Raw genomic sequence first — 144,179 nt, forward strand, 5'->3', positions numbered from 1 at the left:
TTATATCCCCACTCATAGTTTTGTGACTACAGTTATTAAAGTTTTACTTAATCCACAGAGTTAAAGTTTTTGATTACCACTGATTCACCCCCCCTCTTAGTGGTTCATTGTGTTCCTTCAACTCCCCTATAGCAATACTCTTACATGCCATAAGAATTTATTGTAAGCTCTCATTTTTTAATGTCATGATATGCTCTTACAAATCACAATGACATAAGATGTTGCTACAATTTCTGATATACTACATATGATGTTGACTTGTGATAAGGAGTGACATCTCAAAGTGTATACACCTAAAAATGGTCTAAAGATAATAAATTGAATAAGAAATTATTTAATTAATCTCCCTCCCCAATTTATTTGAATTCATCAACAATTTGATTAAATCCTCCATCTTCATCTACTTATTAATAAATCTAATGATTTATTAAATAGGCTCATCTCAATAATCCCTTTGATTAATTAATTCAAATTAATTAATTCAAACCCATCAAAATCATTCTTCTAATCCCTTAATTAATTAAAACAAATCAAATCAATGAGTTATTGAAATTAATTAGCCTTTTTCACAATATTTGAATTTTTAAATTCAAATTCTCCTAACTTCTACCACTTCTAAACCTAACCATTCCTAAACCTAACCCATTCTACCTACCACCATGTCCCCTTTCATCTAACATCTTCTAGAACCTTGTGACACTTGTCATTAAGTGTTCCCTATCATCTAACCTCTTCTAGAAGCCTCTTGACACTTGTCACTATAGAGATGACAAGTGTTCCCTTTAATCCAACCCCCTTTGCCAACTTCCTCCAATTTAACCATTGATATCTTCAGATCAATCTTGACCGTTGAATCTTGCCACCTCACCCCAAGCCTTGGAATTCCTATAAATAGACCACATTTTGGAGCCTTGGAATTCATCATTTGCATTGTTATTATAGGCATCTAGCTTATAGTTTATCATTTCTTAGCAATGTTATCATGCTCAATTTAGCTTAAATCTTAGCTTAATCATGCTAGATCAATCATTCATGTAGCTTAATCATGCTATCTTGCTATGCATCTTAATCATTCAAATCCTCCATCTAGATGTAGTCAAGTCACTAGAATTTGCCTAATCAGATCTGAGAGCAAAATTCATACTCGCATTTACTAGGAGGCAATAAGTCGATTAGCTATGGTTTTTCATTTCATTGATTATATCTTCTAACCATGCTTGTAATGATTTATTGAGTGCGTTGTGGTTGCAAATACAGGTACACTTCACACAACATGACATTTTGCCCCCCACCATGGGGCAGAAATCATCATTTTTGGCCTCTTAATCTTCAGCAAACTTCATCTCTGTCTGGTTCTGGTTCAGAAATTCGTACAAGTTGCCTTTTCAGCTTGTATGAACTTCCTTTTAGTCTTAGACGACACCTCATCCTAACTCGTACGAGGTATAATTCTATGTTGTACGAGGTTTTAGACTGCAAATTCTTTACTCGTACTAGGCTGATCTTGTATCGTACGAGTTGATTTTCACGGTCGTACTAGAGCTAATTCTGTTTCGTACAAATTTTTGGTTGTTAAATTTTATGTCGTACGAGCCTATTTGTATTCCTGTGCAAAATCTAAATTTGTAGCGTATGACCTATAAATTTGTGTCGTACGACTCTCTGCATCTGTGATTTTTTTGGATAAACTACAAGTTAGAATTTTCAAATTTTAATCCGATCATTGCTATACGTTAGTAATTTGCATTTTTTAAGGCCTTCTGGGCATTTTTAGGCCTAGAAAGTTGCTCTTTCAAAATTTCATCTACAACTCTTGGAGACCTTTCCAACGAGGTAAACGACTCGTAATTTCAAGTCCCAAGTAGAAAGTTATGCCTATTTGAAGTTAGGATAAAATTTCATAATTCAGATCAATAATACTAACTCTGATTTGTTTATGAGATGTTTGCAGCCTAACTCTTTTCTGCAGGACGCTTGTCAAAGACATAATTCAAAGCACAATCATGACTACTAATGGATCTATTTTGCAGGTTGCCTAAGGATTCAACAAAAACTTTGTGTATTATTTAAGATTTTTAGGCACACTTCAATTTGGGCTTAAAGAAATGAACTATCATGTCTTATGTGCTTTTGATGATAGGCGAGTATGCTCTCACCTTTCTTAGGTGATTAGAAAGCTAGACTCATCTTTTGCTTTCATTAGTGCATCTCTTTAGCAGGCCTGCCCTCCCGAGGAGTAATAACTCTTAGCCATTAAGGCTGGTGAGAGGGGAACGACCTAAGTGGGAATAGCTAATGCCAAGTAATCCAACCCACTATAAAATAAATGTGTTTTTGATGAAAATCAAAGCAACGATAGTGCTCAGGAATAGCTCTCCTTCGTACCTTCAGGTATATCAAACCTTGGTTTTCAAGGCTGCGAGACCTCTTAATTGAGTTTGTACCCCGATGCACCGAACGGATCCCTTACTAGTGTCGATTAAAATAGAATCTACCTGATTCACCTCCGAAAGGGTGATAATCTTTGTGCAAGAGAGATAGTAACTCTCCCAAGACACTTGCCATATCATGCCCCCATTAGCATTTGGATTCAGATAATACGGCGTTGAGAATCCATTGCGTGAGACTCAGCAGTTGTATTCTGATTAGCTATTGGGTGTGTACCTAAGTCAACAAGCAAAGGTTTTCATTCTCACCCAACTTCCTTAGGGTTTAGCTTGATTGGAGTCAATTATCACATCATGTGTTTGCTGTGTATTCATCCCTAAATTGAAAAATCAGACACTTAAAACTAAAAAAACCAAGGTAAAACATCAAAATTCAGTGATCAAAACTCAAGCAAACAAGCACTTTTTATAACTGCTCAAATACCTGTCGTACGAGTCAAGATTATCTATCGTACTACTGGATCTTCTATCGTATGAGTCAAGGTAATATGTCGTATGAAACACTGCTTTACACATGAAGTTACTATTCTGTCATTCTATCTTGTATCTCTTGTCGTTCTATGCTGCATAATATGTTGTACGAAACTCTGCATTTGTCAGTCCAAAAGTGTGCCTGATCAATTTTTAGTAAGCATAAACACCTATTATCTATCAGTCTATGCTTAAATTGTCTCCTTGGTTCGCTTGGTCAAGTTATCACCCGTCAAAATCAGACTCTAGAAGATAAACACCCCAATATTTTCAAGTGCTCACCCTCAACAAGTTCAAAATCTAAACATCTCAAAGAGCATTATCACCCTCTTTGGTAAACTGATCACTCAAACATGGTTTCTCATCAGGATCAATCATCCTTTATCACGAAACTGAAACGTTTGGTCAGGATAACCTTGTCCCACATCGTAGGATAGATTGTTCCTACTGGACTTGGTTCTTATCAAATCATCACCATTGCACTCCTAAACCGAAGATCGAAAAACTTGCAAACCTTTAAACACCTGAATTATCTTTTAGTGTCATATCCCTCTATTGCCTTGAAATTGACAATTGATCACTTATCAAAACAACATTTAGACAATCAAACCCCTAAAATGGAAACATAAACATTTGAAATAGCTAAAAATCATATCAACATGACATACAAAAGCAAAATGCAAGTAACAAGCCAACATATTAGAATAAGGAAACAATTTCAAAATCAAAATACAACTATGCTAAAACCTCACAAGGATTCAAATACACCTCAAAAGAAAGGTGGCTCTTTTATGCACCTCTTAAAGAGATCTCTAAAGGATTTAGCTGAGAAAGATCAAGATTGGACACCTACGTCTAGCAAAGGCTCATCCCCCCATAAGCAAATTGACTCTCCAAAGGCATCTATTCCTACACCTCCTGAAAGCTTCCGAGAACCTTCCATAGCATCCATGCCAAATAATGCATCCAAAGACAAAGTTCCCCAAGCAATATCCATGATTGCCATCAAACCTATTTCAGAGGATCCTATTCAAAGCTCGTCTCCTTCATATCCAAGCATTAATTCATTGCAAAATCCCCATAACACTTCCTTGCAAATTGAAGTCCTCATTCATAGAACACTTGTTAAACGTGTCCTAATAGATGGGGGAGCTGGCTGGAACATTTGCTCTATGAATCTTGTCCGTGCTCTAGGATATTCAGAAGATGCAGTTGATCCCCAGAAAAAGATAAAAATCAAAGCCTCTGGTGAAGAAGAGCATTCATCTAAAAGAATTGTGATGTTACCTATCAGAGTGGGACTTTTACAAAAAGACACAGCATGCCAAGTTCTAGACTTGGACCCACCATGTAACATACTCTTGGAGAGACCATGGATTCAGGACATACAAGATATTACATCAATGTGTCATCAGTGCTTAAAATTTCCATACAATGGACAGGAAATCACAATATCAGCAGACTCAAATCCATTGCAGTGTTGTAATAATCTGAAATCAGCTCAAGAGGTCATTGTTCCACATAACAGAGAGGTAACAACTTCAAGCACACAATCTAAGGGACAATCATTTGCATCAATTTTGTCAAACATGAAAGAACAAATGCAGCTAAAAGATCAAGAGACCAGAGAGTATTTGCTATCATGGAAAAACAAACAAGAGCAACTTAAAATTGAAAGGGAAGAAGAAGCAGCTATAGTAGTCGATGTAGTTCACACGTATGCAGGACAAACATTAGGAACTAGCCCACTTGAATCAAAATTGCATTCGACTGACATGGACTTAACCGAGGACGATCATGAGCTTCTTGTACAAGGTCATTCTGACGAGAGTATCATTCTAGACATCGAAATACCTACTGAAAGCTCTGACATCCCTATCATGACCCCTAATATCTTTGAAACAATTCAACCTGAAGATCCTTTATCCTTAAGCTATCCTGAACCTATGGACTGGGAAAATGAAGAACATATAGTCATTGATACCTTTCCAAATGACCATGCCATATCCTTATATCTTAATGAAATCAAACCCGCAACAACTTTCACCAGGGATTCCGCTAACGTATCTTTGATTCATGGGGGTGCCAAATCTCCTAGTCACAAAATTGAAAATAAAGAAAACAATATCATGTCTAATGTTGAAAACCATTTATTGGCAACATTAGATCGAGAAAAAGTGAAAACAAAGGACGTATCTAATGGTGAAAACCTCTGCGAGGCGCCAGAAGATGGCAGATTTGACACCTTACCTAAATTTTATCAAGAGAGGTCATCTATCCTAATCAAACCAGCAGAGGTAGTTATCATTAGAACAACTGATCTACATCCAGCAATCTCTCTATCAAAACTAGCCAGGCAGAAATATTTTGAATCCTCCAAAGGATGGCAAATCAATTTTACCTGGACATATACAGACATTCTAGGGTTCGATCCATATCTTATAATACATCATCCAAATATCAGTCCAGGAGTAGACATCAATAAGGGAACACAACATGGAACCATCTACAGTATCAAAATGGCTATAGAATGGAATATAACACAACTCCAAGTCTTTGGAGACTCTCAACTCGTCATCAACCAAATCAATGATGACTATAAAACAAAGGATGACAAACTCATGCCTTACAAAAAGATGGTGGATGATTTCAAGAAATACTTTGTAGAAATAACTTTTGAACAGATTCCAAGAAGTGATAATAAAGTAGTAGATGCCATGGCTACACTTGCTTCTCTATTACAGACACAAGAAAATCAAGAGCGTTACGAATTCCTAGTTGAAGAGTTGTTTCATCCCGCCTTTAATTGTCTTGATTCCCAAACCATCTGTCAACTTATTGGACACGATTCCTCTCACTATGGCCAAACCTACACATACCTAAAAGACAACATCTTACCTCCCAACTTATCAAAGAATCAAAAGAGAAACTTTATTTGCCAATCCTCTCATTTTACTCTCGTCGCAGATACCCTGTATAAACGAGGTCTAGACGGTACTCTCTTACGATGTCTTGAACAAGAAGAATCTGAGAAGGCCTTACATGAAGTCCATAACGACATTTGTGGCACTCATTCAAGTGGTCTTACCCTTTCAAAAAAACTCATACGCTTGGGCTATTATTGGCCGACCATGGAATGTGATTCTTTTAAAATAGCAAGAACATGCAAACAATGTCAGATCCATGGGAATTTGATTCATGCACCAGCACAAGAACTACATGCTCTAGCAACATCATGGCCTTCTTGTCAATGGGGTCTGGATCTGGTAGGAAAGATAAATCCTTCTTCATCAAATGGACACAAATTCATCCTTGTAGCTACAAAATATTTTACAAAATGGATTGAAGTTGTACATCTCATAAACATCACAGGAAAACAAATTGCTGCATTTATCTTGAACTATATCATCTGTCGCTATGGAATACCAATGACCATTATCACTGATAATGGGTGACTATTCAAGAATCAAGATGTACAAGAGCTATGTGAGAAGTTCAAAATCCAGCACAGATTCTCCACACCATATTATCCACGAGGAAATGGGCAGGCAGAAGCATCTAACAAAACCATTCTGAAAATCCTCAAAAAGATAGTGAACGATGTTGGAAAAGATTGGCATATTCAACTGAACCTTGCACTATGGGCCTACTGTACTAGTATATGCACACCGATAGGTGCCACACCTTTCTCTCTTGTATATGGATCAAAATCCATATTACCAATCGAAGTAGAGATACCTTCTCTACGAGTATCCTTAAAAGGACTCATTCCAGATGAAGAACAAAGAATATCTAGACTGCAAGAGTTAGAACTAATCCATGAATGAAGACAAAATGCCTTTAATCATCTAAAGGTATATCAACAAAGAATGTGTCAGAGCTATAATCATAAGGTCAAACCAAGACTATTTCAAGTGGGAGAACTAGTGCTGAAGGAAAATCCATGCAACCAGGCAAGGCGAGAAAAGAAAGGAAAGTTTGAACCAAACTGGTTAGGTCCATTTATGGTCACAATAGTATTTGGATCAGGAGCATATCAGCTATCAACACAAGACGAAGATAAGCTCGGGGAACTTATCAATACCATGCATCTGAAAAAGTTTTGTCTGAAAAATTAGAAAAATAAAAAATAGTGAAAAAAAAAGCAGGAAAAAAAAAGAAGAAGAAGAGGAAGAAGAGAAAAAAAAAATCAAATATCAGAAAAAGTGCAATAAAAATAGATGGTGAAAACCTGGCAAACAGGCGCTATCTGCCCGCGAGCTCTTCCATCTATTAGTTCATGCATTCTTTTTGCTTGCATTCATTCATTTTCCATTAGCACTAACCATCAACAAGCCTTTGTATGTATGAAAGCATCCCAGGTGGCTTCTCGCCATGGTTTGGATCACTGGATATATCATAACAATTTTGTTTCTAGGCTTGGGGCAAAATCCTACACCTAGCTGGGGGCAAAATTTTGATCATTTTGAGCTAAATCAAACAAGTAGAACAATAGTTAGACAACTCTTATCACGCAAAAACTGAGACACATCCAATGTTGAACACAAGATCAAGCTATCACAAAGTCAATCTAAGCACATTGTTGGTGTAAATAATTATTCATCATGGATATTATTACACTTACTTAAGTTTACTTAGGATAATGCATTTCATAGTAGTTTGGATATGAGACACTTGGGTGTTTGTGTCACATTGGGATAGTGTGTGTAGGAGAAATTCCACCTCTTATGGTGTTGATCTTGTTATTACACTATCATATCCACTTATTGTGGAGTGATAATTCCACCTTTGGTGGGTGATCCACCTCATGTGGAATATTATATTATTTCTCCTACCTACCCACACCTATTTCCTACCTACCCTTGTTTCTTATTGAGCCACATGTTATATTTGTGTGCTCATACATATCCCTAGCCTTGCCTATATAAGCAGGCTCATCTACATTGTATGTAGGTTGTTGATCATTTTTCTATTGATGAGAATACAGTTTATTCTTGTCTCATATTATGTCTCTATCTTGTACATTTCATTGACCTCTTGATCTTGGCAAAATCCAACATGGTATCAGAGCTATTGAAGCTTCATTGATTCGTCTTGAAGAGGCATTATTGCGACGTCAAGAGGCAGATCTGAGGAGCAGCATCTTTTGGAGGCGTCCTAGACCAGATCCGACCTCTCCATTGCGTCCGGAAGGCCATTTCCATGAATTTTGGTTATAAAGTTGGCCTATTTTGGTGAGAAATTTTTTTTCTCCATTCTTGCCTATATCGTACGGATTTCGAAAATTTTTTTATTAATATTCAGAAAAAATAAAATAAAATTTCTTTCTGAAATATTGTTTCGAAAAAATCAAAAATCGGAAAAATTTGGAAAATTTTCAATCAAAAAAATAAAAAAAAAAGCAAAAAAAATAAATAAAAAAAGTTGTTTTTTGGGGGGTCCGCAGACCCCCCCCCGCGTGACCCATTCTGCAGGTGTGCAGAGCCGACGCCGTACCCCCGCGGTACCTGTTCGCAGAGCCCGCACCGTCTTGTCAGTACCTGTTTGTACCGCCACTCGTCCTCCGGCCGTCCGATTCTGTCGGCGCCTCGTCTGCGACGCCCGCGCCACGCTCCCGACTCCGCCCCGCTCCAGCTCCTCCCTCGGTCTCCGCTTCCGGCAACAACACCCACCGGTTCCTCTCCACCGCCTGCGCTGTTTCGTGCGCCGCCGCCACCTCCCGTCCTCCATTGCCGGACGACATCCTCCGCCGGCACTCCGCTCCACGCAGCGCCCGTCCGTGTAGGTGCCAACACACCGCCACGTGGACCTTCCGTACGAACAGTCAGCTTATCCGTATGCCACCTCGACAGTACGGCTTGCACAGTCAGCACGCCACACAGATCCTCCGTACAGTGACACGCAGCATTCCGTACACACAGTCATCCGTACAGACGCCACGTAATCTGCCACGTGTTTGCCCTGTCATCAATTCCGTACAGTACGGACTGTACAGTCAGCAGGCCGAGTCATTTGTCCGTACGGTACGGACGCCCAGTCAGCCAGGAAGGTGAAGTTTTTGCGACGGTCATACAGTCATCAAATTTAATCTAATGACTTGCTGACATCAGCGCCACATCAGCTGGGTTTGAAAATTTTTGGACCCCCTCTCATTTGCATTTTTGATTTTGCAGTTCAACTTCAAATGGCCATAACTTGCTCATTTTTGCTCCTTTTTGGGTGCAATTTGTTTTGAAATGGGCTATAATTTCGTGTTCTCCACAGTGGTGAAAGAATTTTTTGATTTTGATGCACGAATTTTTCAGAAAATGCAGTTTTTGGTGACTGTCCCTGAGTAATCCCAGTTTTTGCAACTTCAGAGGCTTCGTTTGGGGTCATCCGACCTCTTTTTTAGGTGCTGTTTTTTTTGAAAGTGCGTATTTTTTCGTCTACTTTCACATGATGCTATCAGATTGATGTCATTGTAAGTATAAATTATACTTTCAGATCTTAGCCATTTTTAGCTATCTTGGTACTTGTATATTTGCTTGAATCTCAGTTAGATTCATTGCACTATTGATTGAAGTCTCTTGTATCTCATTTGAGAAGTTGTAAATTTTGCATCATAAGCCCACTTTGCCTTGTTTTGCAAGTGGCTCATTGTAATCGCACTAAGTATAAAGTGCCAAAATCATCACTTTTGGGGGGGTACTTTGATTGATTGAATTTGGGGGGTGTCTCTTGTGCCTTTTTGCTCTTGTGTTCTTTCCTTTTTGCTGCTATGGGTTCTTCTAAGTTTCCTCTCTTAACTCCACATAATTATGCTACTTGGAAAATTGATGCATGGAGTAAACTTATGGAAAAATGACTCACTCATTACATTGATAGAACTATTGTTGCTCCAGCTGATCCTAAGGTTGATCCAGTTGGTCACTTAGATTGGCTCACTAAAAATATCATGGCAATTGGTACCTTAAGAAAGTATGTATCAAAGGATCTCATTTTTCATATTGAGAAATGCACTCTAATCAAGGATGCTTGGCAAAAGTTTCAAGACTTGTATGGTCAAGTTGATGAGATTAGGGGATATCAAATTGATAGTGATCTCACCATGTTAGATCCCAAAAACTTTGATACTATACAAGATTATGTCACTAAGGCAAATGAGTTGAGGGCACAACTCAAAGATTGTGGCATTGATAAAAAGGATACTCAATTGATATTCAACTTGATAGGGAAGCTTCCACAAGAATATGCAGCTTTTGTTTCTAGTTTCCAAACTCATAGGATGATAATGGGTTCAAGCTACAAAATGCCTACATTTGATGCTTTCAATGAAATGTTGATGATGGAACAAACTAAGTTGATAAGCATGGGCATTCTTAAGGCTTCTTCTAAGTCTCAAGCATTAGTGGCAAATCAAGGAAACAAAGGAAATCAAGGAAAGGACAACTCAAACAAGAAGAAATGGCAATCAAAGCCTAAAGAAAAAGCATCATCTTCTCCACAACAAGGAGATTCATCCTCTTCCAAGAGAGATAATTCACCAAAGAGAGAGAGACCTACTTGTGCTTATTGTAAAAAGATTGGTCATGAGGAACATCGTTGCCATACTAAGAAGATTAATGAGCTCACACATATCATCAAAAAGCATAACATTGATTTGCCTAAAGTCTACAAGAAGGATGATTCATCAACTTCCACTTCCTCACATTCAAAAGGAAAAGGGCAAGCATTCATGGCTTCTACAAGTGGAAAGACTCACTCTTTTGGAACAAGAAAAGGAAAAGCTCTATGTGCTACAACAAATCATACTTCAGAGAGATGGCTTCTAGATTCAGGGGCTTCTCATCATATGGCATCTTCACAGTCTATGTTCTCTACATTCGAGCCTTGCACCATGCCTCAGATTTTGATGGGCAATCATACATACATGGATGTGATTGGGAAAGGATCTATTGACATTGGGGATAACTCCTTCAATGATGTGTTGTGCGTACCCCACTTGACAAACAATCTCCTTTCTATCTATCAAATCACACATGGCACAACTAAGAGAGTTGTGGAGTTCACACCTGACTCAGTTTTTATTAGAGACATGGAGACTAGAGCTATCATTGCAACTGGGGTGGTTGATCATGCATCTCGGTTATACTCCTTTTTAGATTTTGTTGATGATGATGATTTCACATTTGATGATTCTACACATGATGATCACACTTATTATGATGATTCAGATTTTGAGGAGAACTTTGGACACTTGAACATGGGGATTCTCACATGTAACCCAGTTCTTGAGTCTTGTATTTCATCTCCTCATATTGATATCACATCACCTATTGCACCTGATGATGCAGATAGTGCAACAGTTTTGCCTTCATGTGATTCAGTGCAGCAGGATATACATTGTCTTCCAGCTTCAGATTCATGGGATGATTACATAACAGATATTGCAGGTTTGTTTGTGGAATCCTACATTGAAGATTTGAGAGACATCATTGCTGACATACATCTTCTCTTTGATGAAGGTGATCCTTCTTCAATTGTTGCGAGGGCACACTCTGACCCTCTTGTTCATTCTCTACATGATCATTCTTTCAAGGTTGACATGATTGTGGATACTTATGTACAACAGTTTGAGGAGGTCTCTTTATGCTTTGAGGAGACACATGAGTCTTTGGATATTGTTTTACATTCATCTTCACTAGATGTTGGAGTTCTTTTTTCAGTAGTGTGGAGCAGTTCACCACCTTTGGAAGGGGTATCTTTTAGCATCGACATGAGGACACTTGAGCAGTTTTCAGAGATTCCTTTCATCATGAGTTTTCTTCATACATCTTCCCTTCATGATTGGGGAGACTTCATGGATACACCTTTGGTTTTGTTTCTTCCTAAGGGGAGGAATGTTGTTCGACATTCGTGGAGCAGTTTCTTCATACATCAAGCTTCTATCATTGGTGCAGATTCTTCATTGAGGGAGGATCACAGTTTGACTTCTCTTCTTCTCTCGTATGGGGGGGACTTTTTCCTCACATGGGGTTTTGTTCCTCACATACTTCTTTGAGAGTTCTCTTGTATAGCTTTCATCTCTCTTTTGGGGGAGGGTTTTTTCCCATTGGGTTTTTCTCTCTTTCCCCACTTTGTGAGAGATTTCATTGCATTGGTTTGCATGCATTTGCATTTGTGCATGGGTACCTAACATGGCCTCGTAGCCGGGACCCATCTTGCATTGCTTAGTTGCATTGTAGACTTAAGTGCATTCCCCTAAGTTGCACTTAAGGGGGGGTGTTGGTGTAAATAATTATTCATCATGGATATTATTACACTTACTTAAGTTTAATTAGGATAATGCATTTCATAGTAGTTTGGATATGAGACACTTGGGTGTTTGTGTCACATTGGGATAGTGTGTGTAGGAGAAATTCCACCTCTTATGGTGTTGATCTTGTTATTACACTATCATATCCACTTATTGTGGAGTGATAATTCCACCTTCGGTGGGTGATCCACCTCATGTGGAATATTATATTATTTCTCCTACCTACCCATACCTATTTCCTACCTACCCTTGTTTCTTATTGAGCCATATGTCATATTTGTGTGCTCATACATATCCCTAGCCTTGCCTATATAAGCAGGCTCATCTACATTGTATGTAGGTTGTTGATCATTTTTCTATTGATGAGAATACAGTTTATTCTTGTCTCATATTATGTCTCTATCTTGTACATTTCATTGACCTCTTGATCTTGGCAAAATCCAACACACATCATACACTTTTCAGTGGATAATATCTTTTGGATAATGATTGTAACATGATTGTTCAACTTTTCTATATTGTTTTTCGCTATCATGATTTCTGAGTGCCTCCAAGATGTCATTGACTAGAGGAACAAGGAAGGAATATGATAATTTTCTTGTCTGTTGTCTAAAAATTAATCATTAATATGTGCAAATTTGTCTTGGGACATGATCATCAAAGTATCATTGAAGACATTTCCAATTTGCATATTGAAATGATTAATACTGCCTGTTTTATGCAAGCAACACTCAGGTCATCTCAGTTCAATTATACCTCGATGCTTGTGCTAACTTGCTATATCAAAATCCAGGAAAGAAGTGCTCAGGTCATCATGGTTTAATTATACCATTGATGTTTTCACTCACTTTCCACATTTCAAAAGCTCAATGATGACAAAAACACAAAATAATCCAGTGACTGGTTCGGTCGTAGCTTTGCATTTCATTTGCATTTAGCTTGCATTTCATTATTACATGGGATCTAACATGCTCCTTTTATCCAAGGTAAAATTTATTGCAGGAATCATCAAAGTATCATCACAAGTGTATACACAATCAAGCGAATAACTCATATTTCTTTAGATATTGTCAACCCAACGAAAATCCTATGCTATCTCTCTCAACAAAGATCAACATCAACATATCCAAAAAAAATTGCAACTGGCTATCAACAAAATGTCAGTTATCTATCTACTCAGCCTTATCAAATCAAATCAATCAATCAAAACTAATCGATTCTATCATCTTTTTCTTATACAGGATGTATCCTTCCTGAAACTAGATGATCTAATTTTGAGTCATGTCTTCTATAGGATGTATCTTTCCTGAAACCTGACGCTCTGATCATGTCTTATATAGGATGAATCCTTCCTAAAACTAGACGCTATGATCATTCATGTCTTATACAGGATGAATCCTTCCTGAAACCAGACCGAATCTAATCAATCAAGATTTTTCAATCTTATGGATTTAAGCAATCAAGCTAATCGAAGAACTCACATTTTCATCAAACCATAGTTGCATAAATCAAATCAAATCTATCAGGATATCAATCTCGCAAAAACTCCAAAGATCAATTATCTCAATTGATCTCCCGAGGGGGCATCATCATACTGGGATTTAGCAATCAAGAGCTGGGGCATTCTATAAAACCAATATCATCACCAAAATGAGATTATTCTTTGAATCAATGCGTCATCACACCTTGCTTCAAAAAGGGGAAAAATCTATACACCTAAAAATGGTCTGAAGATAATTAATTGAATAAGCAACTATTTAATTAATCTCCCTCCCCAATTTAATTGAATTCATCAACAATTTGATTAAATCCTCCATCTTCATCTACTTATTAATAAATCTAATGATTTATTAAATAGGTTCATCTCAATAATCCCTTTGATTAATTAATTCAAACCCATCAAAATCATTCTTCTAATCCCTTAATTAATTAAAACAAATCAAATCAATGAGTTGTTGAAATTAATTAGCCTTTTTCACAATATTTGAATTTCTAAATTCAAATTCTCCTAACTTCTACCACTCCTAAACGTAACCATTCCTAAACCTAACCCATTCTACCTACCACCATGTCCCCTTTCATCTAACATCTTCTAGATCCTTGTGACACTTGTCATTAAGTGTTCCCTATCATCTAACCTCTTCTAGAAGCCTCTTGACACTTGTCACCATAGAGATGACAAGTGTTCCCTTTAATCCAACCCCCTTTGCCAACTTCCTCCAATTTAACCATTGATATCTTCAGATCAATCTTGACCGTTGAATCTTGCCACCTCACCCCAAGCCTTGGAATTCCTATAAATAGACCCCATTTTGGAGCCTTGGAATTCATCATTTGCATTGTTATTATAGGAATCTAGCTTATAGTTTATCATTTCTTAGCAATGTTATCATGCTCAATTTAGCTTAAATCTTAGCTTAATCATGCTAGATCAATCATTCATGTAGCTTAATCATGTTATCTTGCTATGTATCTTAATCATTCAAATCCTCCATCTAGATGTAGTCAAGTCACAGGAATTTGCCTAATCAAATCTGAGAGCAAAATTCATACTCGCATTTACTAGGAGGCAATAAGTCGATTAGCTATGGTTTTTCATTTCATTAATCATATCTTCTAACCATGCTTGTAATGATTTATGGAGTGCATTGTGGTTGCAGATATAGGTACACGTCACAGAGCACGACACAAAGTATGTTGTCCAACTCCACATATGAATACATGATAAAATTAATAAATGTGAACAATAGTTAATAATTTGAGATGCCTTTTCTAAATATCCATCTTATAAAAACCAGAAGTACCAATTCAAGTTAAGCAATTTTATATTATTTAAAAAAATATATTTAAAAATATTAAATAAGAGAACTTGCCATCTATGTGGGTTTGAAAAGACTACCTAGGTTGATTGCATGCCAATAATTAGAGAAGGGTTAAATTTGCATGAGATGTGTGGTAAATATAAGAAAACAAACTCTAAAGGAAATTCATTTTTTACATTCACAAATCTTTTTTTGGAGCTTTGGACTTTTAACTACCATTCTTGGTGAATTTATAGTCAATGAAGGGATCATAGATATGGTAGGTTGAGCAAGTAACTCTTAGATTTATATTAAATTATAATTGAAATGCAATAAAACGGTTAGTCAAGATTTAGTCATCAACATAATACTAAACCACTTAAAAGCATTATCAAGGAAGATTAGTAAACAAGAAGCTAGGAAATAAACAAAACAAAATGAAAACAAAACTTCCCCCATGATGCTCCCTTGTGTTAGCTCCTGCTTATCCTCCTCCTCTCCAAGTTCTTGTTGTTATGTAGAGTATGCCCTCGGTGTGAGCACTAGCACAATGGGATGCCAAATGGAAGATGGTAGATGATTGATTATGTCAAGTGTGAATGAGGATGCAAATGAAGTGTTAATGTAAACTAGCAACTCCAACTAGTGGAAGAGATAAAACATGAAACAAATCATTCAAAATCTTTGCAAGATAACAATGCATGGATAACTCCTCGCTTGTGTGTGTCCACTCAAAAATGAAAGAATGAGCCCTATTTATAGAGAAAATGGGAAAATGAAGGGTTGTGATTGAATTGATTGACGAAGTGCTAGGATTGCTTGAGGAAGTGGTGATCCTCAATCTATGTGCTCCCCTTCAAGCCAATCACATTGTTGACAAGTTTCAACAAGGGAAGGCTTGAGAGGAGAGGGAAAAAGCATGGGATGAAATTTCAAAAATTTGGGAGATCTCTCGAATTTTTTTGAGAAAAATAGGCATGGTAGAATAGTGGATTTGGGAATGAATGAGGGTGAATGGCGAACGGTAGAGAATAATGGGAAATCGATAAGCACCCTTAGGTCATGTAGGAGATACGATACAAATGCGGTATTGTGGTGCATTTGATTAATGTTGGTCAATTGATCAATATTGTTTGGACAATCTGGTGCAAATGGTTGAATTGCCCCTGTTTTTAGTCAAAGCATTATAGTTGATGTCAGTTTTTGTTAGATTTATGGATCAGAATTAAAATTTATCTTGTTCTATGTATTACTGATTAAAATATAAAACTGACTATCTTCTTTTGTATGGCAGGTGAGAGGAGAATTTTTTATTTTCTATGTCCTATCTCACGAATGCCACTCAATATAAGTATATAACAAATGGGACACGGTCAAGCAATGCCTTGATCGGTCATGACCAATCAAGACATTACTTGATCGTGCCCTTTTGTTTATACTAACAAATGCATGTTTCACCATAAATGCCAATCGGTGTGGGTTAGTATTATAACCGAAGTCTATCAGTATTTGCTCAATGCTAACAGCCGATAGTTATCAGTGTGTTAGCCTTGACAACCGATAACTATCGGTGTAGACAAACACACCAATAACTATCGGTGACCTTTATATTGCCACCCGATATATCGTATGCATCCCAAAATAATAATATGCAGCCCGATATAATAATATGCAACCCGATATATATATATATATATATATATATATATATATATATATATATATATATATATATATATATATAAATTGGTATTATCATTATTTATGTTAATCGATATACATTTAAATATAGTAATAATTATTATTATCTAATCAATTTAACAATAATAATAATAAATAACATAATGATATATATAATTAAATGTTGAAGGCCTTAAGGCCAATTTAACATTTAATTTTATCCGACTGAAGCTATAAATCATCAACACTCCCTCTTAGCTAGGGAGGATAAAAGGTATTGGGAGCAATATTCATAAATCGTATGATGCTTATCTTGGGACCATAGTTTCAAGATGTGAATTGCCTCTGTCAATGATTCTATTCACAAACTCTTGAGTGGATTGCCTCTGTCGGCGATTCTATCCATAAGCTCTTGTGTGGATTGCCTCAGTCGGCGATTCTATCCACAAGCTCTTGTGTGGATTGCCTCAGTCAGCGATTCTATCCATGAGCTCTCACGTGGATTGCCTTTGTCGGCGATTCTATCCATGAGTTCTTGTGTGGATTGCCTCAGTCGGCGATTCTATCCACAAGCTCTTACGTGGATTGCCTCAGTCGGCGATTCTATCCATGAGCTCTTGTGTGGATTGCCTCTGTCGACAATTCTATCCACAAGCTCTTACGTGGATTGCCTCAGTCGATGATTCTATCCACAATCTTGAGTTATTGTAAGATCGTCAACTTCCAATAATCTCAAAAATACAAGTGGAAATCATTTGGAAGTTGTCACTTCCTTATGATTTACACAGGGCCCATAAAATAATTATTAGTATTAATAATAATAATCAATATTTACTGTAGACGTATAAAAGTGACCATATTCCTAAATGAATATTTTATGTTCATTTCTCTATTTGATTAAATCCAATTTAATTAAATTATCCACATTCCTCTATTTTATTAAATAAATTACTCAATTTATTTAAATAAAATTCACTATACCCATTTAATGAATAAATCATTTTATTCAATTAAATCCCCCCATCCACTTTTAATTAAATTCAAATTTAATTAAATAGTTATCCCAAATTGAATAAATCTAATTTATTTAATTTCCCCAAATTGCAACCAAATTGAATCACTTTATTTCAATTAAATCCTATTATCCCTCCATCCACTTGCAAAATCCCAAACCCCTTTCTAATCCCTTCTAGAATCTTCTAATCACTTCTAATTAACCTAACCCCTCCCCTAAACTTTGTCACATTCCTAAGCAAGAGGAGGTCACTTCTCAAAACCCTTAAAGTCTTTGATAACCATTAAAGGTTTTCAACCTTCAACCACCAAAATCCTCAAAGTCTTTGAAAACCATTGAAGGCTTTCAACCTTCAACCACTTAATCCCCAAAGTCTCCAATAACCATTAATGGTTAATTCAAACCCTCCCACATGGTTAAAACATTTGTTTTGACTCAACCTCTATCCAACCCAAGGGTCTCATCAGGCCATTAATGCTTTGACCATGATTATCTCTTAATCATTTGCACAAAGGTTTATCCTTGGATTAACTCCTAATCCAGTGGGTAATCCTAACTTAGACTTGACCCTTAGCCTTTAGATAACCATGAGGTCTTCTCATGCCTTTAATGCCTCCAACCTCTTCTCTCAACCCAATCCTATGTTGACACTTGTCACCATTTCATTGGTACAAATTGTGCACATGGATCCCCAACTTTCAAACCTGGCCCTTGATTAAACCTTTCAATCCTGACCATCCATTGCCCTGTTTTTGCTATAAATAGAGCCCTCATTCCTCCATTCTTAACAATCATCTTTCAAATTTGAAGCATCACACTTATGCTCAAATTCTTTCAAAGCTCTCATTTCATATATGCTCCCCATTTAGCCTCTTTTAGAATAGAAATTAGACTAAATATGCATGCTAGAGTACTTTATTTATCATTTTAGCTCAATCATAGACTAAATATAGTATGCTAGGATAGTATTCATACTAACCTCGTCATCTTATCATCTAGTTTATTGCATTTTAGTATCATACATAGCTTAACATCCATCTCATACTAGAATCAATTAAAAGCATCTCTCGTTCTCATATTTGCCATCCCCAAACCATTTTGCTCAGTAATCTGAGAGCAAAAACGTTGGTTTGAGGGACATTGTGAGATAGAGAACCATGGGACCCTCCTTGGGAAGCTGAGTAACACTACGTTACTCCATAGCTTGCATCAAGAAGTCTTGTGTGTGTGTGTGGACTAGTAATTCATCATATTTTCACATATTAAGTTTTATTCGCCCACTTTTCCCGCATACATTTACAATTTTTACCTCAGAAGTGCTCAATATTTATTAGTAAGCTCCCTCTCAATCACAAGGTATCTTGAGTTTCTTCTAGAGAACATATTTTTCTGAACATACGTCTGAATTTCTGACTTCAGCAAGGGACACTTGTAGTTTAAGTTTGAGAGGACAAGTTCTTGCAATGTGGCCATATTCATCACATATGAAACATTGTACTTTAGAGGAGTCTCTAGGCTTCTTGAATGATCGATTACCATATGTCTTTTTGTCCTTTTTCCTTTTCAAATTAGAGACTAGAACTTGAACATCTTCATCAACGGGTTTCATGATTCCTCTTGATATTAGGTTACACTTTTCTTGAATGCAGTCAACTTTTAGTCTATCAAATTTGGGAACTTTGGATCGAGCACTAACTCCTTGTCTAAAGTTTTCCCATGAGATAGGGAGCCCATTTAGAGTTATCATAGCTAGCTCCTTATTGTCATAAATGTGACCAATTGATGAGAGCTAGTTCCTTAATTCTGTTATCCTCATAAAATATGAAGTGATAGTCTCTTCTTTACTCATTTTAATATTAGAAAGTTGATTTTTAAGTGTGAGGATTCTGGTCGTGTTGTTAATCTCAAACATGTCTTTCAAGGCTTTGAACATGTCATATGCAGAATCTAACCTTGTAATGATAGGTAGTTGATGACTCTTTACTCCATCTACTAATAACTCAATTGCTTTAATATTGTTCTTTTCCATCAGGTTTAGAAGGATTCTCTATTATTGTTTTTAACTCATTCTTCCTTAGTACCAACATCATTCGTAGTTTCCATGAATCATAGTTTGAGGCACCTTCAAGTCTGTCTTCGAATCTGATTCCATTCGTCATTTTAAAATACAAACTTTCAAGGAGATATCAATCTGATCTTAATCGGATCTTCCTTCAGGTAGTTAGGTTTTATAGAAGGAAACCTGGCTCTGATACCATGTTAAATTTATGGATCAAAAATAAAATTTATCTTGTTCTATGTATTACTAATTAAAATATAAATCTGACTATCTTCTTTTGTATGGCAGGTGAGAGGAGCATTTTTTATTTTCTATGTCCTATCTCACGAATGCCACTCAATATAAGTATATAACAAATGGGACACGGTCAAGCAATGCCTTGATCGGTCATGACCGATCAAGACATTACTTGATCATGCCCTTTTGTTTATACTAACAAATGCATGTTTCACCGTAAATGCCAATTGGTGTGGGTTAGTATTATAACCGAAGTCTATCGGTATTTGCTCAATGCTAACAGCCGATGGTTATCGGTGTGTTAGCCTTGACAACCGATAACTATCAGTGTAGACTAACACACTAATAACTATCGGTGACCTTTATATTGCCACCCGATATATCGCATGCATCCTAATATAATAATATGCAACCCGATATATATATATATATATATATATATATATATATATATATATATATATATATATTGGTGTTATCATTATTTATGTTAATCGATATACATTTAAATATAGTAATAATTATTATTATCTAATCAATCTAATCAATTTAACAATAATAATAATAAATAACATAATGATATATATATAATTAAATGTTGAAGGCCTTAAGGCCAATTTAACATTTAAGTTTATCCAACTGAAGCTATAAATCATCAATAGTTTTCACTTAGACATGATAAAGTCTAAGTAATTGAGTCAAGTTGACCTATGTAGACTTAGACAATTGATATAGTTGCCCATTGAAGTCAAGGTATCTGAGTCAAATTACCTGTTGAGACTTACACAATTGATGTAATTGTCTGTTTGGATTGTGTTTGATTGGTTGACCAACTGGCAGTTGGGTTAAAAACCTAGACACAATATTGTGTATAGGATGACCTAGATGACACCGGCTATGCAACCCTTCTTGTTAGAGATGGACTATGATGTAATTGTCTTGATCGGTTTTATGGGAAATTATGCATGGGATTCGTTTATGATGATCAGGATAGGGAGGGTGAGGGAGGGGAGTCAATGTTAGATAGAAAGTATGGAGGACCTAGGACCCATCCATATGAAAGCGGATCAAAATAGTGTTATCCATTGTCATGAATATGTATGAAAGATATGTAGCAATATGGATTTATGGATGGATGGAATGCAACGGTAGGATATGAACTCATATGAAATGAATGGATCTTGTGCTTTTCACAGTGATTTATTTCATCATTGGGCTTATTTGGTATAGATCTTGACTGAGGTATCAGAAAACAAGGTTGAACGTTACACCTTTAAATAAATAAATTATAGACAAGGAATATTCCCCTCCATTCTGGTGCGCACACTGATGGTTGAGGTATACGTTGTAGTCAATAAGCCATAGCGATCCATGACTCTGTATTTTTGCATAGGATCTCATAGTTTTATGAACTTCCCATGTAGACACCATTAGTATTTGCCCCAGAACTTCATTGGAACAATCCACAGATAGAAAAGAAAGAAAAGATGCCATGAACCATCTTGGCCACTCTAATCACTTGTGGATATCCTTGAGTAGCATTAGAACATGATATAAATCAGTAAAAGACAAAAGTACTATCAATAGTCGAATAACCAATGAATCTTCTTTCTAAAAGATGTTTCTTCATGTCTTGTTTTAAGGAAGGATGCATCCTTGTTAAGACGTTTATTTGATGTTTTAGCCTAGGCAGTTGATAGTGTATGGACTAATTGATAGTTTGTCTTGTTTGAGTATTTGATTTGTAGGCTCAGTTTGCTTTCGTGTCTAATTGAATGTTTGTGTAAACAAGAGTTAGTTTATTGCAATGTTTTTGATTGGTTTTCTGATGTTTTTAGATTTTCAGTTTTGTACTATTTTCCCAATGTTTTTGGTGTTTTCTAGTTTTTCTAATGTTTTTGGATTATTTCAGGATAGTTTTTCAAATGTTTTTGGTTTATTTATAGTAAAGTAGGTCTACGAACTAGTGATATTTGGGATCCACTCCCATCGTAATGTCAAGGCAAGTTGCCCCCAATTAGGTGTAAATGTTTAGTGCAACGGTGGGACTACACGACAAAAATTAATATCATAGATCAATATCAAGCCATGCTAAGTACAAAATGTTGTGGGGATGAAATGATTTGATCAATGAATCTGAAAGATGGTGGAGCAAAAAGCATTTACACATGGCACCTGTTTGCTAGGTTTTCACCATCGTACTTTTGTCCAAGGTGCCACTTGAGTTGTTTTCATCATTTTGGATGAATGATTTCTCTTTACTATTTTCTTTCTTTCATTTTTTTTGTATTTTTTTGAGGACTTTTTCTAAATATTTTTGATATTTTTGAAATATGTGTGAGCCTGATGATCTGAACAACTATGTATGGAACTTCTTGAGATGCATTGTTGTTTATTGGATTTGATAGTGGTTCCTCTTCTGAAGTAGCCAACTGATATGCCCCTAACCCAAAGACTATAGTAATTACATAGGGACCTAGCTAGTTTGATTCAAATTTTCCTTTATGTTCCCTATTTTGTTGGTTGGGAGGATTTTCTCTGAGAACAAGATCACCAACTTCAAATTTTCTATGTTTGACTCTATGATTGTAGCTTCTGCTCATTCGTTGCTGATATGATTTAAGGTGGTTGTGGTAGCTCGTCACTTCTCATCAAACAATTCCAAGTCTTGAAGACGTGAGACTCGGTATTCCTCATCATCGATTAGGTTGTGTAGTGAGACTTGCAAGGATGGTAACTTAATCTCAATAGGTAAGATAACTTTTGCTCCATAAATAAGTGAGTATGGTGTTGTGCCTGTAAGGGTTCGAATGCTAGTTCGGTACGCCCATAGTGTAGGATTTAGACGGATGTACCAATCACAATCGACATCGTTGACTATTTTCTTTAGGATTCTGAGGATATTCTTGTTTGAAGTTTCTTCTTGACCGTTGCCTTGTGGATAGTATGGGGTGGAGAATCAGTGTTGGATATAGAATTTTTCGCCCAATTCTTGGACATCTTGGTTTTTGAATGGAATGCCATTATCTGTAACAATGGACATGGGAACACCATACCGACATATGATGTAATTCAAGATAAAGGATGCAATTTGCTTGTCGGTGACTTGTGTTAATGGAATGGCTTCGATCCTTTTTGTGAATTATTCAGTGGAAGTGATAATGCATGAATTTATGGCCACTTGATGATAATGGATGTATCTTAACCACAAGTTCGAGTCCCCATTGACAAAAGGGCCATGGTGTTGCAATAGGTTGTAGTTCTTGTGCTAGTGCATGTATTGGGTCTTCGTAAAAATGGCATTTCTTGCACTTTTTGACAAAATAATATGAATCTTTCTCCATTGTAGGCTAGCAGTATTCTGTTCTCATGATCCTTTTAGCCAAGGAAGGCTTGCTAGAGTGAGCTCCACAAATACCTTCATGTACCTCTCATAAAGTTGTTGTCACCTCTCGTTGCTCTAAACATCATAGGAGAGTACCATCAAGACCTCGTCGGTATAGGGTATCCACAATGATTATATATCAGCACGATTGGTGTATGAAAGTCTTATGTTGGTTATTGGATAGGTCTAGTAGAACAATTTGATCATGAAGGTAAGCATAGAATTCACCATACCAAGGGGAATTGGGACCAATGATTTGACATACCATTTCAGATTCTGGTATATCATAAGTGAGGATCCATAGCTATTCTACTAAGAACTCGTAGCGTGTAGAATTTTGTGGTAGATACAAGAGAGATGCTATTGTAGCCATTGCATCTGCAGCTTTGTGGGATTTGCTCAAAAGTGATAGTTGTCAGGATTGGCTTGAAACTATCAACCATACGTTTGTAAGGCATGAGCTTTTTATCCTTGGTTTGGTAGTCAACATTGACTTGTCGGATCACTAGTTGAGAGTCGCCATAGACTTGTAGATCCTTCGGGTTCCACTGTATAGCCATTTTGAGTCATGTGATCAAGGCTTCATACTCTGATATGTTGTTTGTGCATGGAAATGTTAGCCTGTATGACTTTGGGATGTTGTCACCTTGAGGAGTGATGAAGATAATGCCCACTCCCGAACCATGTTGGGTTTATTATCTATCAAAATAGAGCTTCCAATGTTATGTAGGTGTTACCATAAAATATATTTCTTCATCAAGAAAGGTTTATATGAGTGGGTGATTACCTTCCATGGGAGCTTCTTCCAATTGATTTGCTATCACTTGCCCTTTTATTGCCTTGCGGTCCACATACTCAATATCAAAATTTACTCAGTTAGAGATGGTTTACTTAACAAATACTTTAGAGGATTGATATTTTCAATGAGTTTGGTTAATATGTCAGCATATAATTTCTTAACTTGATTGAGGCCAGGAACACTACAAGGCATGCACGCTCCATAGGGGTGTAGTTGAGTTTATACTCGACCAATGTTTTGGAGACATAATAGACTGCACATTCCTTTCCTTCTGCATCAATTTTTGTTAGTAATACTCCTAAGGTAGTAGCAGTAGTTGATATTTATAATAATAAGGGCCTATCTAGAGCTGGTGATATTAACAGAGGTGGTGTCATTAGGTAGTCTTTCAATTGTTGAAGTGCTTCTTGGCATTTTTCATCCCATTTGAACTTAATGTTTTTGTGTAGAAAATGTGTGAATGGATGACATTTCTCGACCAATTGAGCGATGAACTGACGATTGGATTGTAGCCTCCCTTGCAATGTTCTTAGATGACTAATGTTCCACGAAGGTGGCATTTCAAGGATTGTCTTAACCTCTGCAGGATCAACTTCAATTCCTTTATCTAAGACAATGTATCCTAGGAGCTTCCCAAAGGTTACTCCAAAGACACATTTATTTAGGTTCGAACAAACCTTGTATTGTTCTAGCCTTGAGAATATCTTGTCCAGGACCGCCAGATGATTTTCTCTTATTAAGGACTTTGCTAGGAGGTCATCCACGTAGTCTTCCATCAAAGTATGCACCATGTCATGAAGGATAGTGGTCATAGCTCATTGATATGTAGCTCCAACATTCTTTAGGCCAAATGGTATCACGTTCAAAAAATAAGTGTCCCATGGACAAGTGAAGTTTTTTGCGTGTTGATCCTCGGGTGCTATCTTGATCTGGTTATACCTGGAAAATTCATCCATGAGTGAGAGCATTGCATGTTCCGCAATTATATGCACAATCATGTTGATGTTAGGAAGGGGGACATTATCTTTTGGACAAGATTTATTTAAGTCCCTAAAATTTGTACAAATGTGGATGCCCCCAGTTGGTTTTTCCATTGGTACAATATTAGAGATCCATTCTACATAGTCAATTGGTCTGATGAAACAAATATCTAACAACTTTTTGAGTTCAGTCTTTATTAAGAGAGCGATCTGAGGATACATTTTCCTTAGCTTTTGTTTCGCTGGTTTTACTACTTTTGCTATTGTTAAGTGATACATTACTAGATCTGGATCTAGCCCTGGTATGTCTACATAGGACCATGCAAAGTTGATCTATCTCTTTTGAAATAATTATGCAAAACTAGGATCTTCTACTGGAGTCAATGATGCTACTAGGCGTATTATGCAAGGAGTTCTTGTTGTTCCCATATTTTTTTCTTTTTTTTATTCCACAAGGATAGATGACCTTTCTTGATTTCTGCTAAATGGGAGAATGTCAAACCTTCCATCCTCAAGTGCCTCAGAAAGGTTTTCACTATTGGATTTGTCCTTTATTTTTACTATTTTTGGATCTAAAAGTGTCGCAATGTGGTTTTCACTAGAAGATCCATTCTTGATTGTTATATTTTTGTGACCGAAAGGTTTGGCATTCTCTTTGAAGTAAGTCGAGTTGTTGAGTTCAATAGAAAACCTAGCCTTGTGATCCCCACTTGGTATGTTATCCCAAAGTTCAAGTCAATAATTGTGTCATCGTTTTGGAACATATATAGGCATGGAGGATCTTGTTGGTCCCAGTCAATGAGTTGGGGATGTATAAGTGACATTGCACCATCGACTAAGTTAAGATCATAGGATGTGGTGTTTAAGGTTAGAACGAAGGTATCGAGATCATAATTGGTACTCTCTTCTTCATATTCAAGCTTAGGAGGCAATACATCTCTATCAGAAGGACATGGTGACTTTTGTGCAACAAGATCCCAGAATGTGTTGATCCACGCCTCTCCTTTAGCTCTTTTATCGCCAAAAGTATCCAAAGAATCCCATTCAGATTCACGTGAAGCTAAAGAATCCCATTCATATTCATGTGAATCTATCTTAGAATCACTTTGTAAATCTCTTGGATTGCATCTTACAGGTATGTCTGCAGGTGTGAAAGTTTTGTTGATAGTTGTTGAAGGTGTCGTATCTGATGGAGTTGTTGATGTTGCTTGTGTGTTTGAAATAGACAAGAGCTTTATCCTTGGAGTGATTGATTTTTGTTCAATATAACCCTTTTTCTTGTTTGTTGTATTTGTGGATTTTGATTGATAAGTGCTTGCATGACTTTGATTGTATCATAGTACCCCGAGTTGATTTCTAGGCTATAACGAAGGTTGCAAAGGTTCTTGCATGCCCTGCTTTTGTAATCTTAAAGCACTATGTCTACCATAACCCATCTTTTGCATCATTGTGAAGCCTTTACCATAGTCTTATTTTGGTATTTGTATAGGTTGTTTACCCTTAGCTAACTACTCTTTGTAGATCCACTTTGCGAAGTCTTCTTCTGTATTTTCTTCATCTTGGCTTTTTCCCAAGGTGAAATTTGCAAGTGTACATGTGCTAGCTTTAGTGGATTTATATCTTGAATGTTGAGGTTTGTCATATGTTTGGGGTGAAATTGGTAGTTGACCAATACATAAAAGTTGGCTAATGTTATATTCTCTTGGGCCTTCATCTTTTAGCTTCATCTTTGGTTTGGCATTATCCAGTGTAGGGATTTGATCATTGGTGAGAGAAGCGGGGTTAACATAGGATGATGAGGAAGTAGCTTCTTTATTTCTAGGCACAATAGTATTGGGTTGATGCCTTATATTGTTATAAAATGCAAATGGGTTAGTATCACCTAAAATTGTTATTTCCACTCCATTATGCAGAAACTTGACGCACTGATGGTAGGTAAAGGATACTGCTTGCATGGCATGTATCCAGGGTCTCCCTAGAAGAAGTTTATATGGGAGGGGTGGATCTAGTACTTGGAAAACCACATCCTTCACCATAGTTCCTACCCTGAATAGTAGAGTGATGCATCCTTAGGAGGATCGTTCTGCATCATCATAGGCCTTGATGGTGATCTTCTTTCTAACATCCACTATATTTTATGTGTATCCCAGTGTTGTTACCAGTTTCAACGTGCATATGTTCAGACCAACTCCATAATCTATCAAGACTTTCTTGACTCAGTGTTTGTTAATGAAACCTTCAATGTGAAGTGGAGCATTATGTGGTTGTTGTATGGATGAATCACCATTTTCAATGAAAATGAGGCAATGAGATGATTTGAGATATCCCACCATGGCTTGAAATTGATTAGTATTAATATTGGATGGGACCAACACTTCTTGGAGAGATTCGTGTAAGATTGTTTTATGTGATGGTGATAATCACAAAAGCTCAAGGATGGAAATTAGCGTGTGTGTCTTGTCTAGCTAGTCAACAAGGTTATACTGCTTTAGACCATATGTCATTTTTGATGGCTCACCTTGTAGTGTGACCTTTCTACGATGGGTAACAACATCGCATTCAGGATTCTTGGCTTTGATAGTTATCATTGCAATGTGTTTAGTATCTTCAGTTATATTGTTGACAGTATAATCATAGGATGCTCATGTATAATTGATCTTACTGTCATTGTTCTTCCCTTGATAGGAGATACTTCCCTTTTCATATGATGGGAGTGGACTCTTATAAAATGTATGATCAGTGTTTGAGATTTTATGGTTTATGTCATCAATTTCTACTTTTCCTCGATCAATAAGATCTTAGATGATGTTCTTCGAATGATGACAGTTGTTCATTCTATGACCTTTTCCTTTGTGAAATTCATAATATTCATTATCCTTCCACTAGGGAGGTTTCACTTGAGGCTCATAGTTGGATGTCATTGGAAGCGTAATAAGATTAGATGATATTAACTTCCTTAACACTGTTTCAAGGGGTTCCTTAAAAGGTGTGTAAGTCTGATTGGGTTTGTATGTAGTGTACCTAATTTTAGGTACATCTTGTTGAGTGTTGATCACTTGGTTATTTGTGGGGTTATGGTTGGTGTGTCATGTTTGGTCCTGATAGTTTCACAACAATTTGTGCGATTTTCATGGTTCTATTATCAACAATGCCATCTTTGACAATGTTCTTGTTTTTAGACTAAAACTTTGGCTTTTCACTATTGTAAGTCGGGTGAGGAACATCTTTGTTGTCTTTGAAGATTTTCACTAAACCCTTTTTTATAAGAGCTTTCTCAATATTGATTCCTTGGGCTATCACCTCGTTAAAAGAGTCTAAACACTTGACTTCCAAGTAGAATTCTATGTCTTCATTTAAGTTCGAAATGAAGATTTCAACTAATTATTCCTTGGGAATGTGGAAAGAATGTATGCTAGAAAGGCATCTCCATTTTTGCAAAAATGTTGAGAATAACTTTCCATTTTTTTGTTTAGTGTTACACAAATCAGCCATGGAGACATTGTGATCAATGTTGTGTGCATGACGAGTAATACATTTTTGAACAAGTTGATCAAATGTCATGATTCCACCTGGCAACCGTGGAAAACACTACATAGCTGATCCTCCTAGACTTTGAGGAAAAGGTGCATTAAGTACGTTTCATCATGAGCAACCTCTAAGAAATCTATGTAAAATTCTCAGACATGATCCCTAGGATCACCCTTTCCTTTGTAATTGTCAAACTTGGGAGCCTCAAAGTCTTGAGGAAAAGGTGGCATGATCATGCTCCTATTAAATGGATAAGGACATATGTCCTATAGATAATACCTTTTTTGTGATCTCCCTAAATTTGTTATCTATAGGGAGAGATCATTTATTTGATGTCATAAGATATCTATCTATGTGTTGGGGGTGGGATACAATCATGGTCGTCATGTTGGTATTGATTGCAGTCATAGTTATGGGTACTTCATTGCCTGAGATTATTTCGATCCCTATTTCGATGATGACTAGTTTCCACTTGATCATTTGTTTCTACTACTTGGGAAACATCATAGTAAGTAGGGATTTTTTCACCTTCTTTTGCGAGTTTGAGAAAGTGAGCATTTGCATTCCCTTTAAGGATCATGTCAAAGATCTTATTGAACCTTGGATTACAAGCTGCTTCTTCTATTTCCTCTTGTGTAGGAGTTCGTGAATCTTCTCCTATGAATTCTTTATGGTGAAAAGGATTGACAGTTTCATCATCCTCCAAGTCATGTTGTGATTCTACTTGCTTACGCCTCATGGATCTAGTCTCAACCATGTGAAAATCCAGTGTATGAAAGCGAGATTGTGATGAGTGTGATGGTGTATCTCTTTCTATAGCTCCAATGCTTGACTAAAATGGGATGAGTTGGTTGTTGTGGATGAATGATTCTCAAGACCACAAGTTTATCAAAAAATTACTCTTAAGATCTTTAGTTTTGTGTACAATAGTTTTGAGGTAAGGTATAACAAGTGTTGCAATTGACATTCACAAGCTATTTAACTATGAGAGGATGCACTCATGAGTTAGTTTTACCTACCACAGATGACTAGTATGACCTCTTAATATGATTGATCCTCGATGTTAGAGATATACTAATGAGTTGATCTGTTGATAAGATGTGAAAGATCTAAAAGAGACCAAGGACAAAACTTGTTAATGTTGATATTTGAATGGATTGTGATTTGTTGATGGATTCTCACGATAAGCGCAAACTTTGGAGCTTCTAGTAGGAGATTTTTGGTTGTGGGATGTAAGATGGTTGGATGAGATTTCGCAATGAAAGGTTGAGTTTTTGAAAGATGATGGTTTGGCAAATAAGAAAGGATGAAAGGCTACCCTAGACGGGGAATGACTCAATAGGTGATTTCTTGTAGAGCTATATTGGACAAGGAGACTTGACCACTTCTATTGAGAGATTGGGACAAAGCCGATCTTTGTTGAAAGGCATGAGACCTGAAAGGTTCATCATCAAACTCTTTTCCATAACCGTGTAGATAATTGTGAAAATGATGAAGGAATGTATGATGTTTTAACGAGGATATGACACATTTAGAAATTTTGTTTGTAGTAAGGTGTATGTTTGTGTCAATTTTTTTCTTGGTTGAAGTTTTGTTTTGCTTAGTTGATGAGATGTACTTGTTTTGAATGTGTGATTTTGACAAGAAGACACATCGATCACATGAACACATCTTTTCTTGGTAGAGTAACTTTGAAATGAATTAGATGAAATGTGTATGTTCTTAGGCCAAATTCAGCCCAAATTTCCACTAGTCCAAACAAACGAAGACAAATCAATCACTTTTATCCCTAAGGATGGCCAATTGTAGTAACTTTAGCCCACACTTGATGCTTCTTCGAATCCAATATGCAACACCTTAAGGAGTGTGTTGTATTTTCATCTTTGCAAGAGCGGATAAATAGGGACCTCCAAGACTGGAAAGATGACCTGATCCCCCTCTTTTCGAAAGTTGAAAACAACTTATACAACCCGAAAATTTCTATCTCAACTCAAGGAAACATGTATGGTGAGTATCTTGGGAGCAAAACCAGCTATACCCTTGCACTGAAATTACCACAAAATACAATCAATGGAATGGGTGGGTCTCTACACTAAAAAGGTTTTAGTAATGTTTGATGGCTTTAGATGTAAGTTCATTCTGTAGCGACTCACTTAAGAGCCTAGTAACTCACAGTGGGGCCCATACGTCCTTTCAACAAGTTACATTGTAGGAACAGATATGCCTAAGGTGACATCTTTACCTCTCAATTGATTTCTATGGTGGCTCGAAGGATTTATTGCTTAAGGTCATCCTAGGGGTGATGTGTCCCTTGGCAAGCCTTTTCTAAAAATGAAAATGGCTTTTATGCTAACAGAATGTGCAAATGCACCAATCACAATGTACACTTGTTCTTTTTAGCCCTTCATTGCAAAATGTGAATTTGTAGTTGTCAATCATGCATGAAGATTCTTTTTATGCCAACATCGCAAAATGAGTTGTTTTTTTACCGTTTGTAAGAAAGCATAAAATCGACAACGTCGTTTGTTTGAAATGAAAAAAGTGTTGTGTTCTTTTTATCACTTGCAAGATAAAAGTGTGAGTTCAAGTTTTAAAATCCCAAAATGAAAAATTGATTGTTCTTTTTAAATCCTGAAAATGACGAATTGATTGTTTGTTTTAAGCCATTTGTTGCAAAAAATCAAATTGCCTATGGATTGATCAGTTTGCCCAATTAATAGATTTGTAAAGAAAAGATTGCAATTTTGACATTTTGACAACTTGTAAACACAATTTGTTAGAAATCCTCCTTGATACCCTGCATCTGCACCTTTGTTAGACAATGGTTAGAAAAAATCAAAAGAAGTTTGAAAAAAATAACTTAAAGAAAAGATTTTGACACTTACAAAAACGCATGTGTCGTGGTTGTGAATTTTTGTCATTTTGTCCCCCTTGTTTTTCTTAAATTTCTTTGTGCATATCCTTTTGTTAATGTTTGTGCTCACCACTTCAAAAAGAAACTTCGCAACTTTTTGCATTTGTCACCTTTCTAGTCATGTAAAATAGAATTACTGAAACAAGCTTTTAAAGACTTTCAAGTAAATGCAATTAGCAGGCGTAGAGCTTGGGAATGTGGTATTGGACATCAATGCAAGCACAATAAAGGACGCGTACTCTAGGACAGAACACCTCAGAAAGATGTCATCGCTTGGATTGATATTATGTCGATCTGCACAACAGGACATTAGTAGATGTCAAAGAACATGAAAGGTGCAAGGCGTAAAGCCTTATGTTAGTGTCCTTTCCTGTATATGCCATGATGTGAACTTAAGTATCTGGAACAAAGGCATTAAAAAAACAAACGATCCAACAAATGGAATACAAAGTATCATAAGCAAACAGTTTGACATAATACGTCTTAAAATAAAATAAAATGAAAATCCAGCAACGTAACAAATGAGAAAATGAGCTCACTGACCCCCAAAAATGTAACAAGCAAAGATTGCAGGATACACACAAAATGATTTGGTGTAAAGGCTTTAGAAACTTTAAAGCAACTACAATTTGCTGGCAAAAGCATTAACTCCCAGATCACAATGCCTCAGAAAGATGTCATTGCACAAAAATGCAATGATTCAAGGTATGCATAGAATGGGCGTGTTGGAAAGGCGTTCAAAACTTTCGAGCAAATGTAATTTGGCAGGGGTATAGCCAAATTTGACTGGCTTCTACTTGTGCGTGATAGAAGCTTTGGTGCATCAGCGGATTCAAGTGAGTGCAGGAGGGCTCACCTCATCTTGAGCAATGAGCACTCTTCCAATACATGAGCTCCAAATGACTAGACTGCCCCTACAAATTCCCCTCGTCAAGAAAAGCACAATTACCCTTAAATAATAAATGAGTCACTATTATTTAGTTTGCTCACAAAATTTGGTAGACGACATGATAAGTATAGGCAAACAAACTAAAAAACGGTGCAGGTTTGTGCTAGCAACCTCCCTGCCTGTGTAACGTCTATATAAATCAAATAAATAGATTCAAGCAAATGAGATTTAAAACTTTATTTCGAATATTTTATTGATGTTTGACGAATCGAAGGACTTTGTAGAACATTGATTTGTTTATTACAAAGAATATCAAAATCTTATAGCAAAATTTGATAGTCCTACCAATGAGTTCAATTCTGAAATAGTTAAACTTTAAAGAGTAATCAAATCAGTGTTCGACTCATGTGGGGTTCACCAAATGAAACACAATAAAATGGTTAGTTAAGATTGAGTCGTCAACATAAAACTAAACCATTTAAAAGCATTATCAAGGAAGATTAGTAAACAAGAAGCTAGGAGATAAACAAAATGAAATGAATACAAAACGTCCCCATGATGCTCCCTTACGATAGCTCTTCCTTGTCCTCCTTCTCTCCAAGATACTGTTGTTATGTGGAGTATGCCCTCAGTTTGAGCACTAGCATGCCAAATGGAGGATGGGAGATGATTGATTATGTCAAGTGTGGATGAGGATACAAATGAAGTGTTAATGTAAACTAGCATCTCCAACTAGTGGAAGAGCTAAAACATCAAACAAATCATTCAAGATTTCTGCAAAATAACAATGCATGGATAACTCCTCTCTTGTGTGTGTCCACTCAACAATGAAGGAATGAACCCTATTTATAGAGAAAATGGGCAAATGAAGGGCTCTGATTGATTTAGTTGAGGAAGGGTTACGATTGCTCAAGGAAGTGGTGATCCTAAATCCATGTGCTCCCATTCAAGCCATTCACATGTTGACAAGTGTCAATAAGGGAAGGCTTGATAGGAGAGGGAAAAGAACATTAAATACCCGATGAGACGTGATGGTTACCATGGGTGGTTAGGTTAAGGTTAGGTTAATGGATAAAGCTTTTATCCAAGGGGTAGAGGAATGTGCAAGGGTTAAGAGTTAGATTTGTCAAATCCTTTAAGGCTTGAGGGGACTTAAGGGTTACCATGGATGATTAGGTTAAGGGATAAGCCTTTAACCAAGGGTTGGGGGAATGTGCAAGGGTTAAAGGTGGGTTAGGTTGGTCAAAGACCCATGTGGGTTAGCTTGTGAGAGCCTTAGATATTTTTGAGAAGTGACTCTTCCCTAATCCCTTATTTAGGAATGTGCAAACACTTAGAGGGGGATTAGGCTAATAATAGGGGTTTAGACATGATTGGGAGAAGGGTCAGTGTGCAACTTGCATTTTCTAGAAAGTGCAAGTGGGTGAGGGATTTAGGAATTTAAATAAAAAATTATTTATTTAAATGTGAGAGATGAGATTTAAATAAATGTTAATTTATTTAAATATAAGAGATGGGATTAATTAAACAAATATGCTCTATTTATTTATTTAATTATCAGAATATGGTTAGGTGAATAAAATAAAATAAATTGAATAATATATTTAATTAATAGGAGAAGATGGTTAGGATGAATTAATTAAATATTAATTTAATTAATAGTTGGAAAAGGAGAAAAGATTAATTAAATGTGGATTTAATTAATAATTGGGTGGATGATAATTAAACAAATATAAAACTTATTTGATTAGGTAACCAAAAAATACGTGTCTACAATAAAATAATCATTTAAAAAAATAAAATATGAAATTGATCAAAACTTGGGTAAAAAATGATGAAATTTGGTCAAGTTGGTATTGAAACATGTGTTGTTGTTGTTGTTGTTGATATATTACACCATTGTTCACCCATACTTGATTTGTTTGTTATTGTTTGTTTTTGGTTGTTACTATTTATTAACTTAAACTTAAGATTTTATTTGTTATCTGTTAAAATTGTGTTCCAAGGGTTAGTTGTTTCTTTTCATCGATAAATCTACCTCATAATATAAATTGAATCATGCTTTTGTGTCCTTGGAAATGGTATCAAAGATAGGTGATAAGGAAGATAAAAGAGATGAGTTCATTGGAGGAGATTTGACAGAACATTTTGAGCCAGTCCAGATCATCATGTTCTTTTATCCATAACTACTATTACTTGTCATTAGAAAGTTTTCAAGACATGTTTGTTGAGTTGGAAACCATTCTATTGTGTGGGTTCCATAATGATCCATCTTTCTTTATCTGACAAATACAAGACTCAACATCAACAAAAAAATCTCCCATTTGCATTATAATAATAATAATCTCTCCTACTAGTTTTCATGCTCCACGTTTAAGCAATACAAGGAAAATAAAATGCATGAAAGAATGTCATAGATATGTATACAATTTCTCGATCTCTACCTTGAAGATAAATGAATGAGGGTGATGTTGGGAGCATAGAGGTATTGTGGCTTTCATATATAGAATTTATCACTATTATCTCATGTAGAACTAGAGGAAGATGTCACATTGATTGCAACCATTTTTTTTATTCAAAAAATGTGAGGACTTGGTTGAGATGTATCACTCTCCCACAATAACAATACAACACAAAAGAAAGGCAGACATACTAGACTTGCATTTTTTAGTGTTAAGGGTATCGACATTCAACATTCAATGCTTACTCTATTCTCTTGGTACCATAAAACCACAACAGTTCCTCCTTTAGATCAAGAGCCTTTCTACTGTACGTGTTAAATAATCAAGAGTAGATTAACTAAAATAATGAATTGAAAAAGAGATTCCAAAAATAAGAACAAGGCACACCATGAATCTATTCACTGTTTCCAGATGATTACATATAATAGTAACTTGCTCTTTATAAACAATTATAACAATATTATCCTGAATGTGGAGAGACAAATATTATTTGAATAAAACAAAGTGATTGTTGGGTTTCACATACAACAATCTCCCACTTGAAACCCAACCATATCGCTACGAACAATGATATCCCCTTAACATCACATTGTAATCAGCCTAGAGGAAATGTGCAAGATTTAAATTTCTCGAAAGGTTATTCAAGAACATTCTGGATGACTCGTCTCCAAGATATGTCAGAGTCAATGAAACTAGCCCAAACATTGATTTTTATAACATTCTTTATTTGATTAACATTAAGATTTGTTTCCTCAGACCTCTTTACTTTTAGAGACCTAAGAACTCTCCATAGAGCATTTTCAGTTATAGGCTTTATAATTTTCTCTACTGTAAGTCGTTCTATAATTCTTTTTCTTCTGTGAAACATTCTTAAAACCCCATTAAGTCGCATGTAAAATGCCTTGATCATTTTCAAATTGTTGTACATAATAATTGGATTTTCATATCACACCTCCATGAAATATCTTCATGTTTTGATGCTAAATCAATGCCCCATTCTCTCTCGTTGACATATTTCTTGTAAAATGTAGAAATCCCATTGCTCTAGGTGTTAGAAACCCCATCAAGTCCAAAAGCCCTATTCTTAGAGCAGTATACGAAGCCATGAATGACCAGTTCTTCAAAGGGTAAACCATTTGCACAACTCTATCCATTTTTGTAGTATTCTTTGGTCTATAATTGTAGTGCATAAAAATGGAACCAAGTAGGTATGACCTAATCCCACTCTCATGTACACACATTGGAATAAGAAAGAGTCTAGGGATATATCTCACTTTGACTACTTCTTGTAGAGAAGATAGAGTTGAGGAATATCTCTTATGGTTTCTATTCCTTTGTTGTAATGAAGAGTAGATATGCAAATTATGGTGCCACAATCAACTATGCTAGGAGATGATAAATGAAGTGTACATAAACTGAAAAATGCAGATTATGTCCAAACTGTAACTGAGGCATTGAAAGAAAAACTGAGAAATAGATTTAGACGTGCACTTGCTGCTGACAATTAGGGCAAACTACGCAAGACCAGGATGTCACGCCTTGGTCCCTGTTTGGACTGGAAGTTGGAACTCTGGATCTAGGATCCTGAGGGCCTGTAATGCAAAACTTCCACATAAAGATAAAAAAATATGTGGACCAAGGTGCCACGCCTTAGTCCCTATAAACTGAGACCAAATTCTGAGGTTGGGTCTGTGTCTGTGTCTTCCATCAGTTCTGAAAGTCATGTGTGTGTTGGATTCCTGTACTTGCACCTACAACTTGAAAAAAAGGGTGTCTAGGTGGCTATATAGGGTTTTTCCTTGGTCAAACCCCTTGTTTTGGTGGTTTCCACCTCCACAAATAGTCGATGATGTACTAAAAATGTGTGTGCAAGAATCTTGTGTGTATGCAAGATCCTAAATGAAAGTGATAAAGAATCTAGAGTTCTACCCTACACTTTGGAGAGAAAACTCTCAACACTTGTAAATGCAAATGTAAATGCTTCAAATCACAAATGGGCAAAGAGATCTAAAGCATAAATGTAAATCTGTAAATGAGGCTTATAAAAAGACATGAAAATAGCATGAAACCGTACCAAACCCTGAGGGAGATGTACAAGCCAATCAACAGTTGGTGATCTCCTATTATTCTTCAATGTCTTCAAAGCTCCTAATTGACATTGAAAATGATTCATGAAGGTTTGATAAATTCTTGATGAATGCTTGATTTGTTGATTGCAGACTCCATGTAACTTGCACTTTCACTTCATAAGAGGCTCCTTCAATTGCTAAAGAATCAGATCCTTCAAACGAGGAAAGGAAAGGCTATATGAATGAAACCCTAACTTTGTTTTGAGTCATAGGCCAACTTAGAAATGATATTTTCACCAATTTATTGGATTTAAAAATTAAATACCGCCAAAACATGCTCTTGAAATTCGGGGAGAAAAAGTCGGGACTAGGTAGCTAGCTACCTAGTCCGACCAACTTTTTGCCTAATTTTCAGGGAAGCAAGATATTGTGATTTTAGAGCTAATTCCAGGAGTATGTGGAAATTTGAGGCGTCTAGATATGCAAAATTGGGCCTTCAAGGTCGAAATATGACATAATTAGGGCTTTTGATGAAATAATTAATTGGAAGAATAAAATAAAAGGGGCACACTTAGGGTTAAGGGCCCAATTTTATGATGTGTAGAGGGATAAAAGAAGGCTCTAGATTTAATTAATTAAATGATTAAAGGGAATTTTAAATGCAAGATGCAAACACACTAAGATGGGTGCTAACCTAAGCATGGAAATGTACTACCCAATTAAGGGTATACAATTTATGATGCTACATTTAGCCTCCACTTTAGCGGTCATATGACACTACGTGCGTATGCTAGATAAAGTATAGAAAAGTAAACATTTCATGAAAAAGGATATATCCATGAGGTGTCAGACGAAGCCCCCAGCGGTATCTGCAGTACACTATTAGGAACCACACCCTACAAAACAACTTAAATGATTGCTAAGAGAGTGATGAAATTTGCAGGTAGCTATATGCCCCCCCTTTTTTCTACTTGCTAATTTAGTGAGGTGAAATAGGGTATCATGTTTACCATAGCGAATTATGAAAAGAAGTGATGACAAATGATCACGGCGAAGGTTGATGTATCAACCTTCACCGTGATCATTTGTCATCACTTCTTTTCATAATTCATTGTGGTAAACATGATACTTTTGGTAAGAAAGAAAACTAAACCCAAATCCAACACAACCAAGAGTGTGAGGATTGGAGATCTCCAACACAAGATGAAAGATTAAGCAGAGAATGCACAATTCAGTGTTTGGAAAAGAATTACCTTTTAAATTTTGAAAAAGGAGGAAGATATCATTATCAAAGACATCCACCTTCTAAAATATAAGGGATCTTTGAGAAATATAACATATTGGAGGAGAGGAGAAGGAAAAATAAGAATACACACCTTCTCCATGATTTAGGAAAAAGTGGATTCTTAACAAAGGATTGCACACTTTCACTAAGGAGAGATTGTTCTGGAAGATGTATTTTTTCAAACAAAGAATAGGAAGGTACATATTCTATGCAAGAAATGACATCGAATGCAACTCAATAAAGGAAAGGTGAATCTCTAGACAAAGAGATAGAAAATATAAATATCATCCTTTCCCCCCAAGTATAAAGACAAGGAAATAAAAGAGATATCATGTATAAAAACACTCTTCTAAGAGAAGGAAAGAGATCCTCTTTAGGGATAAACACATTCACAACATAAAAGGGTTCATTATAAAATATACTACTCAATGAATAAGAGAGTTTTTTGAATGATTAAAGACTTCTGACACTAAGGACAAGGTCCCAATTAAGGATACGTACTTAAGATCCTCATTAGGGATACTTGTTCCAATATGAGAGAAGGTATTCCAAATAGGAATATACACCTCTACAATCAATAAGAAATCCTTATAGAAGACACTACTTCACAAAGGGGAAATTTTTAATCCTAATAAGGGGAGATGTTTGAAATCACTCTTGCCCCCATACATAGAGACATGAGATGGGACACAAATAGGCTATAATGTTGTTTCCAAAGTATGATTGCACGTGGAATTGTACTGACAATGAGCCCCCAATAAGTGAGCTACCAATGTCACATAATGATGAGAAACATAATAGCCACTAATGTTATTTGAATATATGATAGAGTGGATGAGGAATTTGAATATCACATGTGAAATTATCTACACTCAATGAGAGAAAAAACATGTATAAGATGATGAATATTGAAATGTCTTGATTAGGAGAGTTGTCTCTAGTAGGAGAAGAATAGGCCCTTAAGTATTGTTCCTCTTGCACATAATAAATATTAGGAAAGGGGCAATCATAATTCATTAGGGCCTTGTTTCTAGAAAAGAGGATATTAGAATGAATAGAAGAGAAATCCTCATAAGTGGGATGGAAATCTCTTGAGGAGATTCATAAAGAGACTTGTCGATTGCCATGATTTCCTTATGAGTGGGATGAGTGTTGAGAGATGTAGAGGATGATCCAATTGAGGTTAAGTCATTATCACTACTAAATATAGCATTCACATTTAGAGATGGTCTTTTAGATGCTTTGGTGGGCTTTGAAGGATTATATCCAAGTCTAAATGAAGCTTCGTGTATGTTATTTTATAAAGGAACTTTAATCCCTTGTTTATTTGCTCCACAACCATTGCCATTATATCCACTCTTAGCTAAAATGTGAAAACCTGGACCATAGAGGGATGTCATATTGGAAAGGGATGGTGGGGCCTCATAGGTCTCAATGTCATAATTAGATGAATAAGAAAATTATTTCGAAGGATTGTTTGAATTAGAGGCAGCCATAAAATTGTTACTTAAATGTTTAGACAAAGTGGGTTGCTTTTTAGGTTCATCCTTATCTTTCTCCTTCTCCATTTTAGATCCTTTCCTAGAGACCCTGTATTATCCCACAAGAGTAGGGTTAAAGTCTAGAGATCTCCAGTTGTCATTTGAGAGTACCCCTTCAGAAGAAAAGATATCTTTGGGAGAGGATTCAGATTGAGTAGAATCCTTTTTAGGAGTCTTGAAAACTGGAGGGAACAAGGTATTCAAGGAAATAGGCATACTTGAAGATGTAGGAGTATTTGAAAAAGGATTAGAATTGATTGAACAATAAGATGAAGTTTTCAATGGGACTTGTAAATTGGTATCAACATACAAAGTATACATCTTATTGTTATAAATGAACTTGACACTGCGATGAAGAGTAAAAGGGACATCTCGCATATTATGAAGCCAAGGTCACCGTAATAGAAGGTTATAATTAAGATCATCAGGCATAAAATGGATAGGCGTAGGCAAAATAACAGGTCCCACCTTAATAGGAAAGGTTATAGTACCTAAGGAATATCTAGGAATATTATCAAAGCCACGAATAGTAAGAGAATATGGTTTAACAAGAGATGCATCCACCTTGATTTTATGCAATAGTTTAATGCTACAAACATTAAGGCCAGAGCCATTATCAATAAGGGTTATCCTTATAGCGGTACCATTGATAAGGACAACAATCATAAGAGGACCATATTGATGTTGGATATCATGAGAAGGCAACTCATCTTGTGTGAATACAATTTGAGCTTTGGGTGTTGTCATGGATTCAATCAAAGAAGCCATATTATTATGTGTCACTGCGGGCGAGACATATAAGTTCTTTAAAGCATCTTCTAACATTCAATGATGAGTGGATGAAGTTTGAATCAAATCCCAAAGAGATGTCTTGGTAGGAGTAGCTTTAAGTTGTTCAATAAGGTCATACTCTTTACCAAGAGTTTGTGATATACAAGGTGCTTGTGAAAAAATAGGTTGAGAGGCAAGAAGTGAAGAAGGAATAACTGGAGGTGGATTAGGTTGCCTATTGTTTCATGTATTATATGTGCAACCAACTGAATTGTAACTCTCTCAACTGATTTGTTTAGCATACTCATAAGTGCTCTTAGTAGGATAACCTCCTTGCATAGTAATAATTGGTTTGTTAGGAGTGAGAAAGGAATCATCACTATAACCACATTGAACCACCAAGAGAGGCTTCTTAAGAGGTTGATAATTTGGAGAAAGATTAGCACCTTGAAATGTGGAGAGGGGTTTATTAGGGGTTTCATAACCATTCACATGTATCATATTGATCTTAGACGGTTTGTGAATATGAAACCCTCGTGACCTAAGGTCATTCCCTTGCTCCAAAGCATCTTTATGAATTTCAGAAGAAGGATGAACACCATTCATATGATAAAGATTATTGAAAGAAGTGTTGATAGTCTCTGCTTGCACCAAAATGTTATCGTGGATAGGATAAATCGTGGGAGATAGACTAGAAGTGGGCATTAATGTTTCATCTCTAGAGGTAAAGTTATTGAAAGAGCGTATAGTGTTAGTAGAAAATATCATATCATCCTCTATCACCACAGGATCTACATGAGAGAGGGACTCTCTAGGAGAAGGAACAACATTACTCTTCAAAGTTTCATCTTCAAGAGGAATATCTTTGAAAGAGATATTAACAATCTCTTCTTGAACTAGGGTATCCTTATGAGTAGGACCAAGTTTGGGAAAGGGGAGAGCATTGTGTATCAATGTTTCATTCTTGGAGGGAAGTTTATTGAAATGCATAGAAGGTGAGGTGTTATTAAGGGAGTTGTCAATCATATATTTCTCTCTTATCACAATATCATCTTCTTTGACCAAGGTATTCTTACAAGGGAGGGACATAGTAAGAGAGTATCCAACATCATTCTTCAAAGGTGCACCCTAAAGAGGGAGATCATTGAGAGAGGTGCTATAATTGTCTTTTTGCACGATGATGTCCCCATTGTTAAGGCCAATTTTGGGAGAGGTAAGCACATTATTTATTAATGCTTCATCTGTTGATATGAAAAATTGCATGTTATAAGCGGCTGGAATGAAAAGGGCATTGTAATGGTGTTGTACTAATTTACTAGATAATAAGAAAAGGTTGGATGGTTGTGTTCTGTGGATGTAGACCATCTTGGGTAAACCACATCAAATCTCTGTGTTATCTGTGTTATGCATGTTTCTTCATCTTTTATGTTTGTATTTGCATATAATTATTAATTTGTATTTGCTCCAGATCTGCCTAAACCCTAACATCATCCTTAGAAGGGAGAGCATTAATACCTGTGTTGATGATATCATCCTCTTGCCTCAAAATGTCTTTAATAAGATCTTTAGGGGAGAGAGAATTAAGGAAATTACTTATAATTTATTCTTCTTCTTCCAAAACATTAAGAAAAGGTTTAGGAAAAGGACCAACATAACTCATTAATGCTTCATCTATAGTGGGAATTTTATTGAAATCAAAAGAGGGTATTGTATCACTAGGAAAAGTAAGGACAATACCATCTTCTCGCACCACGTGGTCCTCGTGAGGGAAGTAATTTTTAGGAGAAAAATGAACATCATTCTTCAAAGATTCATACTTAGGAAGGAGATCTTCAAAATAAGTGTTCATAACCTCTTCTTGCACTAATGTGCCCCCATTGGCAAGACAAAATTTGTGAGAAGATAAATCAATGTCTATCAACACTTTTTCTGTAAGATAAGTATCATGTATGGAAGGCAAGGTAACATTAAGAAAGGTGTATATAATAGCATCCTCTTCCTCTAAGACAGTTTCATAGGAGAGGCACATTTTAGAAGAAATGGAAACATCATTCTTCATATCTTCATCCTTAGAACATGGGAGAGTTTTGAAGGAATTGATAACTCTTCTTTGCACTAAAACGTTCTCGTGAATAGGAGGATCTTTAAGAGAGAAGTAGATTGAAACAAGGGAGGCTAACCCATTACCACATCTATAAAAGGAATGCATTATGCCAACAATTTTTCAACATAGAGAACAATGTTCAATTTGTATGATGTTTTCAACAATGAAAGCACCCTAAATTTATGTAATTTGATGATATCTAAGAGTGAAAAGTGTTCCCAAATCAAATAATTAATCTAAATTAAGCAATGCACAAGTTCAATTTGAATTTAAAAATTAGGGTATTAATGAAATTAACCTCTAAATTTTTAAAATTTGCAAGGAAATCAAACTTGTAAATGAAAACTTGAATTTCAAATTGCATAAATACTGAAATCTGAGAACATAAATCAGAATTAAAGGTGTTTCACATCAGGTTCACCAAAATGTAGTGCATAAAAATGCAACCAAGTACGACCTAATCCCACTCGCATGTATACACATTAAAATATGAAAGAGCCTAGGGAGATATCTCACTTTGACTACTTCTTGTAGAGAAGAGAGAGTCAAGGAATATCTCTTAGGGTTTCTATTCATTTGTTGTAATGAAGAGTATATATGCAAAATATGATGACACAATCAAACTATGTTAGGAGATGAGAAACGAAATAAATTGAAAATGCAGATTTTATCCAAATTGTAACTAAGGCACTGAAAGCAGAACTGAGAAATGGATTTAGAGGTACAACTGCTACTGAAAATTAATGCAAACTAGGCAGGACTAGGGTGCCACGCCCTGGTCCCTATCTGGACAGGAAGCTAGAACTTTGGATCTAGGATCCTGAGGGCTCGAAATGCAAAACTACCACATAAAACTGCAAAACTCCATGGACCAAGGCGCCACACCTTGGTCCTATCCAAGAGCACCATACCCTAGTCCCTGTAAAGTGAGATGAAATTCTGAGGCTAGGTCTGTGTATGTGTCTTTCGTCGGTTCCAAAATTCGTGCATGCGTCAGATTCCTATACCTACACCTGTAACTTGAAAAAAAAGGTGTCTAGGTGGCTATATAGGGTTTTTCCTTAGTCAAACCCCTTTTTTTGGTGGTTTCCACCTCCTCAAATAGTCGATAATGTACTGAAAATGTGTGTGCAATAATCTTGTGTGTATGCAAGATCCTAAATGAAAGTGATAAAGAATCTAGAGTTCTACCCTATACTTCGGAGAGCAAACCCTAAACACTTGTAAATGCAAATGTAAATGCTTCAAATCACAAATGGACTAAGAGATCTAAATCATGAATGTAAGTCTATAAATAAGGCTTATACAAAGACATGAAAATAACATGAAACCATACCAAACCCTAAGGGAGAGGTACAAGCCAATTAATAGTCGATGATCTCCTATTATTCTTCAATGTCTTCAAAGCTCCTAATTTAAATTAAAAATTATTGATGAAGGTTTGATAAATGCTTGATGAATGCTTGATTTTCTGATTGTAGACTCCACATAACCTACACTTTCACTTCATAAGAGGCTCCTTCAATTGCTAGAGAACCAGATCCTTCAAATGAGGAAAGGAAAGGCTATATGTATGAAACCCTAACTCTATTTTGAGTCATAGGCCAACCTAGAAATGATATTTTTCACCAATTTCTTGGATTTAAACATTAAAATACTGCCAAAACTTGCTCCCAAAATTATGGGAGAAAACTTTAGGACTAGGTAGCTAGCTACCTGGTCCGACTAAATTTTTGCCAAATTTTTGGGGAAGCAAGATATTGTGATTTTAGAGCTAATTCTAAGAGTATGTGGAAATTTGAGGCGTCTAGATATGTGAAATAAGGCCTCGAAGGTCGAAATAGGACATAATTAGGGCTTTTGATGAAATAATTAATTGGAAGAATAAAATAAAAGGGGACACACTTAGGGTTAAGGGCTCAATTTTATGATGTGTAGAGGGATAAAAGAAGGCTTTAGATTTAATTAAATAAATGCTTAAAGGGAATTTTAAGTACAAGATGCAAACACACTAAGATGGGTGCTCACCTAAGCGTGGAATTGTACCAGCCAATTAAGGGTGTACAAATTATGATGCTACAATAGTCATTTGTAACACACATAATTTCATACTTATCATCTATAAGCTCATCCAACTCTCTTACATCTGCAGTGTAAATAAATTCACACTCCATAGAAATAGCCCAACTATCGAATCTGATTAAAAAAGAAGTATAAAAACATGTGAAATAAATGATGCTAGTAACTATAGGCTCACTCCATTCATATAATTTTGCATTGATGTGATTGATTTCTTCCGTGACAGGCTCATGCAAGCCAATGACACACAATTCGAGTAGTACTTATCAATTCTGACTTTTCCATCAACAAGAATTATTTTAAAATTTTTGTAGGTTGAATCTTGAGTTATCCATAAGGAGTTCAAAACACTTAGTTCCCCAACCTTCTGACTAGCTCACTCTTCTACCACAGGTCTCAAGTTGCGTTGGAATTGAGAGCAAGTTCAGCATGCCAATGCACTATACACCACACACAAATAATTCTATTACAAAAGGGAAATATATCATCGGCCCTTATGCTTACATGCCCTCCTTTACTAGCAACACAAAGCATTTTTAAAAAGAGTAATAGAAATTTTTGGATTTAGAAATTTGGGACCCCATGATCATAGTTGACAATTGATCGAAGGTTTTTAATGTCATAATATAATAACATCCTTGAGGTGTCATGGCTTGTCTACAAGATTATTGGGGACCATAAATGCTTTGCCTGTTCTCTTATAACCTTGATTGTATATGTTGTGCAATGCAAGAATGTTAAAAGTGATGCAAACAGTGCATGCCCTCAAATATCTCTGATAAGAAATCCTCAAAACGGATCCACCAAACTTAGTTGGCATTGTCCTCTGCCCTATATATGAACATTGCCAAGAGCCCACTATCTTTTTAAACTTCTCCTTAATGTGCTCCTCATTCCAAGCGGTTGGAAAGCTATCAACAAAAATAGACTTAACCTGGGCCATAATTTGACCTAACTCAATAATCTTTTCAGTTACAATTTTATTTTTAATAAGTGATTGTTTAGGAACTTGCATATGATCTGTGGGATGAGATTCTTCCTTAGCTGATTCCATTTTATGTTCAACATGATGATTTCCCTAACTTAGATATTTCTTCTTGACATGTCTTTCTTGCATCTATTGCAAATACTCCATGTCACTACTGGATTCTAACATGCTAAGAAAATCCAATAACCTCTTATGAGAAACCAAAACTTTACACGATGACTAATATTGTGTCGATCATAAGTCAGATAAGGACTGAATACTAAATGGATTGAATTAATTTTGGGTTTCCTCTTTTGTAATTTAAAAATGTTGATTTAGGGTAAAGTGTTGAAATTGAAGACAAAACTGAGAAAAATGATGAGCTACGAGTTTGGGATTTTATCATGCACCTGGATCTGAGTAATATAAGCTGATTCAGATCTGCCCTGAAAAAGAAGGGATCGTGATGCAGCAACACGGTCCTCTGAATTTCTCTCTTTTTGAAAAGGGTTGTTTTGTCTATGTGTTTGAAGCTTATTTTGAGAAGTAGAGCTGCACATCTATTTCCTGTACACAAAAAAAAAAAGGGAAATAGGTTGGGAATAGGGGTTTGCCTAAGTAAAACCCCGGTTTGAAATCAACCTTGAATGAAATATTGTGAATACTTAAAATAAAATGATGGAAAGGTATACCTCTAATTTGCAATGAATGATGATGATGCTTTGCTTCTTGAATGTAATCACATATGTTGTATAAAAATGACATGAATATGACAAAACCCTAATCACACACACATGCTTGCAAATGAATGATGTAAAGTTGCTCCAAAATTTATGGATGAAGAATATGCAACCTTGACGACCTCTAGAAATTCTTGATGATGAATACTGCAATGCTTGAATGCTTGATTGCTTGAATATAGTGCTCCCAATTTTGCAATATATCCAAAATGAGAGGGGAAGACCTCCTTATATACTTGCGTGTCATCAAACATATTAATTTTCTGACATAGGCCAACATGGAGCTAGGTTTCTCTCTCAAATTTGAGATGGGACCTAGGGTTTAAAATGGGCCCTAATTAGGGAGGACCATGGCGTTGCACCATGGTCCTAGTGAGGACCAAGGCGCCATGCCCTGATCCTACCCCATAATTGGGCTAGGGTTAAGGGTCCAACAAGACAAGAATGTGAAAATAAGGTTTTATTGCATGGTGGGGGCATAAATAGATCCTGATCAAGCATGGAGATGCAGGCGCTAAGGTGAGGGCCCCAAATGCGGTCAACATTGCAAAGGGTGCAATTTTAGGATGCTACATTTAGCCACCACTTTAGTGGGAGTATGAGCTTACACAAATGCTCACAGTAAAGTAGATGAAAAAGAGATGGAGAGAAGGAATGTGAAGCAATAATATAAGGAGTATAAGATACTGCTACTTTTGAGGAACCAATCCCCCAATCTTAGGATCTTAACTCGCTCAAACATATGCAAGGGCACATAACACAAGGGGTTAGTACTATAAACAATACCTCAAGTAAACTAGCCAAAGAGACCTTGATATCAAAATGTCTCATCAACTAATGTCATTATTGAAAAAAATGCCATCTCACAAACACAAGTGATCACATAAAAGATAAAAGAAAGTATCATCCATGAACTATCAATAGCAAAGCTATGAGTTCATGAGAGTAAGAAGAGAGAGAGCACAAATACATGCTAGATATTTTATCTAGGTAATCCATGAGAAGAATGATGAGATAGAGAGAAAGGGAACACAGATGCCTCGCCCCTAGATGTTTGCATCTAGGTGATCTATGTTGGGGAGGAGAGTAGGAATAGTCTAGCCCTGTTTCTCTAGTTCCACTCATCCTCGTGCGTGTGTGCAAGTGATGTATGGTTTCAAGTGTATAGTACCCCATATAAGAGTTTGTTTCCTCTAGTTTTGAGTGTGCTTCAACCTGTTTAAGACATGTAATGTAAATGCAAATGCCAAGGCGTGTTGTGTATGCAAATGTGTGTGTTAATGCCAAGGGGTGTTGTGTGTGCAAATGTGTGTGCTAATGCCAAGGAGTGAATGACAGATACATGCCTAGTTTTGAGGACATCTCGTGTAAGAGATTTGCTCTGGTTTCAGTGATGTGTAACCCGGTATAAGACATATATCAAATGTTGCATTTGGTTTCAAGTGTGAAGCATCTTGCTCTAAGAGTTTGCTTACTCTGGTTCCGAGAATGAATACCCTGATTAAGACATGCAAAAAGTATAGTACAATATAATACAAAGGGAGTGATATGGGTGCCCCCCCCCACCCTTAAGATGTCAACATATCCCTATGTTGATGTCTTAAGGAATCTAGAAACAAGGATACCAACCTTCAACACCGAGGAGATATCCTTTAGGCAACAATATCATAAATCCAAGCTAAAGAGGGAATACTCTCTAACCAAGGATAAGATAGTTGAAAAAGAGATATCTTGCAACAAGTGTAAAGGAGATCCTTAGGGTAGAATAAATCTTTGCTCAAAATACATCTACCTCCAAGAGGATTTTCTTGAAAAAAAATATCTTCTACCAAAAGAAGGGAAGGAGAACAAGAATGCATACCTTTCCCCTATTGCTAGTTGAAAGAGATTCTTGATGCAAGATGACACACTCTTGAACCAATGTGAGGGGGTAAGTTTATGATAGGTGTACATCATCAACTAAAAAAGAGGTTGTAGCCAACGACTTACAACTCTTGTATAAGAGAGAATCCTTGAGCAAACAACAATTTCCCACAATCAAATGACATCAAATCATGAGTAAACACCACTGGACAAACGAAAACTAGATCCTTGGAAGGGAGAGAGGGAGAGAAAGAAATCATTTCCCCCCAAGTGTAAGGACAGTGATAAGAATTAAACAAAACTTCAAAGAGATATTATTCATAAGAGACGTATCGTTCAAACAAAGAATAGGTCCTAACAAGGGACACACATGTACTCGCATGAAGGATAATTCTATGTAAGAAAGGACATCACATTATGAAAAATGCAACTCAAAAGAAGAGGCAATATTCAAATAGAAAGAGAGAGAAGAAGAATCACAACCTCCTCTAAGGAGAGATTATTCATAAGAGACTTACTGTTTCAAACAAAGAATGGGCCGTAACCAAGGAACAAACATGTGCTTGCATGAAGGATAATTCCATGCAAGAAAGGACATCGAGTTATGAATAATGCAATCCACAAAGAAAATAGTGAAACCTTAGAAAGAAGAAAAATAATATTCTTGCCCCCCAAGCACAGAGACAAGAATAAATATACTATTTTTTTGCTCACTAAGTATGATTGCACTTGAAATTGTACCACCATGAATGGAAATGAGCCCCCAATAGATAGGCTAACAATGTCATGTAGTGAGGAGCAACATAATAAGGACTTGAATGTTATTTGAAATGATTATGAAAAATATGCCATTCATTGTTAGATGTTATTTTTATGACCTATATCAATATAATGTTGTATTTTTGTTTTGAAAGTTTAACTCATTAGTAGAATGCCCATGAATTTGATGATACTTGCAAAAAGAAGAATTTTCAAGATGTTGTCTACGTTTCCTTCTTTGTTTAGGCCAGAGAAGAGGGATTAAATTGGCATGGAGAAGATCAGACAAATTTTTTTCTTGTTGTAATACCATATTGAAATGAGAAAATGTGAATTCACTATACAATGGAGGAGGGGATCTTAACAAAGGAAGAGGTTGGAAACCTATATTTTCACTAGAAAAGTATGATTTCTCATGACTTTCAAGACTTTGTTGCACACATCCTAAAGCTTGTCCATTGTATCCATGTGTAGGATCAAGAGAGGGTTTGCTCTTAGGTAGAATTGGATTGAAGTTTAAAGAGGCCCAATCAATTTCTAGACATGTGTTATGATAAGAATTTTGATTATCAGGCATCTTATATTTTCTAGAAAAAGGTGTGAAATCTAAGGACCCCCAATCATCCTCCAAGAGTTCTTTAGGAACTTATTTAGTAGGAGCTGGTGTACTTATCTGAATTGGAGAGAGGATTGTAGGAACTAACAAATCATATTGTGCTTTGATTTGTATGTTTTCGTCAATTTCCAAAGCAAACACTTCATTATTATATGTGTAAGGCATTGCATGATAATTGAGAACAATTTTTGGTTTCTTAGCAATATAAATGACATTGATTTGATCTTTGTTAGGCCCTTCATTTTTGGGAGAGAGAGCATTGGAATCATTATAATGATGGGAAATAGGATCATCCTCTTTCTCTAAGGTATCTTTGTGATTAAGACCAACATTAGGAAAGAGACTATCATTGTAATTAATGCTTCATCTCTAGGGGGAAGGTTATTGAAAGAAGGTATAATGCAACTAAGGAATCTAGCTATAATATCTTCCTCTATTAGTAAAGGATCCTGTAAAGCGGAAAAATCGAACCCTAGTCGTTCTCCCCTCCCCAACTCCAAGGAGAGAGAAGGGAGAGTCACTAGGGTTGATGGTTTTCACTTAGGGGAGACTTTACATTCAAAAGAGGGGTTGAAACCCACAAGATCCAATCCCACGCAATGCAAGATTGGATTCTAAATGAGTTTCAAGGGTTAAGATATCAAGGATACCCTCTTTTCTAAAGAATGTAGATAGAAAGATTGAACTAGGAATGCATGTAAAGTGGGAAATATTCGCTTATAAACAGAGATAGGGATATGGGATGAAGCTGCGGACCTGGAATTAGCAGTAAAATGTCGAGACGGTGCTGTTCTGCAAATTTGAGCGAAAGTTGATGGGACGATGGCGCCCGGCGTGCACACGGTCCTCCAAAAAATCCGCGAAACGAAGGTGGATCTGTTCGTCTCTGCACAAGGATTCCAGATCTTCAATTACAGCCGCGTACCTGCAACCTACACATAGAAAAGAGAGGACGACTGGGGGGTTAGGGATGAGGGGTTTGCCTTTAGGTCAAACCTCGGTTTTGGAATTAACCAAGAAATGAGAATGCTGTAAATGTAAATGTTTGTAATATAAACAAGTACTGATACCTTGTTGTAAGAATGTTTGTATTCTTACATGCGAAGGTGTAATGTATGTAGTATGTAATGTGTTGTATGTGATCTCCTCTTCAATGGTTGAATCCTTGTCTTGAATGCAACACTTAGCCTTGAATGGAGACTTAGAATGATCAATTGCTTGAAGGAATGCTTGAATGCTTGAATGCTTGAATGTTTGAATATCGTTTTTGCCTTTTTTCCATCTCCCCCAAAATGGGAGAGGAAATGTAGTTTATATACTTGTCAATTAGGGCTGATAGACTGATTTTCCCGACCTTAGGCCGACCAGGAAATGTTATTTTCCTATTTGCAAACATAAAGACCCGAAGCCCCATAAGAGACCGGGCCCAAAAATAGGGCTAGGGACCAGGGCGCTGGGCGCCATGGTCCCACCTCCCGGGACAACAGGGTGCAAGGAGGATTAGGCCAGGGTGCTGAAAAATGCAGTTTTTGATGTCATGAACAAGTTTCAGGGTCTCCATTCAGGTTCCGTGTTGCATCGCCATCGTGAAGACCCAAATGCAGTCGAAATTGCAAGTGTCGCAATTTTAGGACGCTACATTTAGCCCCCACTTTAGCGGGAGTATAAGCGTACGCTCATACTTCCGGTAAAGTACAAGGAAAACAACATTGAAAAACTTTCACCACGTCAAGGAGGCAAGATACACCAAGCCCCCAGTGGACTAAGGATCTTACGACTTTGATTGACAAAGTAAAAGGGAAGATCACGAGGGAGAACCATGACTGTCAGTAGTAAGGTTCCCTCACTATGAGTCATGCAAGAAAGATATCAAAAAATTTCAAGGCAAAGCTAAATTTGTCAAGAAATTTTCAAGTATCTTGAAAAGATATGAACGGGATGTATGCCCCCCTACGTTAAAGCGATCGCACACGCCTCACCGGGGGTGATTGCTTTAAGGTAGTGATACATATAAAAATGAGAAGGGAAAGGAGCACGTTATCACAAGGATTTAGCCCCCAAGTGTGAGATAAGCCCAAGGATAATAGACACAAAACACAAAGCACCAGGTGACTTCGCTTTCCTCGGGGTCAGTATGCTGTATGATAATTCATGTATATCATATGTATGTATGCATAATTGTTCTTCATTCCCCAATCAAGGAAGGTCACCTAGAAGAAGGGAACACATGTGTCTTTTGAGTCAACATGAGAGAGACCAAAAGAGATCTCAATGCTTTGCATCGTCCTCAAGTAGACAACACTAAGGACAACAAATAGAAGAATGAGAGTAACACATAGAAGAAGTAATAAAAGAGAGGAGGAGAGAATCTGCTATGCTAATCAACTAGTCTAGCACGTCATCTACCCCCGATCTTGCTGATCAATATTTCGGGAAGGTAGGAAACATGCTAGAGGAGGAACATCCAACACAACAGATGGAGCTATCACAAGATCCAAACAAGGGCTATGTTCATGTTCCGAGCCACGTCATTCTTGTCTAGGAGCTAGGATAAGTGCTTTAGAAAATTCGTTAGATAAATGGTTATCAACATCAACATATTCATGTTCACTATCAGAAGAAAGAGGGGTAACATTTTCATCATGAATAACATTTTCATCTATATCATCATCAAGATTTATAAAAATAGGATCTTTAACTCGCACAGGATCAAGACCATCATGCATCTTATATTTAGGAGATTTCGGCTCAATTGTCGGCTGAGGAGAAAATGGAATAATATTGGCTGAAGGTGTTTTTGGGGATTGCAAAGTTTGAGAAGCAGCTGCCTGAGCTCTAAGACGACGCTTTCGTCAGCGTTCACGTGCAGAACGATTTCGTCTAGTCTTAGTAGGAAGTTGCGAAGATTGAGGAGGAGGAATGTTCTCATCCTTATCACTTGGGTGTTTAGGTTGTGGTCTCTTAGGTTGAACAATAGGAGAAGAGGAAGGTCTCTTCTCTCCATAAGAGGAAGGAGGAGGAACTGCTCCATATAAGGGAGGAATATTCGGTTTAGGAAGGAGACCAAGTCCATCATGACGAGGAGGTATAGGTCTACTTTTAGGAAGTTTATTAGATATAGGCATAGTCACATTCATAGGAATGGGTTGGGAATCTTCTTGAGGAAAGACATTAGTTTTATCTTTCAAAGGAAGAACTTCCTTCTCAAGAATGATACGAATGTCAAGTTTGGGTGTTCTAGGTTCACTTAGAGATAGGATCATATCTTTTTTCCACTTTTGATAAGATTTGAAAAGATGATCACTTCGCGGTGGAAGAGATTGGAATTGTTTAGGCCAAAAGTAATAAATAGGAACGCTAGAAGTTCTTTCAACTGGTTTAAAGAGACTATGATTATGATTGACAGTAACAACTTCACCATTATGGGGAAATTTCAAACACTTGTGAATAGGAGAAGCAATAGCTTTCATGGAAGATAGCCAAGGATAGCCTAGCTTCACACGAAATTGTTCTGATGATGGAATAATAGCAAAGTCCACATCAAGGGATTTGTTATGGACCTCGATAGGTAATGTAATAGAACCAATTGCAGGAGAAGAAAATGCATCAAATTGTTTCACAACAACATTTGTTTCATCATAGATTACTTGATTCAATTGCAAAGTAAAAAGAAATTCTTCAGTAATGATATTAACCATACAAGAAGGATCAATAAGCACTCCACGGCAAGGTGTATTCTTGACTTTTGCAACTATATATAAAGGACCATCAGGTGCCCTGATAGTTTCACTGGAATCAAAGGTGATGGAAGGTTCTTTAGGGATTTTGTGCTGCTCCACAAAGTTGATTACATTAGGAGTCATAGACACAAGATCATCAGGTGAGACAGAGGAATCAATAGTATCAATCGCATTAGAGGTATGAGAAGGCAATGGATCAGTAAAAATCTTAAGATTTTGGTTAGGAGGAGCTACAGATGTATTGCCTTTATCATTCACACCAGAAACAGAGATAGTATTATTATCAATCAAATCTTGAATTTTTCCCTTTAAAGCAAAACATTTCTCAGTATCATGCCCAGGATGACGATGAAATTGACAAAAAGATTTGTTATTGAAATAGGGTGAATTAATCTTTGCAGGATCTATTTTCCTTATAGGAGGAAGAGTAAGCACATTTTGTTCCAATAACTTATTCATAATACTATGCAATGATTCATTCAAAGGAGTAAACTTTCTTTCTTTCTTGAAAAACTTAGAAATAGGAGGCACACCTGATGCCCCATTCACATTGTTGTTGATGATGTTTTCATTGAATTTAATGGACTCTCAGTTTGGTTTAAACTTCCCAAATGGTTTTTGACTACTATCACCCTTATCACTCGGAGCCATAGGATTTGCTTGTTCCATTTGACTCACAGTCAGTTGATAATGGTGAAGAGTTGCGCACAACTGTTGGAAAGAAGTAAACTCAGAAAATAGGAGTTTTTCTCTAATATCTTTTTGTAAATTAGAAATAAAGATTCTTTGAATATCATTGTCAGGCACTGGAAAAGAAATTTGAGCATACAAATGCTTATATCTACCAATGAAATCAGTCACTTTTTCTTTAACACCTTGTTTGCAATGCATTAAATCAATCAAAGTAACTTTAGGACTTATATTGTTTTGAAATTGTTGAATGAAAACATTTGCAAGTTGTTCAAAAGAAGTAATAGAATAAGAAGGCAACGAGCAATACCATTGTAGGGCTTTATCTCTTAATGTTCTAGTAAACAGTTTTGCAAGCAACCTTTGGTCATAAGCAAAATTGGTACATATTGTTTGAAAGGTCTTAACATGTGTTAGAGGATCACCCTTACCATTATAAAGTTCCAAATGTGGAATTTCAACATGTTTAGGGGGGATAGATCGAACAATGTCAAGAGAAAGTGGGCTCGCAACATCAAATGTGGGCACACTAAACTTAGATTGATTCATAGAGGCAATTTGTTGCTGTAAAGAAGAGACAGTTTGTGCAAGATTGTTAATGGTCGCTTCAGTCGAAGAGTTCATATTAGACGTGTTAGATTGTGATGGAGGTGTTATGTTATTGAAAGAAGGTAGAGAGTAAGGTGGTGGGACACTATGATAGTTAGTCATAGGAGATGATTGGAAGGGAGGAACACTACAAGGAGGAATGGAATGGTTAAATGAATTGCCCCCTTGCGTCATGTTCATTTGTGGAGATATAATAGGGATACTCATTGAAGGAATGAATGAAGAAGTTGGATTGAATGAAGGAAGAGGGTTAATTGAAGAAGAGGGATTGCCCCCATGACTAGTGATTATAGGAGGAATGTCTTGTATTGAAGTAGTCATTATGTTTGATGTGAAAGTAGGTATACTAGCAATAGGAGTTGTCAAAGGAATAAAATGATTAACTTGAGTAGGAGGTTGTGTATAACCTAAGGTTTCGGCACAACTTTTCATCGGCATCACATTCGAATCCACAATGTGTGCAATACCACGCAAAATATCAATTCCATTCTTATCACTTTGAAGCATACGTTTTAGACCCTCAATTAAAGGAAGAGCTTGACTATCAGGGTATTCTTGAGACATCCATTGTCGAAAATCGTCAAATTGGTTATCCAATTTCGAAAGTTGTTCTACAGAAACCTCATGGAGAGCTTCTTCATCATTAAGAGGATTAGAGGAATTACCCATGTCCTCACTAAAAAGGCCATTCAAATTAGGTTCCATCTCCTCAGTAATTAAACCTTGGAAAGACTTAATTCTAAGGCTTTGTCTAACAGGAATAGTGTAAGTAGGGCTTATTGTTGTAAAACTCATGCACTAAAGAGAGAGAGAAGATTTTGAATTTTAGAGGTAGCAAATTTCAATAAAACCAGCCAATTTCCTAGATTTAAGCTATTAAATGCAATCAGGACAATCTCCCGGAATTTTAGAAAAAATGTCTGGGACCGTGGCGAACGGAGTGCACATGGTCCTCGCAAATTTTTTCAAAATTTTCAGGGATGAAAGTTATGATGATTTTAAAGCTAATCTGAAAAAATTGAGTGATTTTACGATCTGTAGATAGGCCAAATTAAAGTTGCAATCTCGAAATTGAACCCTACCAAGATTGTTGAAAAATGTAAAATTTGAATTTTGAAAAAGAGAGGGAAACTGAAATTTTGAATTTTATGATTTTAGAGGGAATGCTGAAAGCAATGCAAGTTTCGAAATTTAAAAGTTGACTCGATTTCATGCAAAATCCGATTTTTGAAAATGGAAATCAAGGTTGTTGCAATTAAACACTTAATTTCAAAAGTCACAAATTGTAAAAATTTGAATAAAGCACTGAAATTTCGAATGAATGCTAACACACTTTTCAGATTTAGGACTGTAAGAAACACAATTTTGATAGGAATTTCAATTTCAACAATTTTTGAATGATTAGAAGCCTTTATCAGAGCAATCACTAGACCAACTTTGACTTTAATTTTGAAAGTGTTAAAATTGATAAAATTAGCCAAAATTCTGGATTTTAGCAGAAAAATACAGTAAGATCTAGCTCCCGAAATTTTGGAAAAAATGTCGGGGACGATGGCGCTCGGGGTGCACAGCGTCCTCGCAACTTTTTTCCAAATTTTCAGGGATGAAAGATATTGTGATTTTATTGCGGAATCCAAAATTACAGCCGATTTGGAGGTGTTTTGATTAGTGAAATTATCAGTCAAAGGTTGAATCAAGAAGGTCTTAAAAATTAGGGTTTTGACATTTAACCACTTAATTTTCAAAATTAAAGCACAAATATGAATTGACAATTTGCAATAGAAGGGTAGATCTGAAACAAGCATTAACAATGAAACATTTCACAAGTTTAATTACTTAAAAAGAAAATTTTAGGGTTTTTATGCAATTAGCCTCTAAAATTTGCAAAAGATCAAACATGGAAATGGAAACAAAATTTTTAGATCTAACCATGAATAATCAGAATGAGGATGTTCACGTCGGGTTCACCAAAATGTAAAGCGGAAAAATCGAACCCTAGTCGTTCTCCCCTCCCCAACTCCAAGGAGAGAGAAGGGAGAGTCACTAGGGTTGATGGTTTTCACTTAGGGGAGACTTTACATTCAAAAGAGGGGTTGAAACCCACAAGATCCAATCCCACGCAATGCAAGATTGGATTCTAAATGAGTTTAAAGGGTTAAGATATCAAGGATACCCTCTTTTGTAAAGAATGTAGATAGAAAGATTGAACTAGGAATGCATGTAAAGTGGGAAATATTCGCTTATAAACAGAGATAGGGATATGGGATGAAGCTGCGGACCTGGAATTAGCAGTAAAATGTCGAGACGATGTTGTTCTGCAAATTTGAGCGAAAGTTGACGGGACGATGGCGCCCGACGTGCACACGGTCCTCCGAAAAATCCGCGAAACGAAGGTGGATCTGTTCGTCTCTGCACAAGGATTCCAGATCTTCAATTACAGCCGCGTACCTGCAACCTACACACAGAAAAGAGAGGACGATTGGGGGGTTAGGGATGAGGGGTTTGCCTTTAGGTCAAACCCCGGTTTTGGAATTAACCAAGAAATGAGAATGTTGTAAATGTAAATGTTTGTAATATAAACAAGTACTGATACCTTGTTGTAAGAATGTTTGTATTCTTACATGCGAAGGTGTAATGTATGTAGTATGTAATGTGTTGTATGTGATCTCCTCTTCAATGGTTGAATCCTTGTCTTGAATGCAACACTTAGCCTTGAATGGAGACTTAGAATGATCAATTGCTTGAAGGAATGCTTGAATGCTTGAATGCTTGAATGTTTGAATATCGTTTTTGCCTTTTTTCCATCTCCCCCAAAATGGGAGAGGAAATGTAGTTTATATACTTGTCAATTAGGGCTGATAGACTGATTTTCCCGACCTTAGGCCGACCAGGAAATGTTATTTTCCCATTTGCAAACATAAAGACCCGAAGCCCCATAAGAGACCAGGCCCAAAAATAGGGCCAGGGACCAGGGCGCTGGGCGCCATGGTCCCACCTCCCGAGACAACAGGGTGCAAGGAGGATCAGGCCAGGGTGCTGAAAAATGCAGTTTTTGATGTCATGAACAAGTTTCGGTGTCTCCATTTAGGTTTTGTGTTGCATCGCCATCGTGAAGACCCAAATGCAATCGAAATTGCAAGTGTCACAATTTTAGGACGCTACAAATCCACACGAGGGAGGTACGCTCTAGTTGAAGGATCAAAATTACTCTTCAAAGATTCATCCTTGAGAGGGAGATCCTTGAAAGAAATGTTAAACAATCTCTTCATGAACTAGGGTATCCTCATGAGTAGAGCCAATTTGGAGAGGCGAAGTGTTATCAAAAGAATTCTCTCATTTCAACTTCTTTTACCATAATATCATCCTCTTTCACCAAGGTACCCTCATGGTGGAGGAACATATTAAGAGAATAATCCACACCATCCTCGAATGGTTTATCCGAAATAGGGAGATCATTGAAAGAAGTGTAAAAAATACCTTCTTGCATCAATATGTCCTCTTTAGGGAGAGAAACTTTGGGAGAGGAATAATTGGAAGGCTCATAAAGGGGGTTTTCATATATCTTAAATCCTTTCAACTTAATAACCTCCTCTTGTATAAAGAAATTTGACATTTTTTCAAATTTAGAAAAGGAAACTTGCAATGCAATGAACTAGATTTGAAAAACACAATTGTAGAATCATGCAATCCACAAGTTAACTTTAGAATTATAAAATAGGGCTTTTGTAAATTCAACCACTAAATTTATGTAATTCAAATGAGATATATGAGGGAAAATTTGAATTTTGAATTTTGAAACGATTAAACAATGCAAATTTAAAAAAAAAAGATTGTTCAATTATTTAAGGAAATTTGTTTGAAAAAGGAAAGACGGGTCATCTTTCCTTCACAACTTATCTCTATTTTCTTGTCAAATGCTTTTGACTTGCTACAATCCCTTTCAATGCTTGAGTTAATTGCTGCCAAAGTTTTCAAGCATGAATTTATGCCTGGTAATAAACTTCTCCTTGTAGCCCAAAGATATGACTTGTGGGAGGGTAACGCCCACATTAGAGGCATTTTCCCGCGGCATTTCCTCCTATCCAGACATGTCTTTGTGTCAATTTATGATAACATTAAACATACGTTGGAGATGCAAAAATTTTCTTATATTCAAAGTGCTTTGGATAGACACCGTAGGGAAATAGGGTGGGAATTGGTTACTTTGGTTAAGAAAAAATTGAATGCCCTATCAATTCTATTGAATGTCGAACCTCCCGAGGTGAATCCACCCTGCGATCGGTAATGTTGGATTTGAATGTTGCCTTAGCACCTGTGCTATCGTAGGGCTCCAATGAAGCTGTAGGGTTAGCTCAAATTCCACCCAAATTTGACAGGGGCATGGTGCAAGAACATCAAGAGGAAAACGTCTAGCTGATGGATGGGTAAAGCAGAGGGTAAATTTGGCACCTATTTTGATAAGCATAACTATGGATGTTAGATGGCTCTCCATTTTCAAAACTGTTGAGGATGGCCAGGTTGCGAAATTATAAGCCTACGTGCAATATTAACTATCCCAGGTAACAGGTGTTGGTCTCTTTGTTTATGAACCGGTAGTAGAGACATTTTGTTAACCAGCTGGGTTGAACCAGTAATGGAGGCTCCTTTTGAACTGGTTAATACGACAAGCATTCTGGTATTAAAGTTCTGGTATGATACATCCAACAACCGGTTGTGGCAACTTTACTTGGTCTCTTCTTTTATTTCCATTGATACAATAGAACCAGTAGTAGAGACATTTTGTTAACCAACTGGGTAGTACTAGTATTGGAGGCTCTTTGAACCAATTAATACGAAAGGAATACCGGTATTAAAGTACCGATATAATACAACCGACAATCGATTGTGGTAGCTTTACTGTGTTCCGATAACCAGAATCCTGCTCCCCAAGTTTTCATGATATTCGATGGTGGGGGTAGTTTTTTAAGGTTTCTTCTAGATTTGTCTTGTCCCACTACTCTCAACTTTGGCCTCTACGAGGTTTGTACTATGGGCAGGCCCTTTTTTCCCTTTGGATCTTTGGGGGGTCCCTTCTTATAGCCCCGACTTCTCTTCTCATTGTCTCTGAGCAAGGACATAGGGTTTTCTTCCTGATTCTTTCCCTATTGAGCTATATATATATATATATATATATATATATATATATATATATATATATATATATATATATATATATATATATATATATATATATATATATATATATATATATATATATATATATATATCAGTGGCTTGCGACTTTTACCCAAAAAAAATAATAATAATTGTGAAAATTTATGCAACCCCCTAGGAAATTTAAATTTAAAATTAGGGCTTTGTGAAAATAACCTCTTAATTTGAATTTAAAATTACCCACTATGAGATAGAAATTTAAATTTTAAAATGTGATATTGAAATCTGAGAATTGAAATAACCAATTTAAATCTAAAAATTAGGGCTCTTTTAATTAACCACTTAATTTTAAAATTCAAATTTGAAATTGTCTACAATAATTTAAAATTTAAAATTAGGGCCTTGTAAAAAGAACCTCTTACTTTTAAAATTAGATCTAAGGTTGAAATTGAAATGATTAATCCAAAATTGGGAAATGCACAAAGTTAATTAAATTTAAAAATTAGGGCTTTTTTAATTAACCACTTAATTTTAAAATTAAAATTAAAATTTGTTCCAAGATTGCAATTTTGAATTTGAAGCAATTTTGAAATGGGAAATTCAAAATTTAAACAACCCACGAGCTTAATTTTTAAAAGTTAAAAAATAGGGTTTTTGAAATAAACCACTTAATTTTAAAATTTAAATGTGAAATTTGACTTGCAAGTGAAAATTTAAAATTTTGAAATTGAAAAACACAGATCTGAAACAATTAATCCAAATTATGCAATTCACAAGCTCAATTTTGAAATTAAAAAATAGGGTTTTATTGAAATTAACCTCTAAATTTTTAAAATTTGCAAGGAAATCAAACTTGTAAATGAAAAGTTGAATTTTAAATTGCATAAACAATCAAATATGGGAACATAAGTGAGAAATAAGGGTGTACGGAGTCGGGTTCACCAAAATGTGATGTGGAAAATTTGATTTAGCGATATGCAACATAGAAGGGAGAAACCAGTAAATCAATTTTCACTTGGGAAACATTACATTCAAAAGAGGAAGGGAATCCACTAGATTTAGTCACAATTTAGGTAAGGACTGAATACTAAATGGATTGAATTAATTTTGGGTTTCCTCTTTTGTAAATTGAAAATGCTAATTTAGGGTAAAGTGATAAAATTGAAGACAAAACTGAGAAAAATGATAAGCTACAGGTTCAGGATTTTGTCGTGCACCTGGATTTGAGTAATATAAGATGATTCGGATCTGCCCTACAAAAATGCCTCAACAAAGAATAGACAGTGATGCGGCAACACAGTCCTCCAATTTTTTCGCGCATCAAAAAGGGTTGTTCAGTCTCTGTGTCTGAAGCTTATTTTGAGAAGTACAATTATGCACCTATTTCCTGAACACAGAAAGAAAGGGAAATAGGTTGGGAATAGGGGTTTGCTTAAATCAAACCCCAGTTTGGAAACAACCTTGAATGAAATATTGAAATTACTTGAAATAAAATGATTGAAAGGTATACCTCGGATTTGCAATAAATGATGATAATGCTTTGCTTCTTGAATGTATTCACATGTGTTGTATGAAAATGACATGAACATGACAAAACCCTAATCACACACATGCTTGCAAATGAATGATGTAAAGTTTCTCCACAATTGATGGATGAAGAATATGCAGCCTTGAAGACCTCTAGAAATGCTTGATGATGCATACTTCAATGCTTGGTTGCTTGAATGTAGGCTCCCAATTTCACCATATATCCAAAATGAGATGGGAAGACCTCCTTATATACTTGCATGTCGTCAAACATATTAATTTTTTGACATAGGCCGACATGGAGCAAGGTTTCCTGCTCAAATTTGAGATGCGACCTAGGGTTTAAAATAGGCCCCAATTAGGGAGGACCATGGCACCACACCTTGGTCTTACCCTATAATATGGCCAGGGTTAAGGGTCTAGCAAGATGAGAATGTGAAAATAAGGCTTTATTGCATGGTGGGGGCATAAATAGATCTCAATCAAGCATGGAGATGCAGGCGCTAAGGTGAGGACCCCAAATGTAGTTAAAATCGCAAAGGGTGCAATTTTAGGACGCTACAAAACCAACATGGGATGGACAACTCCCACTTCAGTGTGACCCTCTTTTCATACAAGGTGCCTAATTTGTTGTCTTGAGCAATTATCAAGGCCTCTTTTGTTACTTTCTACCTATTGGATTCAAATATGATTTTGTGCATTCTCGAGAACCCAATTGACTACCAGAGATTAAACTTTGTTTGAGTTGGGGAACATATCTAACATCCTGTGATAGCCAAATATTTCCATTTTTTAATTTTAATGAAATAACCCTTTTACCAACAATATCACAAGATCTATTGTTACAAAGAAAAAGCTTATCAAAGTCATCGCTTTACAGATTTTTGAAATACTCCTTTCATGAAGTGACATGAAATGATGCTTTTGAATCAAGCACCAAAAATTTCATTGGAATTTCTTCTTTGGTTAAGACAAGAACACCTGCATCTTCTTGGTATGCTACATTGACTTCCTATTCTTTTGGTTGATTTATAATCTTCTTATAAGACCAATTATTATTTTTGATGTGGCCTTGCTTGTGACGATACCAACAACCACCATCTCTACCTTTGGGTTTTGAACCTCCTCATGATTTCTCACAACCTCTTGGACTCTTCTCTCTTTAATTTGTTCTTCCCTTGTTATATGCAATGAAAGTATTACTTGATCTCGGAGTCTCATATGTGCTCTTCCTTCACATTTCCTCGCTTAGAATTACACCAACAACATCATCAAATTTCAATATATTTGAACCATAATAGAGTTACTAATTGCCATAACCAAGCTATCTCAACTTTTTCGCAAAGAAGAAGAATTAACAGAGCCCCAACTACTTCATCAAAACTTTTTTTTACAAAAGCTAACAAAGTGGTAACTATATTAAAATTATTTAAGTGTTCTACTATAGAACCACCTTTAGCCATTTTCATATTAAACAACTGGTTTATTAGAAATACCTTATTTGATGTTGAGGGTTTTTCATAAACTTATTTAATATGCTCATCAAATTAACAATTGTTATTGCTTTAGATATGTTAAACACAACAAATGGAGACACATACAACCAAATCGCTCTCAACGCTTTTCTGTCTAGAATATCCTAGTATTCATCTGACATGGTTGCAGGTTTCTTTGTTCTACCATGTAATGGTCCCCATAAATCTCCCCAGTATAAATAATCCTCCATTTGCATTTTTATGAGTTCTTGTTTTAATTGATGTTAAACTTGTTGATCTAGATGTGCAACTTGGTTACATTCCTTGGTATGGATGTGGTCTAACATAGTGTAGATATAGTGAGATTACAATGTGATCATGGAGATATGTGGAATCTATTTATAGGTATTTCATAAGGCTTTAATGATTTATGTTGAAGCTTTTGAAGCTTTGGTGCTGGTTTCTAGGATCCGCAGTTTGTGTTTAGTCAAGTATGACTATGTTCGATGTCAGTCTATAAGAATGTACTGAATTCCTATGTCTGCTAGTATTTTGATGATGGAGTTCAATTAATCAGTGTTGTGGATAATTCTTGATGCTATCTCAACCATCTGCAAGTACTCTTAGTGGTTTGTATTGAAGTTTGTGCAAAGTTGTGGTTATGTGTTTCGATGATATTCTTTTGCACATGACCTATAATGTTTTACTTCTTGTGGTTGCATGTGGATCTATGGATGATGATTTAGGATAGACATAAAGGTGTCTTGACATGGTGTGATGCCTCACCTGTCTTAATTTTTCTTTTGCATTGCATTGGAGTTTGTTTTGGTTGTTTGCTTTGTATTTGTATGCTACATCTAATTAGGTCAACCTAATTGATGTCTTTGTAGTTGCAGTTGGTATATAAAGGATGAAATAATTGTGGGAACATGTATGAGAATTGTGTATATTATGTAAAGAAAATGTAAAATAGTACAATGGTCCAAAAGTATCAGAACAACGATGAAGATGGTTTTTGATGTATTTCAATGGATGCAGTTCTTTACAATTCAACCCTATTGGTATCATTCAATCACAAGTATTATATCTTGCCTTGAAGAAGTGATATTTAATGTTTGCAAGTCTCTTTTGTATCTTTCCCTAAGGTTGTGTGTCTTAGCTCAGTAAGTCATCTCAGGGGCAATGAATGACCTAAACATTGTAATTTGGTTACATATATTGAGATAGTTCTCGTCATGGTTTTTCTCAGTTTGGGTTTTCTACATAAAAATCTCGTAGTTCTTGTGTTTATGCTTTTGTGGTTTCGGTTATTTACCTTAATGCATAAGGTGTATAGAAAGAATGTTAAGTAAAAGGTTAATTTTGATTAAGTTTTATTAAATGTTGATTACCCCCCTCTCAACATTTGGTAGTGTTCAACATTTTCCACAATGGATAATTTTGGCCATTGAATCTTTCAACCTTTTATTCTTCGGTTGACATTGCTCCCATTCAAAACTTGAATCTCTCTTGTTGAACACAACCAACTCTGATACCAAATGTTAAATAATCAAAGAGCATATTAACGAAAATAAAGATTGCTTGTTCACTAAATTTTAGTGGCGTTACTCAGACAAAATAGTTTGATTTGTACATTTTAGATAGATCGCAATGACTATTGCAAAGTTATGTTGACTTATTCTCCTTCATGTCAATCTCGGTTAGAGAAATCATCCAAATTATGAAGGAAAATAATATAAATATACTCATAGGTTTGCTTCATACAGATTTGTTACTAGATATTTTGTTACAGTAACATATGTGCCTCAATTTGATCATTTTCTAAAGTATGTACAATCCCAAAAGACCTCCAGTCCAAATTTAAAGTTCTTTGTATAAGCAAGGACTATTTTTATGTACAGTCATTTCTTTTAAGTTGTTTAATTTCAATTTGATAATAATTTTAAGGTGTTATTTTTTTTCCTAAAGTATTCTCTCCTCTACGACAACTCACTAATTTGAGTGACAAGAAAGCATGTTATTTTGATAACACAATGGCAAGCAGTTATCCAAAATTCCTTCTTCTATACTCTTAATTGCTATTCAGGAATAACTATTTCACGTGGAAGACCCAACTTAAAACTCAATTAAATTTGAAGAAGTTTTTCATGTGGTCAATGATATCACTGCATGATATAAGATCAATGTTGATGACCAAAGAAAAATCGATCAAGTTGATAGAAAGGAAAATCCATCATCATGCTCAACATAAATGATGATTTTCAACCATTTATTTGAGACTTGTCCATAGCCAAAGACACATGGGACACTCTCGGGACAACAAATGAGGAAAATAATTAGAATTAGATCCTAAAATTATAGATTTAGTCACATAGCTTGAAGATACATAATGAAGAAAAGTTGGAATTCTTTCTCAAAAATATTGTTGAGTTGAGATCTTTACAACAAACTTTGGTTGAAACAATAGGGGATTTTGTCTTTGTGTCCATTTTTTTGCAAGCACTACCTTTCAAATGCAAAGTGTTTGTGACAACTTTGAATGTTTAGAATAAACACCCATTTTTGAGAGGCTAGTGAATATAATTTAGAAAGAAAAGTCACTGAGCTAGAAACTTGGTAAGGATGATCATGCAATGAGAACACACCATGAAGATAAGAAGTCAAAGAAATAATTTTGTGGATCTCCCAAATGTGGCAAGATATCGTGATTTCAAAAGAAATGTACAATATATGAAATAATTGGACATGGTGTAAAGATTTGTTGGTACAAATCCTTGGGCAAAGGATCCTCCAAAAAATAACACCAAATGAAGCTTTTTAAAGTGGCAAACTATGATGGGATCAAAAGAATGAATAAAAACAACATGACAAAATTGTTGAAGAAGAGACTCTAGAAGATTGCGTTTTCAACCCACAATTGAGAAGATGGATCACAATCAAATTCTATTTGGTATGTGGACTCAAATGCTACAAAGCATGTAATTCGATAGGAGTGGTTTCTCACGTTGAAACCCCATCATGGTAAATTTTCTCTCGGAGATGATACAACCTATGACATCCAAGGTTTATTAAAATCTACTTGCAATTTTATATTGATCATTGTTGGCTAATTCAAGTCTTATATGTGTTAGGACTTACCAAAAGTATTATATCAATCAATTTCTCGATCACAACTTGAGGACGAGTTTGACAAAAGTGATGATAAAAAGATATGTCTCGTCTGAGGTTTAAGTCTAAAATTTCAAAGATTGTTGCACGTGCTTTTGAAATTGTAAAATGTTTAGGCTTGATACAATTTACAATAATCAAGCCTTAGTGTAAAAATAGTGATCTTTCTATGTTATGGTATCATCAATTTGGTCATTTAAGCAATAGTTATTTTCGTACTCTAAGTGACAAAGATATGGTTAGTGGGCTTCCCTTACTTAAGAATTCAAGTGTTATATGCTCCAATTGTCTTGCTAGAAAACAACATCAAGCACCCTTCCATCCTATTGAGCATCATGCAAGCCAACCTTTGCAAATGGTGCATATTGATTTGTGTGGCCCATGACACCTGGTCAAAATAGTTTTAGATATTTTTATCTTTTCATTGATGATCACATAAAAAAACAAGAGTATATTGTTGGTAGAATAAAGATGATGCTTTTTCCTACTTCAAAGAGATTTAAACTCTTGCGGAGAAAGATACAAATCATCATATTCATGTCCTCCGCTCAAATTGAGGTGGGAACACACTAGCATAAAATTCCCCATCTACTTAAAGGAAAATGTAATTCAACACCATTTGACTACAACTTACACTCCTCAACCAACTAGAGTTGTGAATGAAATAAATACATCATCATCGAGATGGTACATGTAACATGTTGAAGGATTCTCATATGAAACATGCATATTGGGATGAAGTTGTGCATATAATAGTTTATCTTCTGAATTATAAACCAACAAAAGCACTTGATGAAAACAAACCATAAGAAGCATGGACAAGGATAAAGCCATATCTCTCTCATATTTGTTTACTTGGTTACACAACATACATGCACATTCTTGAAAAAAAAAGATAGAAGCAGGATGAAAATTTATGAAATGTATCCTTCTTGGTTGTAGTTATGATTCGAAGACCTATCCTCTCATGGATTCTACCACAAAAAAGATACACATAAATAGACATGTCGTTTCTTATGAGAAGAGCGAGTTAAGTGCACCTTCCATGCCATTATGTGATTCGAATAATGCTCCAATTTTCAACATGGATGGGAGAAGTAATGGGGGTGTTGATAGTCCAACTAACTCAACACCCACAAATATGACATGTCTTATCCCTAAGTGGTATACTAGTACCATTTGTGATGAAAAAATAGATGGAGACCCAAACGCTTAAACTTTAGGATCGAGGACTGACAACATGGCTCGTAGTGAGGTAAATCTAGCACTAATGAGTTCAGTAGTTGATAACTTTGAACCATTCAATATTCAAGAAGCACCGGAATCAAAGCCTTCAAAGGAGGCAATGGATGCAAAATATTGATAGCTAATGAAAACAAAAAATAATTGGATGCTCGTAGATCTATCACTTATTAAGAAAAACAATAGATGTAAATGGATATTTACAATCATCTATAAGGCATATGGAAGCATAGACAAGTATAAGGATATATTTGTGGCTAGGGGTTATGCAGAGAGAAGGGATTGACTATGAAGAAACATTTAATCTCACAACAAATATCAAAACAATTAGAATATTTTTCTCTCTAATTGCACAATTTGGATGGAAGTTGTATCAAGTAGGTACAAAAAGAACATTTTTTAAATGGAGACATCAAGGAGGCAGTCTATATGGCCCAAGCAAAATGCTTTGGTCTACCAAAGTCAATTAATATTACTACATGGATTTAGTAGGCATCCATGTGATTCATATCTTTGCCTTTGAGAACAATGGAGGAGATTTTGCTTATCATAGGTAACTCAAAAACATTTACTAAGACAACCCAAAATAATTTCAAGCTACTAAATTGTTGTCTCAACTTAGAGGTATGGCAAACCAATCACCACATCCTTGTATCTCAAATAAAATATGGCAAGACACTTCTTGAGAAGTTAAAAATGATGGATTCTGAATTGATGTCTACGCCTATGGAAACATGATTTTGATTATCTATTTTTGATCTATATTCTTAGGTAAATGCAACTCTCTATCAATAAATGAATCAGGGTTTGATTTACTTGACTTACAATAAACTGATATCAATTTTGTTGTTGTCTTTTACAATTCATGCAAGATCCAAAGATATGTCATTGTAAAGCAATAAAATGGGCCCTACAATATAGACATGGTACAATGAATCATGGTTCAGAATATAAAAAGAATGATCAATTCTTCTTGATATGATATATAGATGTAGATTATGCAAGATATATGTTTTTTTTTTTACTCTAGAAGTATCCTCGCAACCCAGCCCATCACCCAACCCACCTTACCTTGGACTTACTTACTGACAAGTTGGGGTTAGGAAGGGGTGAGATGAGACAAGACTAGTCCTCTAGGGATGTATGCAGCCACCTGCAAGCCACGTGCATCAGGCGAACCTGAGCCTCAAAGTCGAACCCAAGACCAATGGGGAGCAAACCTACAACCCAAGCCAACTCTGCTACTCGTGCAGGCTAAGATATGTTGATGATAGGAAATCTTCTTAGGACCAAGTCTTATTTCTTGGGGAAGTAAGAAGCAAGCCACAATTGCTCATTCTTTAATAAAAGAAAAATGTTGTGCAACAAGTGCAATGGTTTGTAAATTAATTTGCCTACATCACATATTAGCAACATTAGGAATACCTCGAAATCAACCCACAATCCTCTATTGTGATAATCAGAGTGTTCTTGAGCTTGTTCCCAATCCAATATTTCATGAGCAAACTAAGAATATTGAGGTTGACTCCCACTTTGTATGAGAACATGTTTGACAAAATACTATTTTACTAGAATTTTGTTCTACGCGAGAACATGTTGACATCTTTAGCAAGCTTATTGGAGATGTGAAGTTTGATGCTTTTCAAGTTTCTGTCATTAGTACTTTAAAACAACGATATAATAACGAGTTAATGTTGGTATATTACACCATTTTCCACATGTACTTGATTTGTTTGTTGTCATTTATTTTGGTTTGTTGTTATTTATCAACAAACTTATGATTTTATTTATTATTTCTTAAAATCGTGAATGTACAACTAACTATTTCTTTGCATGTATAAGTCTACCTCATTAATACAAATCAAACCAATCTTTTACATCCTCTAATAAGGGTGGGTAGAATAGTTACACGTTTTTTTAATTGTTGAAAATTGTTTTTTTTTTGAGTATTTTAAAACATTTTGGGGTTAGGGGGCAAAATTGAACAAACTATCAATTTACACTAAAACTTATGGAAAGACCACCATCATGTTTACAAAGTCACTATAATAGTTTTATAGTTTCCTTAACGATCACTAGATTACCACTAGTGGTTGTGAAACTACCTCTTGCACAAGATAAGTTGTTATGTCCTATGCTAGATTTATTTTAAAACATATTGTAAGTTACAATTTTTAATAAATTATTGATCAAGCCTTCTTTTTTGGATTTGACAAGAGAGTACATCAAGTGGAGAAAATATAAGTGTGCTCCTAAAGATCTTAGATTCCCTTACGGATGATGACAATACAATATCAGAGAAGGTTGGTTTATCAAGGGTTGCTAAGACCTCATTAGTTTCACTAGCCAGTAAGGTTTCACGTGTCCTTAACCATTGAGACACATACCAAACCACTTGTTGATTCCATGTAATTAAGAAATAATAAATTATTATTCTTTTGGATGCTTACAAGATTATAGGATGCTAGCCATAGGTAGTTAGAAGGTAGATGGTCGTAGACACAACTCAGGACTAGGTTAGCTACTTAGATGACAAGAAGGAGGATAATAGGAGTGAGAAGTTGCGAATCATCCTCCAAATTTGCTATTCTTTCATCACATCATTGACAATAACATTCACAACACATTTTATCTATCTTTTCTAAGTTTTTTTTGTCTTTGTTTGCATGATGTAGTGGGTTTAAGTGCACCTTTCTAATTTTAGGAGGAAACTTCATGCAAGTGAATTGCCTTGTTTCCATTCCAAGGAGAAATTTTTTTGAGAGGTTTTGAGCCCTCGTGTTAAGAAGAATCTCAATCACAATTGATTCTAGATTGGATGGTGCATGCCAAAGTACGTTAATGTATCCCATCATTATGTAGGATCCCCATCTTGCCCATCTTAAACAATGCACTATCCGAGATGAGTAGGCATCCATGAGTAGAGGATATCCATGTAGGTTCTCTCAACATGTCTATTTTTATTTACCACTTAAAGTAATTCTATCATTCTACTCACTTAAGATATATCTCCTTCCATGACATGTCTCTTAGTTACAAACATGTTATAAATGCCAAGCACGCGCACACACATAATTTTTTAGTAGTACTATAATCATCCATGTTGGTGTCACTCTACTTGCTCACCTAATGATCCCTATCCTTTGTATCTCATGGGCACATTCTAGGTGGTTAATACATTTCCTTTAGACTATCTAGTTATTATAATTGCACGAGGGATGTACTTGACATTTTTCCCCCTCTTCTTTTTTTGAGATATATCATATTTAATATGTGACCTAGATTATATAAGTGGCATAATTTTGTGACTCACCTTATTGCATAACTACAAACATAGTTTATTTTTTGTCTCATTAAGTAATATATCACCTCTACTTTAGGCTCCTTAGTATCTCATTTTAAGGAGGAACCTCATACTTAGTACTTGTGTGTTTTGTGCTTACTCATGGTTCTTAGATAGAAGCAGTTTGATTAGTATATTATGACTATGTTTTTAATAATATTATTTATGCTTGGAATACATTTTGTTCTATAATTTAGTCATTAAGGTAGGCTGACCTAGCATTGATCACACATCATACACAATGTAGAGAAAAGATTAAATTGAAAAAATACCAAAATAATACATTATTTTTGTAGATTATTTTTTTTTCGTTTGTTTTCTTGAACTCCCCCTTTTCCTATCATGCTTAGACTAGAGTAGATTAAAGTGGAGATGGATTGTCAAAGATAATTGTATTCGTAAAGTAAATCGCTTAATGAACATTTCCATTCAAAAAAATTAATCTTATTTTAAAGATTCCCACTATACTTTAACATTACGAGTTACCACTCGATTATCCTCTAATGAACAAAAACAAGATTTCCACTATACTTTGATAAATATAAGAAATTAAATTACCAAACTAACGAAGAAAAATAACTTATTTCTTCTCTAACAAATGAAAACGAGGTTTCCAACAATATACTTTGATAAAGATAGTCATAAGTTACCAAACTAACGAAGAAAGGCTAATTGCTTCTCCTCTGACGGACCAAAATTTCTCTCCCATTCTCTGGCCAAGTACATGTGGGGTTCACAAGGCTTGAGGCCGCCAACATGTATTTAAATCTTATTAATATTGAAGAAGTAGTTTTAAAAGATTTCCAAGGGCGGCAACTTTTTTTAAAATTGCCATAAAGGAGCAAATGGCGGTAAAATTGGGGCAGTTATTTTCGTCAATACAAATTCAATTTTATTACATATTTTGCGCAAAGCCTCTGTCAGTCGATAGGCTATGTTTTCTAGCAGCTTTCACCGGGGAAGTCTCATGCCGGGGCATATAAACTTTCAGGCAGTTTAAACGTTCCTCGCCTCCGCCTGAAAACAAATTTTAATTCGCGTTCAATATTTTCGTTTAAAAGTCTGCAAAAATATTGTCTCGAGCTCAAGAATCTAGTAGCTCTAAACCAGCGATACTTTTAGTTCTACTTTTCGTTTATTGTAAATAGATTGAATCGAAGCTGTAGGGAAGTTGGTTTTGGTTCGTCTCAATTAAAAAATTTTTGCTTTCGTAGGGTTTCGTTGTATTTTCCCGCAAGCTCTGCCCATTTTTTTTTCTCATCGGCACCATTGACAGTACGGCGATCTGTGCAGAACCTCGAGGTACGCGGCCAGTTCATTTGCTGTCATTCTAAAATAATTCCGTTGTTATCTGTTAAATGAGGATTTTGTTTCTGTGATTTTATCTATGGTTGTTTATATATGATATTACTGTAATACCTAGTGTTAGATCCCTATTTGTTTCTTCACGCGCAGATATTATGAACTGTGAAATGAATTTTGCATTTGTTTGGTGGTGATTTAATTTTTTTATATTTTTACCTTGTTCTTGAGGTAATTTTTTGACAATTTTCCCGACAGAATTACTCACTACTGAATCGATAGCAGTCACTGCCGATGCTGTAAATACAATGGTTGTCAGAACTATGTTCACATAGAGTGATTAGTAGAGATTGGACCATCTTTATATGTTAAACTTATTACATTCTTCTTCACAAACCCCGTACATTGTACAACATATTTTTTCACACTTTTGTGCCATTGTACTGGCTCTTGTACTTAAAGACCAGTTAGAAGACAAGAGGATTGAAGTGATAAAATGACCAAAATTTTAAAAGATTGTTATTGTAAGTGATATACAATTTGGTTTTCCAGACGGATACATCCTCTCACATGTTTGGTTAGGACTCGGTGATACAATTAGGTACCAACATGCTTTTGATATTATTACATTCTTTTCTAAAACCATTTGTCTATGTTACTTCAACAAAACCGGGGTTGCTACATTTGAGAGATCATCTTCCCACTGACAAATAGAGCTAGCATCTTTGCTTTTGCATCAATTTGCAATGATTTAACATCATTTTAGAAGCAATTCTAGACATGATTGTGTTTGGCGGGTCAATCCTTAAAGAATTAGGTTATGTAGCTGCAAAGAATTTTTTTCTCAAAAACTATGATTCAAATCTTTTGTTTGCAAAAAAAATGCATAGTTTGGCATTTGTCTCTTGTGGCTTCCAATCTTCCAGATTTCTTCTCCTAGTGTTGTTTTTCATTGCAAGGCACACAAAAAGTATCCTATATTTGCTTTTTATGCACCATTAAAAAGGTTTTAGGCTTTTAGCTACTCGCTGCTCAAAGGTGCACAACATTGTTTCTTCTTGATTTTGATTAACACTGAGTAATATTCGAGCCTTACCTTCAACCTTATCTTGATTGATGAGTTCTAATGGAGAAGTAATCAACTCAATAATTTCTTCATAAACCATTTTTTACTTTTAAGTCTTCTATACTTTGGCACCTATGCAACCATTAGTCATTAGGTCTTTGGTCTTTTCTCATTATACAGTTATTAATTATGAAACTTGTGTCCATTATTGTTGTACGAAACATTAGTTTCATTACAAAAAACATTCCCATTAGTCCATCTTCAATCTCTCCAAATAGGCTGCATAAACTCGATTTGCCATTAGTCATCAAGTCTTCGGTCTTTGCTCATTATACAGTTATTAATTATGAAACTTGTGTCCATTATTGTTGTACAAAACATTAGTTTCATTACAAAAAAATTCCCATTAGTCCATCTTCAATCTCTCCAAATAGGCTGCATAAACTCTATTTGCATTTTAGAAGAATACTTTGGAGGGGTAACCTTGTAAGCTCAGTTACCGGGTTCGTCGATTTTGGCCTCCAAATGCGAATCGGGTTCGCCTTGGGTCTGGCCAAGGTTCACCCTTTGGACTGTGGGTTCTCTCTAGGTTGGCCAAGGTGAACAAGGTGAACCCAGAGAGAATCCACAGTCCAAAGGGTGAACCTTGGTTGGACCCAGGTGAACCCACAGGCTGGGTCAGTCAAGTCACCAAAAAGTGACTTTTTCATATTAAAAAACTATTTTTTTTCCCTTTTTGGGGCCAAAAACCCTAATTTTTTTTTTGGAATTCCAAACTATCAATTGAAATGACATTTGACATTGATCAATGATGAAGTAGCATAGTATTAAAAGTAGATTTTGTTAATGTTTTAGCAACACAGAAATCTGAAACAAAATACATATAATTTATCCTGGGAAAACCCTCCGCTTGAGGGTGAAAAACCCAGCCCACTCAAATATGAACTTTATTATATCTCTGAAAATGAATACAACTGTTGATAGTTTCAGATTACTATCAATCTCAATAAGATAAGTTTGATTCTCCACAAATCAATCTTGACAATGAAGTCAAATGATACATCTCTTATACATTCTATAAACCTTCATAAGTCTGAAAATTTAGAACATAGAAAACATGTAATATATCTGATCTGACAGACTACATACACAATATTCTTAACTTGCTACAAACAAACGAGAGAAGCCAGCAATATATATCTATCCATCTGCGGAAGAAGAAGAGCAATGAATATAAAGAATCGGAATTGCAAGTGAAGAGACACTTCAAAGGAAGAAGAAAAGACACCAACAGTTACATCTTCACCGACAACCATATGGACATGAAGAGTCACCGACAGCCATATGGACATGAAGAGTCATTGGCAGACAAGTGAAGAGACTCCATGGTGGAGAGGAAGAGTCACTGACAGGAAAGTGAAGAGACTCCACGGTGGAGAGGAGTTAGATATTATCTTAGATCTCTATTGCAGCTATAAATCTTCAACGAATTTCTCCTCCTTGCCCCCATTTTTTAAATAGTAATTTTAACGATACCTCATGGGAATAAAGCACACCCATATTTGCTAAAAAAACATGATACACGTGAGGATTTTCCAATAAAGTACACTCATATTTGCATACACTAGCAAATAAATCTGAAAATCAATAACAAGGCTTGCAAAACACCTATTCCTTGATGAGTGGAAATAAACCATCAATAAATAAATTTTAAAGCTGATCATATATTATTGTAAAATCAAATTAGCAATCAAACCTTGAAATGTCAACATATGATCCTTAATTACCTCATGCTCTTGATTGTAGTGTATGGGTTGATTAGTAGTTGTCTTAGGTTCAATATTGTAGTGAAAGTGTTGAGTGAAGGCATTGACCAGATCTACATCTACAAGATAAGTGATGGAAGTGCAAGGCAATGATTAAAACAATGTGAATGTGTGACCACCCAAGCTTGTTAGAAACAATTTGGAAAGCAACTTGTCTTGATAAAAAATAATGAAGAATATAGCTTGAAAGGATTGTAAATGAAGCAATATGTTGACTTTTTCATCATAATTTGCAAAACAAATTGCCACAAATCCACTTGATGAAGGATGAATTGAGATGACATATGCAAAAGGAAAATGCAGTATCTCATTAGTATAAGCATTCTTTTTTAAATTTTTATGCCTAGGTGGTTCAATCTATTGAAGAAAGATTTCAGATAATATGAAATAGCATGCTTAACATACTCCATATACCTGTAGTAGTGGAGGAACACATATCAAGTAGCCCATTGTCCTCACATATGCCAAGTAAAAATTGTAAGAGATTCTCATGTTCTTTTTAATGTATGTCTAAGTCATGTGAATATGATGTGTAGAAGAGGGTACTCAATGAGTACTCAGATATATCATGGGAAAACAAAAGGGATCCAAAGAATAATCCCCATTAACATCAACAAGTGGTATATTATCATGATTCATAGAAAAATATAGGAGATTTTATAAAGAAGGACCACTAGATTGTGAAGAATGAGAGTCATGCTATAGATAAATAAATTGATCTATAAAATTGTGCAACAAGACTTTGAATGATGTATAAGAAGTATGAAATGAATCAAGCTAATATTTAGCTCTATCAATTAATTTGTCACTAGGTCTATGCGTTGAAGTCAGAGATTTGAGACTCACTTGAACTAGCTTGGACTTAGCAAGCCTCTATTTGTGTGACCCTTGGCAAGTCCCAAAGGCTTAGACTTGGACTCAGATGAGTCTCGGTGAGACTTGTAGAGTCTCGTGAACTTGCAGACTTGAAGCGGACTCGGCAAGTCTTGATGCCTAGACTTGGCCATACTCAAATTTGTTTTTTCTAATCTTAGAAAATAACAAAAGTAGACATTTTTTGACCTTTTTTTTACATCCGAAAACCCTAAAATGTACCTAAAAGAATTATTTTGCCCAATGCAAAGATCATTTTGCTCTCTTCACTCTCTCTTTTCTTACATCTAACACCTTGTCCAGCTTACATTGCTGCCCTTCAAGACCATTAATGTCTCTACTCCCAAAATCCCACTAGTTAGTGGGACCTACCTTAGATGCCTTCATAAGAGGGATGCAGACTCCTTTAAGCCATAGACTTCTATTTATTGTTTTGATATTTGTTTGGAACATTTGATGTCATGGATTTCATACTCTATGAGTTTTGTATATGTTTGACAATGTTTATATATCTAAGTGTGTTATTTCCTTCAACTTTAATTTGCATTTATAACTATGTGATCGACGTATACTTGTGTATGTGATCAAATTAGTTCTATTTGATGATGTTATTGTGTCTTTAAGGTTTATTTAATAAAGGGTGCATGAAACAAATTTTTAATTTTTTTAAAATCTCTAAATTTCTTGGGTTTTTCACTTGCGTAGTCTTTGTTGAGTCCCAAGTTGAGTCACTCTCGTTGAGTCCATGTTGAGTTTGAGTCTTGTTTATATGATTGAAGTACCATCATTGTATATATGAGCATAATATGAAGATAAAATTTAAAAGTGATATAACAGGTAAAAAATACATTTCCTCACCAACGTGCTTCAGAAGAATGTACATTGTAAACTAAATCATTATGAATTAAAGAATCGTGAATCTCATAATTAGAAGAAAAAGAAGTAACAAGATTCTTCTCGCTCCATACATCATAGGTAGACCATGAGCAAAAATATATAGGACTATCAACCTCATGTGGATGTGGAATATGTATTTATGTCACTAGGTTCTCAAGGGAAATTTAAGCAAGAGAGTAACATGGAGGAGAATCTATAGATGTAAAAGAAAAATTATCATGAGATGGAGAATAAATATGCTTGTTAGGTATAAAATCACATGAATCAAGACCCCTATTTGTATCAAATGGATATAAGGTTGAAGTGGTGTTGGTGGTAGATTTTCATTTGTGGACCAAAAAGGAGATGCACATGAATCCTTGTGCTCATAAATGGATGTGGATGTCAATTCTCCAAGGTGTGCAAACTTCAAGGTTGTGATCCCACTTAGTAGATATGGCAAAAATATGAATGTGTTGATGGATCTTGTTGGTATGTGAGAAGCTTCAAAATATTGGGGATTTGTGCATCAATAGTCTCTCAAAATATATTTGGGGACCTTCAAAGAATAAGTATCCAAACAAAGAAGCCTTTGGAACCATTAGATGCAACACTAAAGCTTTGTGGAGAGAAGGCTGACTAACCAAAATCCCAAGTAGAGGTGGAGTGGAATTAAGGCAAGAGGAGCCTTAAGGAAGGCCTTGTAGGCACTGTGACACTTGTGACTCCAACATTGAGTTACATGGATTATAGGGATGATTCAAGACTTAAAGAAGGGGAACCCTTGTGAATTTGGGAGGGAGTTGGAGTTTGAAAACAACAATTGAAAGGGACCAGAGAAATCTATCTACAATAGCATGGATTATTTTAAATGAATGTGTGCAAAAAACACAATACAAATAGTAGGTAAGTCACTATTATAGGTCGCAAAAGGGGTATTGTCAAGGTTTTAGTAAATCATAGATATACACATATATTAATAGCTTTGTTAGTGTAAATCCCCAAATAGGATACTAAAAACAATACAATAATTTCTGCAATCTAGGGCACAAATCTCATACGAAAAAGCTTTTACATCTAGGGCATAAATCTGGTAATTTATTTGCATATAAACATTTTTATTACAACCCAAAATTCTGATCAGATTTCAAATCAGAATTAAAATTGAAGGATAGCAAATGCTGATTATTATTAAACTCAGGAATATAACAATTCAAACCCTTATGATTGCCCGGAAAATTCCAAAATTAAATTTCAGACCTATCCTTCAAATAAATGTCCAAATCTCATACCAAATTAGTCCAGATTTGGGTCAGAATATTTTTCTAACCTAGCTGTCCTTCTAAAGTGATGCTGGGCTCCCAAGTTGACTAGCTCTAAGTCTGAAATTGATGCCCTTTAACAACTGTCCGTAGAAAACCCAGAAATGAATTATTTGCAGTAGTAAATTTTCCCAGATTTGAGTCTCCAACATTGATATTATCCTCAATCTGGCCTCCAAACTTGATGAATTCTTGCGACCCAGAATAAACAATGTGCTAGGGTTTCACAAACCGGAGTTCTTCCACCGAAACACACTCTTCGGACTAGGGAGAGCTCATATGTCTCACTGAAATTAGGGATACTTAAGGGTTTCAATCCTCAAGCCAAGATGCAGCAGCAATAAACATAAATCTTCATCACATAATGCTCTCAAAATAAGCCCTTACGGTGTTTTATAACAACTTCTAAAAAGATGAATCAATCTCCAGCCTTGATAGTCCACCTCTTAATCCAAAGCTCCAAAATAAAAACCTAAAATGTGCACCAATAAGAACTCTCGAAGTTGGGCACCCACCTTGGCTTTTGTCACATGTTTTAATTAAACCACTTAAGTACATAAAAGAGGGGACAACTTAAGTCCCTTGGCTAGGCATCACTTCAAGTTGCCTAAAAAGATGTGCCTAACTTAAAATAACTTAAATTCACTTAAAAATAACTTAAGTTCAGTTAAGTTGCATTGAAATACGTGCTCTCAACTTAAAATCAGAAATTAGAACAAGCCAAGGACCCCATATCTCACCCAATGATGCTCTACATGCTCTTCCTCTTGGGTAATCCAAGGAAAGGACTACCAAATTACAGCTAAGTGTCTTGATTTGAGTTGGGGTATTACAATCCTCCCCACCCAAATGATGCTTGTCCTCAAGTATTTGAAGACTAGGATGCTTGTCCTCAATCTTTTCTCCCTTCTTGTAAAATTGTTTCTGGAATAAGTATCAATTTACCCTCTTCGTCCATGGGAGGCAACTCCGTAGAAGGTATAACATGCTGTCCAAGTGCCTTTTTGAGGCATGACACATGGAATACATAATGAATCTTGCTGGTAGATGGCAGCTCCAGCTCATAAGCTACTTCACCAATTCGCTTAGTCACCTTGAAAGGCCCATAAAATTTGGGTTTAAGCTTTGCTGCCCCACTCATCTTCAATGAAGATTGCCTATAAGGCTGAAGAAGCACAAATACCAAGTCTCCCACCTCAAATTACCTCTCAACTTGGTACCGATCAACATATTTCTTCTGCTGCTCCTGTGCAATTTGAATATTCTCCTTGAGTGCTTTGAGGATATCTTGATTTTCTTAGGCCCACTCAAGAGCTTTCAGGGCTCTAGAATTTGAAAAGATCAAATCCACAAATGTAGAAGCTTCATACCCATACAAAGCTTTAAAAGGAGTCATGCCAATGCTCATGTGATATGTAGTATTGTAACAAAATTCTGCCAAATGTAACCATCTTGCCCATGCTTTTTGCTGACTCGAAACATAATTCCTCAAATAGTCTTCAAGCCACTTATTTACAATTTCGGTTTGACCATCCGTTTGAGGATGATAACTAGTGCTATGATCAAGTTCTGTTCCAGCCAACTTCATCAATTCTTGCCAAAAAGTACTAATGAATATGCAATCCCTATCACTTACAATCCTCTTTGGCACTCCATGGAGTCTGAAAATTTGCTTAAAAAATAGTCCAACTTGTGGTGCTTTGAATTCAAAAGGCATAGGCATAAAATGAGCATACTTTGTAAGTCTGTCCACTTCCACAAAAATATAATCCTTACAATTCATCTTAGGTAGCCCAATAATAAAATCCATTGATATTTGCTACCATTTCTGATTCCGAATAGGAAGTGATTGTAGCAGCCCTGCTGGAAAAGAAGTTTTAGCCTTGTTTCTTTGGCATTCAAGGCATTTTCTCACATGTTTAAAAACATCATTTTTCTTTCCCTTCCATGAGAATCTTTAACGAATGCATCTATATGTCTTCAAATAACTAGGGTCACTAGCCAGCTGATTGTTATGAACAGCAACAAGAATTTTATATTTAAATTCACTTTTAGGTACTAGATAGATTCGTTTCTTGTAATAGATGATGTCTTGCAGCACCTTATACCTTTCATCATCTATTTTACCATCTAAAATGTCACAAGCAAGCTGTTTTTTGGCATATTCTATTAATATGTGGTCCTTGAGGCAAAAATTTCTAAAAGTGAACAAAATATAGGATTTCTTGACAAGGCATCAACAACAACATTATTTTTCCCTTTGACAAACTCAATATCAAAATCATACCCTTGCAACTTGCTTACCCAGCACTGCTGTCTTTCGTTCAATCCTTTTTGTTCCATGAAATACTTGAGGCTGTTATGATCAGTCCTCACTATGAATTTGCTGCCCACAAGATATTGGCGAAACTTCTCAAGTGCGTGCATGATGGCCAACATCTCCTTATCATATGTAGAAAACCTCCTTTCGACTTCATTCAACTTTTGGCTTTCACAAGCAATGGGATGCTTGTCTTGCATTAGAACAACCCCAATGCCAATTCTGGATGCGTCACATTCAAGCACAAAAGGTTTTGAGAAATCTGGCAAAGCCAAAACAGGGCAAGTACTCAGGACCTTCTTGAGATGATCTATGATCTCTTGAGACTCAACGGTCCAAACAAAAGCATCCTTCTTAGTCAAATCTGTCAAAGGAGCGGTTAACGAAGAGAACCCCTTCACAAACTGTCTATGGTATGTGCATAAGCCAATGAAGCTCTTCAATTGTGACACATTCTTTGGTGGTGGCCAATCAAGTATAGCTTGAATTTTCTCCCTATGTGCCTTAACTCCACCATTTCCAATGATATATCCGAGATACAATAGCTCGGTCATACTGAATTCATACTTAGAGGCTTTTGCAAAAAGGGAATTAGCTGCGAAAATGCTCATTACCTCATCAAGATGCCAAAGATGCTCTTCCAACATTTTGCTATAAACTAGAATGTCATCAAAGAACAACACAAACTTTTGCAAATGCTTGTTGAACACATGGTTCATACAAGATTACTCTAAATGCTATCTAAATGCTATTTTGACCACATCCTGCTATCTAAATAGCACTTATGACCAAGGAACTGATATTGGTAAAACCTATGGCGATAAAGGAAAATCCTGCTATCTATTACCAATAATAAAATCCTGCTATGAACATCCTGCTATCTAGAGTAATCTTCATTATGCAAATCCTATGAAAAACCTATGGCGATAAAGGAAAATCCTGCTATGAAAATCCTGCTAGAAAATACAAGAGGATGCATTATGCAGGTCCATCGGAATAACCAATGAAGTTGGAGTAGCACATCAACAGGGTTTCAATTACTAAAACTATCCCGATGGTGAATAAATAGAATGGCATCGAGGGAACCATCTCGATTATGCACTTATGACCAAGGAACTGATATTGGTAAAACCTATGGCGATAAAGGAAAATGAAGATGATACCCCTATCGGTATAACTAATGAGATCGGGATAACGAATTATCTATAATCTGATAGTACAACCTATTCCGAAAAAGATCATATGAAGTGACATCGGAATAGCTACTCCGACATCATACTCTTGATAGGACTACCTGTATCGGAATAACTTATAGCAAAAGGAGGAGTTAATGGCGAAAACTTCATCAGGATAACTTATGAAGTCGGGCATACGGTTTTTTGGTATGCCGATAGTTAAAACAATCCCGATAAACACCATCTTAGATGCATTCGACATAGGTAACTCGAAGAGCAAATACAAATAAAGGATTGCCCAGTTAATCGAAAGAAGTATTGCTGACGAAGCAGAAAGCACCAACGCCGGCATGAACATATCAAAGAGACATCATGAAGAGATGCCTCTATCGGGTCTTCTTCATATATATAGGATTCAAATGTAAATCAGAAGGGACAAGATCAGATTTTTGTAATAATATCATACCGTAAGGGTATTATCATTGTTGTGGTGTAATTATGTTTTAAGTAATACAAAATTAGTATTCTTTCTGCGTATATGTGATATTCAGATTAATGTGGTTCGTTATTTCGAATCTGCCTACTATTTAAATACTGAGAAGATTGGAGACTGCATTAAGATTTCTTTCTATATATCATTGCTATCTTGTTATTTTTAGTTCATGAACAGGAAGACATGTATTCTTGGATAAGTTGCTATAGGGGCTCGATTAAATTCACCGTATAGTGACCGTCATAATAAGAGTAGTAGTTGTAGGAAGAACAACAGTGGATAGTTGTAAGACTATCTAGTAAGGAGACTGAAAGAGATAAAGTTCCATAAGACTCTGTGCCCATTGGGAAGAAAGACACTGGTCTACATTGCATCCCATCGAAACCAAGTCAAGAAAATTCTTTCATTCCATAAAATAGATTTCATTTCAGTTTTAGTTTTGCACAGTAGAAGTAGAAGATAAACTTGAGGTCATTCTCATTTCTATGCCATTGAGGAGTGATCCCAAATAGGAATATTGTAACATAATCTGCCTAAGCATCATTAGCTGATTGTAGTACAAAAAGAGAATAGCTGGTGATAAGGTAAACCTGCCTTGGTCTGGCAGAACCGGAAGTGAAGGGAAGTAAGACTTAATTGGTCATTCCATTTGTTGGCCAAAAGCAGTTGCTGATCTTGATCATAGAAGGTGGCATGCTCTTAGGGATCATCAAACCAGTGATTTTGAGCTCCAACACAACCTTTAAGAGGCTCAGCCAAACCCTCCATGAACCAAAAAATCAATCTCCTTTCGGACACATCAATAACCATGATTGATAATCACTAAAATTTTGAAATATATGCATCAAGTGTGCCCACTTGTTTCAATAATTGCTCGGCAATAACACCCTTATATCTCCTTGTGCCGCCCTTGTCTTCCATGCTTAGGCATCATCTTATCTCTCCATTGCCTCTATGTGGGACACATGGGCCTCAAGTAGACTTGAACCCAAGACATCCCATGTAGGAGGCTCACAACTAACTGTTGTGTTGTGGGGTCATCCCCCATAAATCTAGTAATTTATTTGCATATAAACATTTTCATTACAAATGAAAATTCTGATCAGATTTCAGTTCATAATTAAAACTGAAGGATAGCAAATATTGATTATTATTAAACTCAGGATTATAACTATTCAAACCCTTATGATTGCCCAGAAAATTCCAAAACTAAATTTCAGACCTATCCATCAAATAAATGTGCAAATCTCATACCAAACTAGTCTAGATTTGGGTCAGAATATTTTTCTAACGCTAGCTGTCCTTCCAAAGTGATGCTGGGCTCCCAAATTGACCATCTCTAAGTTTGAAATTGATGCCCTTTAATAGCTGTCTGCATAAAACCCAGAAATGAATGATTTGCAGCAGTAAATGTTCCCAGATCTGAGTCTCCAGCACTGATATTATCCTCAATCTGGCCTCCAAACCTGATGAATTCTTGCAACCCAGAATAAACAATGTGCTTGGGTTTCACAAACTGGAGTTCTTCCACCGAAACACACTCTTCCGACTAGGGAGAGCTCGTATGTCTCACCAAAATTAGGGATACTTAAGGGTTTCAATCCTCAAGTCAATATGTAGCAGCAATGAACATAAATCTTCATCACATAATGCTCTCAGAATGAGCCCCTTAGGGTGTTTTATAACAACTTCCAAAAGGATAAATCAATCTCCACCCTTGATGATAGTCCACCTCTCAATCCAAGGCTCCAAAATAAAAACCTAAAATGTGCACCAATAAGAACTCTTGAAGCTGGGCGCCCACTTTGGCTTTTGTCACATGTTTTAATTAAGTCACTTAATGTAATGTCCCATTTTGGGATTGCCTTGAATCTTGCCCTTGTAAATATCAAAGTTTGCGAATTTTCACCCTTATTAATTATGATATTAGGTATTGATCCATTGACTTTCTTGTCTTCTTTGATCTTATGGATGGTTCCTCCAATTCCCCCTTCTCAATTGAATTAATCTCTTCTTTATATCTTCATTTGTGGGAAGTTACACCTCTTCATAAGAAATGAGTCATCACTGTTCATTGCTGCCCTTTGAGAACAATAAATTATTCTTCAAATTGATCTCCCTTGAATCTCCTCCTCAAATAAGACTTTCTACTTTTTTATATCCTCCAATGTGAGGGAGAGGTCACACCTCTTCATCATGTATGCCCCTTTGGCGAGAGACAAATTCTTCATTATTTCTGCCTTTTGAAAGGAACACAACCTTTCGCATTCAGATCTGCACTTCTTATTTATATGAGATCTGCACTTCGGATTCCCCAAATTATCCCCTCAAATGAGGTTCTCTTCTCCCTTTTATATCTCATGTTTGAGGGAGTCGCAACTTTTCATTTCATGTCTTTGACCATTCATTAACTTAATTAAAATTTAATTATATTTAATTGTATTCTTTTATATTTTAATTTTAATTTTATTATTATCATTTATCATTGAAGTGTATTTCAAAACGGGGACATTACACTTAAGTACATAAAAGAGGGGACAACTTAAGTCTCTTGGCTAGGCACCACTTAAAATTGCCTAAAAAGACGTGCCCAACTTAAATAACTTAAATTCACTTAAAAATAACTGAAGTTCACTTAAGTTGCATCAAAAGACGTGCACTCAACTTAAAACCAGAAATTAGAACAAGGCCAAGGACTCCATATCTCATCCAATTATGCTCTACGTCCTCATCCTCTTGGGTAGTCCAGGGAAAGGACAGCCAAATTATAGCTAAGCGTCTTGATTTGAGTTGGGGACATTACAGTTAGCCAAACAATATATGGAATGACTTTTCTAAAAAAATATAAATGTGTTGCAGTGCTTGATTGGCATAACTATAAATATATTTGCCTCTCAGCCATTGAATAGCATCTTTTGGCGCTGTTACTGGTCCAGTCCACTGTTTGCCTTGATATTTGTCTACGACTTTTTTGGGCTTGTTCTTTGATAAATATCATATACATTAGACAACTTCCAATTTTTTTAAAGTTGGAAGCCATTTCTAATTGTATATGGGCTCAGGTCTGTGTTGGGTTGTGTGTTTATAAAGAACACAACCATCTGGCATCTTTCATGCTTAATCTGGCAGCCCCACCCACAAGAAAATGCAATTATTTCATTCCTCTTCAAATAATTTTAGAAGGGTTTTCACTTTGCTCAAGGCATGCAAAGACTATCCGTAGCCTGGATTGCCCATGTCGTCTCTTGAAAATGTTGGTATTATTGTATTTAGATTACCCAAGATGATGGTTCAACTGATCTCTTTTGCACTATGCATATGGAAAATTCATTATAAAAGAAGATGGGTATTTCCCTTGCAAAGAAATTAGAGGATTCGAATCCATAAGTTCTTATACTAAGGATGCTATTTTTGCCATATTCCCCTTGAAGATATAAGGTTTTGATTTAATGAAAAGTAACATAACAAACAAATCAGTTGCTGCCATCATATGGGTTGTGGGATTTCAAATTAGAAAGGCTTTTCATTTTTCTTTAGGCAGTTAATTCTTTTTAATGACATTCCCGGTGGATGTTGTGTATGATGTACAAAAGAAGAATAAACTAGAATTTTTTACTAGTTTTGTTTTGGTTCAAGTTTTTAGTATGGTGGAAGGCAACAAGAAATTTGCATGTTTTGAACCCTTGAAAATTGTTGAGTATGAGTAGCTCTTTTTGTGATGTTTGAATCCAGCAAGCTATTTTTTATGGATTTAATTGTGGCAGAGATTGAATCGTTTCACCTTAAACTGTGAAGTTCTGACAACAATTAACAATATGATGTAACTTGAGTCTAGGATGATTGAAGAAGCAACATTCAATATTAAGCAGCCCTAATTATGGGAAATTAGACATAAAATTACATGAAACAGGGAGTTTACAAACCAAATGTTTGTCAAACATTTACCATGTGTAATATGAATGCTAAGTTGCTAAGTAAAATGTGAGAGCGGGAAGGAGTTTGAGGCATTTATCAAGGATAGATAACACTTAAACCGTTCAAACTCTCGAGAATCAAAGCAATTCAACCAATTTGATACCAATGTGTTTAGAAGCAGGCTTTTACAATTCTAAAAAACTAACAGAATCATAAAAACAAGTTTTTGACTTGCTAAACTGACAGAACTAGATCATGAATGGTCTGTGATTAAACTAGACCATAGTGTCCCTAGAAAGTGGCTGCTTGGAAGTTGGATTTTGCATATAATGTCAGTCAGAGGCAATTTAGAAGATGAATACAATTCTGAGAGTCAAGACCACTAGCGAGATGATAAGATAATACGAATGCTCTAAGAAGGCCTAAATTTAGCAATACAACTGCAGAACAGAGTTGTTCGAATGTGCTGCTAGCAGAGAACTGACTGCAGACAATTTTTTTTGATTCCTAATGACCTCCAGCACACATAGAAATAGACCCAGGAGTATGACAGGATTAGCTGTAGTGTTCATGAATAGACATGTGTGCAAAGGAGATGTGCGCACAAATACATTCCAGAGATGTCAATGGCCCTTCATTCCAGTTCCCTTGAGTTTTCATTTCTATTTCCAGAAGATGGAACAGAACCACACCTTACAGGTGGTATTGCCCCTAGTGGTTACAGCTACAAAGGGATTATAATGTAATTGTACCAGTGTGTTGATCTCTAAATTTCCTTTCCAAAGCTTTGGTAATGATGATGACACAGATATGACTTTCAGAAGAAAGATTGCCTTAACGACTACCAGATGGACTGAACTTGATTTGGGTGCTGAGGAGAAATGACAAAATGGGCAAATAAAATGAGTTAGATTATGTTTAGATAAGGAGAAAATGTCATTTGCAGGCATGCATCAACAATTAGTACAAATATAACCCAAGATTGAGAGCAACTGGAATGCAATTGTATGCCCGTTGGAGGTCCAAGATCTTTAATAAACACAAATATGGCACTGCAAAATGTAATCTTTTGGATCCATAAAATACCTCCCAAAAATTGCTAAAACCATCATTAATTTTAGCTACATTTGAATATTATATTCCTTTTTATGCATTTAGAGCTTGTCATTATTTGATTTATTTCATTTGCCCCTTGCTACAGATCTGCAGCTTGAATGTGGCCGTGCAAGTGCCAGCACTCTTCCAATTAGATCCCTCATCTGGAGCCTGGGCTGAATATTTTTTCATTGTTTGGGAGATTTTGGAGTTTGACATAATTTTATCTCAAACGAAGGAAACACATAAGAGGAAGACAAGCACCCAACATTGCACAAAATATCGGGAAAAGCAATTGAAAAGTGATAAACTGCAGTTTTTCTTGGAATTAAAGAAAGTCTGGCAAGTCACCACTGTGAGAGGTGTTGTAGCTGCCACACTATACTGGTCTTGATATGGAGGAGTGAGTGTCACCACTCCATCTCAACGTTCCTTTCAAATGTTTGCCTTATAATTTTGTGTTTTAACCAATTTCATAATTATTCATATGAATATACCATGCAATTTGAATGTGTGTCAATGCAAATGAAATGACAGAGTCAATAATAATGAGTATAATCTTCCTTCTCTTTCTTAGAAAATCTTTGGAGTAGGTAATGTAAAGGGTTAAGTTAGGGTAGGGTTTGGTTTAGGTTTGTTAGGTCTAACAATGTTAAAGCTAAACAATAGTTTAGCTTATAAATTTTTGTAATCTTTTATTTAATTCAATTGACTTTTGGCTCTGTCCTAAATACAATATTAGGAGATGCTCTAGTTTATCTGACATAGGATACACAAATCATGGATTGATTTTGGTTGACTCCTAACTTAGGACAATCTTTTATGCTCAAATTCAATGCCAAATCAAACAGAATCACCAAAGAGTATCAATTGATGTCCTAGAGTTGACTAAGACACGTTTCTATGTGGTGAGACTTAGCTTGAGGTTATGTGAATTGGTCAAACCATGGTTTACAAACTCCGTGAGTACTCTCGGATTTTCCGAGTACTCTATATTTTTTTGCTGGTAGAGTTTTTACAAGTTTAACTCCCGCGTTCTTATAGACATCGGAAAAACATGGATAAAAATGCCGAGGCATGCAAAACGCTAGTTAAAATGCATTTTTCACATATTTTTCCGTAAAACCATACATTTTCTCTTCCAAGATATCAATTTTTAATTTAATTCATTTTGTAATTGAATTTTGGAACAAAAAATAATGTTTCTTTAAGAAATTTTAATTTTGGTACTTTCTAAGTTGCCAAATTTTTGCTGAGTATCAGCCAAGTTAAAAATTTTGGGCATGCTGAGTACTCTACGAGTTTGAGTCTGCGAACTATGGGTCAAACACACTAATGCCTCACTTTACCTTACAATCTGCAAATAGCATTGCAATCTCATGACACCTCTCTCTCTCATGATGCTCTCCCACTGATCAGGGATAACATACCTTGCAAGACTGTTCTATAAATGAATGGATTGGACACATCAAATAATCAATAAACGTGACTAGCCATAAACTATTATCTGCACAAAGGGTCATCAATATATCAAATTATAACATATATATAGACCAGGCATTTAATAATAGCATCCATTAATCCTAATTGATATGTTTAAGGGTACTAATTGCATGTTTGGCTCTATGATTTGAAACCATTGAAAGGTTGTTCTTCTTGGCAATCATTTTATCTGCAGAATGGTCCTAATGTATTCAAGTAACTGGGAATGTTCTGTGCTCTTTTGTTGCAATTCTTCATTGAATGTGTGTAACTATGTTGGTCTCCAAATTGAGGCAAATGCATTGCAGATGAAGTTTATAGTTTATGTGAGGACTGCATTATGTGCTTTTTCAGTGTAGGGATTCCAATGATGAAGATATATTTTTTAATTAATTAAGCTTTAACTTGTTTGTTTCTTTATTTTAAATTTTTCTAATTTAAACTTTATTTTGACAGGAAAAGTAAAAATTTAAATGCCAAAAATAAGGGGCATTCTTAATTTAAGAGTGCCACCCAAAACTTCTAATTTTGTTGAAGTGCTGTTGCTTGAGCAATTTTTACAATCATGGCAGATTATTTTGACATTGACCATATTCTCATGGAGGAGGAGGTGAGGATGGATCATCTGCATCAATATCATATGCTGTGCTTAAGTGCATAATTTTAATATCAATATTGGGTTTGCTTGTAAAAAAATCTAGGTAGTGTCTATAGTGTTTCGAGTTGGCGCAAATGGAGTTGGTCTCTTGGATCCCGGATCTGAAAACAATAATGTGAGTATATTTTTGTATTAGTCATCCATGCCTCATCTTGTATCTAGAGTGGAATAACAAACAAAATGAAAATGATTACAGGTAGAGGCAGGTGCAAAAGTGGAGTTGCCTTTTTGGTTGGCCCAGGATCTATGCCTCAGACGTGCGGTTGCTATCAACATCCCAACCTTTTTCAACCAAAGGTGCTGTGTCCTCTTTCAATAACTGCGCTTCAAAAATTATACTCATTGGAATTCACACTACTATTTTACAAATTCATTAATGTTAATTTGAATTACTAGATTCAAAGCAGATAGTCAATTTTCTTGCTGTTTTCCACTTTATCATCAATTTTTTATAGAAAAGAGTAACTGGTTTCAGAGGATATGCTCGAAAAGCACACAGAAGTAAATTTGACTGAACTTGGAGTACACATTTTTTTGACTGCTTTTGATGTTCTGCATTAATGACTTTATGTGCTATAAAATAATTTCTCTGCAATATGCATGGAGATACAGGGTGCATCTAAAATGAACATTACCAAGATCTTTTGTCAATATGTGAAACCTGTTAAGTCAGACCAAGTTCAAATTTACCAAAACGTGAACTTTCTGTTTTCCTTCAGGTACTGGAAAATCTAATTTACTTATTTTAAGGTTTGCATTTTAATTTAATTTATTTAAAATATAAAGAATATAATTTCGTGAATATTTATACTTCACAAATTTTGGAATTATCCTATAATGCTTTTCTAAAGGACTGTGAAATCTTAAGATTAGGTCTATAATGTTTAAGATGCTACCCAAACCTATTTAGGTATCTCCAACCCATGTCATTGGCTGAGAGATAATCTTCACATGCAAACTATAAAATATGATGGCCACCTTTTTATAGCAAACAGATGTAGGGACTGGACCAATACTAAAAAATCTTTGCAGTGGACAATTATGCACAAAGAATGTATTTGCACCAATAATTGACAAAACTTGATCAGCTCAGGGACATCACTAGGATAAGAATGGTGCAGACAAAATACACATTCTACTCTTCAATAATGTGTTTGGAGCAAGAGGGTCTCTCATTATATCAATAACAAACAATTATTAGATGCCCATCTGGGCCAGTATGATAACATTATGCTAATCAGTGAAGATATCGTGTCATGCAAATGGGTGTCCAAGTGTCACAATAACTGGCTTTTGGTTGGGGGAAAATATGTTACCCCGAGTTTCCGGGATGGGGATGGCAGGGGACGTGGGTACGTGTTTCCGGGACGGTGATTTTTTTTGCCAATTTTGGGGATGGCTAGGGGACGGCAAAGGGGACGGCTATATAAAAATGAGGAAAATTAAAATATATAGGGAAATTTAAAATATTCATATGAAAACATGGATAAAACGTGCACATATACATTATAGAACCTTAACATATAAGAACTAGCAGAGTGCTTATGGCAAATTTGTGTTAAATTGAGAGTCAAAGTCAAATTACTTATAGAATTCATTGTCGAAATTCACTGTCTATATGCAGAATTTATGGGGACGTCCCCTGTCCCCGAGACGTCCTCGGGACGGGAATGCCTGAAAAAAACCGGGGACGCGTCCCTGCGTACCATAGGTCAAAATAGTGAATTAGTTCAAGGAAAAAGCAATTCAGAAAATAAGCAGTCTTGTTCACACAGCACAAGGCATGTAATCATCTTCCTTGCTGAAAAGGGAGAGGTTTGGTAAATGTGAGTATGGAGCAGGTCTGAGTGAAATTGGGAAGCTATTGAAAAACTAGTGTTTGGGAAATCTTTGCAAATTTTCCTCTTCTTTTTGGGCATTTTTAACTCCCTTCTTTGAAACTTTTACTAAATATGTTTATAGTTTAATATGATTCAAGGTGCATGACATACGAACCATTATTATGTGAGGGTAATGAATGTTATCAATCATGAGACAGCCTAACCTCTCATGTTGAGTCCCTTTGCAAGCATGTCAGTTCTGTTTTCTAATTGACATTAATGAAAACATAGAAGAACTGTTTTACATGTAAAGAGAAATATTGCTTCCATTTCTTAGTTGTTTGTTGTGCAAGATTGCTGCTTATTTTTAGAAGAGGCCCTTAATGGAATATCTGAAATATGTCATGAACCAAAGGGAACCTAAAAGGAATGTAAAGAGGATTAACAGAATGACATGTGACTTTCAATTGAATTTCCAAATCCTTGTATTTTATTTTATTTCTTAGTTATCTAGAAATGGATTTGAAAATGAGTTAAGTCACAGTTCAACACCATGATAAAGTGATCACAGCTAAGAGGACACTCCTGTTGTAGGGTCCAAAGCACTTGTTTTAGGGTGTGAAACAATTCTTTGATCGCTCCCACTGTTGAATATCCTTGCATATTGCCATACTCAGATTCCTTCTGAAAAGTTAAGCAGTTTAGAAAAGGTCACCTTATTTTGATTCTGTATGCAAAAGGTATGGTGCCTGGAAAGTTGGAGGGCAAAAACTACACAGGTGTGATGGTTTTGTTCTATCGAGTGTCAGTTTTGTTATTGTCCCTGCTGAAAATTGGCAGTTTCCTAATTTTCCTTGGTGAGAAATGGCAGTTTTATCATTGTTCCCTGCTGGAAAGTAGTGATTTCATCACGTGTTCTAAATAATGAACTGTGGGTTCTGAATACTGTACTTTTCAACTTGGTGTCATCTTTTCTATTCCTACTGACGTAAGTGAAAATACGTGTTGCAAATACTGTACTTTTCTAAGCATTGGTGAGTGGACTTGAAGTGAATTCATAGAGAATTCAAGTGTCCAAGTGCAGAAGTAGATTATATTTAGGACATAATGGAGAGAGAGTGTTAAAGAGCTGTTGCAAGTGATCTTCGGGACTGAACATTGTTTGTTTCATACTGGCTCTGTGCCCAGAGGTCAACGATTGTATTTATCATTAGAAAAAGTTGATAAGGGGGTTATTTGCCTCACCTTTGCTGCAGTTTTTTTTGTGAAATTCAGGCTCTCTGGGGTAAATTCCTGTTTTCAATTGGTATGTTCCTTGCTCTCATTTTTCTTTTAAGTTCAGTTTATTTAACTAACTGAAAGTGCAGAGCTAAATTTCTTCACTTCAAATTTGAATTTGAAGACTACTTTATTTGTTTTAACAATTGTAGTTTATGGATCACCAAGCCTGATTGGAGTGAGATTGGCCTCAACACTTCCATTGTATTCAGGTAAATACAATAGTCCAGGTTATTCAAGGGCATGGTTCTCTAGATGGTTAGAGTTGGCTTAGACAATTCCTACTATGGTATCCCCTGTGAGGAGTGAAAACAATATTGAAAAATACTTAAGAAGTTGTAAAAACCACCTGTTATAAAAAGTCCTTGTTATTGAGCATTATATTGATGAAATGCAAGTCAAATTCCATAAAGTCATGAAAGGATAGAACTCAATTGCTGCTTCCAAACGAAACGTTACCATGTCTATGGTCTATGGAGCTAATAAGTTTTCTTGTCACTGTAACATGTGATGACATCATATATATTCTACATTTGCCACTTGTATCTTGGAGTCCCTTAGTGGAAGCATCTGCATTGGAAAATGTTGCATCTTGCTATTGTGCTTCCCTCCCAATCAGTCTTCCTTGCTGCCTTATGCCACAAGATTTGGATCACTTATTCTATTATTAGTTTATTTGTTTTACCCTAGGTTGTTTGGTTATCTTAAGGTCTTGTCCATCACATACGATTCCCTTACCACGTTATTCAAAGCTATTGTTCAATCCACCGTTTTCTTTTTACTCCACCTTCCGGGCATTGCATCATGGATCTGGGCTTTTGCTATTATTGTTGTCATTTTGGACTAGAGTTTTCCACACAAATTACCAGAGCCATAAGGATATCGAATACATATTGCATAAAGGCCGAAGAGAAATATCTTTTTAAAGTACTAAAAACGGATGATTACAAAGATTGGAAGATAAGAAAAGCCAAGAGAGGTCCTAACATATAATGTTTTTTTGTATTGAAGAAGATTTGAATTCAGTACCTTCTAGGTGCCTACAACATGGACTTTGCCAATAAAACCAAGTGTCCTTGACAACATATAATTAAAATGCAAAAAAGTGTTTACCTTACATTGGTGTTTTTCTGAGTTATGGGGCAGGGAATGTGATTTCGGGGACAGCAAAAACATTCTGGATTTTGGGGATAGCATGGTGACAGTGTGGGATGGCTATTAACATAATATATAAAAAACATGGCGTGATTTCACAAACAAATATACAGTTTTAGTTTCCCTATTAGCATTGAAAGAGTACACTCGAGACATGGCTGCCAGTGAACATTTTCAATTCTAACAACTTTGCTTATTTTCATAGAGAAGGAAAAAGGCATCTGACCTGTTAGCATTTTTCATAGAGCTGGAGTCTGTGTTGGGTATTCAAGAACCTCTTAGCATTTCTTATAGCTATGGAGTCTGTTAAGTCTTGATGATTGAAAGGTGGATGGCAAATAAATACCCTAATTTTATGTGTAAGCATTTGATTAAGAGTCAACACTCAAGACTCAACTGAAAAGGATAACTTCTGCTCACAAAATACTATGCTTGACTGATTTATGAAATCCTGATCCTGAGATCAGTGATATTGACACATTTAAAGCAGTAGTCTTTGCAACATCAAAAAGATGAAATAATAGAGTTGAACTACTTACTATTTGTTGTTGTGTTAACCATATAAACTTGAATGGTTAAGTTTTTCATGGGGTTTTTATTGTAAGAGTAAAAATATGTTTGTGTGTGATGGTAAAAAGAATGTGGCACTTAGGACAGGGAAATTAGATGATAATTGATTTCAAGTTTTTTCTTGTGCTTGAAATGGTGCAGGCTGTCTGGCGACAGTAGTTTGTCCTTGGACCTTCCGGAAAATTGGGATGCCCCCCCAAAAAATCAGGGATGCAGGGGATGGAGAGGGGTTTGGGTTCGGTTGGGGATATCATCTGAACCTTCACAGAAGTGCACCTGTGGATCACAATATTACATCAAGAGTATTATCAACAAAGTTGGTGGGATCTCTAAAAGATAACATAAAACTTGTTTTAATTTGTTCAATGCCTTTAGGCCTAAATTTACGAACACTTCAGATTCTAAGGAATCTAATCTCATTAGCAACACTATAGGCTCTAAGGAATTTAATCTCATTAGAAGCACTGCAGTTTCTAAAGAAGAGTGTATACCTATTTCATTACTCCTATGAAGAGTATAACATTCCGGCAGAGATAAAACTTGAAAATGGGAGAAAAAATGAAGAAAAACCAACATGATTTGAAGGAAAAACTTATTCGTACAATTTTCCTTAAAATCAAATTGCGATTCTTCAGACACAAACCCTGAAAAAAACTCTGCAAAAACCCTCGCGTTTTTTTTTGAAATGAACCTGCAAAAAATCATGTAAGAAACTGTTGTGCGTTGCACACGCCCCCTGTCGCCGACAGGGTCCCCCTTTCCAGTTTTGAGTTTTTTGATCGTCATCCCGAGAATCGAATCAGAGTTTCTCGTGTCTCCTCGAGCGAGTTCGTGATCAGCCCGTAAGCTGATCAACGTTGGAGTAATGAACCAATGAGCCCTTTTGACTGATCTGGCTTTCGGGCGTAAATACCGAGAGTTTGTTCCAAAATTTCAAAACTTAACATAATGCATCTCCTTTTCGGACCCCAGGTCCGAACTTGGCGAAAGTCAAGTTAAGGTAAAAAAAAAAAAAACGTTATGCGCTCCTCTTTTTGGATTTAAGTGTCCGAAAGTGAAAATTCAAAATTTAAAAGCGTAAGGTGGAATACCATTTTCGGACCCCAGGTCCGAAATGTCCAAAGTCAAGTTAAAACATTGTGCAAACATCCATTTCGGACCTCAGGTCCGAACTCCAACAAAGTGAAGTTTTAAAACACTGTTCAAAAAACCGCGTTTTCGGACCCCCGCGTCCGAACGAAAAAGGCGAAGTGTAAGTTTTAAAAACACACGAAATGCATACTTCGGACCCTAAGCTCCGAAAAGGGTGAAGTTAAAGTTTTTAAAAGCAACATCAAAAACAACGTTTCGGACCCCCGCATCCGAATGACAAAGGGCGAAGTTAAAGTTTTAAAAACACACGAAATACATTCTTCGGACCCTAAGCTCCGAAAGGGAAAGTGTGGTGTTTCAAAAACAACATCGAGACGCACTTCGGACCCCCGCGTCCGAATGACCAAGGGCGAAGTAAGTTTTAAAGGCATTTCTCCAGCATCGAAATACATTCTTCGGACCCTAAGCTCCGAATGAAAAGGGCGAACTGAGGTTTTAAAAATGCAGCGCATGGCACACTTCGGACCCCCGCGTCCGAACGAAAAAGGCGAAAGGTAAGTTTTTAAAAAAAAAAAAAACGCATATCAAACATTCTTCGGACCCTAAGCTCCGAAAGGGAAAGTGTGGTGTTTCTAAAACAACATGCATGCTTCGGACCCCCGCGTCCGAATGAAAAGGGAGTGTTAAGGCTTTAAAAGCAACCATATCAAACACGCATACTTCGGGCCCCTGCGTTCGAGCTTCAACAAGGTCGGGCAAGCAGCGTTTTCGGACCCTAAGCGTCCGAAATTCCAAGATGAAAGTTTAAAAACGAAGTCCAAAAAGCAAGCAAAACATTAAACGCAGAAGGCACAGTGTGTAACGCGGAGGTCAGGACGAGCACACCCGCGAAGGTTAGATTCGAGAACCTCCAATTCAAAATTCGAAAGGAACTCTTAAATCCGAAAACAAGGAGGTAAGACACTGCATCATCCTCCCATCAACCATTTAAAATTCAGGTTGCTAGGCACAGAACCATGTGAAATTGATAAATCCTCTTTCATCCTCCAAACCGCGAAAATTTAAACAGGAAGGATAACCGTTGGGATTCAAATTTTGCAGGATCATCCGCTCGCCCCGCGCAACAAGGTCGGGCAATCACCCATCATTCGCTCCGATCAGGTAAGTACGCCTTATCGCGTACGGTCATTTAAAATGTGTGAATCAAATACGCAAATACGCAAAATTTGAAATGCTTAGAGTCTGCATCTCCATCATTCGAGCATCCAAAATTTAGGACTTATTCCCGGAGTTTGGCCGAAAACTGCATCTCTTTTCAAAATTCTCATGTTCTGCCTTTGTTAAAATTAATCCAAAAAATTCGAGAGTAAGAATGCTTAGTCATAAATCTTCAGGAATATGATGCTGTAGAAGTTAATCAGATTGTTAGCCCAGAGTGACATTTAAGCTAATCTCGGTCTGTTGAAACACTTCTGTTATTTTCTAACCCGCATCGTCATTCTCGTGTCACCTTGTAATCCGTGTCTGGCTGTGCAGGATAAATGCCTAAATCAGCGGCAGAATCATCAAAAACACCCGCTGCAGCAGAAACCTCACGAGCATCCAAATCAGACATCCCACGGAAAGTTGAAAGAATGAAGTATCAGTATCAGAGGGGAGGGTTAAGAGAGTCAAAGGTCCAGAGTATCTGGGACAACATTGGTGACACCGACCTTGGCCACATTGATATTCAGGATTTCAGGGATCGGGTCTTCTCACCCAATGCATATGGCAGGCCTAGGCAAATGCTGGAAAGTGGCATCGCCCAAGCAGCAGGTTTTCCTCCAGCAATCCAGAACTATGAGTTAGTAGTGGAAGCTGCTCGGCATTACGAGCCAAAGTCCAGATTAGTGCTTCTGGAAGATATCACTATTGCCGACTTCTCCCCTGAGGCTATCGGCGATGCATTTGATATCCCCTTTCCAAATAATCCCATAGCTACAACAATGGACGAGGCACAGGGGGCGTATGATATGAACCCAGCTCGATGTAGGGCACTAATTAACGAAGAATGGTTCAAAGAAAAAAGGCCTTCAAGCACCAGGATTGTGAAAAAGACCCCCAGAAGTGACTTTCATAATGAACATGGTGATATGGTCACCTTACTTAGCCGAGTCATGGGACTCCCTAAGTCCAACTACTTTGAAGAATGGATGTTCTATTTTACAGAACAGGTCTTTGCCGGAAAGTCTAAGTTTGACTGGGCTCAGATCATAAGTGATAACATCCACGCTCAGCTGATTGATCTTGAGACAAAGAAGTATTTCACCATGACCTCCTATTTGGTCTATATGTTCGCAAAGAACCAGCCACTGCCAGGATTAATAATGAAAGGTGAGATCGGGAATGGGCCTGGTCAGGTAAAGGTTTATGATTGCTACCCGCAGCTGCACTACCAGGATATAGCTCAAAGGGAAAAGAGCAGCCCGGCTTACGCGGTTGGACAGTACGAACGTGTCAACGACGCCTTCACAATGCGCCTAGTCAGGCTAATGCAGGGAGGGTTACACATAAGGCTCTCGGAGCAAGCTACCATTTTAGTGCAGAGGTATGGGGCCTGGTTTATTCAGTTCCCAAGATTCTCCTACATCCGAATTGCTGGCTTCGAAGGTGCCCCCCTTCGACTTCCGCGGTACCCAACCGATAAAGTAGTCCTCATGGAAGTGGCAAGGCAATCACGCCCTGCCGGCGTATTATTACGAGAAAGCAAGCAGGCTGGATTCGCATTTCCAATGATCATAGGCAACCATGATGTCCAATTGAGAACTCCCACCCTAGCAGAAGAATCCCTTGCAGAGCTAGCTTCTTATGGCCTACAGGAACATTTCCCAAGAAAAATGTTTCGATCATGACAATTTGGCAAAGAGAGCTTACGGTAGGCGCTACAGAGCAAAGGAGTCAATTGAAGATTACTGGAAAAATTGCTCCGATGACTACGAAGTCAGGCGACGGGAATATTCTAGATTGAGTGTGCAGCAAATGCGACTCTTTGAGTACCGTCGGGTCCCGGATCAGCTCACAGACTCGGGGAATTGTCTCCAAGTCCGGGAATTCGAAGCAGTGAGGCATCTCTTGCCAGGCGTTGATTGGTCTCAAGACCCAATCACGGATTTCGAAGCAGTCATGGCAGCCCCGGCGAGATACACAGATCAATGGTTACAGCACCAGATCGAGAGGCTAGTCCATGAAGGGGTCCAGTTTACTTACCATCTGATGGGCAATTTCGACTCTCAGTCTTCCGAAGATGAAAGGACATCAGCTGAAAAACCAGAGAAAAGGAAGAAAACTAAGGCTTGCAGAGGGACTCGGACGTCCAAGAGAACAAGGAGGGAGAAGATTCCCATAAGAAGGCCAGAGACCACTTCATCTTCAGACCCCAGTTCGCCTGATGGTGCCATAGATTTGGATTGCATACCTGCTCCGCCTTCCCAGAGCGACATAGAGGCATTCCAAGCCAATGATCCTCCTGCTCCAGATATGCCGGACACCGAGCAAAAGGGTCCCAATCCGACTAAGCTGGGTGCCCAGATGGAGGAAGGAGAAATCCCATCCACCCAGGGGATCGAAGTGCATGAACCTACCCAGCAGAGCCGCCATGAATTACTACTCCTCCATGCAGCCAAGGACGACTCAACTGTCGAAGGGGAACAAAGAACAGACAAGATCCATGAGCTCGAGGGAACCAAGGAGCCACCATCACAGGAAGATATCAGACAATTATTCAGTGAGATAGGGGAGAACTCAGATGCAAACAAAGAGCTTCCTCCTTCTTCCACCCCTCCGATGGCGGGACAGCTGTTAATTTGTGATCAGCCAGTTGAAAGTATGGGAGCACAAGGTGCTAACTTAACCCTATCCTCAACCCAGACAGTGCCTCAAGAATGGCTGATCGCCAGGGCTCAGCGTAGGGCCGCCACCAAGGCACCCATCGACCTTGAAGACATCTTCTCGCGAATGGATCAAACAAAAGCAAAAGGGAAGAAGAAACCGAGAACATACTCTAAGATAACCAAGGATGGGCAAAGGAACCGCACTCTTCATATTGCTACCCCGCCCGTAAACAAGCTAGCAGATCAAATAACCCTGGCAGATTATAGCATTACGACTGTCCCCATCGGACGAGCTACAAAAGAGCAAGAAAAAGAGGAATTTAAGGACTCGGTACAAAACATACTCAGACAGCTCGAGGAAATCACGGCTGAAAAGGACATGTATCGAGCCCGTGCTGAACAAGCCGAGGGATACATCGATAAGCTCCTACGGCCACTACACAACCCCTCTGAATCCCATATTCCCCCAACGGCATTGGCGCAGAGGACCACAACTGAATTTGAAGGAATCCGGGATACCGCAAAGGCTGTTAAGGAATGGGTGCAAGACATCAAGAAAAAAGGAGAACAGATCCTCAAAGAAGTAAAGGAAATGGCTCTCCATCGAGAGCTCACTCTCGTCAGGTTGTTAGAAGTAAAGAGAGAATCCCTCCACATGCATGAAGTAGCGGCCTCTACCCTTCCCCTCCTAAGAGCTCTTTTCTGGACACATACACAAATTCCCACACTGCCTGACATCTTGAGTCCCCATAGCATCAGTGTTCTCAAGGAATGGTATTGGACCGTCACCATGAAGAACGATGCCCAGGAAATTATTGATAAAGAAAATGACGCGTGTGAGGCGATTCTGGGGAACATGCAAGAACTAGGCAAGACCATCCTCCGATCAATGGTTTCAGGGTGGATAAATGACCTGTCCGACAGTGTAATCCGGCCGGATTGGGAGGGAAGATTGGGAGCAGATAAGGCTTCTTATTCCATTGAAGACTTAAGTTTTGCTGGTCAGTTCCATTCAGACATATTATGCTTCGAGCGTAATCGCTCCAGCTGGAAGGACGGTTTAAGGCACGTGGACCAGTATCTCGAAGGCATGCAATACAAAATTCGCCACCCTCCCATGCCACCTTTTAATCCCCTCTTCCAATTATGCATCAAGTTTCAGGAATATGTCCGCGAGGAACGAGCAGCAGGTCGTGATTTATGGCGAGAATACCTGCATGGCGAAGACCAGTTTCTGCAAAAGGAATGTGAAACCAGAATAGAGAAAGCAGTTTCTCAAAAATGCTTTTTTCCCTCCAAGTCTTAAAAAGTGCACTTTTGTCCCAAAAGGGTGACAGTTGACTTTTGGTCAACATATTGTAAAGTTTTTTTTGTGCACCTCCCCTTTTTGGATTATTTCAAAGTTGTAATTATCCTTTGGTAGTTATTGCTCCTTTTGAGTAGTTGTAGATATTTATCTCCCTATTTATGAGTGTGGGTCCCTCTTTTTGTAAGGATGAATCTGGGCCACTTGTTTAGATTAGATCTTGGCCATTCATCCATTTTTGGAAACCTATTTAAGGGGACTGGTTTTCCTTCATTTAGGAGGAAGTTCTTGAATTGTTGCGAAAGCTCTGAAGAAATTTTGCAGGAATTAATACAATGGATTGAAATTACCTTCAAATTTCCTTGTGAGTGCATGGTCTCCTTCTTCATTTAAATTAGAAAGCTTTTAATTATGTCTGTTCATTTTACACAGCAGTTCTTACCAAGCATCTGATAGAATCTCCACAGTCCATACCATTAGAGGATAGCTGATTGCTTTTTTTCCTTTCTGCATGGTTAATCTGGGCTATTTTATGATTCAGTTCGATTATCAAAAGCACACATATCATGAATATAGAAGTTCTAATATTGTATTTGGTAATATGAAAATCTGGTTTCTCCTTTGAAGATTGCACTAAGTTTATGCAAACATTGTGTCTGAATGACTGATGATGCTTAACCTGGTTTCCTGGAGGTGTCTGTCTGCTTGGGTAAATCTGTTGTCCTAGTTAATATTTACTGTTCTCTCTCGCTACCCTTCCTTTCTTTCCTCCCAATTTTATCCTTTTTTTAGAAATCCAGTCTTGCTAAATCAGCTTCAAATAAATCAACATCACCTGAAAGAAAACCAAAAGAGGTCCCTGGGAATTCGCATATGAAATTACTAATCAAACGTAAGCCCCCTTGTGTTTCCAGCATAAACACATAAAGCCACTGAGAGATCCCGCAGTCAAGACCTGACAAAAGAAACCTTGAGGTAGTCTCCTTTGATCAAACTTAGAAAACAGCATTAGAGACTTCCTTATCTCAAGAGAGAGTAGGATAATCAGTCGGCTATTCTATTCTGCGTTGGCCGTATGGAGTTTGCAGCAATGCGATTTCAGACACGTCAACAGAAACCTCCACGATCTGCCATGAACCCTTCTATGATTTTTGCAGGACTAGAAAACTCTTCAATTTCGTTTCAAAAACTTCGGAAAACAAATTTTTAGGGTACCCATTTCAAAATTTGCCAAAAAAACTGTCAGAAACTCTTTCTCTGAGAAAACCACGTTTTTTCATAAAAAACGATTCAAAAAACTTTTGAAAAAAATTCCAGGTAATGAAACCACATATTTTATAAAAAAATTCGTCAAAAAATCTGCTTAGAAGCTCATTTTGCCAAACAGCTTGCAACCTTGTTCCATTCTTGAGGAATGTGAGAGAAGGTGACGAAGTCCATAGATCTACAAAGTCTTACAATCTGATTAACAACCAAGGCTAATTTGCTAGTTAATTCCTCGACTTGCCTCTTATGCAGCATATCAACCATAATTTGTGAATCAGACTCAAATGATTTTTCTTGAGCCAAGGGTACAGTTCTTATCAAGAGCATCAAGTATCGCAATAACCTCCATAAAGTTGTTAGTATGCTGACCTTTATATAAGGAGAAAAAGAAGTGGACAATCCCTGAATTATCTTTCCCAACTCCACCAATCCCAACATGCCCAAGATTACATCTAGAGGAACCATCAGTAATTATCTTCAACATACCATGAGGAGGGGGTGACCAATAGCCATCTCGACGGATCTTGCATTTGGCTTGCAAACCCACCTTGGGAGAGAGGGACTAATACCACCGCCATCCAAGCCCAACCTTTGACTAATAGCCAAATCACTTGGGTCCACAGGAGTGGTAAGATCACATTTTTCAGCTAAGGTCTCTTGGATTGCACTAGTAATTCTTGTCCATAATTGATGACTCATCATTTTCCTATCTTGAAAAATCCTTCTGTTCCTTTCCAACCAGATTTGCTAGAGAATAAAAATAAGGGCCCGTGTTCCAAGCAACATTCAGAAAAGAAGTCTTAGTAGGGGAATTTCCCATTAGACCCCATAACACACATAGAAGGGCCTTGAAATCCTCTCTTTTTCAAATTCTCCTTTGTGAGGCACCTATTTTGAACAACCAACCACATGAAAAAATTGCATTTAGGCTGAGAAATCTTACTCAATAACTCTACCTGGCCAACTCTTGATAACCCAAAGCAACCAAGAACTTACCTTTTGGATCAGGGCAGCAAGGATATCCCTCTCCTCCAAAGAACTACAAACCCTACCTGCCAAAAGCTTTCCAAGTTATTGACGATTTTCCTCAGATACACTTGGTGGTCATTCATGAGGTTCTTTCCATCTATACACAACTTGTCCCAAGACTTGCGAAATTTTGTAATCCTCCACCTTGCTCCATCTCCCCTCAAGAAAATTGTTACACAAAGATTGCAAATGTGGGTACATTGTGGTGATAGGAGGGTTTCCATCCCATGAATCAAACCAAAATAAAGCTTTTGAGCCTCTTTTGCAAATCCAAAATAATACTTGATTAAATTAACACCTCTTTTCAGAGTGCTTTAGATCATAGAGCCTTTGCCCACAAGGCTATAGCAAGGTACATCATTGCGCTCCACTCTCTCAGATACTTTGTTGTAAGGATCCTAGCCCAATCTTGGTCTCGATGACAACACCATTGCCAGTAAAGCTTTGCTAGCAAGATCTGACCATTAAGGCTTGTTTTTTGAAGACCCAAACCCCCTAGATGCTTCGGCCTACAAACATGTTGGTAAACAGATTTGTCATTGTGAATTCTTCCTTTAAAATTGACCTTGATTGCTCGAAGAGAAGTGACAACCGTTCCAACAGTTGGAGAGATTGCAATCAATCTGCAATCTTCCTCTGCATTTGAGAGGGGCAGCTCCCTCATACGATGGGGGTATTTGAGATTTTTTGTGTACTTTTAACTTGAAAGTACATAAAGGAGAAAACATAGAACTAAGAAATATAAAGAACAAAAACCCCAACAATAGACATATGAATACCGATTGAGATTTCACAATAGATAACGATTACAAAGGGGATTTAGCATGAGATATGTTTTAGATATGCAATGTTGATGAAAGAAAGACAACAAACCCCAACATACAAAGAAATAAGTTGTACCAACACACATTTCAGGATACCAGAAATGATGGATTTCACCAAAATGCATATATTTTGGAAAGAAAACCAATGGATTGCACCAATACACAAAATGAATTACTAATTTAACATACAAGAAATTAGTAATAATAAATTATGAATACATTCAAGACATACGAACTCAATGCATTCTTCATTGTTCTCTTGAAAATATACAAGTTCAAAAGCATTGTGTGCACAAGTGTAAAAACCCAAAGTTCTCTAGCATCTTCCCTTCTATAAGAGTCCCCCCCTTCTGTAAATGAAATAGCCTTGCCTTTATAGGCATCTTGCAATAACTAACTCATAACCACCTGAGCAACCACTTGAGATAACTTATCTAAGACAACCACTTCGTGTAACTTCCTGGATAATCCACTTAGGAAAACTGCCTAAGTGACGACTTCAAATAACTACCTTTTGGAAACAAGTTAGGTCAACTAACTTAGAAAAACTACCTAGTTAATCCATTTAGGATAAATTCTTAAAATAACTATCCAAGTGATCACTTGTAATAACTACCTCGCAGCTACTTAGGGTAACCACCTAAGGTAACCACTTAGGAAAACTACCTAATTTATCACATATAATAACCACCTATTTGCAAGACAAGTTAGTATTATCCTAACTTTACAAAGATGAAGCCCACAAGTCTCTAACTTTAGTTACAATAAGTGACATAAGTCACTTTTATCAATGAGAATTTGAAACTCATAACATCAAAAGGACAATAAGATATCGGCTTCATTGACGTGGCAATGTGTCTTCTTGCAATCATGAAGAACTTGTTTTTGGAGGAAATCCACTTCAACTCCAACTTGGAAAGTTGCTCCCTTTTGTGGAATCAAATATCAACCTTTCGTAGCTTTGCAATTTTGGACTTGCATTTCCATTCCTTCCCCAAAAGCACCACAAGCCACAAAATGAAAATCCAATTCATCATAACTGACATCATGATATGATCCATCTAAAAGAATAACCCGCACAACAACAAGAAAACCTACTAGGACATCATTAGTCATAATCCTTCCATGACATAAACTTCCTTAGACACACATTAAAGTATCAAATGTCTTCTCATTAGGAGCAAACCAATTCTACTTCTTTGTCCCATTGAATAAATTTATCCCATTGAATAAACTTAAAGGTACCTTCACTTTTTAAGACTTTTCAAAACATGACCAATATGTCCCATTTTCATACATAGCTGCAAGAGACATCTTTAAATCTTCACTTCAGGCCATTCTTTAAAATAGGTATTCGATCATTTACATTCAAGGTGTTTTCACTGTTTTGGCCTTCACATTCCCCATCAAATTCATGTTTAGAAAAGTTGAATTCCATGTTCCTTGATTTTATGCATTGACACCGTTACTATAACAAATGTATCATCAACATCAGAGCATCCTTGTGAGTTTCACATATGCACTCAATAGGATATTGGAACCTTTACGTTTGACAAAAAGGTGCTAAATTTCTTAAATTTATGGCACATATGATATACCAACTCTCCAGTATGTTCTCATTCTTAAAGGAATGTGATTGCATTCATTTTCAATTTTGCACTTCAATTGTCAGAAGGTGTTCGAGGGTGCTTCATTAATTCAAATCAAGAACTTCCTTGCAAAATCCATGTTGTACACATTCTGCAATTATTTCATGGGATGACATTCTCTTCAGGCATTTTGTCGAACAGTTCCTGCACTTGTCTATGCTTGCACATTCACATCATGGAGAATGTGAAAAAGATAGTGAATTCATCTTTGCGCTCGCTTGTACATTTTCAACTCTAATATCTGACAATAATGTACTCTACGATATGTCTTGATGGCAATCCATTTGCTATTTCTGGATATGCGATATAAATTGTGCATTGTTATAGTATTGCAATTCTATTTCTCATATTGTTTGTACTTGGAAAAACACATCCATACAACCACCACTGGTCTAAATAGCATAACAAAATAATTGAATTGCATTTGATCGAAAGTTTCTAATGTCTTTACAACACATTGATTTGTGTATATCTTGGAAATTGTTGAAGTCCATGTGGTGACATCGATTTGAGGCACTTTGATGGAAGCCCATAACTTGTTCGAAAGCTTCCATTCTGCTCAAGCAGGGAGGATGGCGGTCAAGGTCGTGGAATTCGGTTCTAAGTTTGCGAACTGCATTTGCTTGAAAGTTTCATATAGCATCTTCAACAAATCCATCTTGTGCACTGAAAATGCCATGAGATGTTATTTGTGGAAAACCGACTGCACAACTTAGCTTCAACCTTGAATAGTTACATTGACACACTCACCTTCAGCAAATCTCTCCTTTTCCGTGGAGGAGAGGATGGGCATGAACCTTCAGCTTTCTTGCATGCATATGTTGAGTCTATTCTTTTCCATATTCGCTGGTGACCAATATATTTCTTTAGAAATCTGTAGAGTGCTGGGCTCTTTTCTCCAGCTCGAAGTTACGTAATTCTTTTTTGCCATTCGCTTGTAACTGGAGTTGCATAAAGAATGAGACGCATGGCATACTAAACAATTCGCTTTGAGCTCTAAGAAGTAGTTATTTAAAACTAACTTGAGTTATGGCATGTCTATCGTGGAGAACATGCTGAGTCACCTTTGCCAACTAGGAGGTTAAAACAAAACCGATGCAGGTTTTGTCATCTTTCAAAACTCTCCTATGTTGCCGATGAGAATGAAACTTCAAGTGTATCGATCACTTTATTACTTTAGCCAATTGGCCAATGACTTGATAATTTCGCTATTTATTCGATAAGATTGATTATATTCGCCAACTAGCATTGCCCATATCGATCCACGAAGAAAGCTGCTGGTTAAGGTGGATAATGGGATGATTAGAGTGTTTGAAACTAATCTCAACTTCATCGGTGACTTAAGGAGAAAACATAAGTTGCCGACAACCACCAATTTAAACTTTGCTTTAAACGCATTGCTTTGCTTGTCGGCTCAAATTTTAAAGTTGGTTGCTCATATTTGTATTCGGCCTATTTATCTTTTGGCCAACTTCACCGACATCATCTTGGGCATTTGGTAAGTTTGATGCAACTTCTGGTTTTGAGTGGAGAGAGTTTCAAATTTGAAAGTGAATTGGATATTAATCATACGGCCAATTTTCAACACTTTGCAAGGCCTTCGGCTAAATTGAAGTGATTTTTCTCCTTCATGGTGAGATATTTAACATCTTGGGATGACCAAGGATATTTATGACCAAGAGGCTATTAATTCAATGATTTTGACATGAAAGTTTAAATTTTTACTTGTTTGAAAATGAGGCTAACAAAACATAATCCCACTTGATTGAACTCCATTTCTTAGATAACAAATTACTAGCCCATAAGAATTGTTGGGAGAGGGCATTGAACTCATGGATGAAGCTTGAAGGAGCCGCTTGGACAAATTACTTGTCTAATGTAAGAGTTCGAATCACCGACTTTAGAAGAGCTACTCCTAGCAGTAGAGAGCCACCTGTAGGTCCCGTTGACGTGTTTTTTATGACCGCGTCTAACACAGAATAAAGTTGCCTAACGGTCACTTCACTCTCTCTTGATCAAAGTGCGATTGTATGCTAAGATTGCAAGAAGTTCAAACAATCGACTCCAAGGTTCCTTCAATGCGTGGACGTGACTCAGTTGGCTGATGCGTTTGTTGGTAATCCAAGGGGCCTTACGTTTGCATCATTCTTTCACTTCTTTGTTGTGGCTGGAACTCCATCATCGGATATGACAATTCTGCGATGCTGCTACTTCGAACGGACTAAAATGAACTGAAAGAAAAGGGAAAGGGTTCAGAAGGATCTAAATCTACTCCTAAGGGCAGTGATAACAATGAATAGTGCTCTGGTGGACAAATTTCAAATAAACCAAGCTCTGCTTCCCCAAGTTCAACTACAACTCCGCAAGAACCGGTGCAATCTTTTGAGGATATCGAAGGATTTTCAAATCAAGAAAGTGCATTTGAATACCCAAAACGGTGCAATCCAAACGACTATCCACAACCGAACTTAGCACAAGTTTAGTAGCTCAGGCTAACTTTACACTGCAACTTACAATCAGCCAGATACAAAAAGTATGAACCATGGAAATTCATCAGACACCATTACATTCTTCATTGAAATCAAAGCACTTTACTACTTCTAATCTAAGTGAGGAAGGTGAAACCATGCAAGTTTTGAAAAAATAACTCAAGTGGACACCATCAGAGAACAATGTTTCACTATTATTTTCTCAAAAACTGATCGCAACAATTTCATACAAAGCTCCCTCTCTTTCCAAATGACGAGGGTCACCCCTTATATAGGCTTCAAGCTCTGGCTACATGCAAAACCCTAATTAGGGTTTGCCCAAAAGATTCTCCACACATGATGCAACAAGGTGGGAATCTCCAATTAATAACCCATCATGCTCATATACAATTAATTCAAAAGTACCCAAAACAGCATCCATTGTGCATTAAATGCACCACCTCCTTCAAATTCGCCCAACACGCGTTGGATATTCATCCATGCAAAAATCACCCCATTATGTCATAAATGATCCATCATTTCCACATTCGGCGACTGCATGCAAAAGGAATCTGCCATAAATTCAACATGCAATGATCGGGTTGCCATTTGGTCAAATATTCTGGCAATGAATGCGCCACCATACTACCATGCGTTCAATAGATCCTTGCCATGCAAATGGACTTTGCCATCGTATATCCGCTCCCGCACATCTGGAATTGTTGGAGAGGGAAAATTCGATTCAGGAAGAATTTTCTTGAAGTCTTCTCAACTTTCCTTGCTTGAAGAAGGTTTTTCATCGATTCTACACATTTCCTATTTTTTAGGAAAATTTCCAAATTAGGGTTCCACGGTCCAGGAGAGAGAAAATCCTCCTACGAATCCAAATCTGTAAAACTTTTGAAATTTGGATATGATTTGATGCCCGAGAATGGATTTTTCAAATTTTTCCCTGGAGGGGAAATTTCTTGTTCAGTTCATCCCTGATTCCTTCCTTGCCTTAGAAATTTTATGTTCAATTCATCCTTGGGTGTATTTCTTCCTTGCTTGGAATTTTGTCCTGAAGGAAGGAATTTCCAATACTTAGCCAAATTTTCATCTTTCTTGGAATTCTGTCGTGAAGGAAGGAATTTCCAACACTTAGTCAATTTTTCATCTTTCCTGGAAATATGTCCTGAAGGAAGGAATTTCCAATACTTATCCAAATTTTCACATGTCTCCTTTTCAACATCCCTATTTTTAGGGATCCTCCTAAAATTTAGGAGCCAGGTTCATTGGATGAAGAATTTCACCTCGATTCTAAATCTATAAAAATTTCCATATTTGGCCGGGATTTGATGTCTAAAAATAGCATAACTGAAAATTCGCTCGAGGGGAATTCTTCTTTTTATTTGTCCTTGACTCCTTGGATTCTGTGCCTTAGGCAAAATTTTAAATTCTTTGCTTGGACGAAATTTTTTTACCACGCCAAGGATTCATGAATTTTCTCTTTGTGAATGACTTCTTGGATTCAGCACCCCAGCTGAGACCTAGGCGCATTTTGGCTCTGTCCACGGAGAGGTGGATTATTGCACTTGTGAATTCATTCTTGGTTTTAGCGCCCCAGCCCTGACTTGGGCGCATTTTGGCTCTGTCCATGGAGAGGTGGATTATTGCACTTGTGAATTCATTCTTAGTTTTAGCGCCCCAACCTTGACTTGGGCGCATTTTGGCTCTGTCCATGGAGAGGTGGATTATTGCACTTGTGAATGGCATCTTCAATTCAGCGCCCCAGCCTAGTCTTGGGCGCATTTTCACCACGTTCATGGATTCATGGATTTTTCCATCATTTCAGGCTCTTCGTTAGGATATATATATGAAATATAACATTTAAGTATAAGTGGCATCTTCAATGTCTTTTTCCTTTCTTATACTTTAAGTTATATTTCATATATATTGTCAGGATGTTTGAGAGTGGTTTCAGGTCCATAGGAATCATAATGCAAATTCTGGATTTTGGAAGATCTTCCAAATTTCCAAACTTAGTCAAATTTCAGGCCATTTTCGGATCAGGATGACATTGGTGGATTGATGTGAATTTCTGGACTTGGATGATCAAGCTTGCTTTCCTCTTCTGGAATAGGAGATCCAAACTTGGCCAAATTTTGACCACTGTCTGTGCTGAGATGCCACTTTGGGATTTTGAAGGTGGATTTTCCTGACTTAGAAGAATTTTGTGCCTTCCACTTCAGGGATGATTCTCATACTTAGCCATTTTAGACCCTTGCCTGTCTGCTTTCAACTTTCCAGATTTAGAAGTGATTGTGCATGTTGATTCTTCGCTGTCTGCTAGCTTGATCCTGCCACAAATAGACTTTCCCGAAATAGAAACTTTCCAAAATGTCAGAGTTAGAGCCTAAAACAAGACGCAAGAATGACTTACTATAAATAGAAACTTACTAAAAATAGTAAGTTTGATTTTTGGCAAAATGGTGACATTCTGGGACTCGAAAAAATCCCTAAAAAATAGGGACTTTCTAAAAATAGAAAGTTGCTCCGTTTGGGCTCAAATTTTACTGGGAGGTCCCTTGAAGGGTCTTGATTCCAATCGTATGTTCAGTTTTTTCAAAACCCTAACAGAAACCCCCTAAAATCTAGGACAGAAGGCAGAAACCCTAAAATTCACAAAACGAGTCCTAGACTTAGCCGAAATCGCTCAAACAAAAAGCAAATTTAATGAATATGACCCCCAAACACTTGCAAAGCGGATAGATTGACAAGACTGTTGCGAAAAGACCACAAAAACGCAAGCCCAAAAACCGGGAGGGCCTAAAAAACAGGGGGTCCCCATTTGCAATGGGGCGATGTGTGAAAACGTCACAACATGTCCAATGAGAAACTCTTTTTTGGAGCTTATCTAAAACACCTTGCCAAAACCTACTATGCAACAAGCCCATAGCAATAGGGATACCTAGATACACAAAGGGAAGAGCACCGATCTGAAATCTAAGAATCCGAGCAATCTTGGTCTGAATAAGATTAGGAGTATTACAAAAGAAAACAAAGGATTTGCGCTCGTTAATCTTTTAACCAAAAGTTGCCAAGTAAATATCCAAAGTCCTCCTTAAATTGACAGCTTCATTCACTCTTGCTAAGCCCATGAAAACAATATCATCCACAAACTGTAAATGGGAGTGGGGAAGCAAGCTATTACCCCAACTGTAGTCTTGACTCAACCCTTGCCTCACATGAGATTTGATAAGTCTCCCTAAGCCTTTAGCCATTAGAATAAATAAATATGGTGAAAGAGGATCTTTTTGGCGAAGGCCTCGAGAAGCTCCAAAGGGCTCAAAATTAATGAGAATAGAGAAAGAGAAGGAGGTGACACAACTCATGACCCATCTGATCCACTCATTGTCGAACTCAAAAGCCTTAAAAACCTTGTGCAAAAATCTCCTATTGACACGATCATAGGCTTTGGTAGTATCCAACTCGATAAACATAAGCCTTCTACTTGGAGGGTGCCATGGAATGAATAGCCTCAGCTACAACAACCCCATCCAAAATTTGCCTACTAGCAACAAAATCTCGTTGCTCCTCTGAAATTAAAGAACGAAGCCACGGTTTAACTCTCTCTACAATCAGCTTAGTAATAATTTTGTAGACTACATTTCATAAGGCTATAGGTCTAAAGAGGTCCAAAGAATCGGTTCCTCTTTTTGGGATAAGGGCATGGAATGTAACATTCATGGCTCTTAACATTTGCTTACTCTTTTGGGATTCTAAAAGCACCTATAGAAGATCCAGCTTGAGAATATCCCAAAACTGTTGGTAAAACTCAACTAAAAAAATCATCCGGACTAGGGGCTTTCCCCTTCTTAATTTGAAACACAATCCCCTCTAGTTCATCCAAAGTGATAGGTTTGGTCAACAAATCATTCATCCCATTGGAAACAAACGAGGGAATACACTCCAAAATAAGATCCTCCTTTGCCAGAGGAGTTTCTTCAGTAAACAGAGCGGAGTGGTAGCAAGTGATTTGACTTGAAATTGCCCTGTAAGAAGAGTAATGATTCCCATCAGATGATTTGAGAGAGGAAATGAGGTTCCCTTGCCTCCTTATCCTTAACAATGTTACGGAAAAAAGCAGTGTTTCTATCTCCTCCCTATAACCAATCAATACGATTCTTCTACTTTGAAAAGATTTCTTCTTACAACTTGTATTCCTCCGATTCTTTCATGGGAGCTGCCTCTAATACAATGGATTCCTCTGTTAAGCCTTGATCTCGAATTTGACCAGTAATGTCATCTAGACAAGATTGGGCATTTGCTTTAGCCATAAAAACATTACCAAAGTGCTGCATATTCCATCTTTTTAGCATGAACTTAACATATTGAAACCTCTTGATAAACGAGTACATAGTTATACTAAATGTAGGTTTCCCTTTTACCCACCATTCTGAAATAAACTCTTGTAAAGAAGAGTCTTGAAGACACATAAGTTGGAATTTGAAAGAAGAATTGAAGAGAGAAGTTTAAAATATGATTGGCTAATGGTTTGAGCCTTTCCAATCAAGAATCTTTGGGTTGGTGGACCATCTATTTCCAATCCAAAAATTAGACATAAGGAACTTAACTAGCGCCTCATAGATAGCCTCAACACCCCACCTCCTATTATTCCAAGTAAACAAGCCATTAGATGGCAAGTTCAAAAAATGAACATTCCCCCTCAGGAGCTTGGAAGAATGCTCAAGCCTACTAGAGCCTCCCCTCTTTTCCTCCATACTAGAAACTACATTGAAATCCCTTGCGAGGACCCAAGGAAGATAAGGAGCTAGGGATCTAAGCATCTTGATGTGGGATCAGAGCGAGGACTAAAGATTAGTGAGAGCATAAACATTGTTAAGGAGATTGACTTCACCAGATTCCAAACTTGAGGCAACCATAGACAAAGAAGATCTACTAGAGATCCACCACATTGGAGTAACTTTGCAAGGGTCCTAGAGACAAGCAACATCACTTGAATTGTCTTGAGCCCAATGTACTGCAATTGGCCTCTAGCCCAAATCTTGGAAGCCAAAGTCACCATACCTTCCATAGACATCTTAATCTCATGAATGAAGACAACATTTGGAGAATGAAATTTGACAAAATCTTGAATAGCCTTTTGTTTAGGGATGCTATTGAAATCTATTAGATTCCATGAGAGAACTATCATTTTTGAGATGAAGAGAAGTGTGAATCAATGGCTTTCATTGATCCAAACTCAACCAAAGTCTCACGAATTGATTTCACTTTCTCTTAATCCTTTTAACTACCCACCTTAGGAGCCTTATCAGGAACACCCTTTTTGGGAGTCTTTTGTTGTAACCCCAAGGTAGGCAGGGTTCCCTTACTTTTTCCAATATCTTGGACATCCTTTTCTACATTAGCTGCAATACTAACCAAACTTGAGCCATTGTTCACTTCTTTGCACCCACTTGTCTCTACCATGCTAGAAGTCAACAAGGGAATATCTGTATCGATTTGGGAATCTAGGCCTCCAACTTGTGAACCAATAGGGCAAATGTCGTCATTCTCTACAACTATTTGTTCCACCCCCATAGGATCTTGGCCAATAGGCATTCATATGGCATTCTCTTCAAACTGACCTAAATCTTTTAGAGCATCAAATCTATTAAAAAAACTCATCATTCTGCTTATCCTTCAAAGTTCTCTTCTACCCTCTTCCCTCATTTAGGACCTTGATTGGGATAAAACTCTCTTTATCTTCCACCACAGTTGCTTTTCCTTTATCCTGTTTAGGTAGTGGGTGAGACAACCCATTACTTGAGGTCCTTATAGGGTTAGCTTTCAGGCACATCCGTTGTAAATGCCCATATTCATGACAAATCCAACAACGAAATAGGATAGTTTCATAGTCAATATGTTGGATCCTTGAAGTGGATCCCAACCGAATTTCCATATAACTTGGTGATGGCTGGCTTAAATCAATTCAATACAGACACGAGCATAATTGATTACTTTTTTGTGCATAATTTGCTACGACGAGCTCACAGGTTTTCCAAGCAGTAGTGTAGCCGAGCGAAGAATGTCGTGTTTGTAAAATTCCAACAGGAACCTCGGAAGCCATACCCAAACTGGAACCCTAGATGGAAGCTCCTTTGTAGGGTTGAATCCTACTTCCCACGGTTTAATGAAAAACCCAACTTGATTATTAAAGTAAGGCCCTCCTTCAAAAGCTCTATTTCTATTTGAAATGCTTGAAAAGACCACAAGAAAATAGCTATTGGCCGCCAACATCACCTCCGTTTCGACTTTTGGATTCCATGTGTGACGAGCCCATGATTCCAAAAAGGGTAATGACACCTGAATCCCCATGAACTTACAAATCAAGTTGTGATTGGTTAAATAATTGACATCCTCCACAATATCAAGTTGAATCACAAGCACAAACCTGTGTTTCTTATTTTTAACAATAAGGAATCCCCACTCCATTTTGTTCTAAGCAATATAGAGGTGGGCATTTGTGAGCATCTAAATACAAAGTTGATTGAGAAAAAGGGCGATTCTTTCAATGTCATTCGGGTGCTTATTTCTAATTCTGCCCCCAGTTGGAAATCATAAATGTGGCTTGGTCGGATTTGGGAGAAACTTAAAGATATGGACTTCTCCATTAAGCACGTGTATTGGGAAGTCAATAGAGATGCTGACTTCCTCTCTAATTGTGCCATTGATCAGGATATCTCGGAGATTATTTCCGACTCTGCAGCTAGTTGGGACGATCTGTCCTTGGTTGTTGCCGAAACAGGCTCATGGGATATATCCGTCCAACGTGATTGACATAAAATTGACATTTGGGTGCCGGAGGATCTACTTTGTGCGATCCTAAGATCTCTTGCCTACAAATTGGATTTGGTAATCCCTGTGGTTATCATTGCTCGCAGAATGGTGGCTTTATTTAAACAGGGCCCAATAAACTCATATGTAGAATAACGAGTAGATCATGGCGGGCTTTGCGGGTTCAACAAAATTTATCATGATTCTACAGTGTGGTTGTGCATGTGATCAAGGCTCCATTGCAGAGCAGCTCAAGGAGGTTTTTGTGCAGAATGGTGATGTGGAAGAGGAGGTTGTGAAGAAGATTATTGGGGAGAAGCGTCTGTTTGGAGATCATTCTCACAATGGAGTTCTTTTGGAGCACTTTGTCTATAACATAGCTTGCACCACTAGAGATTTTTTATGCTACAGAGAGAGCTATTAGGAGAATGGTGGTGCCCGGGTTGCAAGAAGTTGCAGTGGATGCTTTGAGGGAGCTGAATCCCATAGCATATTTTGGTCTGGTTGCAGATGCTTTTCTTGTGGAGGATCTTCTTGCTGATGGCAACAAAATTGACATGATCAAAGTATTGAGGGATGGTATTTGTAGCAACAATCTTGAGACCTATGAATATATGATGTTTGAAAACGAGAGTCTATTCCCCTCTGAACAGATTGAAAGAACGCAAGAAGTCATAGAGGCTATTCCGACTCTGCTGTTCTCTGTGTGTGCTTAATATGTAATGTTTTTGAATGAATCGAATGGTAGCTACCCCCAGGTAGCAAGTTGCTAAAAAAAAAAACCCGCGTTCACTCCTTGCAAGGTATCCATTCTCCTTCAAAGGCTGAAAATCTCTATTTTGAAAAGAGCTTTCCCCGATTACAGCCTTATTTATCCCCATACTAGGGTTTGCTTGCATGGTTGGTGTTGAGCTTCCCCCAACCAGAACATCTTTGAAAGAAAGACTCTGTGCTTGAGAAGAATCTCTAGGTAGGGCCATGCAAAACCCCACTGAAGGAAAAAGAAAAAAATCAAGGAGCCCATGATCGAAACCCAAATCGATAACCACCCAAAAGCTTAAAAAATGCAAAGCAACATATGGGGATATAAGCTCCGCCTTGTCCCAAAACCAAGCTTTGCAGAGGCCAAGGCAAACACAATCTTTACCAGCTGCAGGGAAAAGAACCGGAAATGGTCCAAACACAGCAACTCAGGGCCAAAACCATCCACAATCTGCTAAAAACATGCCAAAAAAGCTCTAAGCTTCACCAAGAAGCAGCACTACCCTCAGCCCCATACAGCCTCAGCCAAATGCCCCCGTCACAGTCCCCAATTGCAGCACCAGTAAAGAAAAACACATGGCTAGGATAAATCCTAGCCTGTGTGGGAAAGAGAAGACTCAGACGCTAAGAAATCCATCGTTTCAACATTACATGGAGTTTTAAGTAGTGGAAATTAATGTGAATTTCCTCAATAAAAACAGAATCTTCAACGCTTGAAAGCACTAGCTTCTACAAAGAGAAGTGCTGAGGGAGGCCTGGGATCTCAACATTCATTCTAAGCATTTGAAACTAGTGCCAGGGTGTGAGGGCAGGTTGGTGACATCATCAGTTAAACATTTTTGATTATTTATTTATTATTCTGATTGATAGGACTACTTCCAACCTCTATCTGATAATAAGCCCCTTGAAAATGAACTAAGTGTTTTTCAAGGGTAAGGAGTCAATTAAATAGTTCATATATTAAAAGTTGCGAAACTTATATTAGGTAATTTGAACTTGGCTTCCAATAAAAGCAAAACATTATAAATTAAGAGTTACAGTTCTAATATTATTTCCCTAGCACTTTCAAGTACAAAGAGAATAAGGAGAAATTGGTGACATAATTGCTTAGGTTTGTTGATAATTTATTTATTGATCTGGTTTAGAGGACTACTGCGAACCTCTTGGCATCTTGCTAAGAACAGGCTTCAGGAAAACAAACAAAAAGCTTTTGGCAAGGGAACAGACTAGCTCTGATAAAGTATAGCTTGCATTATTTGCTGACATGATAACTATATTTTGGGAATTGGCATTGATTGTCTAATTGAAATATTTTCCCAGGGGACCGTTCCTACTTCATTAAAATATGGACTGAAATAATTCAATTGTTTCTTTGGAACTCACTGGCAGCCATAACTAAAATGACTTGCATTGTGTCCACACCAGAAAATTGATGAAACTATAATCTATGTACACCAACAAAACGTGAACTGCTATATTCCAAGTAGATTCGAAAGACGTTTTGTTTGCACAATGGTCACTATAGCTTATGCTGCTAAAGTATCTGATCTACACATCATATGTACACCAAATAATGGGAAATAGAATTTACTTCAAAGGAAATGTAAGTGATGAACATTATATAGGAGGTAGACTTTAATTGAAAGTATTGGCTTCTGCTATGCGGTAAGAGAGGTTAGTAGTGATCTCAATCGCTCTGACTGAAAGCAATTCAACCCAACTCTTGCCAAGACATGGCTGCACAAAATTAAGTATTGTAAGTTGATCAATACAGTTACTATATCTATGATAACATTGAAATAATTAATTTGAAATTGGTATATTTTTTAAGCAAAAGTTCGACAAAAAGAGATGCAGCACTTGAATTGTGCAGTCTTGCAATTTAAAAAAATCTTTATATAACAATTTTATTGTCCTTGCAGCCAAGAATTATCTAAAATGTTTAATGGATTTACTGCTCCATCTGAAATTGCCTCTGTATCTATAGTTACTGGAACAAGTGTGACAACTTTGATGAGCTTAGTACGTCAATGTCATTAAATTGCTTGATTTCATTACCTTTATGAATTGGTACTTGCCATCTGTTATGAATTCATTTAGGTTTGAATGTATTTGTGCCGTGACTTGGTTTATTTTTAATTTTGTACTTATAAAGCACTACTTGTCATGTGATAGCAAAGGTAAAAATGCTTGTAGTCCATTACAATTTTTGCAACTATATGAATTAGGGTTATGTTGTTTCCTCTAAAATATTCTATTTATCAGCTGAATGCATTCTTATTCCCAAGAAATGTTTTTTGCATTTCAAATGTTTTATTATTAGTCTACATACCTTCCTAGTCATGCCTTGAGGATGGTCCTAGGCACAGTCACGTCTTCAATGCTGAAACCACAGGGCAAGCAAACACAGAAAATACAAGTAATTAAGATGCTAAAGCTTCTCGAGAATAGAAATTGTGGTCCATAAGGCATAAATCATGATCAAAAGCTCAGAGAACAAAAAAAGCCAAGATCACTGCAAAATCATAGGGAAAAACTGAACCAGAAAAGGCAGGGAAACTGCACAATCAGGGTAAAAATCCCATATAAAAATAATCACTAAGAAGAAAGAACATGGATATTGTTGTTCGAAAAGAGGAAGATTTTTGATTATGTTAAAGAAGCCGTTGCTCTCCTTTTGACCCATCCTATGAAGGAGTTTGAGAGGGTGAGGGATATAAAAAGTAATACGGGGAGGATGTAGCAGTTTCTAGGAAGTACTATATTCTAACAAACATCAAAAGATATGCAACATAGTTGAGATTTTTTAAATGAATCTGAGCAAGATAAATATTTGGGGAAAATTAATAATTGTGACCATGAAGAATCTGAAGCAAAATGATTTATAGATTTTTTTTTCTTTATTTTTGCCTTTTGTGAAGAAATCAATTTGGTTAGTCTCTATGTAATGCCTGTAACCAAATATTAGAAGAACATGAAGCTTGATCTAATTCGTAAAGATATGCAGTTCATTTATGTGATCTAAGATGAATGCCTTCTAATATGCCAGAATGGCAATGTGATAAAAATGCCAGTAATTTATTTAAATCAAATCCTTTCTTCTGATCCAATTCATACCCATATGTTATACATTTGAAAACTTATTTCCTAATGTATTTTTGTTCTGTGGAGCAGGATTAAGAAGGAAATAAAAGCTGATCCTGGTTGTGTCAACCTGAGAAGTCGATGCCCCTACTTTTATGAGTTAGGGTGCAAAATTGCACCTTTGTAAGTTATTTGATACTATTATCAATTTATCATTATGTCTGGAATGTCATTAATGTTTTTGTGCTAAGCTGTCTCCTTAATTGTGTAATTCTTGCTTCAAATGTTTTCATTTCTTGTTCAAATTTGCTGAAAGGGAAGTAAAAAAGCCTTGTTTCTGGAAAATGATGACAATTTCTAACGTTAAGAATTTCATAAACAGTTTTTTTGCTACATTGGGAAAAGGTCCTTTTAATTCAGATTTTGAAATTGAACATTGTAATCTTCCCACTAAAATGAATTTTGATGTTGTAAAACTTCATTGGAAGCAATAATGAAACATCAACACAAGGGGTAGAAAAATCATGAACTTATTTTCTACTTATGAGTTGCTTTATTTGTTATGTGATGTTTGTTTTCATTAATATATATTTTTGTTGTTGGCTGCACTTAAACATGCTCTTATGTCCTCCAATCTTATTTCAATGCTTTTGAATTTGTAGAGTTTCAGATAAAAGTGTTGGGCCCTTCCTTCTTGACACATTTCGAGGGCGTTACCAAGATATTCTTTGCAAAGCTCATAGAGAAGCCTTTTCATTGACATCAAAGTCCCAGAAGCTTCTCACAAGGGAGGAAAGCCAATGTAAGTTAAGCAAAGATGTTTGATATTTTGTTTTTTGCAAAGTAACAACCTATATAACATTAGCAATCAACATAATTTCATTGGAAGGCAACAACTTAGGTAGTTAATGCCCATAGAGTCATCATCCTCTGTCCTGGGCGAGCTTGACCAACATGTATGTTCTAGCACAGCACAAAACTTAAGAGAGTCTCCATAATTTTTTAATTTTTAAATACCTCTATTTAATCTAGAATTTGTTCCGAATTTAGCTCTAAATGTTGTTAACTTTCAGGGGTAAAAGGTTTGAAGGTTGCCTTCTACTTCTATTTTCAAAGAAATGTGATATATCTAGCTGGACAGAGCCCATATTTCTGCAATGATTCCTGCTTAGAATGTTTTCTAAAATAGCTAGAATTTTAGGTTGCGATGACCCAGAATGTCTTCTGATGAACACCAGCTGCAAACATCGAATATTGGTTGTTATGGTTTTTTAGCTGTCTTATACACTTGGGTAATCACACATCTTGACGACTGAGAATATCCTCTGATGATTACCAGCTACAAACACCAAAAATTGGTTGTTACGATTTTTTAGTTGTCTGAGGCACCTGGGTTATCACTCATCTTATAAATCAGAAGATAGTGGATCTCAGAAATAACAGAGACCTATGGAAAAATGTTCTATGAATTTTGCTAAGCAGATATTTATTTCCAGTTTATGTTGACCTTCCCTGGTGATTATGTTCTCTTTATTAATGTTTATGGCAGGATATTTGTTATTTGTATCAGTATTGACACTAGGAGGTATTAGTTCGTTATTGGTATCAGTTATGTGTCTTTTAAGTTTTCTGTTTTCTTGAGCAGTGTTTGAAGCAGCACGCGATTCAATGAAAGCTTTTAAGAAGTGGCGACTTCAGGGCCCAAGATTGGAGAAGGCATCTGTTTTGGGTCGTAAGAGAAAACAAAATGATTCTTTGCATGCCACCTGATACAAAATCCTTAAATTTATTTGAATTTGACCCCTTTTGCCTGAGAAGCAATGAGTGTCCAGTGCAAAAAGGTTGCTCCTCGTGTAAATAAACATTGCACAAACTCCATAGACCATCTCAATGAATATGAACTTGAATATTGTGCAGAGGAAAGTAGATGACCTATGTTTATGGATATTAAATAAGTAACTCTTTCGATTAACATTTTTCCCACTCAACTTGAAATGTGCTTATTTATTACTGATCTAGATATAGTTTAAACAAGTAAATAGTTTACATCAATAAATTAACGAGTATTGTCCTTGTTGGTTAATACACACATTTGCTGGTAAGGATAGTTTGTAGAATACTAACTTGGGCTGGCCATGCCATCATGTATGAACAATGATTTTGTATTCTATTTCAACCGCTCTATCTGGGATTGCTTTTCTTTATTAAATTAATAAATGTTTAAGCTCACACCTGTTTTGGGCAAAAATTCACACAAATAGAGACACATCCCTCTATTTAGGTTCTTTATTCATCAGCTTGCAATATCCATTACAATGTGCTGTGTTAGATTACAAATTCTGAAAGAAAATAGGTAACGGGATTGCATTTCCTCTAAAGTAGGTACGTGCACTGCATTTCAATGAGTTCCCATCTATCCATAATTGGGTGAGAGTCTAGGATTTTCTTACACCATACAATGTGTTTAAAAAAGTTCATATTTCTTTATAATTGGTCAACATATCAATTTTTTTTTTATTGGAATAAGAAAACATATAATACACAGTTAAAAAAATATAATAACAGCTGGAGAACAGCAGCAACTACATAATAGTACCAGTAGCAATAAGGACACTGCTGCCATTAAATCAACAACAGCAGCTAGATGATAATCATCAGCAGAAAATAACCAAAGATCTGAGTAAATATAGCAACTGCCTCCAACAAAAAAAGTCTTTTTCTGAGAATACAAATGCCCAACAAGAAGTCATGGCTGCTAGCAAGGAACCACCATTGCATCATGAAAGAGGAAGTAATGTCTTCATCTTGAACAGCATAAAGCTTCTGCTCCAGATCCACTGCAGTAGCACATAGGCCACCATAAGGATCATCCTCTGGATCAAGGGAAACCTCCATTGTTATCCTTTGCAACATGTAATTCTAGAACTTGAATCAGTAACCTGCAAATACATTTTAAAAGCTTGGATTTGTGCTTGCAAATTGGTCAACTTATTTTGGAGATCAGAGTTAGCTTGGAGATTATGCTGAAGGATAGTGATCTGGAGTGAGAAATTTGCACCAAGCATCAATGCCTCAATTTGCAAGGGGAAAAAGGTGCGAGAGAAGGAAGCCAAGCACCGGAATCTCCAAACGAATTTAAGGATAACTTGTCTGAGGAGGGTCTGAGAAATGATATTATGGCGTTGAGTAAATCTGAGAAGTGTTGATCAGTGGGTCCAATTCTGGAAAAAAATAGCAGGGAAAATGGAGGAAAGATAACACCAAAGGGCCCGAGCATTAGAGCAGAGCCTGAATGTGTGCTTAATAGACTCCTGGAGTGATGAAGGAAAGACAATCACCAATAGGTAATTTAATGTGCAGAACTTTCCACATGGTCAATTTGGATTGAGAATCAGCTTTGGATTTCCAAATTTGGGAGTCTAACTTGTTCCATTTAGCTTGGTTAAAATTGCATTTCCATTTAAGGTTGAGTTGGGGAGCCAAGGAGAAGGAAGGAGTTGATGGTAGGCAGTCTTGAGAGGAAAGCAATGGAAGCTACGATTGATGAGCCATTTCCAATCTTTGAAAAAGTTATCATGAGAAGTAGTGGATAGCAGACATGATAACTTAGGGTTAACAAGTTGCTGAATTTTCAAAATACAATCATTGACTGTTGTCGAAAGTTTGAATTGTGCTTTGAGATATTGCCAAGACTTCCAACAAAACATATTGGGATCCCATAAATCATGAAAAGCTTGGATGACTTTTTTAAAAGATGTCTTCCTTCAAGGCAATTGATCTCAGCAAGGGGAATGGTGTCTTGTTGAACTAGTCAATTCCACCAAATGGAAGATGAGGCAAAGCTTAAGCCATGACTTAATGATTGACCATACCAAGAAAGTCTTTTCAAAGTGATTTGCCATGCTGTCCAACTGGTTTTAAATGAAGCAGACCCACGAGTCTCAAAAAAAGGTGCTAGAAGAAGCTTATCCTTCTAATTGACCAAGTTCCATGATTGATCAGTAATAGTAATTTGTATGTGATGGCGAACCAAACACTTCCAAGGAGCATCTCCATCTAATGCCCTTATAATCCATTTAGTTGTATGACAAATGCATTGAATAAAAGGGTCAGTGATTCTCAACCCTCCTCTATCTTTTGGTTGGATACAATGAATCCACGAAGAAGTAGGCTGCCCTTTCTTATTTCCCCAGTCAGCCCAAAGAAACCATTTAATCAGCTAATTAAGTTGATTATAACGTATTTTTTTTGAAAGAAGCCAACAAGAAGAGATGTACACATGGCTGGTCAAGAGGATTTTGTTGGCAACTTGTATTTGTCTAACTATATTTTGTTGGCAACTTGTATTCGTCTAGCCATAGTTATCTTGCCATATTTAACTTCACTCCATTCACTAGGAATTGAAGGTGGTTGAGGGCTAGGTCGGGTAAACAAAATCAGTTTTATGGATATCCAACTTAGACCCAGAAATAGAACAAAAAGGTCCAATATGTCGAAAGTGTGGGTAACTTCATCAATTGTGTTATGGATAAACATCACATTGTCATGAACAAAATGTGAGTTTAAAGCTTTGGCATTGCTAGGAAGAGAGATACCCCCCCCTATAAACTCCTTAGGCTTAAAATTAGACACAAACAAACCTATAAATAGTTAAACGAAGGTGGAAAGAATTGAACTTTGGACCTACATGGGAAGAACACAAATCCTTAGCACCATTTTACTATAATTGGTGGAAAAGGGGATTCATTAGTCTAGGTAGGCAAACTAGGAAATCAAGACCATTTCACAACAATACATTTAGGTAAATTAAATTCAATAGGTTCAACATAAAAAACCTATTTGGAAAGGGGCTGAACACAAATTGGAATTCATTTGTTTTTAGTTGAAATTGATTTTGAAATGATATGATTTGAATGCAAGAACTAGGGTTGATGTAAAATTGATGATGATCAACATGAATAGAGAGTTTCAAAATAGATATGCATCGACATCAAGAGCAGGTCTAGAAATCGAAGAGAAGCCTATGGCTGAAATATGGGCTCAAAAATGTGGGTCAATGATGCTAGGCGACTTTGACCCAAAAGTTTTGAATGCAGACAAGGAAAACATTTTCGAAATTAGGATACCACTTTGAGTATCTCCTTGAAATTTTGTCGGAAAAACATCGGTCATTGATGCTAGGTGACCTTGATGTAGTCTTTTTGCTTCTTCAAAATGTAGTTTTGTGTCTCAATCTGTGCTTTCCAAATCTCTATTCGTTGTCTTCAGAATATGTCCGCTGCAAACATAAAAGCGGAAAAAATTGTTGGGTTGATAGGGGTTTGCCTAGGTCAAACCTCAGGTTTGGAATTAACCCTTAATGAAATACTTGAAAGGAAAGCTCTGAAGTAAAATGTTGGATTTGCAATATTATACCTTAAGCTTGTTGATGTTGATAATGGATGATGTTGCAATGCTCTTTAAATATGATCGCAAATGTTGATGCAATAACATGACATGACAAGACATAAAGAAGATTAGTCATGAAAATATACTTGCATGAAGATTTCCGTAGCTTGTTGCTCCATAATGCTTTATTCTGCTCTTGAATGATGTAGGATATAGTGGGATGAAATGAAGTCTCCTTGATCTCTCTTGATTTGTCGTGAAAATGAATTAGAAAGATGCTCTTATATAGGGTTCCCAAGGTATTCATAAATTAGGCCAAACTCCAACGGTCATATTGAAAGGTTAGAATCGAGAATCAACTAGTAGGAATTGGTATAATGACATTTAAAAATGTTCCCGTTTTAGGGGGACAAGGACACATAGTTCCCTTGTCCACACAAAAAGGGGTAAAACAAAGGTGTCTTAGGTGCAATGAGGCCCAAGACAGAGACTTGACTCACCATATGATCATATGACATCAATTTTACGTTGAAAAGCTAGGAATAGGCTTGGAAAAGAGTTAGGAGGAGACACACTAAGGCAAGGGCACAAAAAGGAGTGTGCATTTTAAGGCTTTACAATTTATGACATTACACTTAGCTCCCACTTTAGTGAGAGTATAAACTTATTTTCATACTCATGGTAAAGGAGGAGAGAGAGAGAGAGAGAGAGAGAGAGAGAGAGAGAGAGAGAGAGAGAGAGAGAGAGAGAGAGAGAGAGAGAGAGAGAGAGAGAGAGAGAGAGAGAGAGAGAGAGAGGTCACTAAAATTTGAGTGAACAAGCCCCCAAGCCTAGGATCTTAACTCACACAATCACATAAAAGGACACACAAACAAAAAAAAAGCAAAGCCAAATGAAAGCGCAAAAGATGATTAAACGAGACAAAAACAAGCTATTTCTAATAACAAAGGGTCCAAATCAACTAGTTGAAGAGACATCGATAATCAAAATGTCTCAAACACTAGTATCATTCTCCGAATGTTATTGCAAGAGCACAAGTGATCATATGGAAAGAGCAAGAGAATACATCAATTGATGAGACAAGAAACTATGATTCAACAACTAGCAAGGTGTGTTATGCTATTTGTTCATGGGAGAGAGAAAATGAAACATGGATTTCATTGGCTAGCAAGTTGTGTTATGCTCGGTGATCCATGGAAGGAGGGAAGATGGATTCCACATGGTAGTAGGTTATGTTATGCTAGGTGATCGATGAAAGCACAAATTCAACTAGACAATAAATTCTGTTATGTCGTGTAATCCATGTTAAAGAGGTGAGGAGAGTCAAATGGTCGAGCAAGGTGTTGTATGCTAGTTGACTCATCTTGAAAAAAAGAAAGACTACAAAAAAAACTCACTTTTTGCAAGACAATCTACTACAAAATAGGTGTTGCAATGACACTAGGACAAGGGCTTGCAAATTCAAGAAGGATAACCAAACAAAGACCATTGTTTGTAGGAAAATTCTATTGCAAAATGGGTGCTATAGTGAAACAAGGACAATGGTCCACAAATTGAACAAGGATAACCAAACAAAGCCCACTATTTGTAAGGAAATCCTACTGCAAAATGAGTGCCACACTGACATGGGGACAAGGGTTTGCAAATTGAACAAGGATAACCAAAGAAAGCCCACTGTTTTTATAGGAAATCAACAAATTGAACAAGGATAACCAAATAAAGCTCGCTGATTATAAGGAAATCTACAAATTGAACAAGGATAATCAAACAAAGCTCACTGTTTGTAAGGAAATCTACTAATGCAACTATAAAATGGGTGCTTTAGTAACACCAACACAAGCAACAAGGAGGCCAAACATATGCTCCCCTTAAGATGTCAATATAGCCCTATGTAGATATTTTAAAGTAGAAAAAAAAGCCAACAGGGATAATCACATTTACCACCAAGTAGATATCCTTTAAGCAACAATGTACATACATTCCAAGCTCGAAAAGAGGACAAAACTCTTTTAAGCAAGGAAGAGATTATTGTAAAAAAGATATCTTGCAACAAGTGTAAGGAGATCCTTTTGAGGGATGCATGATTAACAAAGAGGGAGGAAGAGATCTTTGTCCAAAGATTTCTACCTCCAAGAAGAGATCTTTAAAAAAATAACATCTCTTACCAAGAAGAGGAAAGGAGATCAAGGACGACTTTTGAACACTAAGGAGGGAGTACTTTCAAGCAAGGAAGAGACCCTAAACCAGGATACACATCTCTGAGCGAGGGTAAAATCCACATAAAGGACAAACAATTCTATGCAAGAAAATAGATGCAACTCAACAAAGGAAAAGCGAATTGTTAGAAATAAGATATTGAAAACTATTCTTTCTCCCCAAGCGTGGAAACAAGAATACCAAGGCTTTTATGTTGCTATCCAAGTATGATTGCACATGAAATTGTACAAACATGAATGACAAAGAACCCCCAAAAGGTAAGCTACTAGTGTCACATAGTGAGGAGCAATAGAATAGGCCACAAAGAGTTAAGGTATTACTTATAAGTTTGGATTGATAAAAAGCATGAGATCTAGTGTAATATAAATTAGAGCCCTATCACATAAATCTTGAACAAATTCTTTAAAAGCTATACAATCAGCAATAAAATGAGAATAACTACGATAAGTAGTGTCACATAGTGAGGAGCAATAGAATAGGCCACAAAGAGTTAAGGTATTACTTATAAATTTGGATTGATAAAAAGCATGAGATCCAGTGTAATATAAATTAGAGCCCTATCACATAAGTCTTGAACAAATTCTTTAAAAGCTATACAATCAGCAATAAAATGAGAATAACTACGATGAAAGAGACAATATCTACTACTATCACTTTGCTTGAGATTATTTGTGAAGTGTATGAAAGGGAATTTAATGTTTTTGTCATATTTAAGTTTCTAAAATATTCTCTTTACTATTTTCAAATGATCATCAACAAAGATAGTCTTTATTTGTTGCTCAATAGGAGGATTAGGCTTTGATAAAAGGATTTATAAGGAGGGGGGGCGGGGGGATTGTAAAGGAGGCTCTATACGAATTTCGATTCCTTGTTCCATCTTTCCAAGACCTTGTCTATTATAGCCTTGTTTAGGAATCATGTCGTAGCCAACCTCATAATGTGTTTGACATTGTGAAGGGGAAGGATCTTTGTATCTTTGTAGGTAGATTCTTATTTCTATCATCATTCATATCCACTCTGTTAGGTTGGGAAGAAGTTTTCTCATCATCTAAAGTTGTTGAACACACACTTAATGTTGAGAGGGGGGATCAACATTTACTAAGACTCATTCATTCATAAACACTTAACCATCCATTCATTAACTCTTAAAATATTAAATTCATATCTCTAAGAATAAAGAAAAAGAGTAGACATTCACCACACAAAGACACCAAGATTTTGATGTGGAAAATCCACTGAGGGAAAAACCATGGTGAGAATCAACTCACAATATATCAAAACAAGAGTTACAATGTCTATTTTAGGCACACTACTAAGGAAGCTCATTGTCACATGGACTTGCAGGCTAAGGCACACTATCTTAGGGCAAGATATAATGAATTACAAACTAAGGATCACTTCTTCAGAGAAAGATACAATATCACAATATCATAACATTTCAATGATTTACATTAGGTGAACTATCGTAGAAGAAGCATCGCAAATGCTGGTAGTGCAATCCTCTTTGAAGCTCAAATATGAATATGTCACACTGACTCTGCATGCTTCATAAACTCCACATCAACTCTTATATGAAAAGAAGATATTCACACATTACTTTTATCAATGACAACTACTTAATTAACAAATTGTTTATTCTATATATATATCCTTTGCAACATCCAAATCTATCTATTATGTCAACCTAATGGGACCCAATAAGTAAAACATGTGACAAGGCATAAGTCGAATCTATACACAATACATCATCAACATGATAGGTTGTAGATCAAACCGAATGATAGTCACCTTCAATAAGATGATAACAATCTTCCAAGACATGCTTCTACCCACATGGAATAGGTTAGGATCTATTGCAATCACTGAAACATACTGAGTCATCTTCATACAACAGAACTGCATATCAAGGAAACTGATCCCAACACAAACTAACATCCAAAACATACTGTGGACCACCAAAGAAGACATCTAAGCCATAGGCAATTGCTCTCCATTAATGTCCCAAGTATCTAATCATTGAAAGTTGATGTGCAAGTAGTAAATCATTGATATGTCAAAAAGTGTGTTGAACTGATAGATTGTGTAATAACAATAAGAAATAAATCATTCACCAACACATCAACAAACCTATAATTCCTATCATAGGTCCAAGACAGTGTTATTTCCATGTCCTCAAATCCACACTATCATATCCGTTAGTATGAGAGAATGCATATAATTCTTCTTCGCATTCTCTCGTATGACCTAAAATTGTTCCTCTATCAAATTGCGACTAAAACATCAAATACACAACTTTTTCTGTAGACAATGAAATTAATTGAATACTTGTCAGTATGCACAAAATCCATTACCAAGCCTAACTATATATCTGTACAACAGAAGAGTGCAATGCGGTGGTATGCGAAGCAAAATACTGACCCACATTCATGAAGAAACTCACTGTCTCAACACTTAAGCATTTTTCTTCAAACTCACAACCATGAAACTGAACTAAGACAAATACCAAGATATCTGCAAGCATGTAACCTCTAACTAAAGTGTCTCCATCATGAATATAAATTATACTATGAGAATCCACACATACCATTAACTCTGGATTGATATGCTGTCATTTTGATAAAGCTTTGGATTGACCTCTGCATCAATGATCAACTTGTCAAATCATATTTGACATAATAACATTTAATACACTAGTATCCATAACACATTCTTCATCTATCCTAAATAACTGACAACACATATTGTTAGACATCATTGTTGATATCAATGACAACATACATTGCCAACATTCTCTTACCAAGTCAAGTATCCAACAAAAGCTTCATCTTTACTCAATGTTATGTTAGGAGATATATCATGAATAAAATCCATAACATCATCTTATCTCAAAATGTGTTGATGATTAAGATGATCTCTTGGAGAATAAGGAGGATCTAGATTGATAGATGTACTAAGATTAACATGCCTACCTTGTCCCTCTTGCACCAAAGTACATTTGTGAGAAAATGATTCATCATTACTCTTGAATGTTACATATCTATTACAAAGATTATTGATAGGAGCATTAAATTTTTCCTCATGAATAAAAAATACTGTAGGAGAGGTACAAATATGATTGTATCCCAATATCATCTCTAGGAGGATTGTTAAAGCTATCACTTGAAACAACCACTAAAGCTTTAATGAAATCCAAACATACCATAAGTTTGTTTAAAAATATAATCATATAACAACATGATACATGCATGCAAGCTTTGAGGAATGATTTGAATGTTGGGAAAATATTTGAAACCCTTATTAGGCAATACATTAATATGGTCTTAAAGAATACAAGGAACATGGAGTTAAATAAACTATCATCCAACATATAATTTTGACAGATATAGCTAATAAGCAATGTAATCACATGTGAAATAGAAAACCAATCAGATTTTGTAAATTCCATGGTGAGAATTAGATTTGAAAATACCCAATTAGAAATATGCAAAATGTTAGAAGCATTAGGTTCACCAAAATGTAATTGGTGGAAAATGGGATTCACTAGTCTAGGCATGCAAACTAGGAAATTAAACGCATTTCACAACATTATATTTAGGTAAATGAAATTCACTTCAACCTCAAAAATTATTGGTAAAGGGACTAAAGATAGATTAATTCAATTACCTAATTTTAGTTGAAATTGATTTTGAAATGATATGATTTGAATTCAAGAATTAGGGTTGATGATGTAAAATTGACAATGAACAACATGAACTGAGAGTTTCAAAATCGATATGCAGACATCAAGTACAAATCTGGAAATGATAAGCAGAGAGGAACATGTGGCTAAAATTTGGGATAAAAAATGTGGGTCAATGATGCTAGGTGAATTTGACCCAAAAGTGTCAAATGTAGACAATGAAAACAATTTTGGAATTAGGATATCTCTTTGAGTATCTCCATAAAATTTTGTCAAAAAAACATCAATCACTAATGCTAGCCAACCTTGACCCAATCTTTTCACTTCAAAATATGGTTATGTGTGTCTTAGTCTACCCTTTTTGGATATGTATTCGTTGTCTCCAAAATTTGTCACCTGCACACACAAGAGGGGAAAAAGGTGTTGGATTGATAGGGGTTTTCCTAGGTCGAACCTCAGGTTTGTAATTAACCCTCAATGAAATACATGAAAGGAAAACTCTGAAGTAAAATGTTGGATATGCAATGTTATACCTCAAGCTTGCTGATGTTGATGATGGATGATGATGCAATTCTCTTTGAATACGATCACAAGTGTTGATGCAATAACATGACATGAAAAGACATAGAGAAGATCAATCATGAAAACATACTTGCATGAAGATTGCTGCAACTTGTTGCTGCATAATGCTTAGATCTGAAGGGGATACTTTCTCTTGAATGGTGTAGGATATGGTGGGATGAAATTATTTCTTCTTGATCTCTCTTGATTTATCATGAAAATGAATTAGAAAGATGCTCTTATATAGGGTTCCGAAGGTATTCATAAATTAGGCCTAAAGGGGCGAAATAAAGGTGGCTTAGGTACAATCAGGCTCAAAAAAGAGACCAGATCATCGTATGACCACATGACATTAGTTTTACAGTGCAAAGGCTAGAAATAGGCTTGGAAAAGAGCTAGGAGGAGACACACTAAGACAATGGCACAAAAAAGAGTGTAATTTTGTAAGGGGTTACAATCTACGACATTGCACTTACTAACCATGTGGGCTAAGGCGAACCCCAAATAATTAGGCTAGCCAGATGTACCCTTGGGCAAAATGCAAATGTCCCACTCCACCTCGCATTGGTAAATGAAGTTACGAGATCTTGATGAACCTTCAATTGTTGATGTGGTAGAGAGTAACCCCATGATGTTTTACCCTTAGTTTTTAGCATTATAGGAAAGAAGGCTCACCATTTCACCAAAAGATTGCTGCTACATGACATAATTTGTTGGTCCATGCCAAGAGAATTTAAATCCAACTCTAACACTGATTTGTGTAGGCTTTACCAAAAACACCCTAGTAATAAATTTGGATCTTATAGTCATATAAGCTTTAGTAATTGACTAAATCACTATCTTAACTAATGTTATGTCAAAATAAGCCTCTAAGCAATATTGTGACCACAAAAAATGGTGAATTTATTTCTTTTTGAATCAATGGCTTTTGATATAACGATTATACATCCTTATTTGGAAATGTGACCTCTCATCCCAAAATAAATTTAGGAATCAAAGATAAATTCTTGCATAGCTAAATATAAAATTTGAACAATAAATATGTGCACATAGACTGTTTCAAGTACTTAAAGGTAAAAAAATTATTATAGCTATTGTAACTATTATTTTTGTTAAAACAACATAAGTTGAAATCTTAACAATATGAGGCCTGATTGATTTTATTTATTGGCATTAGTATTAGTTTCTTACCAAGGGACTTACTTGCATTGACTTTTCCTACTCTTTTCTGTATTACATAGCATTATGTCATGACCCATCCCTTTTGATCCAATGGAAGAACATTGTTGAAGGATTCACAAAATTATTCACAAACTATGTGCTATGATTGCACTCTATGTATGTATAATCTATTCATGTCCTTCAACAAAGAGGTGGTTTTGGGTTCTTAGCCTTGATCCATAATAAATTCTACTATAGCAACAAGTCCTTTTGATGCAAGGTGAATTGTGCTAAATTTTTATAGCTTTGCTCAACACGTTCATGAATCATTAAGTGTTCTTACAATCTTATTATCACATTTAAGATGAAGCGTGTTGAGGAAAACCTATATTTGCACATAAGAAGATTTATTTTCTTATTCATGTTTACAAGGGTCATAAGGGGTGAAATGTCATGTTATGAATGTCAAGAGACAATTAGGAGATGGTAAGGAGTGGTTTGTATGTTATGGATTCATTAAATAGTTTTTTGATTGTTATTTAGACTAAAAATATATTTGGTAATGCTGAGCAAGGAACAATTTCAAATTGAACTAGGCATGTGACAATAACTATTCTCATTTTATGTATGCATTCTCAATGACAAAGGAATTGAAACTTATATGCTTTTTATAGTGATCAAGGGATTGAAACTTACTCATATATATTTCATACATGTGTGTGTATTGGATAATTGGTATGTTTATTTTGATCTTGAAATATTTATTAAAAACTAGTTATTTGTCTTAAGAATTGGACAGACTTTATTTTTGTTTTTGAACATAATACCTTTAACTAAATGAAAATCTATTGTTTATTGTGTTTAATTCCTTTTCGATTATGTATTTTTCAAACCAAATTGCTCTTTAAAAAAAAAGATATTGTAGTTGAAACTTAAACATTATAACTTAATAATCCTTCCCATTCATTTTCTTAAAACCATAAAACAAAAAAAAGAAACATAACATAGAAGATTATGAAATCGGTATAAATTTACCCAATTTGTAAATTATATACATGACTAACTCATGATATTGAAACCCTATTTTGAAATAGGAGGAAAGGCTCACCTTAGTGATGTGGTGGCATGCTTGCACACTTTCATGGTGATCCATTTTAAAATGCAAACACTTCTCGATGCATCAACTTTTCCTAGATAAGGGGGGCAATGACGATTATGGAAATATATCTATATAATAATGGAGAAACAATAAGCATTTAATGTTATTTGTTTTCTATAAAAATACTTGGATTATATATATTTTGATATTTTTATTTTTATTTAATGGATTATAATATTGTAAAACATATATATCTTTTGTTTTTAGGTTTCATGATTAAATAGTTTTGTATACTTTGTAATAAATTTGTCTTGTTAAAAATAATCGTACATAAATAAATTTAGTCTAGTTAAATATATGTAAATAATAAAGTATAAATAACTTAAATTGATCAAAGTTGGGTTGATAAATCAAAATGTTATTTTTTAAAAGTAAAAGTAATGGATAAAAAGGCTTAAGAAATGAATTGTGATCCATGTGAATGACTTGACAAATTGTTGTACTAAAATTTCATTCACCCCTGCCTTTGTTTTGTTTGAATATGTCAAGGCAATATTTACAAACACCTTTGGACAAATTGTCAAATTGTTAAGGTCAAGCTTTCTTAGGCCAACCCCTAGATGAGTTAACTTTGTGACTTTCAGTGAATATTCAAAGACATCATTTACCAAGATGTAGGTGACCTATATGATTATGATGCAATGGATATATTCATTAGGAAATCAAAGTGTTTTATGAAGGTCTCTTTTTGTAATTACTTTTTGGTGTTCCATATAGATCAATTGCACAAATGAATATCTTTAATTATCAAAATAGAACATGTTGCACAAATGTAATACATACGTATTGTAGACACATAAATCTGTCCATGAATTAAATAAATATTTAATACACTAACATTATTCTATTAATTGAATTTACATTTAATTAATTCATTTTAGCCCATTCTTCTAATCTAATTAAATAAATTTCATAAATTTATTTAATTACTAACTATGGTCCAACTATTAAATAGATTAATAAATTTATTTAATTCCCCCTTCCTCTCATTTAAATAAATTAAACATTAATTTAAAATCTTTAACCAAATCCCCATTTAAATAAATCAAATATTTATTTAAAAATCCCATCCACTTGCATTCTCCTACAAATGCAAGTTGCTTCCCTATTTTAATTAAATAAAACATTTAATTAAAAAGCCTATTTATCCTCACCCACTTGCCAAACCCACTTGCTCACTAACCCCCTTCTAGATTCTTCTAAGCCCTTCTAAATTAACCTAATCTCCCTTCTAATCATTTGCACAATCCTAATCCAAAATTTACCCCCAACCCATCATCTCAACCATTTAAGACTCTTACAAAGTCTTAATGGCTTTGCTTCTTCAACACACTAACCCACATGGGTTTTGTCCCTTTGGTCAAGGCTTAACCATGAGTAAACTTTGCACAAAAGTTTACCGATTGGATCATAACATTACCCTTGGATAATAGCCTTATCCCATAACCCCAACCATCCATTGTAACCCTCATGTCCTCTCAAGCATTTAATGCTTCTTCCCTCTCCTTTCAAGCCTGCTCATAGTGACACTTGTTAGCATGGGTTTGGTTTGAAAATGTCAAATGGATTGTGGATCATGCCTCTCTCATGGAATCCTAGCCCTGCTTAAGCCAAGTCAATCTTGACCCTCAAAATCACTATTTTGACTATAAAAGGAGCCTCATTCCTCAAGTAAAGAAGGAAGCATTTTAGCATTGTTACTATAGTTGAATAGCACTCACACCTAAGCTTTCTCACAACAATACTAGTTTAAGCATTTGCATAGCATTAGCATTTCATCTTCAACCACTTTTAATCCTTCATTTGGCATCCATGGTTTCATGCTAAAAACTTAGGGCCACACTCAAGCATAGCTTTGGATCTTGGAGAGGAGAAGAACAAGGGAGAGCCATCAAGCATCATGGGAGCATCTTAGGGAATCTTCTTGCTCCTCTTTTTTTTTTTTTTTTTTTTTTTTGTGTTTATGCTTTCTTTTGTATTCTTTCATTCTCTTTTGGTATGCATTTAAAGGATTTTAGTTCATTTGTGTTGGTTTTTGGTTGAGAACTAACCTATTAACTCATGAGATTTGTTTTTGATTGTGTCCCCTTTTGAGTGCATCATTTTGGTGAACCCGATGTGAATCAAACACGCAACCTTATGATCTCAACACCAATAAGTAAATTTTGTTAACTAACCTTTTGTAACTTGCATATTTTCACGCACAGTTGTGCTTAAGTGCTTTTGTCACTCATTTTAGCACTTTTGTTGCATGTAGTAGTGCTTTTGAGTTGCGTTCTAGCGCTTTTGTAAATTGTTTGTCCGTTTAAGTTGTAGTGCTTTTGTTAAAAAATTTAGCACTTTTGTGTTAGTCTAGCAATTTGTTCTTTGTTTGGTACTTTTGTTTCTGTTAACACTGTTAACAGTCTAGCGCTTTTATTTTTGTTAACAATTTGGCGCTTTTGTAACAGGCAGAGAGCTAAAAGTTGTAACCTCAAAGAAAATTTTAGGCTTTTGAGCCCACCATTTGGACTAACACTTTGAAGGTTTTGCAGGTGCTAACATTGTATGCAGGTTCTCAAGGAGTTAGTTTAGTTTATTTCACTCTTTTTCGTTACAACTCACATTTCAAGTTTGGTGCAAGTTAAAAATAATTCAACATTTTGTTTGGTGCCTAAAAAGAATCTCATCTTTCTTTTTTGTTACAAAGGGTTTTAAAAAGAACAACAAACAAATCTTTATTTCTTGCAAGGCTAAAAGGAATCTCACATTTCAATTTGGTGCAAGTAAAAATAATTCCACATTTTCTTTGGTGCCTAAAAAGAATCTCATTTTTATTTTGCAAAGGATAAAAAGAACTACAAACAAATCTTTCCCTTTTGCAAAGTAGGTCACATTTTCTTTGGTGAAATATAAAAAGAACAAACAAATTTCATTTCTTGCTACAAAGGGATAAAAAGAACACCTCACATTTCATTTGGCAAGCTAAAACGAACAAGCCATCTTTCCATTCTTGCACAAGTTTCTTTCAAAGTTGTTGCAAGGTTCAAATTATCATAATTTTTGGCTAAAAAGAACAATTCATTTTGCTATCTTGGTTAAAAAGACCCCCATGCTTGTTGGAGCAACATCTCCAAGTAGAAAATAGATCACATTACGATGAAGGATTAAAAAGAACATTGTCTACCATGCTTGTAAAGTGATATGTATATGCTCTCCCCTTAATTGGGTGATCAAAAATCCAGACTCACTCTTTATTTTCTTTCCTTTATTGCAATTAGGATAACTTATTTAGCAAGCCTGCCCTCCCGAGAATCCCATAAGGCCGGTGAGAGGTGAACGACGGATGCCAAGTATTCCAACCCACTATAATCAAATGTGGATTGTGATGAAAATCACATCCAACAACATTGTGCATTGATAGACTTCCCTTAGTATCCTTGCGATACGTAAAGCCTTTGTTTTGAAGGTTGGGAAGCCTCTTGAGGGAGTTTATCTTTGACGCACTGAACAAAGCCCTTATTACAAACCTTAAGCATAGAAGCCAAACTGAGTCAGTTAGCCAAGCATTTGTAATATCATAGTGCAGGGGTGGGGAAGAATCCTCCCCCAAGAAACTCACCATATATCTCCCAAGGAAACGTTCTAATTGAGAATTTTTTTTATTTGGTTCAATTTCTTGCAAAAGGCAAAAAAAGGGGCACGCCCTCGGGTGTGATAAGGCTGTTTGGGTTGACGGAGTATCAAGATGTGGGCTATGATATTAAAAATGACCTTTTTTGACGTTAGGAGAGTCTGACTAATTTGTATTTCGATTGTTCCAAACCTGTGAAAAACAAAGGGGATTTGAAAAGATCCTAAGAATACGCATTTCATCGGATTCAATTCAAAATTTACCAAGAAACAAGTGTTCATATGTGCTTGTGTTCTTGATGTGTCTTCTTGTCAAAGAAATCAAACATTTGAAACAAGTTACACCCCAACAACAATCTAAACAAACAAATCACCACACATTTTGCAAATGTGTCATATCATCAAATCCCTCAAGTATATCAAGAAATCCATATATCATCTTCTTGAGAAGAAGAAACCGAGCCAAAAAGAGATCTTGAAGAGAATGATTTTTTTCTCCATCAACTGCAAACTCTTGTTCAAACATCAAACATTCCTTCACTATTTTCATGATTATCTACATGGTCATGGACATGAGTTTGATGAGGAATCTTTAAAGACTCGTGCCTTTCAACAAAGATCCGCCTTGTCCCAATCTCTTAGTAGGAGTGGTAAAATCTCACTATAATATTTACCTCAACAAGAAATCACCTATTGAGTCATTTCCCATCTAGGGTATTCTTTTATCAACTCACCTTCTCAAAAAAATCTCATCTACTATCTTACACTTATTCCCAAATCACACTTCAATTTCCTTGATCTTTCACATTTCCTCTTCTTTCAAACATTTTCTTCCATCAATCCACATTTTTAAAAGAAATTCCACATCTCTTTTTTTCACCATTTTCTTAAGTCAATCACATCTTCCATATTTCATTTTCTAAAAAATCATTCTCCAATCACAGTTCAAATTCACACATCTTCCATAGTCCATTTTCTATCAATCAATTTCACACATCTTCCATATTTCATTCTCTACAAATCATTTCCAAATCACATCTTCCACATTTCCTCTTCTTTCAAACATTTTCTTCCATCAATCCACACTTTCAAAAGAAATTCCACATCTCCTTTTTTTCACCATTTTGTTATGTCAATCACATGTTCCATATTTTCATCTTCTTAAGTCATTTTATAAATTTACCATCTTCCAAAAATCATATCCAAAACATACAAATCATATTCCAATCATAAATCAATTTCACAAACTCTTCCATATCTCAACTTCCACGTTTTCTACTCAAATCATTTCCAAATTAGTCATCAAATTTTGCAAACTAAAATTCCAAATCACTCATCATTTCCTTAAGTCATTTTCACCATCTTTTATATTTCATCCTCATTTTCTCCAAATCATTTCCAAATCACTCATCAAATTTCACCAACTCAAATTCATTCCAAATCACTCATCATTTCCTTAAGTCATTTTCACCGTCTTTTATATTTCATCCTAATTTTCTCCAAATCATTTTAAATCAATCATCAAAACTCATAGTCACCTACTAGAAATTCCAAGGTTTACACTCATTCCAAAAACATCAAAAATCCATTCCACTCTTAGCACAAAAAGGTTTTGTCCTTAGTTCTTTTGGATATTGCTAATCACATCAACATAAATACTCTCTAGCGTGTCTCTACATCTAGGATCAATCATCCTAAGAGGCATTACTAAGCATGTAGATAGGTTAAAACTAGTTCATGAGTGCATCCTCTCATAGATAGGTATCTTGTGCTTGTAACAACACAAACCTTGCTACACCTCATCTCATAATTGTTGAAAACCAAGCGAGAAATCTAAAACAAGACTTTATTGATATTCAAAATTTTAGTAAAAGAGATCACACATCCACTAAACATTTCAACTCATCATCACCATCATCAAATCTTGGAACTATAAGAAGGAATCAACCACACACTTCTCATTCATTTCATTTCCAAAGCACAAAATTCAAATATGGCTAGGATTGGGTCGCAAAGTTAGAGACACTCGCAAAATGAAATATGGAAAGAGGAAGAAGACCTAAACCCCTTTGCAAGAGGAGAAGACCCATAAAATCCTACACAAGCGGAAATAGAAGAAGCAACTAGTAATCCCAGATTTAATACTCTTTCAGGAAATTCTCAGGGGGAATGTTGATGCTCATTTCCTAAGACTTGCTCAAGAAGGAGTAAAAGTCCCTATAGACTTTAACATAACACAACTTAGAGACACACCAGAACAAGCCCCACATAGGCATCAACAAGAAATAAATCAAGGAGAGGACACATCCATAGGGGAACATACATCAAAGGGTGTCAATCCATAGGGGAACACACATCCCAATGGATGAAAGAATGTGCTTGTGGGTGAGGTGCATAATCAAGTCAATATCAATATAATCTCAAAATGACTATAGAATGAAGACAAACCTGCTATCATGATTCCAGATTTAGTGGTGGACCTAGCTGTTGCTTTAATCAAGGGGACTCTAGTTGGAAAATTCTTCTCTTTCAGGCCCACTATTGAGATGGTTAGAAGTTGGGTATCTTTTAAAAGGAATTTGAAGGGCAGTGTTACTCTTAGTGCCATTCCTGGTGCTCTCTTTTTGTTCAAATTTACAATGGAGGAGGACTTAGTTACGATTCTTTGTAGTTGATGGGATTATGGGAAGCACCATCTCTCTCTCTACAGATGGAAACCTAGTTTTGGCTCTGCTGCTAATTTGAACAAGTCAACCCCAATGTGTGTTCATCTGCTAGGACTCCCTCTTGAGTTTTGGGATGAACAAATCTTTTGATGGATTAGCAACACCTTTGGTCACTATGTTTCTATTGATGATGTGACAAGGCTAAGCTTTAGGTTAGTGTTTGCTCGTTTTTATGGGTTGGTTACTGTAAAAGAGAATCTCCCTAGTTTTATTACTTTGCAATCTAAGTGGGGAAGCTGGACTTGAGAAATTGTCTACGAGAATGCCACAATTTATTGTTAAAAATGTTCTAAGCGAGAGTACCTTATCTCTAATTGTAAGTCTCCCTTAAAAATACCGCTTAAATAGAAGGAAATTGCTTATGATCCTGAGGAAGTTGATAACCTGGGGACTAGGGTTATCGAGGAAGATGTTAGTGAAGGTTATCCTTTTAGTGAAGGGTTGCTCAATATGATGGAAACCCCCAATAATCCCCCTCTAGGAGGTCAAAAATCTATTCCCCAGATTGGTTCCCAACTAGAGGTTGAGATTCCCCTACCCACTACTGGTTTGGCTTTGGATGGTGCGGGGAATGTTGTAGAGGCTCAGGAATTCCTTGAGGAAGGGGAGGTCCCATCCCCAACTGTCCCTCCCACTTGTTGTGTTATGGCAGATGCTCTAGTGAACCTAGGGACCTATAAATCCATTGAAATGGTGGTCTCTATTGGCCTTCCCCCTATTGGTAGTTTTCCTCCCCCTTCACATGTAGTGCAAACCTTATCCTCTCCTAGTGCATCCTCTAGCGGTGGTACTTAGATGGGTGACCCAAAAAAGGAAGATGAGGAACAAGAAGATTGATGTTGGACTAGAAGTTAAGTCAGGGTTTCCATCGTAGAAGATGACCAAATATTAAATTAGCAAGGCAAATCACCAATGATAGGAAGAAGACCTTGGATTCATCAAATAGAATTAAGAAACAAAATTAATTTCATGGAACATGAGGGGTTTAAATAGACCCCAAAAATAGTCGGCCCATAGGGATTGTATTCTTGAGAAATAGATTGATATTTTGCTCATTTAGGAAGTCAAGATGATAGATAACTCTTTTTGTAGTATTGCTGAAAACATTTGGTTTGGTTCCTCTTATCATATTAGAAATGTGAATGGTGATTTAGGGTGTGTGGTCACTATGTGGGAACCTTTGAAGTTGGATCACATTCTTATCTCTTCCTCAGCTAGTTTTCTGACTGTTAAGCTCACTCTCCAATCTAATTCTTGGCACTTAATCAATGTCTATGTGCTCAATACCAGGATGGGTCATATGTCCCTTTAAGATGATATTTCTAATTTGATTTTCTAGGACCTTGACTCCCACTGGATGGTGGATAATGATTTCAACTCCCCGCTGTTTCCCTCTAAGAAATGTGGGGGCTTGACGGATTACACACATAATATGGATGACCAATGCCAAACTAAGTGCTAATTAGGAAAAATGGGCCAATGGGGATCTTTTAGAAGCTACCCATAGGACTGAGGAGGAATTGAGAGAGAAATGGAAGGAAATCTACTAGAGGAAATTTATTGGAAGCAAAAATCTAGATTCTTGTGGCTAAGGGAGGGAGACAAGAATTTGGCCTTTTTTCATAAATTAGCAAGTAAACATAGATGAAGGAACTTAATTCTAAGTCTCAGGGATGAGTTTGACCATGAAATTAAAGAGGTATCCCAACTAGGCATTATGGATTCAAATTGATTTTGTAATGCGTTTAAAAATGATAATAGGGCTAGGAACTTGCTTCTGGAGGACCAAATCTTGTACTGTCTTCCTACTTCTTTGAATGATGTTTATAATTCTCTACTACTGACCTTAGTTAATAATGAGGAGGTTAGGTGTTCTATTTTATCTATGGGTCCTTACAAAGCCCCAAGTCCGGATGGTTTCCCCCTAGTATTTTTTCAGGATTTTTGGGACATTGTGAGCTTTGATGTTATTAGGGTTGCCAGGTACTTCTTCAGAATAGGTAAGCTCTTGAAAAAGCTCGATAACACTTATATTTCTTTGGTTTTGAAAATTCAAGAGCCCTCAAGGATAATTGACTTCAGGCCTATTAGTCTAGATGTAACACAATTTATAATTTTTTTTTCCAAAATTATGGTTAATAGAATCAAGTCTTTCCTAGATGGATTCATTAACTATAGCCAGAAGGGATTCATTCTAGGAAGACAGATTCTTGATACGGTGTTCCATTCTCTGGACAAGTTCTTCCTGCTAGGGATGATTCTTGAGCCTGACATTTCTAAGGTGTATGATAGGGTTAACTGGGATTTTCTCTTTAAATTCCTAACAAGGTTGGGATTTGGGTATAAGCTGGTTGGCTTAATCAAGGAGTGTGTTACTATTGTAAAATATGAAGTGATAGTTAATGGTATTCCAAGAGAATCCTTTGGTGTTGCCAAAGGTATTCGACAAGGGGACCCTTTATCCGCTTATCCTCTCATCATGTTGGCAGAGGTTTTGGTGAGGAAATTTCTAAATCTTATTAGCAATGGTAGACTTCAAGGGGTCAAGCCTGCCTCTTGTCTACCGGCGATAGTCTTGCAATAGTTTGTTGTTGATACAATCCAATTTGGGGTTGCTTTCGTGGTGGAGGAAAGGGAGTGGAAGAACTTTCTTAACCAGTATGTGGAGGCCTTATGGCATTTAATTAACTATATAAAAAAGTAGTTATTACTTCTTCAACACTTTGGTTAATCTCCAAGACAAAATTAGAGCGATCGTTGGTTGCCAAAGTTTTGTCCTCCTGGGGGTCTACTTGGGGTTACCTCGCATGGTTAAGGAGATGTCCAATACCTTCCAGAACACGATTTTGGAAAGATTACAAAAGCAGATGGCTAGTTGGAAGGGAAAATTTTTAAGTAGTGTGGGGAAACCTCAATTGCTTGCTGCCTCCCTTCAAGGCATCCCTGTCTTCTTCCTCTCCCTATTCAAGGTTTTGGATTCCATGGCAGAAAAACTTGAAAAGATTCAAAAGACCTTCTTATGGATAGATGTGGAGGAAAAAAATATATTTGCCCTATGACAAGGTTTGCTTCCCCAAATATATGGGTGGATTGGGGATTAGGATAATCCCTTTGCTTAATAGGGTGTTAATGGTGAAAATTGCTTGGATGTTGGCCCAAAATAATGTTGATTGGTGCAAAATAATATGTGCCAAGTACCTTAATCAAGAGAAATTTTGTAAAACTCTTTCAATCTAGGGGCTCCTGAGTGGATCTAAGGTTTGGAATGATATCCTCAAATGAAAAAGCATCATCTAATCAGGTTTATTATGGTTGATGGGGTGAGGGAACAATATCCATTTCTAGGAGGATAATTGGTTGGGCGATAAACCCTTATATTCACATAATTCTTTCAGGCATATCTGTGACAATAATAAGGGTTTTTTTGGACATCAAGTTATGTGTTATATATCCCCTATTAATTCTTGGATGGACATCTCACAATGTTGCTGTAACCAACCCCTTCTACTACAAATGGACAGGGAGCCACAAGATTTGCTCAAACATTTCAGAATTCTTCTCTTTCAGAGAGGATAAATTCATATGCTGGCTAAACCTTGTAGGTGAGTTTATGGTTAAATCTGCTTATCTTTTTCTACTTAACGATAATAGCCCCCTGAGGCATTGGGAAAAGATCTGGAATCAACATCTTATTCCAAAGATAAATTTATTTTGGTGGATGACCCTCCATAACAAAATCCTCACCCAAGATAACCTTTCCAAAAGGGGGTTTCAATTTCCAAATCGCCATGTTCTTTGTAATTAGGAAGATGTAAGCCCTTCACATCTTCTAATACATTACTCCTTCTCCAGAACTCTGTGGGGCTTAGTATTGCAAAACCTATACTTTCCTTGGCTTATGGGTTGCGATCTTCAAAAATTTGTTTTGGGTTTGTATGACAGTCCCACAATCCTCTAATTAATTTGTTATGGAGACTTATCTCGCTCCATCTTGGCTAGAGCATTTGGAAAGGGAGAAATAATATATTTTTTCATGATACGAAAAATTCTAGTGGTTGTTTTTTCAGGTCATTTTCTAAAATCCTCTTGGAAAACCTCTCTGCCATATCCCACCCTTGCGCTTCCTTTTCCACTTCAAGGCTAGATGATAGAATTTCTTCATGCTAGGGCCTTCCTCCTTCCTATGCTAATTTTGATAATTCAAAAAGAATTCAGAGAAGAAACACTAAATGGACTCCACCTAGGTTTGGATGGTGCAATATGAACTTTGATGGTGCTATGAGACAGTCCACAAGGGAGGTGACTGCAAGGGAGTTATAAGAACACACATGGGGGACTTGGTGGCAACATATGTGGCAAATTTGAAAGGTAATACAAAGAAACAAGCTAAAGGAATGGCTTTATTTTGGGGACTTAGATTGGCCCTCTCAATTGGGCTAAAAAATTTAGTCATTGAAGGTGTCTCCAAGCTAATTATTGATGCCACCAAGGGATTATTGATGCCTAATTGGTTGATTGAGGGAATAATTAGAGACATTCACAAATTCCTTGTGGGGTTCGAGCACTTTGAAATTGGGCATGTATTTAGGGAATGTAATTAGGTTGTTGATGCCTTAGCTACTCTTGGAACTCAAGTTGATGGATGACAATGTTGGTAGAGGAAATACACCCTCCCTAATAATATCCATATACTTCTTCAAGGAGAGTTCTTATCCGTAGAACCTAATGGGTAGATTTATCTTTTGGGATTTTGGCTTCTGTAGCTTCTTTTACCTTGGATTAGGGGTTGTAAGTTTAAAGAGAGATGACAAGAGAATTTGAAGTCTAAAATCTACGGGTCGTGGTTCAGATGGTACCTGCTAAGGTGGACTCCAAGGTGGTAGGTGTGTTGTCAAACTCACCTTGGAAATTTTTATGGGCTAATATGGACTAGGTCCCACCTTTTTTGCATCATATGTATCTTATGGTACGCTGTCATGATGTGCTGGAATCATTACAAGGGATTTGTGGAAATTGGGGTAATAATGATAAATTAATCCCTAGGGAAAGAATGCCTACAAATATCAATTCTACTATAACTTCGTAATGCATGTCATGCTGTTGGCACGAGCGAAGGATTAAGGAGAGATATGTCTGTATTTATGTTTATGACAATTTTTTTGAAAGTTGCCTTCACAATTTTTACAATTTTGGAATAATGTTCATTGTCTCTCTCTAATCTCCTCTGGTTTTTCTGCTCGACTCTCTGTTTGCTTACAAAATGGGAGGTGACCTTGTGAAAACTGAGCCAAATAAGCCAGACAAATTTAAAAATATGGAAATTGTGTGGCACATTTGCAAGGAAGGGGGAGCAGACGACTATTTTGAAAAAAATGGAAGGGTTTGACGAGGAACTATCGATCCATTTTGGTACCTTTTGGGTGAACAAGAGGGTTTTTGTGAGTGGCATCTTGTTCAAAGTTAGTGAGGAGGTGATTGCACAAGCGATAAGTCTCTCTATGGAAGGTAGGAAGTGGAAGAGGATGAGCCATGCTACAATCAGGAAAAGCCTGAATTGATTCGTTTGTGGGAGGGA

General features: G+C 36.5%; 1 protein-coding gene across 2 annotated transcripts; it reads left to right on the plus strand.

Moving 5' to 3' along the window:
- The first annotated feature begins 71,540 nt into the window (after positions 1 to 71,540).
- LOC131055450 (DNA replication complex GINS protein PSF3) lies at positions 71,541 to 120,073 on the plus strand. Of its 2 annotated transcripts, XM_057989939.2 has the most exons (8): positions 71,541 to 72,009; positions 87,077 to 87,373; positions 88,909 to 89,062; positions 89,154 to 89,225; positions 89,307 to 89,407; positions 118,192 to 118,284; positions 118,764 to 118,903; positions 119,747 to 120,073. In XM_057989939.2, exons 3-8 carry the CDS (start codon positions 89,018 to 89,020, stop codon positions 119,869 to 119,871), a joined length of 576 nt encoding a protein of 191 aa, XP_057845922.2. In that variant the 5' UTR covers positions 71,541 to 72,009; positions 87,077 to 87,373; positions 88,909 to 89,017; the 3' UTR covers positions 119,872 to 120,073. The 2 variants fall into 2 exon arrangements, with proteins under 2 accessions (XP_057845922.2, XP_057845921.2); XM_057989938.2 differs by lacking the exon at positions 87,077 to 87,373.
- Positions 120,074 to 144,179: the final 24,106 nt, after the last annotated feature.

This window comes from Cryptomeria japonica, chromosome 10, assembly GCF_030272615.1.
Source record: "Cryptomeria japonica chromosome 10, Sugi_1.0, whole genome shotgun sequence".
Lineage (NCBI taxonomy): Eukaryota > Viridiplantae > Streptophyta > Pinopsida > Cupressales > Cupressaceae > Cryptomeria > Cryptomeria japonica.

Coding starts and splice junctions, on each gene's coding strand:
- LOC131055450 (XM_057989939.2), top strand. CDS start 89,018: ATGGCAGATTATTTTGACATTGACCATATTCTCATGGAGGAGGAG. Junction 89,226..89,306: donor CCGGATCTGAAAACAATAAT/GTGAGTATATTT, acceptor AAATGATTACAG/GTAGAGGCAGGTGCAAAAGT. Junction 89,408..118,191: donor CCAACCTTTTTCAACCAAAG/GTGCTGTGTCCT, acceptor TCTGTGGAGCAG/GATTAAGAAGGAAATAAAAG.